The sequence below is a fragment of the Hemiscyllium ocellatum genome, chromosome 28 (assembly GCF_020745735.1).
Source record: "Hemiscyllium ocellatum isolate sHemOce1 chromosome 28, sHemOce1.pat.X.cur, whole genome shotgun sequence".
NCBI classification, from domain to species: domain Eukaryota; kingdom Metazoa; phylum Chordata; class Chondrichthyes; order Orectolobiformes; family Hemiscylliidae; genus Hemiscyllium; species Hemiscyllium ocellatum.
In genome coordinates, this window is record NC_083428.1 from 1,330,528 (window position 1) to 1,474,257 (window position 143,730).

General features: G+C 49.5%; 3 protein-coding genes and 1 long non-coding RNA gene across 5 annotated transcripts; all 4 read right to left on the reverse strand.

Moving 5' to 3' along the window:
* Positions 1 to 832: 832 nt before the first annotated feature.
* LOC132829165 (uncharacterized) lies at positions 833 to 9,032 on the reverse strand. Its single transcript, XR_009646219.1, has 3 exons — positions 8,982 to 9,032; positions 5,592 to 5,648; positions 833 to 890 (listed from the first exon to the last, which is right to left on the reverse strand). It is a non-coding gene; the product is annotated as an uncharacterized LOC132829165 (long non-coding RNA).
* Positions 9,033 to 27,944: 18,912 nt separating this feature from the next.
* On the reverse strand, positions 27,945 to 64,997 carry LOC132829180 (proteinase-activated receptor 4-like). 2 transcript variants are annotated; one of them, XM_060846539.1, is made up of 2 exons: positions 64,979 to 64,997; positions 27,945 to 29,244 (listed from the first exon to the last, which is right to left on the reverse strand). In XM_060846539.1, the coding sequence occupies exon 2, from the start codon at positions 29,165 to 29,167 to the stop codon at positions 28,106 to 28,108; it is 1,062 nt and encodes a 353-aa protein (XP_060702522.1). In that variant the 5' UTR covers positions 29,168 to 29,244; positions 64,979 to 64,997; the 3' UTR covers positions 27,945 to 28,105. The 2 variants fall into 2 exon arrangements, with proteins under 2 accessions (XP_060702522.1, XP_060702521.1); XM_060846538.1 differs by lacking the exon at positions 64,979 to 64,997 and adding an exon at positions 42,350 to 42,543.
* On the reverse strand, positions 50,787 to 65,128 carry LOC132829181 (proteinase-activated receptor 3-like). The gene is made up of 2 exons (XM_060846541.1): positions 64,984 to 65,128; positions 50,787 to 57,877 (listed from the first exon to the last, which is right to left on the reverse strand). Exons 1-2 carry the CDS (start codon positions 65,057 to 65,059, stop codon positions 56,814 to 56,816), a joined length of 1,140 nt encoding a protein of 379 aa, XP_060702524.1. The 5' UTR covers positions 65,060 to 65,128; the 3' UTR covers positions 50,787 to 56,813.
* Positions 65,129 to 72,538: 7,410 nt separating this feature from the next.
* On the reverse strand, positions 72,539 to 91,698 carry LOC132829031 (proteinase-activated receptor 3-like). The gene is made up of 2 exons (XM_060846303.1): positions 91,593 to 91,698; positions 72,539 to 78,194 (listed from the first exon to the last, which is right to left on the reverse strand). The coding sequence occupies exons 1-2, from the start codon at positions 91,669 to 91,671 to the stop codon at positions 77,179 to 77,181; spliced, it is 1,095 nt and encodes a 364-aa protein (XP_060702286.1). The 5' UTR covers positions 91,672 to 91,698; the 3' UTR covers positions 72,539 to 77,178.
* Positions 91,699 to 143,730: the final 52,032 nt, after the last annotated feature.

Consider the following 143,730-nt stretch of genomic DNA (forward strand, 5'->3'; position numbering starts at 1 on the left):
TTGCTTGGTCCCAGATGCCAATTCAAACCCGATATGGAAGGTACACACACAGTGTATCCATCTCCTTTCCACATCCTTTCCCTCCTTCCATGGTCTCAAACATATCTGCACCGTAGCTAATCACCCCACACAGCCCTTCAGCCCCTCAACATTGCACCTTCATTCTATCCCGCTTCATTCCCAATACCACTCCCAGTTCTCCTGGAGTCTCTCCATCTTCAGCATCTCCTCAAATCAAGTCTGACAGAAATGCCTGGCCAAGGAGGGAAGCAATGGAAGGGGGTGGGGGTGTGGACAAGGGGGAAAAGCAAGAGTGGAGTGTGGGGGAGGAGGGTGTGGGAAGGGAATTTCACATCCTGGAGTCCCAGGTGGCTCTCACACTTTGGAGCCCATCCCCACAGCCTGTCAGTCAGTATGTCCCAGACTCCAGCTGTCCCGAGTGTGTGTAGATCACAGCTTACCCCTCACTCAGCGACACCTTTTAACTGGAGACAGATGGACCCTGAAGGAATCTCTCCCTCGTCACTTACAGAAACACTTGCTGCCCAGGCCAGGAGGGGGAGCACAGAGAACACGCAGAAAAACACAGCAAACATTTGAATAAAGAGATTGGAAAGTGTGCTGGTTGTATTGTTGCAGAATTGTGTCTTTTCCAATGTCCACAAACCCAGCCGAGTACAGGTGATAACTCAGTCAGCACCAAAAAATACTGACCTCGAAATGCATTGCCTTCACTGTCACTGGGTCAGCATCCTGGAATACCCCCTCCAAGGGCATTCTGGGTCTACCCACAGCACACGGTTCCGGAAGGCAGCTCATCTCCACCTTCTCAAGGGGCAACTAAGGACGGGGTGATAACTGTTGGGCCCAGCCAGTGATGACCATGTCTCCTGAAAGAATGTTACAAATGACTCAAAGTTCTGATGAGAATCTGCTGGAAGTCTGCAAATTCTCATCAACATTCTCATCAACGTTATCTGTTTAACTTATGCATTTCTCAGGAAAGTTTCCAAAATCTATCAAATGTGACAGCAAAGGTTGAGGCGTTCAGGCAGACACACAAACAGGCAGAGAATAGCGAGAAATAGAGCATGTGCAGGCAGATTGGATTAGTTTAGGATGACATCATGGTCAGTACAGTCTTGGTGGGTTGAAGGGCCTGTTTCTCTGCTATACTGTTCTTCATAAATTTAACTATAAATATATTCCAAGTTAGGGAGTATAGCAGCAGAGGGATCTTGGAGTTCATGTAAATGTTTCTGAAGATGGCCAGGCAAGATACAGCATCAATAACACCCAGGCAGGACATATCACAGCACAACTGCTCTGCCCAAGACCACAAGAAATTACAAAGAGTTGTGAACACAGCCCAGTCTATCACACAAACCAGCCTCCCATCCAATAACTCCGTCTACCCTTCCCACTGCCTTGGGGAAGCAGCCAACATCATCACCTATCCCTCCCACCCTGGTTATACTCTCTTACAGCCTCTTCCTTCAGACAAAAGATATAAAATTTAGAAAACACACACTAACAGAATCAAGAACAGTTCTCCGCTATTATCAGACTTACGAACAGACCGCTCATATATAAGGATTGGTCTTTCCCGGAACCGTCCCTGTAGCTGTGACACTATATTCTGCATTCTCTGCTATTACCCTGATGTACTCATGGAGGGTATGATTTGTCTGGTTATCACACAAAGCAATACTTCTCACTGCCAGGACAATAATAAAATCAAATCGATAAACCTTTGGCCCCTCCGGTCTGCAGTCGGTCAAAACCAGCCACAATGTGACTGAAATCTCACATAGTGACTGAAATCCCAGTCCCAGCACTTGGCCAAGATTCTCATCTCCCTTGGCAATGTCAGTGCACATTGTTAAAAATCACACAACACCAGGTTATAGTCCAACAGGTTTATTTGGAAGCACTAGCTTTCGGAGCGCTGCTCCTTCATCAGGTGTTTGTGGAGGAGAGAATTGTAAGGCACAGAATTTATAACAAAAGTTTACAGTGTGATGTAACTGAAATTATGCATTGAAAAATACCGTGATTGTCTGTTAAGTCTCTCAACTGTTTGAATACCATGATAGTTTCACTTCTTTTATGTGTAAATCACAAAACATTTTTTCTTAAAAAAGTTACATTCTCAGGTTAACTGTAACAATTGGTGTTAGCTAAATAAGATGTTGACAGTAAGTAGTATCCCTGTCTGTGCCATAATGTTTAGACTGATTCTAATCTAAAAAGTGAGATAACAAGGTCTTGCATGGATCCATGCAGTTTTTGAGCAAAGTACAATGTAACTCTGCAAGTACAAATTCACCGCACAAACGTATTTGTGTGTGTGTGTGTGTGTGTGTATCTGGGGTTGGGAGATTGTGAGTATGAGAGAGAGTGTGTGTGTGTCTGGGGTGGAGGGTTGTGAGTGTCTGTGAGAGAGAGTGAATATGTGTGTGCATGAGTGTAGAGTGATCTAAATCTCTGAGAGGATGCACGTGTGTGTGGGTGTGTGAGTGTGTATATGTCTGTGCATATGTGTGTCCGTGTATATGTGTGTGTATAGGAGTGTCTGTGTGTGTGTGTGTGTGTGTAGTGCAATGGTGGTCACCTGTAATGTGACATGAACCCAATGTCCCAGTTGAGGCCCTCCCTATCGGTGCTGAATTTAACTATCAGCCTCTGCTCATCCACTTTTCGCTGCTGCCTGTCCCGAAGTCCACCTTGGAGGATGGTCACCCGAAGGTCCGAGGTCGAATGTCCTGGACCACTGAAGTGTTCCCCAACTGGGAGGGAACCCTCCTGTCTGTTGCTTGTTGTGTGGTGTCCATTCATCCGTATGAGATAGACATTGTTGGCTGAGTCACATGAGTACCTGCCATGTACAAGGTGGGAGGTGTCCACCATGTTCATGGCAGGGAACACTTCAGTGGTCCAGGACATTCGACCTCGGACCTTCGGGTGACTGTCCTCCAGGGTGGTCCTCAGGACAGGCAGCAGAGGAAAGTGGCCGAGCAGAGGCTGATAGCTAAGTTCGGTACCCATAGGGAGGGCCTCAACCGGGACCTTGGGTTCATGTCACATTACAGGTGATCACCATTGCACTACACACACACACACACACACACACACACACACACAGATATTCCTACACACACACACATTCCTATACACACGGACACACATATACACAGACATGCACACAGACACTCAAACACACCCTTACAGACACACACACACATGCACCCCCTCACAGACTTAAGGCACTCTACACTCACATACACACACATATACACTCTCTCTCACACCAACCGAGACAGACAGACAGACACACACACACACACACCTGTTTGTGGGGTGAATTTGTACTTGCAGAGTTATATTGTACTTTGCTCAAAAACTACATGAATCCATGCAAGACCTTGTTATCTCACTTTTTAGATTAGAATCAGTCTAAGCATTATGGCACAGACAGGGAACACAGGGGGCTAACACCTTCAACATACTGTCTAGCTAACACCAATTGTTACAGTTAACCTGAGAATATAACTTTAAAAAACGTTTTGTGATTTACACATGAAAGAAGTGAAACTATCATGGTCATTCTAACAGATGAGAGACTCTACAAACAATCAAGGTATTTTTCAATGTATAATTTCAGTTACATCACACTGTAAACTTTTGCTATAAATTCTGTGTCTTACAATTGTGTCCTCCACAATCACCTGAAAGAGCAGTGCTCCGAAAGCTACTGCTTCCAAATAAACCTGTTGGACTATAACCTGGTGTTGTGCGATTTTTAACTGTGTCCACCCCAGTCCAACACTGGCCTCTCTGAACCATAAGGTGCACATTGAAATCCTCCTTCAATGTGATGAGTGTATCTACTTCTCCCAGCCTCACTGGCAGCGAGCTCCACATTCTCACCTTCCTCTGGGTGACAAAGACTTTCCTCGCCTCTGCTGTAAACGTCCTGCTTCCTTCTGTAAATCTCCAAGGCGAAAGCTCCTTCTTGTCTACCCTATCCATGCCTTTCATAGTTTTATACAATTCAATCCTGTCCCCTCCCTATCTCTTCTGCTCCAAGACAAACAAGCCCCAGTCTGTCCGATCTACCTTCAGAACTGAAACTCTCTAGCCCAGGCAATACATTTCCTCTGCATGATCTCCAGTACAACGTGATCACATTGCCCTGAGGATGAGTTGGTTGATTGATCCCACACCAACACTCCACTCATCCTTTTTGGTAAAGCTACCAAATTTATAGAAATAGACAGAATTAAGAACAGCTGCCAAATCCTCATTGCTTCACCACCCCATCATCGCTCAGGCAGCCCTGCACTGATCTGTCTGTTTGTGAACTTTCAGAGAGATAAGAGACATACTGGAACATGAATTGCTTCAATGACAAGTTCAGTCTCATCCCAGTAAGAGAGATGTCTCATAGTTCCATCACTAAAGCCAGGATTATTCTCATCACCTTGCAGCAAGTTATTTGCAAAGGAACCTGTTAACGGGCATGTGAGATGGTGGAGCATTGGGAGGAAAACAAATCCTTCAACTATGCCTCAATGGGTGGGCAGGAGTGACACAGGTTAGTGAGACCAGGACAAAAAGGAAAGAAATTGGGTTCATTTCCAGAGGGGTATAATTCATAAGCAGAGAAATTAACGTTTATAGAAATTTAGTTTGATAACATCTTGACATGCTAGAGGTCACCATTCACCAGAAACTGAACTCAGCCACATGTGAAACCCCATGGACAGTACTGGGCCCAGTTAGAAAGACACAGAGACATTAGGGAAAGGTACAAAATAGAATACAAAATAGGCTCACAGTGCTATCTGATGTAATTGTAGTTAGGTCAGCCAATTGAATATGCATTTCCCTGATGGGGGCTGTTCATCAGGTTCCATCAGGGAGCCTGAGCTGGCGGATATAAACAGGAGAGTTGAGGATTCACCCTGAGAGCTGGTTCTGAGGGATCTGGACAAGTGTCAAGTGCTGTGCATGTGCAGATAAAGAGTGACTTGGTGACAGAATACTGGCCTCTGTGGGGTTATTTCAGCATTGTGATAGGCTGGACAAAGGGATCATGTTGTGTCTGGTGGAGGAGTTCACAATTAAAGTCATCAGTGTTAAAGTGCTGCTCATAAATCCAACAGAAAATTCAGGAGAAACCTTTTTACCCAGAGGGTGCAAAGATTGTGACAGGGAAGGGTTGAGGTGTACTGTATTAATATATTTCATCGAGGTTATAGAAACATACAACAGAGAGAAAGAAAAATAAGCCAATAGTGTGAGATGAAGACTGATATCAGCAACTGCTCCACAAATACCAGACAATGACCATCTCCAACAAGAGAGAATCTAAATGTCGCCCCCTTGACATTCAATGGTGTTGCCATCATTATCAGCACCCTGGCGCTTACACTTTTAGGTGTGTGTTCATATTTAAAACAAGCAGAAAACCTGAAATCATTCAGCATTCAGGCAGTCTCTGTGGTGAAAACAAGACGAATTTTTCAGGTTGAAGCTCTCAGTCAGTGATGTACCTGGCACTGAATTCACAATGAAACAACATTTACCTCTCTCTGGTCCCTCAGCCCAGATCCATGCATTCACAGAGGGAGATTGGTGGCACTCTGAAAGGAACACAGAGATGACAGGTCTGACACCATCAAACAGTCATATTGGACACTGTTTCTCTCTCCACACATACTTCTGGACTTGCTGAGTTTCTCCAGCCCTTTCTGTTTATTGAGCTGTGTTTTCTGTTGTCTGTTATAGGACAGTTTTTTTTCTCATTTCCAATCCTTGCACAGACTCAGCACACATCAGGTAACAGAACCAAACTTCCCTTTAAATTCTCTCAGTTATCTTCAACTGAAACAGGATTTTTTCTGATTCCAGTGAACACGTTAATGAGTTAAATGGGGTGGGGGTGGGAAAGGGGGGATATTCGAATGAAAAAGAATAACCTGGAAATTGTCGAAATCATGCTGTTTTTCCATCTGGCATGGAGTAACCTCTTATAGAGCCACCAAACCATTCCTGTTCAACACAAATCGGTCACCAATCCTGTCAGAATGACAGGGGGCAGAGTTAGGGCCACAGGGTTACAGATCCCTGATGCAGACAGTGGCTTGAGTGCCCAGTTCCACAGGGACCAGTGCTGGGAGCCCAAGCTTTTGTAATAGATATACATGGCTTGGAGAAGAATGTAAATGGCCTGATTAGCAAGTTTGAGAATGACAGAAACAGTGGGGGGTGGGGGGTGTGGGGTGGTGGGGGGGGTGGCGGGGTGGCAGTGGTGCTGCAGATAATGAGGAGGATTGCCAGAGGACACAACACGATATGGAAAGGTCGGAGACCTGGGCAGAGAAATGGCAGATGGAGTTTAATCCAGAGAAATGTGAAGTGATGCATTTTGGGAGATCTAATGCAGGAGGGAAGTATACAGTTAAAGGCAGGTCCCATAGTAGCATCAACGTACAGAGGGATCTCGGCGTACTGATGTGAGAGGCAGGTTTTTTACACAGAGGGAGGTAAGTGCCTGGAAACGCTGCCAGAGGAGGTGGGAAAACATCAGCAGGCAGAAAATCAGTTTTCTAAAACAACAGATAATTGTTAACAGAAGGATGTTGACATGACCAGGTACTACAGTCCAACTCTGCCTTATAGCCCTGTATCAATTCCAAACACATCCCACTGTCCCTATAGTCCTGCATCAATCCCAAACACATCCCACTGTCCCTTTGTCCTGGATTAATCCCCAAACTAATCTCACTGCCCGTCCCTTTCCATAGCACTGCATCAATCCCCAAACTAATCCCTCTGCCCCTCTCTCTCCCCAAAGCCCTGAATTAATCCCCAAACTAATCCCACTGCTCCACTCTCTCCCATAGCCCGGAGTCAATCCCTTAACTAATCTCATTGCCTGCTCTCTCCCCATAGTCCTGAACTGATCCCCAAACTAATCCCACTGACCCACTCTCTCCCAATACCCAGAGTCAATCCCCAAACTAATCCCATTGCCCCACTGTCTCCAATTACCCGAAGTCAACCCTCTAACTAATCTCATTGCCCCACTCTCTCCCCATAATCCTGAATTGATCCTCAAACTAATCAAGCTATTGTGTCTCCGTTGGTTTACCAGGGGAGCAACTGGAAGTAACTGATTTAACCTGAGGGCCCCCAGACCTCAGGCAAGGGAAGGGGTTGAGAAGGAGGGTCCTCTGTGGTAACCTCAAACCGGTGATGGGAACTGAACCCACGTTGTTGGCATCACACTGCTGTATCAACCAACAACCCAGCCAACTGAGCTAAACCAATTCCCTAATCAATCTACTCTTCTCATATAACGGAAAGGATAATCTCAGATATTGTCTGAAAGGATTTAATCTATAGACAATAATCTGCCTGAATTGCACTGTTCTCACTAACAGAAAGGATTCTTGGTCATGGTGGTGCTACTGGGTTTTGAGGAGATTCTTAGTAGTCTTTTTAAAATTGAGGTGCTTCTTAATTTGGGATCTCATTCTTCAGCAACAAATTGATTCTTCACTTTTTTTAATTTTAACCTATTTTTCTAATCAATCTGTTCAGAGACATTATTACAGGCTTCAGGAGCAGGTGGGAGTGGAACCTGGTTTGAGTATAAGGAGAGGCTGGATAGGCTGGAACTTTTTCGAGGTATAAAATAGCGAGGGATATAAATACAGTGAATGGTAGGTGTCTTTCCCTTGGAGTTGGGGGTTTCAAGACTTGGAGACATTTTTTAAAGGCATGAGGTGAAAGATTTAACTAGGATATGAGGGGCAACATTTTTACATGGAGTGGTGTCTGTGTGGAATGAACTTCCAGAAGATGTAGTGGAGAGTGTACAGTTACAATGTTTAAAAGACATTTAGCGAAGTACACGAATAAGCAATATTTAGAGGGCTATGTGCTAAATGTAGGCAGGTGGGAGTGGTTCAGTTTGGGACTATGGTCAGGTTGGACCGGTTGGACCGGAGGGTGTGTTTCTGCGCTGAATCAGTCTGATTCAATAACTCTCGGCTCAGGGACATGACCATTTCACCACAAGAGGGCCCCCTGATTCCTCTCATTACAGACACAGTTCACTTCTAAACTGAGGAGGTGCTCCTATGATCCCGTGTCCTATGATCCCGTGTCCTATGATCCCGTGTCCTATGATTCTGTGTCCTATGATCCCGTGTCCTATGATCCCGTGTCCTATGATTCCGTGTCCTATGATCCTGTCTCATTAGTTCCCTGATGAAGGAGCGACGCTCCAAAAGCTAGTGCTTCCAAATGAACTTGTTGGACTATAACCTGGTGTTGTGTGATTTTTTAACTTCTTCTGCACTCAGTACTAGCTCCAGATTGTTATTCAGTTTTAATGGTTCAGTGATCTTTCTCAGTATATTCAAAGTTAATCTGGTTTAGTTTTGTATTTAGCTGCTGTAAGATCTTGAGAATGTTAATTACAATTAACAAAACATCCTAAATTATATATTTGAATGAAACTTTACAATCGAGCAGCTGTGATGAATTTATTCGCATTTTAAGCACATTCTTGCCTACCTTTACCAATCCCAAAATGGACCAACCTCTTCCTAAAGGGTAACGTTGGAGTTACGAGGAAGTTCAGCTCTCTTCCCTGCGACAGGCAAACCTCACAGTTTGGGGTATTATTGGGGGGAAAACATTGAGTTTGACCAAAGCTGTGAAGCTTCCCCTACCCCAATACAGAATGTACAACCCAACCTCACCCACCTAACCCCTCCCCAACCGGGCGTGAGCAGGGGTCTGGGGGGTGGGGACGTCTGAAAATGGAAATGCCATCACCTTGGTGAAAATTCAGGCCCCTCTCTGTCCTTTCCACTCCTCATCCAGGCAATGTTGCGACAATGTCTGTCTCCCCCTCCCCCTCCCCATCCCCCCATTATAAAGGCAGTATACTTTTCTCATACCTTGTTCCAGAATCACAGGCTGGTCACAGATCACAGTCTGACCCTCTCTCCTGAACCTGGCCTACTGAACTGGCTTGTCCAGAAAGATAGGAGGTGGCAGAGAAGGATGGTGCAATCACCCTGAGAAACCATCCAGGCAGCCTTTCCCAGCCAGAACTAGCTGGTCGTGACACTGATGATGTTGATGCTGTTCCTCCTACTAAGTGTCTTGTTTCAGAAATTACTCCAATCAGGGATGGGGCAGGTGGAGGTCTCAATTCTGATGAAGAATGAAATAAGTCCGTTCCTACTCCCACCCTCTCCAATTCTGCCAAAGATGCCCTATCAGAGAGACAATGCTGGCCTTGATAGAAATACCTGTGAAAACTGGAATAACATCAACAATGTAATCTCTATGTCGTGGTGATTGTTTCTTACAAAAGTGTGGAGCTGTATGTAACCCATCAGAGTGAGTTTTAATACTTCATGGTGATAAAATAAACTATCATTTGATCTAATTTTCTAACTTATCTTCTTGATTTGTTGAGTTATCCAATAACACAATATAATCTCAATATTTTCAAAAAAGAACTTGAACTAACTCCACGGGGGCCATTACCCCATCACCAATCAATCTGTATTTACACTCGACCAGGCACTACTCCACAAGGAGACAGGTACCAGAGAGTCAGTATCTCCGGAACAAACCTGGAAAGGATAACGATGGAATCCTTCCAAACTGGCTTTGGTTTGAGTATGTATTTCAGTTTATTTATTCCAAGATGATTGCTATACCCTCAATGAATTAATAATATTTCAGGTGTTCTATACCTGGCAGGGTTGTACTTGACGTTTCACCAGAAAACTGTTCATATTCCCACAAAGACCTCCAATCATCGTCTCTCCAAAGATTCTGTGCTCTTTGAAAGTCAAGCTGCTAAATTAAAAGAAAAGTACAACGAATTTGTTGTAACCAGCACCGTATGATTAACCGGCAAATTGTACAGACCTGACAAAACACTACGTTTACAGTATTATCGCAATCTCCATGATGTTACAACCTCCTGATGAAGGAGCAGCGCTCTGAAAGCTAGTGCTTCCAAATAAACCAGTTGGACTATAACCTGGTGTTGTGTGATTTTTAAGTTTGTTACTTAGTGTTTTCTATTGCTTAGTTTTTCCATTGATAACGTGGATCTCTTGATCAACCAGCATACCCTTGGTCCCACACGTGCCAGTTAATAAAATCTTGTCAGTGCAATTATTAAACTGGGTTGGACTCACACTGTAGATTGAGTGTTTGATTAGGACCAAGAGAGGAGCAGCAACATCAGCTTCAGATTTGCTGCCAGAAGGACTGAAGGGGAAAGTAGACTGTGTCAGTTTCTGCTAATCACAAGTACCTACCTCTCATTAGAAACTATTCTCTAGCTCAAAGCTGTGAGTATATATTTGGTTCATGCAATCACCTTTACTGGCTTGAATATGATTGGATAATATAGTCATGTATCCCAGCCTGCAAAGTAGACTGTGTGAGCACTGTCAGGTAGAGATAGGGTTAAGCACGTGTGCAACCTTTTGACGAGACATTATTGTCTGCAGAATGATACAGCAGCCCACCATACTCAAGTAAAAATAAAAATAATGAAAAATTAATGCTGGAAATGCAAACACAGCAACTGAAATAAACAGGCAGAGAAATTGGCCAAACAGCAAGGTATGCTGGGAATATCTCAGCCAAGGCTCAGAAACACAGAGACACAGACACACAGAGACACAGACACACAGAGACATAGACACAAAAATGCAGAGGCACAGATACCATTCTGCTTGGAGATAGGTTTTTGACTGCATCGGCACCACCTCGTGCTCCCGCGAGGAGGTTGAGCAGTTCATCAACTTCACCAACACATTCCACCCTGACCTTAAATTTACCTGGACCACCTCTGACACCTCCCTCCCCTTCCTGGACCTCTCCATCTCCATTAATGACGACCGACTTGACACTGACATTTTTTACAAACCCACTGACTCCCACAGCTACCTGGATTACACCTCTTCCCACCCTACCTCCTGCAAAAATGCCATCCTGTATTCCCAATTCCTCCGCCTCTGCCGTATCTGCTCCCAGGAGTACCAGTTCCACCACAGAACACACCAGATGGCCTCCTTCTTTAGAGACCACAATTTCCCTTCCCACGTGGTTAAAGATGCCCTCCAATGCATCTCGTCCACATCCCGCACCTCCGTCCTCAGACACCATCCCTCCAACCGTAACAAGGACAGAATGTCCCTGGTGCTCACCTTCCACCCTACCAACCTTCGCATAAACCACATCATCCGCCGACATTTCCGCCACCTCCAAACGGACCCCACCACCAGGGATATATTTCCCTCCCCATCCCTTTCTGCCTTCCGCAAAGACCGTTCCCTCCGTGACTACCTGGTCAGGTCCACGCCCCCCTACGACTCACCCTCCCATCCTGGCACTTTCCCCTGCCACCGCAGGAACTGTAAAACCTGTGCCCACACCTCCTCCCTCACCTCCATCCAAGGCTCTAAAGGAGCCTTCCACATCCATCAAATGTTTACTTGCACATCCTCTAATATCATTTATTGTATCTGTTGCTCCCGATGTGGTCTCCTCTACATTGGGGAGACTGGGCCCCTCCTAGCAGAGTGCTTTAGGGGACATCTCCAAGACACTGCACCAATCAACCACACCGCCCCATGGCCCAACATTTCAACTCCCCCTCCCACTCTGCCGAGGACATGGAGGTCCTGGGCCTCCTTCACCGCTGCTCCCTCACCACCAGACGCCTGGAGGAAGAACGCCTCATCTTCCGACTCAGAACACTTCAACCCCGGGGCATCAATGTGGACTTCAACAGTTTCCTCATTTCCCCTTCCCCCACCTCACCCTAGTTCTAAACTTCCAGCTCAGCACTGTCCCCATGACTTGTCCGGACTTGTCCGACCTGCCTAGCTCCTTTTCCACCTATCGACTCCACCCTCTCCTCCCTGACCTATCACCTTCATCCCCCTCCCCCACTCACCCATTGTACTCTATGCTACTTTCTCCCCAGCCCCACCCTCCTCTTGTTTATCTCTCCACCCTTCAGGCTCTCTGCCTTTATTCCTGATGAAGGGCTTTTGCCCGAAACGTCGATTTCGCTGCTCGTTGGATGCTGCCTGAACTGCTGTGCTCTCCCAGCACCACTGATCCAGAATCTGGTTTCCAGCATCTGCAGTCATTGTATTTACCTTTTGCAAGATTCAAGCGCAGACAATTAAACACCAGAGAGGAGCCAGAACACACCAGCAAGTGAAGAGGGACAGTTTGACATTTCCTGACAGACAGATCCCCCGTAGTTACATGGGACAGACAGGGCTCAGTAAAACAAGGGACCACAAGAATGCTCTCAACCCCAAACCAGACACCCAGTTCCCCAAAGCAGATAGCTCAAAGGGTTCACTGTTAGCAAACCACGAAAAGCCATTCACAGCATTTCAAATTGATAAAGTTCATTAACACGACGCCCCTAATTGGTCAAGTTTTTGGAGAATTTGAGAAGGTGGACAAGAAAGTATAATGAGCAGGTCTTGGGGGACATCCCACTTGCCAGCAGAGTTACAGCCAGGAGTCAACCTGCCGGCTAGAGAGAGAGAACAACCCATCAAGAAAGAGACAAAGAGAGAGAGAGAGACTGAAGGAAGGAGGGAATGACAGAGGAAGGAGTGGACCAAAGAATTTCAGTGAAGAAGCGAAAGCTGTGAGTTTCTGGGAAATATTCAGAACAGTGCAGTCTGTCATAAAATTCTTAAAGTTAAAGCTGTAAAGTTTAATTCTTCCCCTTGGTGTCTTTGAATAATGTCCTGATTTGGTGATGCCGGTGTTGGACTGGGGTGGACCAACATAAACTTCATACAGCTACCTGATGTAGGAGCGGTGCTCCAAAAGCTCTTGCTTCTAAATAAACCTGTTGGATTATAACCTGGTGTGTGGTTTTTAACTTTGAATAAAGTCACTGACTGCAGGATCATGCTGTGTGGTCACTTCCCTGATACACACAAAGATATCTGATGACATTAATATCACATCTACAGATCCTGGAGAGACCCTGTCCCAGAAAATAGCGAGTTGGTTGTTACCCCTAAAAATAGCCCAAAACCTTTGTTTTTTTTTGTGAAGGTTTGAGTTGTATGCCTTTTTTGTGCTATGGACAGTTCCCACGCAGGTATTAATAAATGTTTAAACAATGGAAACCTGAGTCTCAGGTGGTCTTAGGGAATAAAGGGTTAAATTCACCCTCTCACACCAACTCTTTTTTACTGATGGCTACAAGCCATTTTAGTTTGTCTTCTCGAAAACTTGTTTTTTAATATCTGTTTTTAGAAAACATGGAGCAAGTTTCTATGTTCACTCTTTCACAGCTTGAGTGTTTTAGCTCCTGCTTTGAGCCTAATTTCAGATAGTATGGATCACAACTTGCTGTACCATGGCAACACCACTCCCTAGAAATTGCCCTCCAAACCACTCCCCATAAACCGCTCCCCATCCTGACAAACCACTCCGCATCCTGACAAACCGCTCCCCATCCTGACAAACCGCTCCCCATCCTGACAAACCACTCCCCATCCTGACAAACCGCTTCCCATCCTGACAAACCGCTCCCCATCCTGACAAACCCACTCCCCATCCTGATTTGGAAATACATTGTTAATCGAGTGACTTCCCAGAACATTTGTATTGGTCGAGGAGAATGCTGAGGTACAGGCTACAAGGCGAGTCAGGATTGAGGTTCACCAGGAGGAGGTGTTAGCAATTCTGGAAAGAGTGAAAATAGATAAATCTCCAGAATGGGATTTTCCTAGGATTCTCTGGGAAGCTAGGAAGGAGATTGCAGAGTCTTTGGCTTTGATCTTTATGTCATCATTGTCTACAGGAATAGTGCCAGGAGACTGGAGGATAGCAAATGTTGTTCTCTTGTTCAAGAAGGGGAGTAGAGACACCCCTGGTAATTATAGACCTGTGAGCCTTACTTCGGTTGTGGGTAAAGTGTTGGCAAGGATTCTATGAGATAGGATTTTTAATCATCTAGAGAGGAATAAGTTGATTAGGGGTAGTCAACACGGTTTTGTGAAGGATAGGTCGTGCCTCACTAACCTTATTGAATTCTTTGAGAAAGTGACCAGACAGGTGGATGAGAGTAAAGTGGTTGATGTGGTGTATATGGATTTCAGTAAAGTGTTTGAAATTGTTCCCCATGGTAGGCTATTGCAGAAAGTACGGAAGGCATGGGATTGTGGGTAATTTAGCGGTTTGGATCAGAAATTGACTAGCTATAAGAAGACAGAGGGTGGTGGTTGATGGGAAATGTTCATCCTGGAGTTCAGTTACTAGTGGTGTACTGCAAGGATCTGTTTTGGGACCACTGCTGTTTGTCATTTATATAAATGACCTGGATGAAGGTGTAGAAAGATGGATTAGTAAATTTGCGGATGAGACTGAGGTCAGTGGAGTGGTGGATCATGCCGAAGGATGTTGCAGGTTACAGAGGGACATAGGTAAGCTGAAGAACTGGGCTGAGAGATGGCAAATGGAGTTTAATGCAGAAAAGTGTGAGGTGACTAGAAGAAGCAACAGGAATGCAGAGCACTGAGCTAATGGTAAGATTCTTGGTAGTGTCAATGAGCAGGGGGATGTTGGTGTCCATATACATAGATCCTTGAAAGCTACCACCCAGGTTGATAGGGTTGTTAAGAAGGCATACAGTGTGTTACCTTTTATTGATAGAGGGATTGAGTTTCAGAGCCGTGAGGTCATGCTGCAGCTGTACAAAACTCTGATACGGTTGCACTTGGAGTATTGTGTATATTATAGGAAGGATGTGGAAGTTTTGGAAAGGGTTCAGAAGAGATTTACTCGGATTTACCAGGATGTTGTTCAGTATGAAGGGAAGGTCTTACAAGGACTTGTGACTGTTTTCGTTAGAGAGAAGAAGGTTGAAAGGTACTTAATTGAGACATATAAGATAATCAGAGGACTAGATAGCGTGGACAGTGTGAGCTTTTTTCTTCTGATGGTGTTGGCTAGCTCAAGAGAATATAGCTTTAAATTGAGGGATGATAGATATAGGACAGATATCAGAGGAGGTTTCTTTACTCAGAGAGTAGTAGGGGCATGGAATGCACTGCCTGCAATAGTAGTAGACTCGCCAACTTTAAGGGCATTGAAATGGTCATTGAATAAACATATGGAAGAGAATAGAATAGATGGGCTTCAGATTGGTACCACAGGTCAGTACAACAGCGAGGGCTGAAAGGCCTGAACTGCGTTGGAATGTTCTATGTTCTATGTTCCAATAGCAACTCAAACCCACACTGGGATTCACACTCCAATCTACAGACTCCCAAAAACAAAACTAATTGTTCAGATTGTAATCCATTGACTGACCCTTGCAGATAGCAAGAGATATTCAGTTTTCTTTATTGATTCAAGCCATATGGGCACCTCTGGTTGGGCCCAGCATTTATTGCCCATCCCTAGTTGCCCCCTTGAGAACATAGAACATAGAACATAGAAGGATACAGCGCAGTACAGGCCCTTCGGCCCTCGATGTTGCGCCGACCGAGTCCTACCTAACCTATACTAGCCCAATAACTTCCAAATGCCTATCCAATGCCCGCTTAAATGAACATAAAGAAGGAGAGTTCACCACTGATACGGGCAGGGCATTCCATGAACTCACAACCCGCTGTGTGAAGAATCTACCCCTAACATCTGTCCTATACCTACCACCCCTTAATTTAAAGCTATGTCCCCTAGTAACACCTGACTCCATTAGCGGTAAAAGGTTCTTAGTATCTACCCTATCTAAACCCCTAATCATCTTATACACTTCTATCAGATCTCCCCTAAACCTTCTCTTCTCCAATGAGAACAGCCCCAAGTGCCTCAGCCTTTCCTCATACGATCTTCCTACCATTCCAGGCAACATCCTGGTAAACCTCCTCTGCACTCGTTCTAAAGCTTCCACATCCTTCCTATAGTATGGCGACCAAAACTGCACACAATACTCCAGATGAGGCCTCACCAGAGTCTTATACAACTGCAACATGACCTCAGGACTCCGGAACTCAATTCCTCTGCCAATAAAGCCCAGTACACCATATGCCTTCCTCACAGCACTATTTACCTGGGTGGCAACTTTCAGAGATCTGTGTACATAGACACCAAGATCCCTCTGCTCATCTACACTACCAAGTAGCCTACCATTAGCCCAGTAATCCATCATCTTGTTATTCCTACCAAAGTGAACGACTTCGCACTTAGCTACATTGAATTCCATTTGCCACATTTCCGCCCAGCTCTGCAACTTATCTATATCCCGCTGTAACCTACCACTTCCTTCCTCACTATCCACAACTCCACCGACTTTCGTGTCATCCGCAAACTTGCTTACCCAGCTTTCAAGTCCTTCCTCTAGACCATTTATAAAGATAACAAAAAGCAATGGTCCCAAAACAGATCCTTGTGGTACACCACTAGTAACTGCGCTCCAAGATGAACATAATCCATCAACTACTACCCTCTGTCTCCTTCCAGCCAGCCAATTCCTAATCCAAACCTCTAATGTATCCTCAATGCCATACCTCTGAAGTTTTAGCATTAGCCTACCATGGGGAACCTTATCGAACGCCTTACTAAAATCCATATACACAACATCTACTGCTTTACCCTCATCCACTTCCTTAGTCACCTTCTCAAAGAACTCAATAAGGTTTGTGAGGCACGACCTGCCCTTCACAAAACCATGCTGGCTATCCCTGATCACGTTATTCCTACCCAGATGTTCATAAATCTTATCCCTTACCATTCTCTCTAAGACTTTGCCCACCACTGAAGTCAGACTCACTGGCCTATAGTTACTAGGGCTATCCCTACTCCCTTTCTTGAACAATGGGACCACATTCGCTATCCTCCAGTCCTCTGGTACTATTCCCGTTGACAATGACGACATAAAAATCCAGGCCAATGGCTCTGCTATCTCCTCCCTAGCTTCCCATAGGATCCTGGGGTAAATGCCATCAGGCCCAGGAGACTTATCTATATTCATCCTTTCCAATATTCCCAAAACCTCTTCCCTGCATATTTCCAGGGCATCCATTCTAATTATTTGTGATTCCATATTCACATCAGCAACAGTGTCCTGTTCCTGAGTGAATACTGATGAAAAGTACTGATTTAATGTCTCTCCAATCTCCTCCGCCTCCACACACAACTTCCCACTACTATCCTTGACTGGACCGATACCTACCCTAGTCATCCTTTTATTCTTGACATACCTATAGAAAGCCTTTGGGTTTTCCCTAATCCTACCAGCTAAAGACTTTTCATGTCCCCTTCTCGCTTTTCTTAGCTCCCTCTTTAGCTCCTTCCTGGCTACCTTATAACTCTCAATCGCCCCTACTGAACCTTCACGCCTCATCTTTACATATGCCGCCTTCTTCTCTTTCACAAGGGACTCCAATTCCTTACTAAACCACGGCTGCCTCACAAGGCCCTTTACACCATGCCTGACTGGTACATACCTATCGAGGACACGCAGTAGCTGCTCCTTGAACAATCCCCACATCTCATTAGTGTTCTTCTCTTGAAGCCTGTTTTTCCAATCCACACAAAGAAGGTGGGGGGGAGCTGCCTTCTTGAACTACCGCAGTCCGTGTGCTGTGGGTAGACCCACAATGCCCTAAGGGAGGGGGTTCCAGGACTGTGACCCAGTGACACTGAAGGAACGGTGGTATATTTCCAAGTCAGGATGGTGAGTGGTTTGGAGGGGAACTTGCAGGAGGTGGAGTTCCCATGTATCTCCTGCCTTTGTCCTTCCAAATGGAAGCAGTTGGGGGTTTGGAAGGTGCTATCTGAGGATCTTTGGGGAATTTCTGCAGAACATCTTGTAGATTGTACACACTGCTGCTACTGTGTGTCAGTGGTGGAGGGAGTGGATGCTTGTGGATGTTGTGCTAATTTAGCGCCTTCTTTGTCCTGGATGGTATTGAGCTTCTTGAGTGTTATTGGAGCTGCTCCCAACCAGGCATCCGGGGAGTATTCCAACACACTCCTGCTTTGCAGATTGTGGACAGGCTTTGGGGAGTCAGGAGGTGAGTTACTCGCTGCAGTATTCCCAGCCTCTGACCAGCTCCTGCAGCCACTGTATTTATATGGCAAATTCAGTTCAGCTTCTTGTCAATGGTTAACCCCCAGGATGTTGGTCAGGGGGGTTTCAGTGATGGTAATGCCATTGAAGGGGCATTCAGAGGAAGTGAGGGTGAGATTAGTCCTGGAGCAGTCAGTTTTCAAACATAGAGTCATAGAGTCATAGAGATGAACAACATAGAAACAGACCCTTCGGTCCAACCCGTCCATACCGACCAGATATTCCAACCCAATCTAGTCCCACCTGCCAGCACCTGGCCCAAATCCTTCCAAACCCTTCCTATTCATATACCCATCCAAATGCCTCTTAAATGTTGCAATTGTACCAGCCTCCACCACTTCCTCTGGCAGCTCATTCCACACACGTACCACCCTCTGTGTGAAAAAGTTGCCCCTTAGGTCTCTTTTATATTTTTCCCTTTCACCCTAAACCTATGCCCTCTAGTTCTGGACTCCACCACCCCAGGGAAAAGACTTTGTCTATTTATCCTATCGATGTCCCTCATGATTTTGTAAACCTCTATAAGGTCACCCCTCAGCCTTCGATGCTCCAGGGAAAACAGCCCCAGCCTGTTCAGCCTCTCCCTATCGTTCAAATCCTCCAACCCTGGCAACATCCTTGTAAATCTTTTCTGAACCCTTTCAAGTTTCACAACATCTGTGTATAAGTCCTGCTAAGACTTGCTTTCTTTTCTTCTCTTCCCTTGTTTAGTTCTGTGTGGGCTTCAGTGCAGCGGGATATGGATGTTAGAGCAGTTTTATGTTTGTCGTGCAGAATGTGGCAGGTGAGAGACACGACATGCCTCTGTCGACCAGATCTGAGGGAAGTGCACTCAATTCCAGCTCCTTGAAAACTGAGTTAGGGAACTGGAGCTGGAGCTGGATGAACTACGGATTATCCGGGAGGCTGAGGGAGGAATTGAGAGAATGTACAGGGAGGTGGTCACTCCCCAGACACCGGATAAGGACAGCTGGGTTACTGTCAGGGGGAGGAAAGGGAACCGACAGACAGAGCAGGGATCCCCTGTGGCCGTTCCCTTCAGCAATAAGTATACCGTTTTGGATACTGCTGGTGGGGACAGCCTACCGGGGAACCCCATAGTTGTCAGGTCTCTGGCACTGGGGCTCAGAAGGGAAGGGGGGAATAGAAAAGCTCTAGTGTTAGGGGACTCAATAGTTAGATGGATTGACAGGAGATTTTGTGGTCAGGAATGGGACTCCCATGGTGCCAGGGTCCGGGATGTCGCAAATCAGGTTTACAAGATTCTCAGGTTTGCTACTGGTGCCACGACTCAGTGAGGTGAGGAATAGTCAGCGAGTGCAGCTTAACACGTGGCTGCGAGGCTGGTGCAGGAGGGAGGGCTTCAGATACTTAGATCATTGGGATGCCTTCTGGGGAAGGTGGGACCTGTACATGAAGGACAGGTTGCACCTGAACTGGAGGGGCACAAATGTCCTGGAGGGAGATTTGTTTGTCTGGTTCGGGAGAGTTTAAACTAGTTTGGCAGGGAGGTGGGAATCAGAGCCACATATCTATGAGGGGTGTAGTTACATATGGGACAGTAACAGGGCGTAGTGAATCTATCGGGAAGGTTTCTCACGCGATGAAACAAAGGGATAGGTTAAAATGTGCCTGCTTTAATGCAAGGTGTGTCAGAAATAACAGTGATGAACTTCGAGCATGGATTGGTATTTGGGGCTATGATGTTGTTGCCATAACAGAGACGTGAGTTTCACAGGGGCAGGGATGGTTGCTCGATGCTCCAGGGTTTAGAATGTTTAAAAAGAACAATGAGGGTGGAAAAAGAGGAGGGGTGTAGCATTGCTAATCAGAGAGTGCATCACAGCTACAGAAACTAAGATTGTTGTGGAAGGTTTGTCGACTGAGTCAGTATGGGTGGAAGTTAGGAACAGCAAGGGAGCAGCCACCTCATTGGGGGTTTGCTACAGACCCCCTAATAGCAGTAGGAGAAAGGAGGTTGCTAAGTCGCTGGCGATGATCTTTGCTTCCTCACTCTCCATGGGAGTCAGACCGGAGGATTGGAAGGAGGCAATTGTTGTTCCTCTTTTCAAGACGGGTAATAGAGAAATTCCTGGCAATTACAGACCAGTCAGTCTTACGTCTGTGGTCAGCAAAGTTTTGGAAAGAATTCTGAGGAATAGGATTTATGACTATTTGGCAAAGCATAGTGAGATTAAAGGCAGTCAGCATGGCTTTGTGAGGGGCAGGTCATACCTCACAAATCTTATTGAGTTCTTCAAGGAGGTGACAAGACAGGTTAACAAAGGTCGAGCAGTGGATGTGGTGTATATGGACTTCAGCAAGGCATTTGATAGGGATCCCCATGGTTGGCTCATTCATAAAGTCAGGGAATATGGGATACAGGGAGATTTGGCTATCTGGATTCAGAATTGGCTGGCTGACAGAAGGCAGAGAGTGGTTGTCGATGGAAAGTATTCTGCCTGGAGATCAGTGGGGAGTGGTGTCCCACAGGGCTCTGTTCTTGGGCCTCTGCTCTTTGTAGTTTTTATAAATGACTTGGATGAGGGGTTTGAGGGGTGGGTTATTAAATTTGCAGATGACACTAAGGTTGGAGGTGCCGTTGATAGTATAGAGGGCTACTGCAGGCTGCAGCGTTACACAGACAGGGTGCAGAGCTGGGCTGAGAAATGGCAGATGGAGTTTAACCTGGATAAATGTGAAGTGATGCATTTTGGAAGGTCAAACTCAAATGCTGAATATAGGATTAAAGACAGGATTCTTGGCAGTGTGGAGGAACAGAGGGATCTGGGTGGGCAAGTACATAGATCCCTCAAAGTTGCCACCCAAGTGGACAGGGTTGTTAAGAAAGCATATGGTGTTTTGGCTTCCATTAACAGGGGGATCGAGTTTAAGAGCCGTGAGGTTTTGCTGCAGCTCTACAAGTCCCTGGTGAGATCACACTTGGAATATTGTGTCCACTTCTGGTCGCCCTACTATAGGAAAGATACAGAGGCTTTGGAGAGGATTCAAAGAAGGTTTACCAGGATGCTGCCTGGACTGGAGGGTGTGCCTTAGGAAGAAAGGTTGAATAAGCTCGGACTTTTCTCCCTGGAGACAAGGAGGAAGAGGAGACCTGATCATGAGAGGAACAGATAGAGTCAATAGCCAGAGACTTCTCCCCAGGGCAGGATCGACTGGTACGAGGAGTAATAGTTTGCAGATATTAGGAGGAAGGTATAAAGGAGACATCAGAAGTAGGTTCTTTACGCAGAAAGTTGTGAATGCATGGAATGTGTTGCCAGTGGTGGTGGTGGGATCAGGGTTACTGGGGACATTTAAGCGACTGCTGGACATGCACATGGATAGCAGTATGTTGAGGGGTGTGTAGGTTAAGTTACTATATTTTACATTAGGATTAAACCTCAGCACAACATCATGGGCCAAAGGGCCTGTTCTGTGCTGTACTTTTCTATGTTCTATTTTTCCAGTAGGAAGGAGACCAGAATTACACGCAATACTCCATCACTGGCCTAACTGTACAACCATAACATGACCCTCCCAACTCCTGTACTCAATACTCTGACCAATAAAGGAAAGCATACCAAACACCGCCTTCATTATCCTATCTACCTGCAACTCCACTTTTATGGAGCTATGAACCTGCGCTCCAAGGTCTCTTTGTTCAGCAACACCCCCTAGGACCTTACCTAGAGTCAGGGGATGTAGAGTCAGTGTGGATAGAGCTGTGAAATACTAAGGGTAAAATGTCCCTCTTGGGAGTCATCTACAGGCCCCCAAACAGTAGTCTGGATGTCGGATGTAAGTTGAATCAGGAGCTGAAATTGGCCTGTGGTAAAGATGTTACTACAGTTGTTATGGGGGATTTCAACATGCAGGTAGACTGGGAGAATCAGGATGGTATTGGACCTCAAGAAAGAGACTTTGTGGAGTGCCTCAGAGATGGATTCTTAGAGCAGCTGGTGCTGGAGCCGACCAGGGAGAAAATTCTGGATCTGGTATTGTGCAATGAACCAGAATTGGTCAGGGATCTCGAAGTGAAGGAGCCATTGGGAAGTAGTGACCATAATACAATAAGCTTCAATCTGCAATTTGAGAGGGAGAGGGTACAGTCGGAAGTGTCAGTACTTCTGTTGAATAAGGGGAACTATGGAGCTATGAGGGAGGAGCTGGCCAAAGTTCAATGGTGCAATACCTTAGCAGGGATGACCGTGGAGGAACAATGGCGGATATTTCTGTGTATAATGCAGAAGATGCAGGATCAGTTCATTCCTAAAAGGAAGAAAGATCCCAGGAGGAGGCATGGGCGGCCATGGCTGATGAGGGAAGTTAAGAAACATATAAAGGTAAAAGAGAAGAAGTAAAACATAGCAAAGATAAGTGCGAAAACAGAGGACTGGGAAGCTTTTAAAGAGCAACAGAGGATTACTAAGAAGGAAATACGCAGACGAAAAATGAGGTACAAAGGTAAACTGGCCAAAAATATAAAGGAGGATAGTAAAAGCTTTGTTAAGTATGTGCAAGGCAAAAAAATGGTTAGGACTAAAATTGGGTCCTTGAAGACAGAAACAGGGGAATATATTACAGGGAGCAAAGAAATGGCAGAAGAATTAAATGGGTACTTCAGATCTGTGTTCACTGGGGAAGATACAAGCAATCTCCCTGAGGTAACAGTGGCTGAAGGACCTGAACTTAAGGGAATCTATATTTGCCAGGATTTGGTGTTGGAGAGACTGTTAGGTCTGAAGGTTGATAAGTCCCTGCGGGGCCTGATGGTCTACATCCCAGGGTACTGAAGGAGGTGGTTCGAGAAATTGTGGATGCGATGGTGATTATCTTCCAGAGTTCAATAGATTTGGGATCAGTTCCTGCGAATTGGAGGGTGGCTAATGTTGTACCACTTTTCAAGAAAGGTGGGAGAGAGAAAGCAGGAAATTATAGACCAGTTAGTCTGACCTCAGTGGTAGGAAAGACGCTGGACTCTATTATAAAGGATGAAATTACGTCACATCTGAAAAGTAGTAACAGGATAGGACAGAGTCAGCATGGATTTATGAAGGGGAAATCATGCTTGACTAATCTTCTTGAATTTTTTGAGGATGTAACTCTGAAGATGGACGAGGGAGATCCAGGAGATGTAGTGTACCTGGACTTTCAGAAAGCTTTTGATAAAGTCCCACATAGGAGGTTAGTGAGCAAAATTAGGGCACATGGTATTGGGGGCAAAGTACTAACTTGGATTGAAAATTGTTTGGCTGTTAGGAAACAAAGGGTAGTGATAAATGACTCCATTTCGGAATGGTAGGCAGTGACAGTGGGGTACCGCAGGGATCCGTGCTGGGACCGCAGCTTTTTACAATATATATTAATGATATCGAAGATGGTAGTAGTAATAACATTAGCAAATTTGCTGATGATACAAAGCTGGGTGGCAGGGTGAAATGTGAGGAGGATGTTAGGAGATTACAGGGTGACCTGGACAAGTTAGGTGAGTGGGCAGATGCATGACAGATGCAGTTTAATGTGGATAAATGTATGGTTATCCACTTTGGTGGCAAGAACATGAAGGCAGATTACTACCGAAATGGAATCAATTTAGGTAAAGGGGCAGTACAAAGAGATCTGCGTGTTCTTGTACACCAGTCAATGAAGGTAAGCATGCAGGTACAGCAGGTAGTGAAGAAGGCTAATAGCATGCTGGCCTTCATAACAAGAGGGATTGAGTATAGAAGCAAAGAGGTTCTTCTGTAGCTGTACAGGACCCTGGTGAGACCACACCTGGAGTACTGTGTGCAGTTCTGGTCTCCAAATTTGAGGAAAGACATTCTGGCTATTGAGGGAGTGCAGCGTAGGTTCACGAGGTCAATTCCTGGAATGGAGGGATTACCTTACACTGAAAGACTGAAGCGATGGGCTTGTATACCCATGAGTTTAGAAGACTGAGAGGGGATCTGATTGAGACATATAAGAGTATTAAAGGATTGGACACTCTGGAGGCAGGAAACATGTTTCCGCTGATGGGTGAGTGCCGAACCAGAGGACACAGCTTAAAAATACGGGGTAGACCATTTAGGACAGAGATGAGGAGAAACTTCTTCACCCAGAGAGTGGTGGCTGTGTGGAATGCTCTGCCCCAGAGGACAGTGGAGGCCCAGTCTCTGGATTCATTTAAGAAAGAGTTGGATAGAGCTCTCAAAGATAGTGGAATCAAGGGTTATGGAGATAAGGCAGGAAGCGGATACTGATTAGGAATGATCAGCCATGATCACATTGAATGACGGTGCAGGCTCGAAGGGCTGAATGGCCTACTCCTGCACCTATTGTCTATTGTCTATGGTCTATTAGGTGTATAAGTCCTGCTAAGATTTGCTTTCCCAAAATGCACATTTATCCAAATTAAACTCCATCTGCCACTTCTCAGCCCATTGGCCCATCTGGTCCAGATCCTGTTGTAATCTGAGGTAACCCTCTTCACTATCCACTACACTCCAATTTTGGTGTCATCTGCAAACTTACTAACTGTACCTCTTATGCTCGCATCCAAATCATTTATGTAAATGACAAAAAGTAGAGGACCCAGCACCGATCCTTGTGGCACTCCACTGGTCACAGGCCTCCAGTCTGAAAAACAACCCACCACCACCACCACCCTCTGTCTTCTACCTTTGAGCCAGTTCTGTATCCAAATGGCTAGTTCTCCCTGTATTCCGTGAGATCCATATAGTTCACATCCACTGGTCTGCCCCCATCAATCCTCTTTATTACTTATCCAAAAACTCAATCAAGTTTGTGAGACATGATTTCCCACACACAAAGCCATGTTGACTATCTCTAATCAGTCCTTGCTTTTCCAAATAAATGTACATCCTGTCCCTCAGGATTCCCTCAAAACAACTTGCCCACTACCGATCTATAGGTTCACCGGTGTATAGTTCCCTGGCTTGTCCTTACCACCCTTCTTAAACAGTGACACCACGTTAGCCAATATCCAGTCTTCCGGCACCTCACCTGTGACTATCAATGATACAAATATCTCAGCAAGAGGCCCAGCAATCACTTCTCTAGCTTCCCACAGAGTTCTCGAGTACACCTGATCAGGTCCTGGGGATTTATCCACCTTTAACCATTTCAAGACATCCAGCACTTCCTCCTCGGTAATCTGGACATTTTGCAAGATGTCACCATCTATTTCCCTACAGTCTATATCTTCCATATCCTTTTCCGCAGTAAATACTGATGCAAAATATTCATTTAGTATCTCCCCCATTTTCTGTGGCTCCACACAAAGGCCACCTTGCTGATCTTTGAGAGGCCCTATTCTCCCCCTAGTTACACTTTTGTCCTCAATGTATTTGTAAAAACCCTTTGGATTCTCCTTAATTCTATTTGCCAAAGCTATCTCATGTCCCCTTTTTGCCCTCCTGATTTCCGTCTTAAGTATACTCCTACTGCCTTTATACTCTTCTCAGGATTCACTCGATCTCTCCTGTCTGTACCTGACATATGCTTCCTTCTTTTTCTTAACCAAACCTTCAATTTCTTTAGTCATCCAGTATTCCCTATACCTACCAGCCTTCCCTTTCACCCTGACAGGAATATACTTTCTCTGGATTCTTGTTATCTCATTTCTGAAGGCTTCCCATTTTCCAGCCGTCCCTTTACCTGCGAACAACTGCCTCCAATCAGCTTTTGAACGTTCTTGCCTAATACCGTCAAAATTGGCCTTTCTCCAATTTAGAACTTCGACTTTTAGATCTGGTCTATCCTTTTCCATCTTTTTATCCCTCTGCCTCCCACTGATGCCTTGAATTTTATTGGCAATGATATTCACGGCTTTGGGATTTCCTGGCTATCACCCAGGGTGTCCCACAAATGATTTTCTGACCAGCTTTTAAAGGAATGTTTACAGAAATATGCAGATCCATGTGAGTCTGGGCTTCTCTGGATTTGGACTTTGTGGTTAGTAAGTAATGTCTGGGAAAGCTGCATTGAACAATTTTAATTATCTTCACCGTCTACTCTGAGAAAGTAGTGAAAAGCAACACAGATCAACTGTGGGATCAAACTCCATAATTACTGGAAAAGCTCAACAGGACCTAGCGGCATCTGTGCAGAGAAATCTGAGGTAATGTTTAGGGTCTGGTGACCCTTCCTCAGAATAGGGACTTGGGATTCTGTCTGTGAAAGGGAGCTGCTTTATACTGGGAATACTTGGAATGGCCTGGGGGTACAGATCCTCTCGGCTGATATTGTGCGGGCTAACTCCATTTTTCTTGGGTTTCAGTGGTTTGTCTGGAGGGCTGCCTCAAGATTCAAACTTGGTATCATATTCAAAGCCCCAGCTGGGCCAGTGTCAGGGTGGCTCAGTAGTTAGCACTGCTGCCTCACAGTGCCAAGGACCCAGGTTCAATTCCAGCCTCAGGTGACTGACTGTGTGGAGTTTGCACGTTCTCCCCGTGTCTGCGTGGGTTTCCTCCGGGTGCTCTGGTTTCCTCCCACAGTCCAAAGATGTGCCGGTTCGGGTGGATTGGCCATGGAAAGTGCAGGGTAACAGGTGGGTCTGGGTGGGATGCTCCTTGGAGGGTTAGTGTAGACTCAATGGGCTGAATGGCCTGTTTCCACATTGTAGGGATTTGATGACAGTGAGAGATCAACGTTGACTGCCTGATCATTCCACCCAACAGTGAATGAAACAAACACAGAGGCTGTGTGAAGCTGAGTTTATACAAGTTCTAATGCAATACTGTGAGATACAGGTCTATTATAAGAATAATAACAGTCACAGAGTGAATTACATACCCTTCTAAATTCCTGCCCAATCGTTGAAAAGTAAGTTGTAGCAGGTACTCAATTTTACAACCTCCCAGTCCATCCCCAGGCAGTGGGGTGGGGGGAGCACAGACTAGGGGTTTAACTTGCCCCACTACCCCAGCCAGCCCCCTCAACATGTTTCGAGGGATTGAAATCTGAGCCAATCTGCTTGACTGGGAAGGGGGTGTGGGGTGCAGGCACAGTGGGGCGGGGGGGAGGGGAATGGGGAAGGAGGGGGACATTGGGGGAGGGAGGGGGAGGGACTGTGGGGGAGGGGGGACAGTGGGGGAGGAGGGACAGTGGGGGAGGGAGGACAATGGGGGAGGGAGGGGGAGGGAAAGTGGGGGAGGGAGAGGGAGGGACAATGGGGGAGGGAGGACAGTGGGGGAGGGAGGGGGTGGGACAGTGGGGAAGGGTGGACAGTGGGGGAGGGAGTGGGACGGACAGTAGGGGAAGGAGGGGGAGGGACAGTGGGGGAGGGAGGCGGACGGACAGTAGGGGAGGGAGGGGGAGGGACAGTGCGGGAGGAAGGGGGAGGGACAGTAGGGGTTGGAGGGGGAGGGACAGTGGGGGAGGGAGGGGGAGGGACATGGGGAGGGAGAAGGATGGATAGTGGGGGGGAGTGGGGGAGGGGTGACAGTAGGGGATGGAAGGGAGGGTGAATGGGGTGGGGGGTAGGGGGTGCCCTGTGATCCCAGTTCAAATCTGGACAGATACTTTATGGCACAGCGGTAGTGTCCCTATGTCTGGATTAGGAATTACAGGCTCATTACCAGCTGCTGCAGGTGGTGTAACCCTGTACGAGTCAGACTGACAGAGCATCGAGTAACTGGGGCCAGGCCGGTCCCATGGAGAGGAGTCTGAGAGCAGCGCAGCTGGACTGCGTCAGGGGCTTGGAGCCGAACCTGATCCCCTTCCCCCTCCCCCCCCCCCCCCCCCCCGCCCCCCCACAACCCCCAACCCCCCCCCAACACCAGAACACTTGTATTTTCTAAATTCCAAAATGATGACATTGGGGGATTCAGAATCTGTTTGGATTGACTGATTGGGATTGTTTTCCAACTGGTGGTGTGTCTGGGCCTGCGAGGTACTGGGAGCAGAGTTTGGGTGGGTTCAGTTTTTGGAACTGTTCCTTGTGGAGCTTGTGGTCCGTGTGGATGGTGAGTAGGTGCTTGTAGACAGAAGCTCCTGAGACGTTTTACCTGAGAAGGTCCTGTCTTTGACTTTCTGACAGTAAATGACACGTTTCACTTTGGCTCGAAACTCATCGGAAACATAATAATAAATGAAGGGGTTGATGGAGCTGCTGCAGCTACTGAGCACCAGACTCACCATGTAATAAATATACAGCTGACTGCTTTGGTGCTGCAGGTACTCTGAGTGGTGAATGAGCAAAATGCAATTACTAGGGGCAAAGCAGACCACAAACACCAGCAGGATGAGCCCTGTGAGCACTGCAGCATGGACATAGCGTCTCTCTGTCTGGATCAGGGTCCAGATGACAGAGCCATAGCAAAACACTGTCACACAGCAAGGAACTACAAAGCCCAAACCAACCAGACACACAAAATAATAGAAGAAATAGTCATTTAGACTTTCCAGGGGTAAGGCATCATGGCAGGTGGTGATGTTGAGGTTCTGGATTGGATAGGTCTGTCTACGGAGGAGAAACGGTAACATGGCAACGACAACAAGCAGCCAAATCACACAACAGCTCCGGACAGCGAAGCCATTGCCCCGGAATCGCTTGGAGAGAAACGGGTGGACCAGAGCGAAGTATCTGTCCACACTGATGAAGGTGAGCAGCAGGACGGAGCAGTACATGTTCCCGTAGAAGAAGGCCGTCATTGTCCGACACAGAGCCTCACCAAAGAGCCAGTGGTTGCCCAGGAAGTGATAGTGAATTTTGAACGGCAGCACAAGGCACAGGAGCAGGTCAGCTACAGCCAGGTTCATCAGGAAGATGGTGGACGGTAATTTGCGGACCCTGGTCGCCAAGACCCAAAGCCCCAGGCCATTGGATGGGAGGCCGATGACAAAGACCAGGGTGTAGAGAGCTGGGATGGTGGCAGTGGTGAGGGGTCCAGTAAGTAACTGTGAGGCTCTTTCACGCACCACCCACACCGTGTCATTGGAACCATTCAGAGTTCTACGCTCAGCAGCAAACGTCCTCATGATATCAGCTGTGCTCGGGATTGAACCCTTCACTGGGGGAGCTGGTGGGTCCCCGTTATCGGAGTAATCATCATAGTCTAAATAGAATAACAGAAAAGACAAAAAAATTAACATATTATTATCACATTAATGACAAAATTAATGTATTAAAATACCAAAGGAGACCATTCGGCCCACAGTGCCAAAGACAGTTCCCTTAAAGCAGTATCCAATCCATCCTATTGTCCTGAGCATTAACGAACACCCTTTAAAGAATCAATACTTCAGCCACTGCCATTCTCATTTTTATGTTTCAAAGCCGAGCCCAAACATTATCATAAATGTCACTTTTGGTCCCACTGTAAAATATCAAACATGCAATTAATGACAGCTGATTTGGGTAAAACAGATTTATGAACCGCCAGACTGTGTCCCATAGCGGCTCAGAAAAGCAGACCCAGAGAGTACCTTGCAAAGCAACAGTCAGGAAAAGAAGTGGGCTTTGAAAGCCCTCTCGTGCTGCAGTGGTAGTATCCCTTTATCTGGGCTAGGAGGATCAGCGGCCAGTCCCATGTGCTCCACACTTGTGTAATAACATTTCTGATCAGATTCTTTTAAAAAAAGACCGAAGTAAAAAAAATTCCTTTCTGATAACACAGAGGGAGTCCCGCACTGTCAGAGGGTCAGTGCTGAGGGAGCCCCGCACTGTCAGAGGGTCAGTGCTGAGGGAGCCCCGCACTGTCAGAGGGTCAGTGCTGAGGGAGTCCCGCACTGTCAGAGGGTCAGTGCTGAGGGAGTCCCGCACTGTCGGAGGGTCAGTGCTGAGGGAGTCCCGCACTGTTGGAGGGTCAGTGCCAAGGGAGCACTGCACTGTCGGAGGGTCAGTGCTGAGGGCGCGCCGCACTGTCAGAGGGTCAGTGCTGATGGAGCATCGCATTGTCGGAGGGTCAGTGCTGGGGGAGTGTTGCACTGTCAGAGGGTCAGTGCTGAGGGAGCACTGCACTGTCGGAAGGTCAGTGCTGAGGGCGCGCCGCACTGTCAGAGGGTCAGTGCTGAGGGAGCATCGCATTGTCGGAGGGTCAGTGCTGAGGGAGTGCCGCACTGTCAGAGGGTCAGTGCTGAGGGAGTGACGCACTGTCGGAGGGTCAGTGCTGAGGGAGTGCCACACTGTCGGAGCGTCAGTGCTGAGGGAGTGCTGTATTGTTGGAGGGTCAGTGCTGAGGGAGTGCCGCACTGTCGGAGGGTTAGCGCTGAGGGAGTGCCGCACTGTCGGAGGGTCAGTGCTGAGGGAGTGCCACACTGTCGGAGGGTCAGTGCTGAGGGAGTGCTGTATTGTTGGAGGGTCAGTGCTGAGGGAGTGCCGCACTGTCGGAGGGTTAGCGCTGAGGGAGTGTCGCACTGTCGGAGGATCAGTGCTGAGGGAGTGCCACACTGTCGGAGGGTCAGTGCTGAGGGAGTGCTGCACTGTCGGAGAGTCAGCGCTGAGGGAGTGCCGCACAGTCGGAGGGTCAGCGCTGAGGGAGTGCCGGACTGTCAGAGGGTCAGCGCTGAGGGAGTGCCGCACTGTCGGAGGATCCGTGCTGAGTGAGTGTCGCACTGTCGGAGGGTCAGTGCTGAGGGAGTGTGCACTGTCGGAGGGTCAGCGCTGAGTGAGTGCCACACTGTCGGAGGGTCAGTGCTAAGGGAGTGTGCACTGTCGGAGGATCAGTGCTGAGGGAGTGCCGCACTGTTGGAGGGTCAGTGCTGAGGGAGTGTGCACTGTCGGAGGATCAGCGCTGAGAGAGTGCTTGAGAACATTGCAGTTGGGGGGATCATGTGTATCTCTGTCCTCAGATATTTTTGGGTTTGGTTTTTGAGCTCGGAGCTCCGGGTGGTTTGGAATAAGTTGCTGTCATGGAGTTGCTGCATCTCCATTCCCACCCACAATCCTTTGCTCAGATCATAGGCTTTTTTAAACAGTTTCGTTTGTCTGGAGATCGACGTCTTTTCCCCGAAGTGTTAGCTGCAGTTCAGCAACAACTTGTGGTTGCATTTTTGTAGCTCCAGGATTTCCTGTTTTTTCTCATTGAATTAATTTCAGTTTTTCCTGATTTGGAGATGCCGGTGTTGGACTGGGGTGTACAAAGTTAAAAATCTCACACCAGGATATAGTCCAACTGGTTTAATTGGAAGCACACTAGCTTTCGGAGCGACGCTCCTTCACCAGGTGATTGTGGAGGGCTCGATCGTAACACAGAATTTATAGCAAAAATTTGCAGTGTGATGTAACTGAAATTATACATCGAAAAATTGATTGTCTGTTAAGCCTTTCATCTGTTAGAATACAGTGATAGTTTCACTTCTTTCATGTGTAAATCACAAAACCCTTCTTTTTAAAGTTGCATTCTCGGGTTAGCTGTTAACAATGGTGATAGCTAGACAATATGTTGAAGGTGTTAGCCCCCTGTGTTCTCTGTCTATGACCTGATGTTTAGATTGATTCTAATCTAAAAAGTGAGATAACAGAGTTTTACATAAATTCGTGCAGTTTTTGAGCTCAGAATTCTACATGAATGTATGCAGTTTTTGAGCAAAGTACAATGTAACCCTGCAAGTACAAATTCACCCCACAAAATATATGTGTGCATGTGGGTCTTTGTCTGGGGTGGGGGTTGTGAGTGTGAGAAAGTGTATGTGTGTGTGTGTCTGTGTGCATGTGAGAGTGTGTGTGTGTGTAGTGCAATGGTGATCACCTGTAATGTGACATGAACCTAAGGTCCCGGTTGAGGCCCTCCCTATGGGTACCGAACTTAGCTATCAGCCTCTGCTTGGTCACTTTCCTCTGCTGCCTGTCCCGAAGTCCACCTTGGAGGATGGTCACCAGAACGTCCGAGGCTGGACACTTCAGCGGTCCAGGACATTCAGCCTTGGACATTCGGGTGGCCATCGTCCAAGGTGGATTTCGGGACAGGCAGCAGAGGAAAGTGGCCGAGCAGAGGCTGATAGCTAAGTTCGGTACCCATAGGGAGGGCCTCAACCGGGACCTCGGGTTCATGTCACATTACAGGTGACCACCATTGCACTACACACACTCTCACATGCACACAGACACAGGTACACACAGACACGCACACAGACATCCACACACACCCTTATAGACACACACACTCCCACATGCACCCCCTCACAGACTTAAGACACTCTGCACTCACTACACACACACACACTTTCTCACAGTCACAACCCCCACCCCAGACAGACACACACACACAGACAGACAAAGACCCTCATGCACACATATATTTTGTGGGGTGAATTTGTACTTGCAGAGTTACATTGTACTTTGCTCAAAAACTGCATACACTCTGAGTTCAAAAACTGCACGAATTTATGTAAAACTCCGTTATCTCACTTTTTAGATTAGAATCAATCTAAACATCAGGTCATAGACAGAGAACACAGGGGGCTAACACCTTCAACATATTGTCTAGCTATCACCATTGTTAACAACTAACCCGAGAATGCAACTTTTTTAAAAAAAGGGTTTTGTGATTTACACATGAAAGAAGTGAAACTATCGCTGTATTCTAACAGATGAAAGGCTTAACAAACAATCAATTTTTCAATGTATAATTTCAGTTACATCACACTGCAAATTTTTGCTATAAATTCTGTGTTACAATCGAGCCCTCCACAATCACCTGATGAAGGAGCGTCGCTCCGAAAGCTAGTGTGCTTCCAATTAAACCAGTTGGACTATAACCTGGTATTGTGTGATTTTTAACTCAGTTTTTCCTGGTCAGGTAACATTGAGAGTCTTCACAGCAATCTCCTGAAGATGATGCATTGGACACTGTTTGTGTATCCTGGCCGGGGAGCGCAGGGCTGTCTGAGTCTGTCTGTCTTCACACTCCATTGACCTTTAATGGCCTGCCGCAGTTTCCCTGTTGCTGTTGGTGTATACAGGCCAGGCTGATGGTGATAGATGCCTGAGTGAAGCAAAGGCCAGTCCAGCAGTGGTCAGCTCCTGGCAGGGTCTGCTGGAAAACATCCTAGTGGTTCCTCATGTGGACAATGATGTGGTCAAGTAGCTGCCAATTGTGTGTGTGCCAATTGGAATACATTTCAGATGGATCTTGCAACCCATGAACGGTATCCATGAGGCGCTGTGGGCCATCGACAGCAGCTGAACTGTACTCCAGCACAATCTGTAACCTCATGGCCCGGCATATCCCCCACTCAACCGTTACCATCAAGCCAGGACATCAATCCTGGTTCAATGGAGAGTGTGGGAGGGCACGTCAGGAGCAGCTCCTACCAGGCATTTCTGAAATACAACCTGGTGAAACAACCAAACAGGATTACTTACAGAAGCAGCAAGTGATAGACAGAGCTGAACAGTCCCACAACCAGTGGATCAGGACGATGCTCTGCAGTTCTTCCACATCACGTCATGAATGGTGGTTGGCAATGAAACCTCTCACTGCAGTCAAGTAACTTTTATTTCTCATTTCTCCCATGTACAACTGAGACAGTAAAACTGAGACAGCGTTCTGCCAGACCTGAGGGTGCTACATGGACAGCACAAACTACACACTCGAAGTGCATAAGAAGCACAAAACACGCAAGTTACAGTGTAATGGAAGAATGATAAATAATAGGCATTTTTCTAGCAGCAATTCAAAGTCATGCAAAGACTTTCTGATGGTAAAGAGTCCAGCCATACCGTGTTAAGGAGCCTGATGGCTTGGGGGGGGGAGGGGGGAAAGAAACTGTGGCACAGTCTGGCCGTGAGAGACCGAACGCTCCGGTATCTTCTGCCAGACGGCAGGAGGGAGAGGAGTTTGAGTGAGGTGTGTGTGGGGTCTTCCACAATACTCTGAGCCTTTCAGATGCAGTGTGTGGTGTAAGTGTCTGTAATGGGGGGGGGGGGGGGGGGGGGGGGGGGGGGGGGAGAGAGCCTGATGATCCTCTCAGCTGTCCTCACTGTCCGTTATAGGGTCTTACAATCTGAGGCAGTGTAATTCCTGAACCAGGCAGCGATGGAACAGCTCAGGGTAGTCTCAGTGAACCCTCTGTGGAATGTGATGAGGGTGGGGGGGCGCGGGATGTGGGGGGTGGGGGGGGAGATGGGGGATGGGCTTTCCTCAGCCTGTGCAGAAAGTAGAGATGCTGCTGGGCTTTCTTGGCTGTGGAGCTGGGGTGGAGGGTCCAGGAGCGATTCTCCACCAGGTTGACCCCTAGAAATTTGGTGCTGTTCACGATCTCCCCGGGGGAGCTGTCGGTGTCCAGGGGAGAGTGGTCGCTCCGTGCCCTCCTACAGTTAACAGCCATCTCTTCCGTCTCGTCCACGGTCAGAGTCAGGTTGTTGGCTCCGCACCGGCCCGTTAGCCTCTGCACCTCCTCCCTGTTTGCTGACTCATCATTCCTGCTGTTGAGACCCACCCACAGGAGTGTGAGCAGTGAGCGTGATGCTGTGATTCGAGTTGTGCATCGTTGCACAGTCGTGTGTCAGCAGGGTGGACAGCAGTGGACTGAGCACACAGCTCTGGGGGGGGCCCCCATGCTCAGTGTGACGGTGTTGGAGTCAGTTCCCAATCCAGACTGCCTGAGCTCTCCCAGTCAGGAGGTCCGGATCCAGTTACAGAGGGAGGTATTCAGGCCCAGCAGACTCAGCTTTCCAATCAGCTGCTGAGGAATGATGGTGTTGAATGCAGATCTGAAGTCTATGAACAGTAATCTGACTGAGGTCACCTTGTCCAGGTGGGGGAGGCCCAGACGGAGGGTGGGGAAATGGCATCAGCTGTTCAGCCGTTTGGTCGATACACAAACTGGAGGAGGAGGTTCCACAAATATCCTCAGCCTCAATGACGGAGGAGCCCAACACATCAGTGAAAAAGATAAGACTGAAGCTTTCTCAGGAATCTTCAGCCAAAAGTGCTGAGTAGATAATCCATCTCGGCCTTCTCCAGTGGTTCCCAGCATCACAGGGACAAGTCTCCAGCCAATTCAACTGCTGCAAATGTGATGCTGGTCAAAGCACAGCAGGTTAGGCAGCATCTCAGGAATAGAGAATTCGACGTCGAATTCTCTATTCCTGAGATGCTGCCTAACCTGCTGTGCTTTGACCAGCAACACATTTGCAGCTGTGATCTCCAGCATCTGCAGACCTCATTTTTTACTCCAGCCAATTCAATTCATGTGATATCAAGAAACGGTTCGAGACACTTGTTTCTACAAAAGGGTCTGACAATATTCCAGCAGTAATACTAAAGACTTGTGCTCCAGAATATGTCCCTCCCCGAGCCAAGCTGTTCCAGCTGTACGGTTACAAATGTACCCAACAATGTGGGAAATTGCCCAGGTATGTCCTGTACAAAAAGAGCAGGATAAATCCAACCTGGTCAATTACTGCTCCATCAGTCTCATATCATAGCATCAAGGAGCCCTAACCAGACTGGAATCAATGGGTATCAGGGGGGAAACTCTCCGCTGGTTGGAGTGATCCCTGGCAGTGAGGAAGATGGTCGTGTCTGTTGGAGGTCAGTCATCTCAGCTCCAGGACATCTCAGCAGGAGTTCCTCAGGGAAGCTTCCTAGGCTCAACCATCTTCAGCTGCTTTCCTCCATCACAGGGTCAGAAGGGGGGATGTTCCCTGATGATTGCACAGTGTTCAGCAGCATTTGCCACTCCTCAGGTACTGGAGCACTCCATGCTCAATTGCAGCAAGACCCGGACAATATCCAGACTTGGGCCGACAAGTGGCAAGTAACATTTACGCCACACACATGCCAGACAATGACCATCACCAGCAAGAGAGAGTTTAATCTTCATCCCCTAATATTTAATGGTGTAATCATCACTGAATCCCATCACATCCTGGGGGGTTACCATTGATCAGAAACTCAGCTGGACTCACCACATCAACGCTGTGGCTGCAAGAGCAGCTCAGAGGCTGAGAATACTGCGTTGGAGAGTGTGGTGCTGCAAAAGCACAGCTGGTCAGGCAGCATCCAGGGAGCAGGAGAATTGACGTTTCGGGCAGAAGCCCCTCTGAACGGCTTGAGCCTGAAACATCAATCCTCCTACTCCTCGGATGCTGCCTGACCTGCTGTGCTTTTCCAGCACCACTCTAATCTAGACTCTGATCTCCAGCATCTGCAGTCCTCACTTTCTCCAAGCAATACCACAGCAGTAACTCACCGCCTGACTCTCCAAAGCCTGTCCACCATCTTAAAGGCACAAGGAATCTGGTGGAATACTCCCCAACATCCAGGACAAAATAGCCCATTTAATTGGCACCTCATCCACAAACGTTCCGAAGCAGCGGTGTGTCTTAGTCTGCAGGATATTCACCAAAACTACTTCCACACCATCTTGTAAGCCCATAACCACTTCTATCCAGAAGGACATGGGAACACCACCCCCTGCAAGTTCCCCTCACCATCTTGACTTGGAAATACATCACTGTTCCTTCACCGTCACTGGGTCAAAGTCCTGGAATTCCCTCCCGAAGAGCATTGTGGGTCAACCCCACCTTCTCAAGGGGCAACGAGGGGTGGGCAGTAAATGCTGGGCCCAGCCAGCAACACCCACATCCCACAAATAAATACTGACTATACACATTTTGGATAGTTAAACTGAATGATTTGAAGGAACTTTACTGTGTGTCTAATGCTATGTTGGACCTGTCCTGGGAGTCTTTGATGGGGTCAGTACAAAGGAAGCTTCACGTTTAGTTGGAAAGATTAAAGAGAGCCTTTACGTTCAATTTAAAAGATTACAAGAAGCTTTTATCTAACTCTGACCCTGTCCCTGACCCTGTCCCTGTCCCTGTCCCTGTCCCTGTGGCTGACCCTGTCCCTGTCCCTGACCCTGTCCCTGTCTCTGTCTCTGTCCCTGACCCTGTCCCTGTGGCTGACCCTGACCCTGACCCTGTCCCTGTCCCTGACCCTGACCCTGACCCTGTCCCTGTCCCTGTCCCTGTCCCTGACCCTGTCCCTGTCCATGTCCCTGTCCCTGTCCTTGTCCCTGACCCTGTCCCTGTCTCTGTCCCTGACCCTGTGCCTGTCCCTGTCTCTGTGCCTGTCCCTGTCCCTGACTCTGTCCCTGTCCTGGGAGTGTTTGATGGGGACAGTGTAGAGGGAGCTTTACTCTGTATCTAACCCCGTGCTGTCCCTGTCCTGGGAGTGTTTGATGGGACAGTGTAGAGGGAGCTTTACTCTGTATCTAACCCCGTGCTGTCCCTGTCCTGGGAGTGTTTGATGGGGACAGTGTAGAGGGAGCTTTACTCTGTATCTAACCCCCTGCTGTCCCTGTCCTGGGAGGGTTTGATGGGACAGTGTAGCGGGAGCTTTACTCTGTATCTAACCCCATGCTGTCCCTGTCCCTGGGAGTGTTTGATGGGGACAGTGTGGAGGGAGCTTTACTCTGTATCTAACCCTGTGCTGTCCCTGTCCTGGGAGTGTATTAATGGGGACAGTGTGGAGGGAGCTTTACTCTGTATCTAACCCCATGTTGTCCCTGTCCTGGGAGTGTTTGATGGGGACAGTGTAGAGGGAGCTTTACTCTGGAGGTTCTGCCTGATGCTGAAAAAAATTGACAGTCACTAGCGGTTGAATACCCGAAGAAGATTGAATTGTTGGGAATGACAGTGAGGGATCAGGAGTAGGATCTCTGTTGTGGTGATGGTATGTTTTGAACTTGATAAACACATGGTCGTCATTTCCAGGAAATTTGAGTCATTTTGGTTAATTTTCCAATAATATCCAGTTTAATGTCTATCTATCGTTCCTATGACTCTAGCACTAGCGCAAAGCGACTTCCTTTTTGACATTTTAAAAACAAACACCATTCAATGTGGCTGCCAGATGATTTCCAGTTGTTCTACAGGAAAGGCCTGTATTTCCTGCAGGAATAGCTTCTCTGGCCTTCATGGTAACCTCACTCACTCAGCCACAGGCCCATGATTTCAGCTTAAACCATTCCTCTCACAATCCTATTCCTTGCAGAATTTTATTTCATAAAGTTGTTTTCAACCCAAACTCTGTTGGATATTCTCAGTTTCAGGGTCATTGCATTTGAGACCGAAAACAGCCATTCCCCAAGCACCAGAATCAAGACTGGGTTGTCTACCATATCCTTTAATCATTCAGGAAATGTCAGCATTCTGACCAGACCATCATTTATTACTCATCTTTAATTGTCCTTAAACTGAGTCGATCACTCGGTTGTTTCAGAGAGCAGTTAAGAGTGATGATATTGCTGTGAGTCTGCAGTCACATGTAGGCCAGTCCAGGTGAGGATGGCAGATTTCCATCTCTAAAGGACAGTTAATGAACCAGATGGGTTTTCTGATATTTGATCATTGCTTCAATTTTCAGATTTATGAAATGAATCTATATTCCACCCCAGCTGCTACTGTGGGATTTGAACCCACGTTCCCAGGGGAGTAGCCTGTGACCCCTGAACTTTTAATCTGGTGACATTATTATGACATTCCCCCCCATCTCTGACAGTATCTGGCATTCTTTCCGGCTCCAGACAAATGGCCATCATACAGCCGCTGTGCTCAGTCAGTCTCACTCTCACCCACACAGTGCCAACTCCATTAACCATTTCAGGGTTTCATTACAAAATCCCCAAACCCCAACTCCCAAACTGCACAGTTACATCTTGCTTTATCTGTCCAAAAGCTGTTTGGAAGCTGTGCTCTGGGTTCCTCACATTCAGAGTGTTGTGTCAATAATTAAATACTGAATCCTGCTGGATATTAAACATGTGTTTAACAGCAGAAAACAATGAAATGACTAATCCAGGTCTTTTGTACAATTTTCTGCTCACCATTTCCTCTTAATCCTTTTCTTCTTAGGAAAGTGTCAAATTTTGCTAAATTTTTTAATCAATAAATTGTCAAGGCGATGTGTCAAATTGTGATAATGACACAAATAAATCAAGATACGTTAATTCACAGCATACTTTGAGAAAAACATTAAAATAAAATTAAAATTAACATATAAAAATACTTAAAATCATGTAATCCTGATTGTATTAGCAAACGAGTAATTACACATTGTTGCAGTGACTGTAAAAGGCCTTAGTGAGACCACCCCTGGAGTATAGTGTACGCCTTGCTACCCTCATTTGAAAAGGGATGGAGTTGTATTTGAGGCAGTTTGGAGGAAGACCACTGCATTGATCCCAGAGATGAGCGGTTTGCCTTATGAGGAGAGATGTAGAAGTTTAAACCGATAGTTTCTGGAGTTTATAAGAATGAGACGAGGTCTAACTGAGGGGTGTAAGATGCTAAAGGGGATTGACAGAGCAGATGTCGAGAGCATGTTTTCTCATGTGGGTCAATCTGGAATGAGAGGTCATAGTTTTAAGGTAAGGTGCAGCAGATTTAAAATAGAGTTGAGGAGAAATTACTTCTCTCGGAGAGTTGTGAGTCTGCGGAATTCACTCCCCCAGAGTGCAGTGGATGCTGGGACATTGAGTAAGTGTAAGGAGGACGCAAACAATGAATAATGGGTGAAAGGTTATGGAGAGTGGGCAGGAAAGGGGAGTTGAGGCTGAGTTGAGATCAGCCATGATTGTACTGAATGTCAGAGCAGGCTAGAAGGGCTGAGTGGCCTCCTCCTGCTCCTAGTCCTTATGTTCTCATGTTTTAATATTTATTGTAATGCAGGAAGACATTGTTTGTGGCATGGTCGGTAATGATCCGGTGACATCAACAGGTTTTATTACCAGGGGCAGGAAGGGTTGGTGTGCGGGAGTTATAAACTATTCCTCAAACAAGATCGGGTAACAAAGAGTCACCAGGGGAATTGAAAGACCTGACGCTGAAGTCCATTCACAGACTGATAGGGAACTGCAGCTGTTTTACACACAGCCTGTCTGCAAGACTATTCCAAAGCCCTGCCCATGTAAACTGGATCAAACAATCTCATTTCAATTTGCTCACTCTATGTAATGATTGTTATATATAAAACCATCCAGCAATTCTCAGGAACACATTACATTGTGTGGATCAAACCATAAACAGTTTTATTCAGACAGGTGTATAGGGCATTTGTGTCTCTGTGATAGTGTCCTTACCTCTGAGCCTGGATACCCAGGTTCAGAGGGATGTCATACCACCTCTGACCAGATGGATTAGATAATATCTTCAGACTGATGCATGACAGTTAGCTTTAACACCAGGAGCATTATTGGAGGGAGTGAGACTGAAGATCCAGCTCACGTACAGGCTGTGTTTATCCCACAGCTCAGTTGCTGTTCTAACTTCCACTCACTTTCGTCCCTGCTCCGTCCTTCTGTTCATTGTGTAATATTTCTGCAAGTTCACTCTGAGCAAACATTTTTCAAACTTTACAAATTTGATTCCATTGCCATCATTAGCTTGTCTCCAGAGGGCTGCCCTGTTATCAGTTCATCTTTCAGAAGCCCATCACTTCCTTCCTTTCAGGAACATTGACTGTGAGATATTATCATTCTCTTGGTGAGTCCTCAGAGCCTCACTGTCCACAGTCGCCACTCCCAATCTCAAGTGCCAGTGGTGTTTCTGACATTTCCCTTAGAGATGTTGAACAAACCAGAACTTCTGGAACCTTCCCTCTCCCCTGCCCCAATCCAGCCCAAATCACCTCAATACTAAAGTCCAAACTTTTCCAGCTCTTCACCTGTTTTGTTACCAGCCTCGTCCTTTCCCTCCTCTCTCTCCCCTCCCTCCATTCCCTCCTCTCTCTGCTCTCCCTCCTCCCTCTGCTCTCCCTCCTCTCCCTACTCTTCCTCCTCTCCCTCCCCTCCCTCCCCTCCCTCCTCTCCCTCCTTTCTCTCCCCTCCCTCCTCTCCCTGCTCTCCATCCTCTCCGTCTTCTCTCTCTTTTCTCTCCACTCCCTCCTCTCGCTGCTCTTCCTCCTCTCCCTTCCCTCCCTCCCTCCTCTCCCTGCTTTCCCTCCTCTCCCTCCTCTCCTTCCCCTCCCTCCTCTCCCTCCTCTCCTTCCCCTCCCTCCTCTCCCTGCTCTCCCTTCCTCTCTCTGGCTGGCTGGATAGTTTTCTCTCCTGCTCGGTGCAGCCCTTTTTATCCTGTTATTAACCACAGTTCTGTGACAGCCTTTAGAATCATAGAGTCATAGAGATGTACAGCATGGAAACAGACCCTTCAGTCCAACCTGTCCATGCTGACCAGATATCCCAACCCAATCTAGTCCCAGCTGCCAGTACCCGGCCCATATCCCTCCAAACCCTTCCTATTCATATACCATCCAAATGCCTCTTAAATGTTGCAATTGTACCAGCCTCCACCACATCCTCTGGCAGCTCATTCCATACACGTACCACCCTCTGCGTGAAAAAGTTGCCTCTTAGGTCTCTTTTATAACTTTCTCCTCTCACCCTAAACCTATGCCCTCTAGTTCTGGACTCCCCCACCCCAGGGAAAGGAACTAGTCTATTTATCCTATCCATGCGCCTCGCGATTTTATAAACCTCTATATGGTCACCCCTCAGCCTCGAACACTCCAGGGAAAACAGCCCCAGCCTGTTCAGCCTCTCCCTATAGCTCAGATCCTCCAACCCTGGCAACATCCTTGTAAATTGTTTCTGAACTCTTTAAGTTTCACAACATCCTTCCTATAACAGGGAGACCAGAATTGCACGCAATATTCCAACAGTGGCCTAACCAATGTCCTTTACAGCTGCAACATGACCTCCCAACTCCTGTCCTCAATACTCTGACCAATAAAGGAAAGCATACCAAACGCCTTCTTCACTGTCCTATCTACCTGCGACTCCACTTTCAAGGAGCTATGAACCTGCACTCCAAGGTCTTTTTGTTTAGAAACTCTCCCTAGGACCTTACCATTAAGTGTATAAATCCTGCTCTGATTTGCTTTTCCAAAATGCAGGTCCTCCCATTTATCTAATTTAAATTCCCTCTGACACTCCTCGGCCCATTGGCCCGTCTGATCAAGATCCCGTTGTACTCTGAGGTAACCTTCTTCACTGTCCACTGCACCTGATGTCCGCAAGCTTACTAACCATGCCTCCTATATTCACATCCAATCATTTATGTTACTCTGAATGAAAGCTCATTGCAGGCATTTCCTGATCCTGATTTTGTGGGATGTAAAAAACATTGGCAAACACTCCTCAAACTCAGTGGCTGCGCAGCTGATGCGATCTTGTTACATCTCAGCAGGAATGAAAGCAGGAAATTCTTACCGTCATAATCCACAGAGCTGTCAGCTGGTACAGCAGGTAGGATTAACAACGGAGTCAGCAGCAACAACGTACACTTCATCTCAGTCAGCTTCAATTTCAGCTTCTGAGCACCGCAGCAGCCTCTGGAGAGAGTGCCCAGCTTTCAGCAGTGGACCCGCTGGAGGAAGCAGCTCGCTGAACAATGTCTTCAAGCTGAATAAACATTAACAGCTTGATATCTTTTATCTATTGGATCCAGACTTCTGGAAAGGATTTTCGGAATTTAAAGGACCATTAGGAGATGGGGCTAAAGCTGTAAGCTTGCTTTCCAAAAGTTGGGAAATATTGGTGGAATTTAATCCGCCCTCTTTCCTGCTCTCCCTGATCCTGCCATTTATCTTGCAGCAGGAATGATGCAACACTTGAATAATAAATATTAACAAGGCATTTCCTACAACTCAGAGAGAAACGGAGGACTGTAGATACTGGAGAGTCAGAGTTGAAAAATGTGTTGCTGGAAAAGCACAGCCGGTCAGGCAGCATCCGAGGAGCAGGAGAATTGACGTTTTGGGGTGGGTGCGGATATAGGGCTCAGAGATAAATAGGAGGGTGTGGGCCTGGGGGGAAGGTAGCTAGGAAGGCAATAGGTAGATGCAGGTGGTGGGTGATGGTGATAGGTCAGAGGGGAGGGTACAGCAGATAGGTGGGAAAGAGGAGGGTACAGCAGATTGGTGGGAAGGAAGATGGACAGGTAGGACAGTTCAAGAAGGCAGTGCCAAGTTGGAGGGTTGGATCTGGGATAAGGTGCCGGGGGGTGGAATGAGGAAACTGGGGAAATCCACATTGTTACCGTGGGGGTGGAGGGTCCTGAGGCGGAAGCTGAGGGATTCTTCCTCCAGGTGTCGGGTGGCTTGGATTTGGCGGAAGAGGAGGCCCAGGACTTGCATGTCATTGGTGGAGTGGGAGGGGAGTTGAAGTGTTTGGCCATGGGGTGGTGGGGTTATTTGGTGCATTTCCCTAAAACATTCCTTGGGGGCGCGTGGACCCAACGAGGGAATCAGGAAGGGAATGATCTCTGCAGAATGCTGATAGGGGTGGGGAGGGAAATACATCTCTGTAGTGGGGTCTAACTGTAGGGGGTGGACATGGTGGAGGATGATTGCTGTAGCGCAGAGATTGGTGGGGTGGAAGGTGAGGACCGGGGGAGGGGGTGTCTATCCTTGTCGAGGTTTGTGGGGTGGGGTTCAAGGGCAGAAGTGCGGGATGTGTTGAGATGCATTGGAGGGTGTTGTTGACCACATGGGAGGGGAAATTTCAATCCTTGAAGTTGGAGGCTATCTGGGATGTTCTGGAGTGGATTTGCTCCTCCTGGGAGCAGATATGGTGGATGCAGAGGAATTGGGAGCAAGGGGTAGTGTTCTTACAAGAGGGGAGAATGGGGGGAGGTGTAGTGCAGGTAGCTGTTGGAGTCGGTGGGTTTGAAATAGATGTCTGTGTTGAATCTGTCGCTGGAGAGGAATTCCAACCTACCCTCCATTTATTTCTCAGCTCCATTCATTCCTCACCCTCAACCCACCTCTTCCATTCCTGATGAAGGGTTTATGCCCGAAAAGTTGACCCTCCTGTTCCTCAGATGCTGCCTGACCTGCTGTGCTTTTCCATTTCCTGCAAGTCCCAAATCCTACAGGAATAGCTGAAGGGAAAAACAAGGAGGAAATTGGTAGAACCCCAATTATAATCCCAACTGAAGGAATTTGTGAGAACTGCTTGGAAAACCTGCAGCTAAATATTAGAAAGAGCTGACACATGAACAGGAATTCCCATCATTTCAGTCTAACTTATGAAAGCATGAAAATAATTGGCTTCGAGAGAATGAGCTGAAAAGGGAAAAAAACGCTTTAAAAATATAATGATGAAAAATAATGATGTTCACCGGTCTTAGATTCCCCCGCTGTGGAATTCACAACACGGAGTGATCCAACTTCTCAGTGTGGCAGCTCTCAAGACATCACCACATCATTCTCCAATGACATCACCACATCAGTTCCCAATCACATCACTACATCTGCTCCCAATGACATCACCACATCAGTTCCCAATGACATCACCATATCAGTCCCCACTGACATCACCACATCAGTTCCCAATGACATCACTACATCAGTTCCCAATGGCATCACCACATCAGTCCCCAATGACATCACCACATCAGTCCCCAATGACATCACATCACTTCTCAATGATATCACTACATCATTTCCCAATGACATCACCACATCAGCCCCCACTGACATCACCACATCAGTTCCCAATGACATCACCACATCAGTTCCCAATGACATCACCACATCAGTCCCCACTGACATCACCACATCAGTTCCCAATGACATCACCACATCAGTCCCCACTGACATCACCACATCAGTTCCCAATGATATCACCATATCAGTTCCCAATGACATCACCACATCAGTTCCCAATGACATCTCCACATCAGTTCCCAATGACATCACCACATCAGTCCCCAATGACATCACCACATCAGTCCCCACTGACATCACCACGTCAGTTCCCAATCACATCACTACATCTGTTCCCAATGACATCACATCAGTTCACAATAACATCACCATATCAGTTCCCAATGACATCACTACATCAGTCCCCAATGACATCACCACATCAGTTCCCAATCACATCACTACATCAGTTCCCAATGACATCACCACATCAGTTCCCAATGATATCACCACATCAGTTCCCAATGACATCACTACATCAGTTCCCAATGACATCACTACATCAGTTCCCAATGACATCACAACATCAGTTCCCAATGATATCACTGTGTAATGCTCCACTCTGTAAACTAACTCCTGATTATCTGGAGGGATTCTAGTCCATCCATTAAATGTAACTCCTGATCCCAAAATATTTACTTTCTGATAGAAATAGTACAGAACTTGGATACTGCTGACAAAAAAGGCCTCATCTTGTGAAAGCATTCCATTTTACACTCATCAGGACAATTTGCAAGAAATACCAGTTTAAAGAGGAAAACAACATTTGGTGTGGATGAGAGGAGAGTTCTGATTGGATACACACTGCACATTTTCAATTTAGCAGAATTCATTCATTTCAATTCAAACATAATTTTTCAGAGCCATGTCTAAGCCAATTAGAATCAATCTGTTGGATTTAACATTTAAACAAAGCCTGGCAGTTAACTGTCAATCATCCTTAACTGTAAGTAAAAAATGAGGTCTGCAGATGCTGGAGATCACAGCTGAAAATGTGTTGCTGGTTAAAGCACAGCAGGCCAGGCAGCATCTCAGGCCTTAACTGGTTCATTTACAATGGCAACATCACTGTCAATCATTGTCTACTTACTAACAAATCAGCACTCTCGTATAAATTATTAAAGTTGGTTTTCTCTTGTTGTGAATTATCCTCATGAGTATGAGGCAAAAATGTTCGACAAATTGTGCCCTTTTTTGCAATACTCAAATATTTACCACCTTCAGCTATTCCATGAATTCCTTTTTCTACTTCTCCTATTCCATCTGCAATCAATTTATTTGCATCAGGATATACTCTCCAGTGTTGTTCTCTCTGGATATGTAAACAATAAATCTCGGAAACTGGCCTATTAGTCACGTTCTCCCAGGTAAACAAAGTCAGCTCTGTGACTCCAAGACTCTTTGAGGCTATGACGCTACAGACTCTATGACACCATCTCTCTGTGACTCTGTGTCTCTGTGTCTCTGTGTCTCTGTGACCCTGTGACTCTGTGTCTCTGTGACCCTGTGACTCTGTGACTCTGTGTCTCTGTGTCTCTGTGTCTCTGTGACTCTGTGACTCTGTGTCCCTGTGACTCTGTGTCTCTGTGACTCTGTGACTCTGTGTATCTGTGTCTCTGTGTCTCTGTGTCTCTGTGACTCTGTGTCTCTGTGTCTCTGTGTCTCTGTGACCCTGTGACTCTGTGACTCTGTGTCTCTGTGTCTCTGAGTCTCTGTGACTCTGTGTCTCTGTGTCTCTGTGTCTCTGTGTCCCTGTGACTCTGTGACTCTGTGTCTCTGTGTCTCTGTGACTGTGTCTCTGTGTCTCTGTGTATCTGTGTCCCTGTGACTCTGTGACTCTGTGTCTCTGTGTCTCTGTGACCCTGTGTATCTGTGACTCTGTGTATCTGTGTCTCTGTGACCCTGTGACTCTGTGTCTCTGTGACCCTGTGTATCTGTGACTCTGTGTCTCTGTGTCTCTGTGACCCTGTGACTCTGTGTCTCTGTGTCTCTGTGTCTCTGTGACCCTGTGTATCTGTGACTCTGTGACTCTGTGACTCTGTGTCTCTGTGTCTCTGTGTCTCTGTGTCTCTGTGACCCTGTGCCTCTGTGTCTCTGTGACTCTGTGTCTCTGTGTCTCTGTGTCTCTGTGACTCTGTGACTCCGTGTCTCTGTGTATCTGTGTCTCTGTGTCTCTGTGTATCTGTGACCCTGTGTATCTGTGACTCTGTGTCTCTGTGTCCCTGTGACTCTGTGTCTCTGTGTATCTGTGTATCTGTGACCCTGTGTATCTGTGACTCTGTGTCTCTGTGACTCTGTGTCTCTGTGTCCCTGTGACTCTGTGTCTCTGTGTCTCTGTGTATCTGTGTCTCTGTGACCCTGTGTATCTGTGACTCTGTGTCTCTGTGTCTCTGTGTCCCTGTGACTCTGTGACTCTGTGTCTCTGTGACTCTGTGACTCTGTGTCTCTGTGTCTCTGTGTATCTGTGTCCCTGTGACTCTGTGACTCTGTGTCTCTGTGTCTCTGTGACCCTGTGTATCTGTGACTCTGTGTATCTGTGTCTCTGTGACCCTGTGACTCTGTGTCTCTGTGTCTCTGTGTCTCTGTGTATCTGTGTCCCTGTGACTCTGTGACTCTGTGACCCTGTGTATCTGTGACTCTGTGACTCTGTGTCTCTGTGACTCTGTGTCTCTGTGTCTGTGTCCCTGTGACTCTGTGACTCTGTGTCTCTGTGACTCTGTGACTCTGTGTATCTGTGACTCTGTGTCCCTGTGACTCTGTGACTCTGTGACTCTGTGTATCTGTGACTCTGTGACTCTGTGTATCTGTGACTCTGTGTCTCTGTGTCCCTGTTTCCCTGTGACTCTGTGACTCTGTGTATCTGTGACTCTGTGACTCTGTGTCTCTGTGTCTCTGTGTCCCTGTGACTCTGTGTCTCTGTGACCCTGTGTCTCTGTGTCTCTGTGACTCTGTGTCTCTGTGACTCTGTGTATCTGTGTCTCTGTGACCCTGTGTATCTGTGACTCTGTGTCTCTGTGACTCTGTGTCTCTGTGACCCTGTGTATCTGTGTCTCTGTCTCTGTGTCTCTGTGTCTCTGTGACCCTGTGTATCTGTGTCTCTGTCTCTGTGTCTCTGTGACTGTGACTCTATGACTCTGAGGCTATGACACTCTGATACAATACTCTATGACTCTCTAAGGCTATGATTCTAAGACTAGATGACTTTATTGCTCAGGGAATAAAGATATGAATTTGGCTCAGTATTTGTGGAGCTTTGGAACCTCAGCATCTCTTTTCACTTTTTAATATTTGTCACCAATTTATACCTAACTGCTTGGCCAGTGTTTGACCATTAGACGGTGGAGCAGTGGTGGCAGCTGGGTGTTGCTGGCTGGCCAGCATTTATTACCCATCTCTAGCTGCCATGGAACTGCCATGGCCATTTGAGAGGGCAGGTCATAGTCAACCACATAGACCCAACCAAGTGAGGTTTGCAGATTTCTTCCCCTGAAGGACACCAGACGGGTCCTTTCCTGACAATGGTTTCATGATCATCAGTAGATTCTCAATTCCAAATATTTTTATTGAATTTAAATTCCACCATTCTGTGGTGGGATTTGAACCCAGTCCCACAGAACATTAGCTAAATTTCTGTATTAACAGTCTAGCAATAATACCATGAGGATAAGCCCATTAATTCTGCTCTGTCATTCAGTGGGATCCTGGTTAGCACAGAGGCTAAAATCCAGACATAATGGATCAAACTGATTATTATATACCATATAATTACTGTCGTTAATTAAATTTAAGAAAACAAATGTATCCTATGCAGCCGAAAGTAGCAATTAGTGTGATGGAAGGGTGACACCGTTTGTGTCTCGATCCCTGTGGTAGACACATTATCACTTTCAACAGATTTCCTGTTCCCTTTTGCTGATCCTGGCAAACGCTTCACAGGAATGGACATTTTGAGATATGTTCATAATTTTAAAATAGCGTTCCCGGATGCTGTACGTTTCCACAATGTCAGTGATGCTCCAGTGGAAATGTCATGTTCTCTGAGTCAGAAAGGAGTAGGTGTGGACCCACATAGAACATAGAACATAGAACATAGAACAGTACAGCACAGAACAGGCCCTTCAGCCCACAATGCTGTGCCGACCACTGATCCTCATGTATGCGCCTTCAAATGTCTGTGACCATATGCATATCCAGGAGTCTCTTAAATGTCCCCAATGACCCTGCTTCCACAACTGCTGCTGGCAATGCATTCCATGCTCTCACAACTCTCTGTGTAAAGAACCTGCCTCTGACATCCCCTCTATACTTTCCTCCAACCTGCTTAAAACTATGACCCTTTGTGTTAGCCATTTCTGCCCCTGGGAAACAGTCTCTGGCTATCGACTCTATCTATGCCTCTCATTATCTTGTATACCTCAATTAGGTCCCCTTTTCTCCTCCTTTTTTCTAATGAAAAAGGTCCGAGCTCAGTCAACCTCCCTTCATAAGATAAGCCCTCCAGTCCAGGCAGCATCCTGGTAAACCTCCTCTGAACCCTCTCCAAAGCATCCACATCTTTCCTATAATATAACGGTGACCAGGAAGGTTTATAAGCAGCACAGACATGGCAGGGGCCCAAGTGAAAGCTCAGTTTTTAATCAATCTATTCAGAGATGTTGATACACCTCTGGAGTAAGTGGGGCTTGAATATGGGCCTCCTGGCTCAAAGGTAGGGACAATACCACTGCACCACAAAAGACTTTTCTCATGTTGTGTGTATAGATAAGAGATGTTAATGATTGGCACCTGTCTGCATCCAGTACCCATATGTCTCAAATGCCAACAGCTATAACCTACAGCTTGCAAATCTAGCCCAAGACATGAGCACTAGGTCCAGGCAGATATTCCCCATGCTGTAGCTGACAGAGTGCTGCATGTTGTGGGTGGCATCTTTTAGATAAGACAGTGAACTCAAACCCTGTGCACCCTCCCATTGAATGAATAATGTCCTGTCATCACTGTTTATCCAACTGCCATTTCATCGAGCAAATAAAAGCAAAATACTGTGGATGCTGGAAATACGAAATAAAAAACAGAGAATGCTGGAGAAACTCAGCAGGTCTGGCAGTATCTGTGGAGAGAAAAGCAGAGTTAACATTTTGAGTCCACAGTGACCTCTACCTGGGTTCACTAAGTCTCTATCCAGATTAACTAAATCTCTCCCCACAGTTGCTACTAAACCTGCTGAGTTTCTCCAGTGCTACTGAGAAAGATTTTACAACGAGTGTGCTTCTCATGTAGATTACCACTTCATTCCATTTTAATGACAAGCCAATAACATGTCTGACAAAAGCCTCAGCTCAGGGCTCCCTCATAAATTAGGAGCCAAAGTTCCATTCTGACATTTCTCCCATAGTGCAGAACTGTCAGGGAAATGCAAACCATGCTCCATTTTCACAGCAGCCAGCAGCCATGTTCTTAAAGATCCAGCATCAGAGACAGCCATTTTGACAGCGTCTGTCAAATGATAAATGTGAGCAGAGGGTGCCAGGGGGGATGGGAGGGGATTGAGCGTCAGGTGGGTAGGGTGCCATGTGGGTATGAGGTAAAAGGTCAGGGGAGTAGGCTGCACAATGGGTAAGGTGGAGAGGGTCATTGTGCAATGTAGCATGGGAGCCAGGTAAATGATGGAGCATTTAGGGTAGTCACGGTGAATCTGACATATTGGTTCCCAATGAGGTGGAGAGGTTTATCTGAGGTCTGAGGAAGGGTGGTGCTGGGGCTAGGTCCCAGCTTACGAAGATGGAGTGGGATTGAAGAGTTTGATCAGCCATGATCGTACTAGCAGAGCAGGCTTGATGGACTGAATGGCCTATTGCTGGTCCTTTGCTCTTCTGTATTCTTGTTTACCATTCTCGCCCTTTTCAGGAATGTTGATGTAAACACTGAGTTTCATCCAAGGGCCTCTGCAGAACTGCGACAAACTAAACCTAACAAAAACACTTTTGTTTACAAATGTGGGCGTTTCCACTAAACGTAGAAAAGAACCAAACCCAGACATTTCCAACAGAGACGCTGATACAAATGTATTTACCCGAGTTCAATCCGAAACTCTCCCAATGATCACAATAACTCACTTGTTCTGAAACTTGATTCAATTTCTTTATAAAGGAGTCACCATGGCTTCAGAAATACAATTTAATCTTCAAATGCACAGAAAAATCCAGATAGCACAAAATCAAATTTCAAACATCCAAACTTAAAAATAAATGATACTAAAATATGTATCAACCACATACACTTCATCACAAGAGTCTTGTCCAAACTGGACAAAACAGTTGAGGTGGGAGTGAGCCCTTGGCATCAAAACTGCATTTGAAACGAATGTGGCATCAAGGAGCCCTGGCAAAACTGGAATCAATGGGTATCATGGAGCAAACCCTGACTGGTTGGAGTCTCGTATGCTGGAAGATGGTTGTGGTTGTCAGTCATCTCAGCTCTAGGACATCTCTGCAGGAGTTCCTCAGGGGAGTGTTCTAGGTCCAACCGTCTTCAGCTGCTTCATCAATGACCTTCCCTCCACCACAAGGTCAGAAGTGGGGATGGTCACTGATGTTCGCCGATGATGCACCATGTTCAGCACCATTCGCCACTCCTCGGATACGGAAACAGGCCGAGTTCAAAGGCAGCAAGATCTGGGCACTATCCAAGTTTGGGCTGACAAGTGGCAAGTAACTGCCCCACAAACGAACAGGCAACAGCCACAAAGCCAGCAGCTACAGGGGAACACCAACCACTGCACATTCCCCTCCAAGCCACAAGCCATCCTGACTTGGAAATATTTTGCTTCATGAGAAATTTTAAAATATGCAAATTTGAAAAGTAGGGATTTTGTTTATTGTTTTTTTGTTATCAGGCAGCAGAGAATATAAAACAGTACAGCATGGGAACAGGCCTGTTGGTAAACTATGTTGTGCTGAACATGCGCCAAATTAAACTAATCCCTTCTGCCTGCCCTTGGTCCATATCCCTCCGTTGTATATCCATGTGCGTATCTAAAAGTCCCTTCAATGCCCCTTTGCACCTGCCTCCACCCCCACCCCTGGCAGCTTGTTCCAGACTCCTACCACTCCCTGTGTAAAAAACTTGTCCCTCACATCTCCTTTGAACTTTCCCCCCTCACCTTAAATGTATGTGCCCTCGTATTAAACATTTCAACTCTGGGAAAATGATTCTGACCATCAACCCCATCTATGTGTCTCATTATTTTATAAGTCTCCCCTCAGCCTCTGCTGCTCCATAGAAAACAACCATGTTTTTCGAGCCTCTCCTTATAGCCCATATCCTCTAATTCAGGCAGCATCCTGGTAAACCTCTTCTGTACCCTCTCCAAAGCCTCCACATCCTTCCTATAGTGTGGCGACCAGAATTGAACGCAATACTCTATATGTGGCCAACCAAAGTCTTAAAAAGCTGCAACATGACATTCTGACTCTCGCACTCAATGCCCCAATCAATAAAGGCCAGCATTGCCATACCCCTCCTTTACCACCCTATCTACTTGCATGGCCACACCAGGGAGCTATGGACTTGATCCCCATAATCCCTCTGTACATATCAATGCAGGTCAGGGACTTGCCAGTAACTGGATACTTTTCTTTAACATTTGATCTTCCGAAGTGCAACACCTTACACTTATCCAGATTAAACTCCATCTGCCATTTCTCTGCCCATTTCTCCAACTGATCTATATCCTGCTATATCCTTTAGCAACCTTCTACATTATCCACAAAGATCCATGATCATTCTGTCATCTGCAAACTTACTAACCCACCTCTCTACATTTTCATCCAAGTCATTTATATATATCACAACAGAGGTCCCAGTATGGATCCCTATGGAACACCACTAGTCATGGACCTCCAGCCTGAAAACCTCTCTTCCACCACCAACCACAGTCTTCTATGGGCAAGGTAATTTTGAATCCAAGTGGTCACGTCACTGTGGATCCCAAGCATTTTGATCTTCTGGATGAGCCTACCATGAGGGACCTTGTCAAAAGCCTTAGTAAAATCTATGTAAACAACAACCACTGCTCTTCCCTCATCAATTACCATTGTCACCTTCTTGAAAGATTCAATCAACTTAGTGCAGCATAACCTTCCCAGCACCAGGCTGCCCCTAATTAGGCTGTGCTTTTCCAAACGTGCATCCCCAATAGCGTTCCAACCATCAACGTGAGACTCATTGGTCCATAGTTTTCTGGATTTCCTTTCATGAATAGAGGCATGTGAAACTTTGTTTAAACATATCCCATCCACATACATTTCTCAATTATCTCCTTTGTGCTCAAGTCCAAATGTTCTCATGACTTTCTCATTTGAGAGCGTTTTGACTCTGTATTTGGATGTGCCCAGAACTCTCTGTCGGATGTGGAAGGATCCTTTGAAGCTTTGAATGTCGGCCAATTCCACCAACAACCTCCAACAACATCATCCTCCACCTATTCCGCCACCGAGAGTCAGACCTCATCGCCGGAGATATATTTCCCTCCCCATCCCTTTTAGCATTCCGCAGAGACCTTTCCCCCCATGACTCTCTTGTTTCCACGCCCCCCCACCAATTCATCCTCCACTCCCAGAACCTTCCCTTGCCACTGCATGAGGTGTAAAACCTGTGCCCACATATTCCCCCTCACCTCTATCCAAGGCCCCAAAGGATCCTTCCACATCCAGCAGAGAGTTCCCTGCACATCCAATCACCTCATCTACTGTGTCCGTTGCTCTTAATGTGGCCTCCTCTACATCAGGGAGACAAGACACCAACTTGTGGAATGTTTCAGGGAACATCTCCAGGACACCGTCACTAAGCAACCCCACCACCCCATGGCTGAACACTTCAATTTCCCCTCCCACTTTGCCAGGGACATGCAGGTCCTGCGTCTCCTCCATCGCTGCTCCCTCCCGACACCTGGAGGAAGAACACCTCATCTTCTGCCTTGGGACCCTCCAACATACGGGATCAATGCAGATTTTACCAGTTTCCTCATTTCCCCTCCCCCCACCTTATTCAAGATTCAACCTTCCAACTCGGCACTGCCCCCTCAAACTCTCCGTCTTCCTTTCCACCTATCAACTCCACTTCCTCTCTGACCTATCACCATCAGCCCCCACCTGTGTCTATCTATCACCTTCCCAGATACCTTCCCCCTACCTCCACCCCCTTCCTGTTTAACTCTCAGCCACATTCCTGATGAAGGGCTTTTGCCCGAAACATCGATTCTCCTGCTCCTTGTGTGCCGCCTGACCTGCTGTGCCTTTCCAGCACCACTCTCTTGACTCTGGTCTCCTGCATCTGCAATCCTCACTTTCTTCTGTAACCACCAGCTTTGATCAACAACTGAGGAATGATTCAAACAACTGCCCTGCAGAGAGGGAGCCCGGTCTCCCACACAACACAAACACAATAACTCAAAACCCACCTCAAAGGTTTGAACAGAGTTGGACTCAAGCAGAACCTCAACAATGACATTATTCTCAGCTTCATAGTAATGAAACAAAATATTTCAAATACAAAACTGGCTCAAAAGTAGAAGACGGAGGGTGGTGGTGGTGGGTTGTTTTTCAGACTGGAGGCCTGTGACCAGTGGAGTGTCACAAGGATCGGTGCTGAGTCCTCTACGTTTTATCATTTACATAAATGATTTGGATGCGAGCATAAGAGGTACAGTTAGTAAGTTTGTAGATGACACCAAAATTGGAGGTGTAGTGGACAGTGAAGAGGGTTACCTCAGATTACAACAGGATCTAGATCAGATGGGCCAATGGACTGAGAAGTGGCAGATGGAGTTTAATTCAGATAAATGCGAGGTGCTGTGTTTTGGGAAAGCAAATCTTAGCAGGACTTATAAACTTAATGGTAAGGTCCTAGGGAGTGTTGCTGAACAAAGAGACCTTGAAGTGCAGGTTCATAGCTCCTTGAAAGTGGAGTCACAGCTGGATAGGATAGTGAAGAAGGCGTTTGGTATGCTTTTCTTTATTGGTCAGAGTATTGAGTACAGGAGTTGGGAGGTCATGTTGCGGCTGTACAGGACATTGGTTAGGCCACTGTTGGAATATTGCATGCAATTCTGGTCTCCTTCCAATCAGAAAGATGTTGTGAAACTTGAAAGGGTTCAGAAAAGGTTTATAAGGATGTTGCCAGGGTTGGAGGATTTGAGCTACAGGGAGAGGCTGAACAGGCTGGGGCTGTTTTCCCTGGAGTGTCAGAGGCTGAGGGGTGTCCTTATAGAGGTTTACAAAATTATGAGGGGCATGGATAGGATAAATAGACCAGGTCTTTTTTCCTGGGGGGGAGGGAGGGGGGGTCCAGATCTAGAGGGCATAAGTTAGGGTGAGAGGGGAAAGATATAAAAGAGACATAAGGGGCAATATTTTCACTCAGAGGGTGGTATGTGTATGTGACTGGGGGGGAGGGGGAACAGTGATACACGAGGAACTTGGGGGTGGGTGACAGTGATACAGGGGGGATGGGGACAGTGATACAGGAGGGACCGGATGGTGGGGAGGGGGTCAGTGATACAGGAGGGACTGAGGGACAGTGACACACGAGGAACTGGGGGGTGGGTGACAGTGATACAGGAGGGACCTGGGGGGAGGGGGACAGTGATACTGGGGGTGGGGTGGGGTGACAGGAGGTATTGGGAGTTATCAGTGTGTGAGAGTGTGGGGTCAGCAGTGGTGAGTGATGGGGATATGAACCTTCACATTCCCCTCTGTGTCATCAGCACAGACCATTCCTTGTGTTCTAATTTCTCACTTTCTCCTTCCCCCCACACCCTCACTTTTTGTTGCCTTCTGGCTTTTTCTTATCAGCTCCTTGTCTTCAGGATGTGTATTAATTATTGAGAGGCCACTCCCAGTTCCCAGGCAGACTTGATGAGCTTCCAGAAGCAGCTTCCAAGCCTGTTGGGAAACACTAGAGTGTCCAGCTCAAATAACACATTTCCCCATCTGCACTGGACCAGTGGGAAACCCCTCTATACCCACCTCATGGGAACACACCTTGCTAAACTTCCCAGGAATGAGGCGAGTGTTTGTGTTAATACTGGGATTAATCCAGGCCTTGGGGAGTACTGCGGATGAGCCTGGTGAATGGTCAATGTAGTGAGCTACTGAGGCCAGGAAGTATTGCAGCATTGAGAGGGTGGTCAGATCTGGGACGAGATGTAAGATCTGGGATCACATTGACATTGTCTGTCTGAAGAACAGCAGATGAGGTAAGACTGGCTCAGGTGAGTTCAAACTGAATTTCTGAAAGCAGTTCAAGTCATTAAGGGGATCACTGCAACGCAGTGAGCAGACTTGGAATCTGTAGGAGGACAGGGTTATATAGAAGCTCTCATTCTATAGGTGACTGGGTTACATAGAAGCTTAGAATCCATAGGTTGACAGGGTTATATGGACATTTAAAAATATTGATGTTACAGTTATAAAGTGTCACAAAATATAGAAAAATTAGCCCATAAATTTCCAAAATCCCAAACTTCTAATCTCCATAATAACACCACTGCTGCACTCTTTCCCCATTGCCCAGTATCAATCCCTAAACTAATCCACCTGCCTCACTCCACAGGTCCTTGTACTCATGACCGAGTATTTATCCAACTCTTCATTACCAGATGCAATAGTCTGTGTCTCCACCACTTCCTGTGACAGGAATTTGTCTGTTAACAGCTGTCTGTGAAAATGGAATTCCTCCTAATTCTTTTCCTCTTTGTTTTTGATTATTTAAAACTATTGCCTCAATTCCTGATGCTGTAATTAGAGAACACGCCTTTTTATAATGCAGCTGAGCAAAGGCATTTCATAGTTTACAAATCTCTGTCCCACCCTTCAGAAGGACACTGATCCTGTCCCAATGGTGTTGATCTACTCTCTGTTTGGAATGACGGTCTGATCCCAGTGAATTTCTACTGCTCACTCTCTGGCCCTTGCAGCTCCTCATGGGGTTCCCAAAACTGCACACAGCTCTTGATTGGTAACTTGATTAGCTTTCTGATACCTCTTGCACCTTCACATCCAGTGTGTTAATTTATAAAACCAAAAATGCTGTTTGCTTCTTTAATTGTTTACCGTCCTGAAATTGTACTGTCAGAAAATTTTCCATTGAACCCATTCACTTTCTCCTTGACAATCCCATTGCAGTTAAACACACCGCAGCGTAGCTGCTGACCTGGACGCTGTGGAGCTGTCCGTATGAATGAGGCCATTCCTAGATCCCTTACCTTTCTTGACTTTATTAAATACTATTCTTCTGACTTCATTCCGAAATTCCTCAGAAATGTAATAATAGATAAAAGGGTCAAGGCAGCTGTTGAAGGTGCTGAGCAGAAGGCAGATCAGATAGAGTAAATACAGGTCATTGCTGTCAGTGAGGTGGATCGGTGAGTGATGTACCAACAGGGTTATATTACTGGGAGTGAAACATATCAAAAACACAGTCAGTACCAACACCATGGTCATTATAGCTTTACAATACTTGCTTTCTTCCAATATCAATGATCTGACAATAGACAGGTAACAGAATATGGTAATAAGAGACGGAATAAAAAACCCAAACACAACCAAACACAAAAAGTAGTAAAAAAAATAATCAGTGACCAATGATGTTGGTAAGGCATCATGGCAGGTGGTGATGTTGAGGTTCTGGATTGGATAGGTCTGTCTACGGAGGAGAAACGGTAACATGGCAACGACAACAAGCAGCCAAATCACACAACAGCTCCGGACAGCGAAGCCATTGCCCCGGAATCGCTTGGAGAGAAACGGGTGGACCAGAGCGAAGTATCTGTCCACACTGATGAAGGTGAGCAGCAGGACGGAGCAGTACATGTTCCCGTAGAAGAAGGCCGTCATTGTCCGACACAGAGCCTCACCAAAGAGCCAGTGGTTGCCCAGGAAGTGATAGTGAATTTTGAACGGCAGCACGAGGCACAGGAGCAGGTCAGCTACAGCCAGGTTCATCAGGAAGATGGTGGACGGTAATCGCTGGGCCTTTGTGATGAGATTGTACATGGCTAACCCATTGGCTGGGAGCCCGATTACAAAGACAATGGTATAAAAGCTGGGCAGCACCATTCTGGTGAAACTGCTGGTGAGTAGACCTTCCGCTGATTTATTTAAAACAGCCTTAGAATTATTTGGCAACTTTGTTGATGTATCAACGTCAAAAACTAAAACTCTTCCACGATTATCATCTCCTGAGAACTCTGCACAGACAAGAGAAAACTGAAAGATTAGACTCTCAGGTTGACAGTAGGGTTTCTGGTTTTGTAATAGTCTCAAGCTACATTCAGGTCTCGTTTTCTTTGCTAAGCATTATCTTCGAAAGATGAGGAGAATAAGGACCACTCCCACATGGACCTTTCAGGCGAACACAAACATGGAAACTGTGAGTAGGCCATTCAGCCTTTTGAGCCTGCTCTACTGTACAATGTGGTAATGGCTAATCCTCAATCTCAACATCACAAGGCAGGATGTGGTCCGGGGAGAGGGGCCGGGGAGAGGGGCCGGGGAGAGGGGCCGGGCAGAGGGGCCGGGGAGAGGGGCCGGGGAGAGGGACCGGGGAGAGGGGCCGGGGAGAGGGACCGGGGAGAGGGGCCGGGCAGAGGGGCCGGGCAGAGGGGCCGGGGAGAGGGGCCGGGGAGAGGGGCCGGGCAGAGGGGCTGGGGAGAGGGACCGGGGAGAGGGGCTGGGGGGCGGGGGGTCTTGCTCCATATTTGAAATCAAACAATGAAACAGTAGAAAGAAAGCCATTCGGCCACTGTACCTTTGCTGAGAACTTTATTGTTTCCCAATGATTGTACCCGGGGACAGATACTGACATTACTGAGGTAACAAAACACAGAGAAAGCTGAAGTCTTTTTTAATTCACAAACAAAAACAGAGATTGCTGGAAAAACTCAGCAAGTCTGGCAGCATTTGTGGAGAGACAGCAGAGTTTACGTTTCAGGCTGGATGACCCTTTTTCAGAACTCTTTTTTTAATTCACTCACAGGATGGAGGTGATGCTGACACCCACAATGTTCTTAGGGAGGGAGTCCCAGGTTTTTGACCCAGTGATGCTGAGGCTGATGGGACCTCGGGTCAGTCTCAGCTGAAATGAACATTCCTGTAAAAGGACACTGTAGCTGAGTTTGAGATCTGCCAAAGATTTCTGGAAGTTACACACTGAAATGAAAGATTGTCTGCAGAGTATTCAGCTCAGGAAAGCAATCAACAAATTCAGGAATATGCCAATATAACTTTATCAATAGCTGATAGCGAGCAGCAGAATAGAGACAAGGGCAAATAGATTTGTAAGCAAAAATTGGAAGATATTCTGGTTGTCTCTCTTTTTCATTAAGTTCAAAAGTCAGTGATTGATGACAAATCATCTTGAAGCAACAGGAATTCACCAAGAACCAAGGATATTCGCATGGTCACTCTTACTCAAGAAATGCAAACGGCTCAACAGAACTTTAAACTGAACTTGCCTTTGCCTTCCTGTCTGTATGGACACCTCTCCCCACTGTCTTTGTAAGTTTATTACCTATGTCTGTGCACATGTTTGATGTCAAATTTTTCCTTTTTCTTAAGTTTAATAGAGAATAAATCTCCACTTTTTCACTCAAGAAAATCTGGGCATTGGCTTTACTTTTGATCTGGTGAACGAGGTTTAATGAAAGTGTGATAGAGACATGTTAAAAAGAAATTTTAAAATATTTGTTGTGATTAACTAAAATATTATTGAAAAGATCACTTCTCCTCACCTGCTTGAAGTAGAATTAAGCGCATGAGGAGGCCATTCAGCCCCTTGAACCTACCGTAACGTTCACCAAAATGGTGACTGTTCTGATTGTGGTCTCGGCTCAACATTTGCACCGAAGCCCCGACAGCCATTAACTCATACAATTCGGTCAAATTTCTCATCATGTTATTCCTGGTCCAGGACAATTCTGACTAGTATTTGTCAAGAGTCTATAAAGCTGTTCAAAGTCTCTGGGTTCACTGATCTCTGAAACAGAGGGTTCCACAGACTCACAGCTCTCTGAGAGAAAAAGAAACACTCCACTTATCTCACTCTTAAACTGGCAATTCCTTATTTTTAAGCATTCATTCTACATCCTCCTACAAGGGATTCTGTCATCATGGTACATATGAAGCCCTCTCAGCCCCCTCACCTGTTTCAATAAGATCACCTCTCACAGGCACAGCCTGTTCACCCTTTCCCCATAAAATCAGCTCTTTTATCCCATGATGAGGAGGAGGAGCCGGTGTTGGACTGGGGTGGACAAAGTTAAAAATCATGTAACACCAGGTTATAGTCCAACAGGTTTATTTGGATGCACTAGCTTTCGGAGCGCTGTTTCTTCATCAGATAGTTGCGAAGTATAAGATCGTAAGACACAATTTATAGCCAGTGGGTGCGGTTGATGAATCTGACATTTATGTATCTCCTGACAGTTTGAGCATACATGTCAAGCCCAGGGCAGTGGCCCTCTGGTGAGGTCCAAGTTGACTCCTTCTTTGGTCATCCTTCTACAGATCCCTGTGATGACAGTTCCGGTTCCTCGTTGGGCTCATTAGGACCACTGCTGGCATCTTGAAAGAAGTCCCAGAGTCTCATTCGTCTGATGAATTCCTCCATGTCTGTTCAAGACCAATGAGGTCCATTTTGGTGGGGGGGCAGAAATTGAGACCCCTGTGAGAACTTCAATCTCTTCCTGTTGAATGGTGTGGTCCGATAAGTTGACGATCGACTTCCCTGCGGTGATAACATTTCCCACTGTGGTGCAGGGAGGGCTTGGCTACTGCTGGTGGTGATGCCAAGTTTCTCCAGTTTCCTGTTCTTGGTGTGCATGTATGTAGTGTAGTTTTGTCACCTTGCCTCTTGGCCAATGTTCCGTATACATACTGCTGTATCCTGAGCACATGCTGACAGTGTGGACTCCATCTTATATTCAAGGTTGTGGTGCCTGCTGTAGAGTTGGTGCACAAGATAATTGAGGAGTTTGTGACACGTGAGGTGGCAAAATCACACAACACCTGGTTATAGTCCAACTGGTTTATTTGGAAGCACTAGCTTTCCGAGCGCTGCTCCTTCATCAGGTGGTTGTGGAGAATAAGACACAGAATTTATAGCTATCAATTCTGTGTCTTATGATCTTATTCTCTACAACCACCTGATGATGGAGCAGCGCTCCAAAAGCTAGTGCTTTGATCCCAGGAGGCTGTCGAGTGAACCTGCTCTGAACAGATCCTATGGCAATGTATCCTATAACAATGTGTCCTATCTTGACTATTAGCCACAACAAGATAGTACTCCTGATGTAGTTTCACCATGGCATTGTATTCATCACCCCCTACATTTTCCAAAGCAGCATACTGGTTTGAGATGAGGATAGACACAGGAGACTCCTCCACAACCTACCTCCCACTCTTACCTTTCCTGGAGTTAACCCGTCTACCTGACAGTATCTGTGACTTTTCTCCCTTTGTATAACTGCACCTATCACATCATCCCCCAGCTCCTGTAAATTCCTCATTGCCTCTGACTGTCACTCCTACTGATCCATGTGATCTGATAGGATTCGCAACCAAACACACTTACTACAGCCACAATCATCAGTAACATGGAAACTCTCCCTACACTCCCACATCCAACAGGAAGAGCACGTCACTCTACTAAAGGCCATCTCTGCACCTTAACAATCTACAGAAAACAGCACAGTCTTACTGCTCTAAAAACACACTGCTCCAGGCTAACTTAGCAAATATGTTTTATATTTTTAAATTTTAAACAACAGACAGATCTCGATATAACATATAACCAAAACAAAATCCACTCTAGTCAGTATTAAACAGGCAGCAACATTATATTTAAAAACAATGCACTTAGCTGTTCCTGTGCTGGGAGCTCACCCACCCAGGTTCCTCCAAAGTCAGCTGTGGTCTTCGCTGTTTGTTAATTTTTCTTCAATATATTCTGATGTCTAGATATACTTGAACTCAAACAGCAAAGGCAGTAGCTGTGCAGAATCACTGCTGTATCTGACAGCAGTGTAGGTTTCTTTCTCTCTCTCTCTCACTCTCACTGACCATGTGTTCTCTACCTTTGTCTCTCTTTCTCCTTCCTCTAAAGTGCCGTTGTTTTGATCGTTTATCCCCCAAAGTTCCAAAACAATACAACAGTTTATAAAACAGTAATTATACTGCTCCTGAATTTGAGGAAATCACCTCCAAATCTAAAATACCCTTAGAAGGAGCAGCTCCTACAGCCACAATTTTTTCCAAGATTCTCTCCATCTTGGAATACCATGATGTGCAGGATCCTGTTCTCCCACTCTCCGGATAGGAATGAGATGCTAAGCATTCCCAACACAAGAGTCCGAGCGGGAACCTGATGACCCCAGCTCGGGCTCCTCCCAGCTGCCATCTGGGACACCTGGTACCAATATCTCAGGGTACACTCAGTGGGCAGTGACCATGAACACCCCATATCCATGGACATTGGCACCTGACAGATACCAACACAGCTATACTCTTATGGCACATCTCTCATCCATGTACTGTCCAGAGCTACCCTGTGGGGTACCCTAGTGGGGGAGCTGCAGAAGGACTTGGGCAGGTTAGGAGAGCGGGTAAAGAAATGGCAGATGGAGTACAATGTGGGAAACTGTGAGGTCGTTCACTCTGGTAGGAAGAATAGAGGCATGGACTACTTTCCAAACAGGGAGAACATTTTACAGTGGCACGGTGGCTCAGTGTTTAGCACTGATGCCTCAGCACCAGGGCCCCAGGTTCGATTCCAGCCTCGGGCGACTGTCTGTGTGGAGTTTGCACATTCTCCCCGTGTCTGTGTGGGTTTCCTCCGGGTGCTCCGGTTTCCTACCACAGTCCAAAGATGTACAGGTCAGGTGAAATGGCCATGCTAAATTGCCCATAGTGATAGGTGCATTAGTCAGAAGGGGGGGGTCGGTTACTCTTCAGAGGGTTAATGTGGACTTGATGGGCCGAAGGACCTGTTTCCACATTGTAGGGAATCTAATCATTCATATCTCTGAAGCGCAAAGAGACTTGGGAGCTCTAATCCAGGATTCTCTCCAGGTAAACTTACAAGTTGAGTCAGTGGTTAGGAAGGCAAATGCAATAATGACATTTATTTTGAGAGGACTTGATTTTACTTCTGCGTCCCTATAAAGCTCTGGTCAGACCACATTTGGAGCATTGTGCACAGTTTTGGGCCCCATATCTCAAGAAGAATGTACTGGCCCTGGAGCGGGTTCAGAGCAGGTTCACGAGAATGGTGCCAGGAATGAAAAGCTTAACATATGAGGAATGTTTGAGGATTCTGGGTCTATACTCGATGGAGTTTAGAAGGATGTACATCTAGATCCCTCTGTACGTTGATGCTACTATGGGATCTGCCTTTGACTGTATACTTCCCTCCTGCATTAGATCTCCCAAAATGCATCACTTTGCATTTCTCTGGATTAAACTGCATCTGCCATTTCTCCGCCCAAGTCTCCGACCTTTCCATATCGTGTTGTGTCCTCTGTCAATCCTCCTCACTATCTGCAGCCCCCCTCCCAATCTTTCTATCATCCACAAATTTACTAATCAGGCCACCTACATTCTCCTTCAAATCATTTATAAACATTACACACAACGGGGGTCCCAGCACTGATCCTTGCAGAACACTACTGGGCGGCAAGGTGGCTCAGTGGTTAACTCTGCTGCCTCACAGCGCCAGGGACCTGCGTTCGAATCCACCCTTGGGCCATTGTCGATGTGGAGTTTGCGCATTCTCCCTGTGTCTGTGTGGATTTCCTCCCACGGTACAAAGGTGTGCAGGTTAGGCTGAATTGCCCATGTTAAATTGCCGATAGTGTTCAGGGATGTGTAGGTTAGTTGCATTAGTCATGGGAAATGTAGAGTAATGGGTGGATGGGTCTGGGTGGGATTCTCTTCAGAGGGTCAGTGTGGACTTGTTGGACCAAATGGCCTGTTTCCACACTGTAAGGATTTGAAGATCTATGGTCACCACTGGTCTCAGATCTCCAGTCAGAAAAACACCCTCCCACTGCGACTCGGTCTTCTGTGACTTAGCCAGGTATCTGTATCCATCCTGGAGACAGTGAGTCCAGCAGATGTGGAAGATCAGAGTCAAGGGTGTGGTGTTGGAAAAGCACAACAGGTCAGGCAGCGTCCGAGGGGCAGGAGAGTTGATGTTTCGGGCATAAGTTCTTCATCAGGGATGTGGGGTGGGAGGTGGGGAGTGGGGCTGAGAGCTAAATGGGAGTGAGAGGTGGGGCTGGGGCAGGATAGCTGGGAAGGTGATAGGTGAGTGAAGGTGGGAGGTGTGATGGTGATAGGTCGGAGAGGAGGGTGGAGTGGATAGATGGGAAGGAAGATGGACAGGTAGGACAGGTCATGAAGGCAGTGCTGAGTTGGAGGGTTGGACCAGGGATGAGGTAGGGCTAAGTGTTTTCTCTTCTATGTCTGGGCAGAGATTGAGAACCATCTCAAAAAGAATAAAGACAGAAAAGAGAAAAAAAAAACTGTTTCAGCTGGAGCAGAGGGACTGAGTGAGAAACATCCCCCCAAAAAGTGCTGGGATCAAGAGAGAGCTGCAGCCACAGGACACAAAAAAACCAAGAATGTCCAAGAAATGGAACTGAGGTTGCTACATGGCAACATCTACATTAATCACTGAATTCAACAAAATATTCAAATTTCACTTAGACTGTAACATGAGCTGAAAGTCAGAACCTTACATTGACCCAGGTCACCCTCCACACTGTCCCCATCAAACCCTCCCAGGACAGGGGCAGCATAGGGTTAGATACGGAGTAAAGCTCCCTCCACACTGTCCCCCCCATCAAACACTCCCAGGGACAGGGACAACACGGAGTCATATACAGAGTAAAGCTCCCTCTACACTGTCCCCCCATCAAACCCCCCCAGGACAGGGACAGCACGGGGTCATATACAGAGTAAAGCTCCCTCTACACTGTCCCCCCATCAAACCCTCCCAGGACAGGGACAGCACGGGGTCATATACAGAGTAAAGCTCCCTCTATATTGTTTTAAGAAATACCTTAAGGTCAATGTGGTTGAATGCAGTTCAGGGACAGCAAAGGCAGGACAAATGTAATCTGGAATAGCGGCGGTTTCCTGAGCTGAGCTCGGGCTTGCTCACAGACAGTGTTTGAGTTCTTATGAACCCTGAGCAGGAAGGCGCAGGGCAATGAAGATGAGAGGTTACTTTTCTAAACTGGTTTGAATGCAGAAACTTACATTGCTCTCTGAAAGTATGGTGTACAAACCTTACCTTCCTGTGACTGAGCGTGGTCTGTCATTGACAGTAGGAGAGCTGAGACCATGAGAATGAAGCCAAATTGCTCCATGACTTCTCAGTCTGTCTTTGTGGAACAGCTTTGCTGTGGACTATCCCATCAGAGTGTGTCTCTCAGCGAGTCTCCTTTTATTTTGAGAGTTTATAATGACGCTGCAGGAGAGTTGACCAGTTGTCACAGTGAGATTAGGGGTTTGCGTCATTTTCTGGAGATCACACTGCACTTTATCAAACAACTGACAACATCTCAGCCCCAGTTCCTCTCATTCTAATCTACCAGTTGCAGGTTTCTTCACAATATTCCTGATTCTCACAGTTCAATTTATAAAATATTTCACGCTCGGCATATGTTGCATGAACAGAAATGTAATGGTGATAAACCAAAAACTTGAGAAATTTGACACCATATTACCAGATTAAATTCTAATGGACTGAGCAACCACTGGACTAGGTTTGTGTCTGCTTGGTTTCTGAGTTACCCCCTGGTCTTTCTGAGGGAAATAATGGGAAGCTGCCTGTACTGTCTGGGTCAGCACTCACTGTATTATTTTACATAGAGTCACTGGGTAACAGCTCTTCATCTGAGGTAATATCGTAGCTGGGCTGGAGCTTTAACTATCACAGACCATTGTTAACACCAACATCGGAAGGGCAGTTGGTGTCATTTCTGCCTTAGATTTTTGCTGGTTTCCATGTGATTTCAATTCAAACTTCCCAAAAAACATACAGGAAGGTGAGGGTGAGGGAAGGTTGGGATTATTGAACTTCGTCTTCATATCAGAATGAAACAGGTCTAAGCTTAACAGGAAAAAAAATGTCCTGGACAAAAAAGTTACAAATCACACACCAGGTTATAGTCCAACAGGTTTATGTGGAAGCACTAGCTTTCAGAGCACTGCTCCGTCATCCTTCACAATCACCTGGTGAAGGAGCATTGCTCCGAAAGCTAGTGCTTCCAATTAAACCTGTTGGACTATAACCTGGTGTTGTGTGATTTGTACTGAAAATGTATTGCTGGAAAAGCGCAGCAGGTCACGCAGCATCCAAGGAGCAGGAGAATCGACGTTTCGGGTATGAGCCCTTCTTCAGGAATGCTCCTTGGATATTGTGGTTCTGTTCGCCGAGCTGGGAATTTGTGTTGCAGACGTTTCGTCCCCTGTCTAGGTGACATCCTCAGTGCTCGGGAGCCTCCTGTGAAGCGCTTCTGTGATCTTTCCTCCGGCATTTGTAGTGGTTTGAATCTGCCGCTTCCCGTTGTCAGTTCCAGCTGTCCGCTGCAGTGGCCGGTATATTGGGTCCAGGTCGATGTGCTTATTGATTGAATCTGTGGATGAGTGCCATGCCTCTAGGAATTCCCTGGCTGTTCTCTGTTTGGCTTGTCCTATAATAGTAGTGTTATCCCAGTCGAACTCATGTTGTTTGTCATCTGCGTGTGTGGCTACTAAGGATAGCTGGTCGTGTCGTTTCGTGGCTAGTTGGTGTTCATGGATGTAGATTGTTAGCTATCTTCCTGTTTGTCCTATGTAGTGTTTTGTGCAGTCCTTGCATGGGATTTTGTACACTACATTGGTTTTGCTCATGCTGGGTCTTGGGTCCTTCGCCCTGGTGAGTTGTTGTCTGAGAGTGCCTGTTAGTTTGTGTGCTGTTATGAGTCCTAGTGGTCGCAGTAGTCTGGCAGATTTTAAACAAACACATCGACCTGGACCCAATATGCCGGCCACTGCAACGGACAGCTGGAACTGACAACCGGAAGCAGCAGATTCAAACCACTATAAATGCCGGAGGAAACATCACAGAAGCGCTTCACAGGAGGCTCCCAAGCACTGAGGATGTCACCTAGACAGGGGGCGAAAAGTCTGCAACACAAATTCCCAGCTTGGCGAACAGAACCACAACAACGAGCACCCGAGCTACAAATCGTCTCCCAAACTTTGAATGCTCCTTGGATGCTGCCTGACCTGCTGCGCTTTTCCAGCAACACATTTTCAGCTCTGATCTCCAGCATCTGCAGTCCTCACTTTCTCCTTGTGTGATTTGTAACTTTGTACACTCCAGTCCAACACTGGCTCCTCCAAATCTGGACAAAAATGGATTTCCTCATCATGAGCACAGCCTTCCCACCCAGCTGAGTGAGTAATGTCAGGGGAACACAACAGATGCAGTCATTTAGAGCATTGGTAACAAAGACTTGAATCCCATCACCCCAACTAGTGAAATTTGAATTAAATTCAAAAAAATCTAGAACTGGAAGCTCAAATCATTAAATGTGGAATGTTGTAAATCCTGAGCTGGTTCACTGAAGTCCCTTAGAGAAGGGAACAGCTGTCCTCAACGGGTCTGACCCACATGTCACATGTGACCCCAACATTGGGGTTGACTCTGAAACATGCCGAGTCAAAACGTGTGGCATTGGAAAAGCACAGCAGGTCAGGCAGCATCTGAGGAGCAGGAGAGTCGATGTTTCAGGCATAAGCCCTTCCTGATGAAGGATCCTGGTCTGAAAGGCCGACTGTCCTGCTCCTCAGATGCTGCCTGACCTACTGTGCTTTTCCAGCACCATATGTTTTGACTCTAACTCTCAGCATCTGCAGCCCTCACTTTCTCCTGCTCTCTGTAACATGTGGAGCTCATCAGTTCAGACACGTATTAGGATGGGACAGTAAATGTGGGCTCATAATTCCTCAAAACAAATTAAAATGCAAAGCACAAAGAAGAACACAGATGTCATTCAAATTAAAGTTTTGCTTGCAAATATTTCTCATGAGATCAGTTTGATTTGGGTCACATAGGTGTTACTATTATATCAGAGAACTCCAGGTCCTAACTCACCTCCTGCCGGCTGCTCCTTGCTGGTGACAGGAAACTTTAGGAGCACCTCTGCTACTGGAGAAGGAACAATGTCAGGTCCCTTTGTTGAATGTTTGTGTTAGTGCCTGTGGTTATACTCACTGCTCTATGACACAGTGCTCAGCTGACCCTCCCTTCAAGCTGTTGTGAGGGACTTTGTCAGAGAACCCTCAGCACCTAATGGAAATGTAATTGATGATGACCTCAAAGCTGTTTAAGGGCTCGTACAGGCAACCCCTTGTAGTAGAATCATATTTGGACAGTCACTATCTACAGCCCTCCTTTACAGACACGTTATTCCTACATCTCATCAATATTCAGGATACCAGGCCCTTCCCTCCTCCACTTCTATCCCACTCCCCCTCATCACTGACTCATTGATGCCAGTCTATTGCCCCCTGAGCGCAGAGACAACTGTATAGAGGCAGCTGGTGAATGCCATTTTGAAACAACCATGAATCGGTAGCTGCCCACTCCTCATGAATCACTGACTCAAACATGAAACGAGTTTTGCAATTCCACAGAGATTTGATATAATTGGGTATTTATACAAACAAATATATCAGGAGCAGGAGCAGGCCATTGGCCCCTCAAGCCTGCAACCCCATTCCAATAAGATCATGACTGACCTGTTTCTGTTTTGAATTCAGCATTCCCACCCACCCCAATAACCGATGATACTCTGCCTAACAAGGATCTCTTTACCTCTGTTTTAATTTCCATTGACCACCATCTCCACCCACCTCCTGGGACGGTGAGTTCCAAATACTCCCTGTCTCTGCCCTAAAACAGTGATCCTTAATTTGAAAACAGTGGCCCCCTGTTTCTGGACAGATCCACAAGAGGAAACATCTTCCCCACATCCACTTTGTGCAGACCCTTCAGGATCAATCAGGTCACCCCCCACCCTCCAAAACTCCAGGAGAGACACCTCTGGCCTGACTAACACATGAGGTCCAACGTCAAGGCTCTACAAATTCATTTCAAGCAAAAAGCCAACAGCACAGGATGTGAGGCCAAACACATTACACTCACAATGCAGGCTCAAAACTTTCAGCTGCCTTCTTCCCCCTTCCCCCCACCCCTCCCCCACTTCTGCCCTGCACCTCTCCCCCCCCCAACCCCCTTTCCCACCCCTCACATTCCCCACTCCTTCAAGAGTGAGCAGCTAAACAAAGTTCCATTTAAGGGCCAATGTGATTGGATGTGGATGGATGGTACTGACTGATGGCAATAAAGTGGCTATGAAACAGAAACAGTATCACTGACTGGGCCAGTCTTCATAGCATCTCCCTAATTGCCCTGGAGAGGCTGATGATGAACTGCCTTCTTGAATAGTTGGGCTGTGTGCGGTGTAAGGACATACACAGGGATGATAGGTTTAGAAGGTGCAGTCAATGGAGCCTGGGAGAGTTGCTGCAGGACATCTTGTAGATGGCACACACTGCTGCTACTGTGTGTCGGTGGTGGAGGAGTGGATAATTGGGTATGTGGTGCCAATCAAGTGGCTGATTTGTCAAGTTTCTTGTGTGTTGTTGGAGCTGCACCCATCCAGGCAAGTGGGGAGTATTCCATCACATTCCTAACTTGGGCCTTATAGATGGAGAACAGGCTTTGGGGAGTCAGGAGGGGAGTTACTCGCTGTAGTATTTCCAATCTCCAATCTGCTCTTAGCATCATAGAGTCATAGAGATGGACAGCATGGAAACAGACCCTTCGTTCTGACTTGTCCATGCAGACTAGGTATCCTAAACTAATCTACTCCTATTTGCCATCACTTGGCCTGCATTCCAATAAACTCTCCCTACTCATATACCCATCCAGATGCTTTTTAACTGTTACAGTTGTACCAGCCTCCACCACTTCCTCCGGCAGCTCATTCCATACATGTACCACCCTCTGTGTGAAAGCGTTGCCCCTTAAAATGCTTTTACATCTTTCCCCTCTCACCTTAAACCTATGCCCTCTAGTTCTGGACTCCCCGACCCCAGGGAAAAGAACTTGTCTATTTTCCCTATCCATGCCCCTCATAATTTTGTAAACCTCTATAAGGTCACCCCTCAGCCTCCGACGCTCCAGGGAAAACAGCCCTAGCCTATTCAGCCTCTCCCTGTAGCTCAAATCCTCCAACCCTGGCAACATCCTTGTAAATTGTTTCTGAACCCTTTCAAGTTTCACAACATCTTTCCCATAGGAAGAAGACCAGCATTGCACACAATATCCCAACAGTGGCCTAACCAATGTCCTGTACAGCCGCCACATGACTTCCCAACTCTTGTACTCAATACTCTGACCAATAAAGGAAAGCATACCAAATGTCTTCTTCACTATCCTACCTACCTGCGACTAAACTTTCAAGGAGCTAAGAACCTGCACTCCAAGGTCTCTTTGTTCAGCAACACTCCCCAGGACCTTACCATTAAGCGTATAAATCCTGCTAAGATTTGCTTTCCCAAAATGCAGCACCTCACATTTATCTAAAGTAAACTCCATCTGCCACTTCTCAGCCCATTGGCCCATCTAGTACAGATCCTGTTGTAATCTGAGGTAACCCTCTTTGCTGTCCACTACACCTCCAATTTTGGTATCATCTGCAAACTTACCTCTTATGCTCGCATCCAAATCATTTATGTAAGTGATGAAAAGTAGAGGGCCCAGCACCAATCCTTGTGGCACTCCACTGATCACAGGCCTCCAGTCTGAAAAGCAACCCTCCACCACCACCCTCTGTCTTCTACCTTTGAGCCAGTTCTGTATCCAAATGGCTAGTTCTCCCTGTATTCCATGAGATCTAATCTTGTTAATCAGTCTCTCATGGGGAACCTTGTCGAATGCCTGACTGAAGTCCATATAGATCACATCTACTGCTCTGCCCTCATCAATCCTCTTTGTTACTTCTTCAAAAAACTCAATCAAGTTTGTGAGACATGATTTCCCATGCACAGAGCCATGTTGACTAATACATATAAATCCTGTCCCTCAGGATTCCCTTGAACAACCTGCCCACCACCAACATCAGGCTCACCAGTCAGTTCCCTGGCCTGTCCTTACCGCCCTTCTTAAACAGTGGCACCACATTTGCCATCCTCCAGATTTCCAACACCTCACCTGTGACTATCGATGATACAAATATCTCAGCAAGAGGCCCAGCAATCACTTTCCTAGCTTCCCACAGAGTTCTCGGGTCACAGAGTTCTCAGGTCCTGGAGATTTATCCACTTTTATGTGTTTTAAGACATCCAGCACATCCTCCTCTGTAATATGGACATGTTTCAAGATGTCACCATCAATTACCCCACATTCTATATCTTCCATGTCCTTCTCTAAGGTAAACATTGATGTGAAATACACATTTAATATCTCCCCCATCTCTTGCAGCTCCACACCAAGGCTGCCTTGCTGATCTTTGAGGGGCCCTATTCTCTCCCTAGTTACCCTTTTGTCCTGAATGTATTTTCAAAAACCCTTTGGATTCTCCGTAACCCTACTTCCAAAGCTATCTCATGTCCCGGTTTTGCCCTTGTGATTTCTCTTTTACATATATTCCTACTGCCTTTATACTCTTCTAAGAATTCATTCGATCTCTGCTGTCTCTACCTGATATATGCTTATAGCCACTGTGTTTATGTAGGGAGTCCAGTTGAGTTTCTGATTAAGGGCTGACAGTGGTAATTAGGAGGAAGAGTTTTTATAGGATCAATGCAGGGAGCCTGCTTCTGCCAGAACTGGACTATCTAGTCAGAGACAGAATTCATCTAAAACAACAGATTAGGGTGGGGTAGATGTAAATACAAAGGATTGTGATAAAATACTAGACTATATGAATATGTTTGCAGAATGGATGTGTATCGTTAAGTTTGATTGTGATAGGAAGAACATATACGCCCCAGGCATCTTGAAAACAGTGTCTCAGTGTTGCAGAGGATCAAGTGCAGAACCTGAGAGAGCAGGCTTCCTTAATGCTGTCCTCTCAATAAGACAGCTTCACCCAGCCCTGACCAACTTCACCCAGCACTGACCAACTGCCCCCATTCTGCCCCAGCTCCTCAACAATGCCCAGGTTTTTTTACTTCACATTCAGCTGCTATGTCTTCAGTTTCCTGAGCCTCCATGGGTCAGTGAGGAAGTAGGTATGGGATATGGGGTGGGGGTGAGTGATAAACATTCCTGCCCTGTGGGGTATTGCTGCTTCTCAATGATTTGCCCATCGCAGCTTTTGGAGAGAGTTCAGGCAGAATCTGTCTTTGCTGATTCACTCTCCCTGAATTCACTCGGAATTCACTCCATATTCACCTGGAGTGTGGCGTCGGAGAGGGGGAAGCTGAGGCTGTAACCTCATTCCCCAACATCTCACCGTCTTCTGATCATATCCTCACCCCCACCCAGTTCCCCCACCCCCAATACTCAGCACCCCCACGCCTCCCAGCCCCATCTATCCATCAGCTTGAAAGCTGAAGCTATAACTCTCCCTGAGTTATTCCTGCTGATTTGCTCCATGTATCAGCATTCCCAGCAAATCCGAACCTGGAATTCCATTTGTTGCAGCTTCCGATTGGAGGGGACCACAGTGTGTACAGGAGACAGTTCCCAAGGGGCTGTGTCCCACTGGGCCTCTGAGTTCAAACTTACTTTTTAAAAATCAATGAGTCTTAACAGTTTGATGAATGGATTTATTAAGCTAGCAATACAAATGATAGCATTCCATATTACATATTATAATGACAGATAGTTACTGAAAATGGTTCCCATTCTTACTGCAGCGTTTTAATGTATCACTATCATCACTTCCTTTCCCTCAATCAGCACCAATCGACTGGGGCTTTGCCTGAAGTTGTTAGGTAGAACCTCAACTCAATCAGAGGAGAGAATTGAACTTTTTTTGCTGAACACTCACACTGAATATAATTCTATTCTAAACTATAACCCTCCCCCTGATGTTGAGAGTGTTTGATTCTATGAAGGAACTGCCCTTTGGAACAAGAGACATAATCATGTTTTAATAATCCCACTTTAATCACCTGTTTAACAGCAACTGAGCCACCCACATCTTCTGGAGGCCTATCCCTTAATTGTTGAGTAAACCGGTTCAGTAACTTAAACCTCCACCTAGATTAGTGTACTTTGTTCTAAAGCAGAAAGAGATGTTTTGATGCTGTGGGATATCGGTAAATTAATGTTACTTCTGCAATTCTGCAATTATAATTGATTATATAAAAATAAATGAGCTCACACCAGTGTGTAATTGTTTCAGCCAGGAGCTGAGTCAACAAGAATGGAAACTATGTGGAGGAAAAATAATTGTTTTTTTGGATGAGCTAAAAATGTATGCAAGAAAGAATCGGGACTGCAAAACAATGGTAGATATTACAGGCACTAGATAAGATGCTGTGAGGGGAGGCAGTTAAACTAGGTATGCCTGTATAAACTGTAGGTATAAAGATCTGTTTCCCACTTTTACAGAAACACAGGAACAAACCTCAATTAAAAGGGCTTACTGATAAGATGCTGTGAGGGGCAGCACAGATGGAGGGAGTAGATAAAGGTAAGGCAAGAAATGCCTAACAATAACCCACAGCAGGATGAGGTCAAACGGCCTTGTGAGGCCAGAAATAAGCATTTTGTCACCGACAAGGCCGGATAAGACAAGAGATAAACAGGAGTAATGGGTACCAGTCTTAGGGAAGTGGAGGATGTGAACAGGGGGGAAACAATAAAATAAGAAAAAAATATGTAGGAACCAAATTATATAAATATTGAGTATTTGTTGAATTCAGTGTGTTTTGTCCCTGCCTTGTAGACATCACGCCCACTTGCAAGTGTGAAATAAATACACTACTGATTCCGATCTTGTCTCGGACTGAAATTATTGCAGTGAGTGAGCTTCGTTTCTCACAATGCAAACTAAAAATGGAACAGAGTGAGCTGGGTTCAGTGTTTATATCTTAGAAATGATCAGCTGTCCAGATAATTTGTCAGGTACTGGATTTTCAGATAAGTATCTGCTGAGGTACTTATAGAAAAAGCAGTTTCCGGAACATTCAGAGAGAAGCCGGGGATTTCCTTGGTGGCTGTGTGACCCCAGTTGGGAGTTTGATGAAATCTGGGAATGACCTGAGCACATGTTTCAGACGGGGACAGTCCCAAGGAGGTTCCTGGCATCATTGGTCAATGTGTCAGACCGTGGGTGACAGTGGTTCACCGGGACTATTGCTCCCCGTTTGACCAGAGACAATATCTCTCTCCCAAAAGGCTTGTGTCACTCAATCTGAAAATCCAGTCAGAATGATGTGGGCGGCACATATTCACTTTGTATTCAACGTAATGGGAAAGGCACTCTACAAATATATCAGAGGGTCCGCGGTAATATTCCAGGATCGGGGTTCAAGTCCTATCACAGCAGCAGATGGAACACACATTCAATGAAGAAATCTGAATTAAAACATTGGCTTTTTACACAGATCAGGACAGCAAGCGTCAATCGCTATCAATTGCTTCAGTAACATCCTTTAGGGAAGGAAATGTGTTGTCCTTACCTGGTCTGGACTACATGTGACTCCAGACCCACAGCAATGTTCACTCTGAACGGACCCCTGAGTAATTAGGGATGGGCAATAAATGTTGGCCTAGTCAGTGAAAGAATGAAGAAATTGCCTGCGTTTCTCATTACTCCCGAGTGAAAAACAAGTGAGCAGTTCAGAGTCATCTGCTTGATAGGATTTGTCTGGAGGCGTCCTTCTGTGGGGAACAAGGTGCAGCCACGGTGAGGAGATTACTCAAGGAACACAATCAATTCAAGGTTGAAGTGATGACAGTGTACCTCCCAGTGCCAGAGCAAACTTGTCTCAAACCTGTCATCATTAGCTATCCTACCCTAATGCTTGCCAAACTCGAGATTGCTCCCACATTCTCAGCAGCTCCACCAGCTGTAACAGGAGAAGCAGGTGCACTTGGATCTCACTGTCAAGAATGGACTGAATGGCCCTCTGTCCTGAAGTCACTCTATTTACATAGCCCACTCCCACATCCATAACAGGCATCAATCCCTCGAGCTGGTCACTCACTCTCTCCTCACCAACACTGACAAAGCACTCAACTCATTTTTAGTTTGAGTCAGTAGATTACATTCGATAACTCAATCTGAGTTATGTGTCGCCTTCTCTGTCTAGGGCTTCTCAGTTTCAACAGGCATTAGTGATCCCAGATATAATCTGACATTAACCAATAGGGAAAGATGCAATCACTGAGAAAAATAACAAATTTAAAAACGGGACAAGTTTGCCTACCCATATCTCCAGTGATGTGTCACAGTCATAAAGCTGGTCGGAGTCTCTGATTGGCTCAGAAAGAGCAATGGACAGGTCAGAGGGTGTGCAATTCACAAATGGGAGACAATGATGTGGTTACTCTCCACAATCCACATGACTGCCTGCTTTATATCCATGACTGCGTCGCCAAATACCAGACTGATGCCACTTACAAGTTCGATGATGATACCACCACGTTCGGTTGAGTCTCAGATGGCAATGAAACAATCTACAGACGGGAGGTGGAAGACCTGGAAAAATGGTGCACTGAGACCAACCGAGCTCTCAATGCTGGCAAAACCAAGGAACTTGGAGAAAGTGAAGTCACATGGTGTGCAGGGTGTTCTAGCGAGGTGGATAAAGAACTGGTTGAGCAACAAAAGACAGAGAGTAATGTTGTGGTTCTGTTCACCGAGCTGGTAGTTTTTGTTGCAAACATTTCGTCCCCTGGCTAGGAGACATCATCAGTGCTCTGGAGCCTCCTGCGAAGCGCTTCTTTGATGTTTCTTCCGGTATTTATAGTGGTCTGTCCTTGCCGCCTCCGGGTGTCAGTTTCAGCTGTCCGCTGTAGTGGTTGGTATATTGGGTCCAGGTCGATGTGTTTGTTGATGGAGTTTGTGGATGAATGCCATGCCTCTAGGAATTCCCTGGCTGTTCTCTAAAGAACATAAGGTATACTTGCCTTCATTGCGCGGGGTATTGAGTATAAGAGCTGGCAGGTCATGTTAACATTGTACATGACATTGCTTTGGCCGTATTTAGAATACAGTGTACAGTTCCAGGTGCCACATTACCAAAAGGATGTGGACACTTTGGAGAGGATGCAGAGAAGGTTTACGAGGATGTTGCCTGGTATGGAAGGTGCGAGATATGAAGAGAGGTTGAGTAGGTCAGGTTTATTTTCATTAGAGAAAGGGAGATTGAGGGGGGACCTGATTGAGGTTTATAAAATCATGAAGGGTATAGACAGGGTGGATAGAGATAAGCTTTTTCGCAGGGTGAGAGATTGAATAACGAGAGGTCACATGTTCAAGGTGAGAGGTGGAAAGTTTAAGGGGGATACACGCAGCAAATACTTCACACAGAGGGTGGTAGGTGCCTGGAACACGTTGCCAGCGGAGGTGGTAGAGGCAGGCATGGTAGATTCATTTAAGGTGTGTCTGGACAGATGCATGAGTAGGTGGGGAGCAGAGGGATACAGATGGTTAGGAATTGGGCGACAGGTTTAGACAGTACATTTGGATCAGCTCAGGCTTGGAGGGCCAGAGGACCTGTTCCTGGGCTGTAAATGTTCTTTGTTCTTTGAACTCATTATAGACTTTCAGCAAGATGTTACTCATGCCCACCAACCCCCCCACCCCCACCCCCACACACATTAACAGCACAGAGGTGGAACAAGTGGAGAGTGTCAAGCTCCTGGGAGTGGTCATCAACAACAAGCTTTCTTGGACTCTTCATGTGGATGCACTGGTTACAAAGGCCCAACAACGTCTCTTCTTCCTGAGGCAGCTGAGGAAATTTGCCATGATGGTGAATACCCTTGCCAACTTTTATAGGTGCGCCATCGAGAGCATTCTGTCTGGATGTATCACTACCTGGTATGGCAACTGTACTGTTCAAGATCGGAGACGGTTACAGAGAGTGGGGAACTCAGCCTGGACAATCACAAAGGCCAACCTCCCATCGAGAAAATCCATCTCCCAGGCCCGCTGTCAAGGAAAGGCCACCAGCATTCTCAAAGATCCCTCCCACCCTGGCAACACTTACCTACAACCTCTACCATTGGGGAGAAGGTACAGAAGCCTGAACATGCACCAGCCGGTTTCAAAACAGTTTCTACCTTATTGCTGTTAGATTACTGAATGGACTCACAAACACCTTACATTTACCTGTACCTGTGGTTTTGTTTTTGCTGATGTTGACCTATTATTTACTATCTCTGCTACTTAATTCTGTGAGCTGCCTGTGTTGCTCGCAAGACAAAGCTTTCCACTGTCCCTCGGTACACGGGACAATAAATTCAATTCAAAGAGGAGCTAGTCAGAACAAACTGCTCAGACCTTTTTCCAGAATCTTCACGCTTCTCTGCTTTGCAAAGAACCATGTTTGTGACTTCATTCCGAATTTCCTCAGAAATGTAATAATAGATGAAAGGGTCAAGGCAGCTGTTGAAGGTGCTGAGCAGAAGGCAGATCAGATAGAGTAAATACAGGTCATTGCTGTCAGTGAGGTGGATCGGTGAGTGATGTACCAACAGGGTTATATTACTGGGAGTGAAACATATCAAAAACACAGTCAGTACCAACACCATGGTCATTATAGCTTTACAATACTTGCTTTCTTCCAATATCAATGATCTGACAATAGACAGGTAACAGAATATGGTAATAAGAGACGGAATAAAAAACCCAAACACAACCAAACACAAAAAGTAGTAAAAAAAATAATCAGTGACCAATGATGTTGGTAAGGCATCATGGCAGGTGGTGATGTTGAGGTTCTGGATTGGATAGGTCTGTCTACGGAGGAGAAACGGTAACATGGCAACGACAACAAGCAGCCAAATCACACAACAGCTCCGGACAGCGAAGCCATTGCCCCGGAATCGCTTGGAGAGAAACGGGTGGACCAGAGCGAAGTATCTGTCCACACTGATGAAGGTGAGCAGCAGGACGGAGCAGTACATGTTCCCGTAGAAGAAGGCCGTCATTGTCCGACACAGAGCCTCACCAAAGAGCCAGTGGTTGCCCAGGAAGTGATAGTGAATTTTGAACGGCAGCACGAGGCACAGGAGCAGGTCAGCTACAGCCAGGTTCATCAGGAAGATGGTGGACGGTAATCGCTGGATCCTTTTGACCAAGACTAAAAGAGCGATCCCATTGGCTGGGAGCCCGATGCTCAATATAACGGTGTAAACTGCAGGAATTATCACCGTGGTAATGGAACTGGTCAGATGGTCTTCCAGAGATTTCCATAGGCTACTGTCAGAACCGGTGTCAGGTAAATGAAAACTTCTCCCACGAGCCTGATGGACATCTGAACACAAAATGACATTTTTAATGTTGGCATTTAGTTATTTGTAAAAATTCCAAGAGTGTGGAACTTCCCTGCCTAAAGCTCTGAATATCAGGAATCAATTGGGAATTCTCGAGACTGAGATTTAATTGAGTAAACTACTTCCACGAGATTTGAATAAAAGGTGGAGACCAGATAGAGGCCAGTCTGAATTTAACTGAAATGGTGTACCCATGATCCTCTGTTGCCATATTGTGTGAATGGCGAGGTAGTTGGTCATTGGTTAACACTCTGCCTGACAGTGCCAGGGACCTGGGCCCAATGACACCTTCAGCAGTTTGCACATTCTCCCTTTGTCTGCATGGCTCTTCCCTCACAGCACAAAGATGTGTGGGTTAGGTGCATTGGCCATGCTAATTTGCTCTGTTGTGTGCAGACTAGATGGGCTAGCCGTGGGAAAGTCAGGGTGATGGGGTTGGTCTGGGTGGAATGCTCTTCAGTGGGTCAGTATGGACTTGAGGTGCTGAATGACCTGCTTCTATGATCTTTATCTTGTTTAGTTTGGGACAGGAGGAGACCATTCAATCCCTCACTCCCGTTCAACCGTTTCATTTAGAATCCAGCAGCCTTGAGGCTACATTTTCCTGATGTTGATTGTTTCAGCTTCAGACATTAATCTTGGTGTGAAGGTTACCTCCTGGCAATCACCAGGAATGATGTGGAGGAACCGCTGTTGGACTGGGGTGGACAAAGTTAAAAACCACACAACACCAGATCATAGTCCAACAGGTTTATTTGAAAGGGTCTTTTCCCTGCTCCTCAGATGCTGCCTGACCTGCTGTGCTTTCCCAGCACCACTCTGATCTTGAGGTTTATTTGGAAGCGTTAGCATCAGGTGATTGTGGAGAGGACCAGAAGACACAGAATTTATAGCAAAAGGTTTACAGTGTTATCTAGTTGTAATTATATATTTAACAAACTTAGAACATAGATCAATACAGCGTGGAACAGGCCCTTCAGCCCTCAATGTTGCGCCGACCTGTGAACTATTCTCAGTTCGTCCCCCTACACTATCCCATCATCATCCATGTGCTTATCCAAGGATTGTTTAAATCCCCCTAGTGTGGCTGAGTTAACTACATTGGCAGGTAGGGCATTCCACACCCTTACCACTCTCTGAGTAAAGAACCTGCCTCTATCATCTGTCTTAAATCTATCACTCCTCAGTTTGCAGCTATGCCCCTCGTACAGGCTGACGTCATCATCCTAGGAAAAAGACTCTCACTGTCTACCCTATCTAATCCTCTGACCATCTTGTATGTCTCTATCAAATCCCCCCTTAGCCTTCTTCTTTCCAATGAGAACAGACCCAAGTCTCTCAGCCTTTCCTCATAAGACCTTCCCTCCAAACCAGGCAACATCCTAGTAAATCAACTCTGCACCTTTTCCAATGCTTCCACATCCTTCCCGAAATATGACAACCAGAACTGTACACAATATTCCAAGTGCAGCTGCACTAACGTTTTGTATAGTTGCAGCATGATATTGCGGCTCCAGAATTCAATCCCTCTACCAATAACCACACTGTATGCCTTCTCAATAGCACTATCCACCTGGGTGGTAACTTTCAGGGATCACATGGACACCAAGATCCCATTGCATATCCACACTACCAAGAATCTTTCCATCGACCCAGTACTCTGCCTTCCTGTTATTCTTTCCAAAGCATCACCTCGCATTTAGCTGCATTGAACTCCATTTGTCACCTTTTAACCCAATTCTGCAGTTTATCCAAGTCCCCCTGCAACCTGTAACATTCTTCCAAACTGTCCACTACTTCACCGACCTTAGTGTCATCTGAAAATTTACTAATCCATCCACCTGTGTCTGTGTCTAAGTCATTTATAAAAATGACAAACAGCAGTGGTCCCAAAACAGATCCTTGTAGTAACCGGACTCCAGGCTGAATATTTTCCATCAACCACCACTCGCTGCCTTCTTTCAGAAAGCCAGTTTCTAATCCAAACTGCTAAATTACCCTCAATCCCAAATCTCTGGATTTTCTCCAACAGCCTACCATGTGGAACCTTATCAAAGACTTTACTGAAGTCCATGTACACCACATCAACTGCCCTACCCTCATCCACATGCTTGGTCACCTTCTCAAAAAACTCAGTGAGGTTTGTGAGACACGACCTGCCCTTGACAAAACCATGTTGACTATCTCAAATCAAATTGTTGCTTGTTAGATGATTATAAATCCTATCTATTATAATCCTTTCCAAATCCTTTCCTACAACAGAAACAAGGCTCACTGGTCTATAATTACCTGGATCATCTCTACCTCCCTTCTTGAACAAGGGCACAGCATTTCCAACCCTCCAGTACTCCGGTACTAAATCTGTAGACAATGATGACTCAAATATCAAGGCCAAAGGTCTTGATCAAAAGGAGTTCTAAATTTACATATTAAAGGGCATAAACCAGCATATCCCATTCTAAAAGATGCAAGACTTCATCTAAATTTGTTTAATATGTTATTCCAACTCGGTAACACTGTAACCCTGATGCTATAAATTCTGTGTCTTCTGGTCCTGCTCCACAAACACCTGATGAAGGAGCAGCGCTCCGAAAGCTAGTGCTCCCTGTTAGGAAGCATTATTAAGGGTAGGTTGTGTTCAGAAACTTTATTGTTAGGTAGTGCTCACGTAAGGTAGTACTAGCAAGTCTGGAAACTGTTAGCTTCACTAGACAACAGTAAGCCATTATGTTACACTAAGAACAGACTGAAACACTGATGGCATAATGGGGCCACAGGGAGGGTGAACAGATAACAGGACATTGAAACCGTGTTAGATTGCACGTAGCTCATACTGAGGTAACTGAATCTTATCTCTCCTGGAACCAATACTATTAGAGAATACCGCTTCTTACCAAATAAGGATGTAGCACTGGGATGCGAGGGGCTAAAAGCTAGACAAAGAGAACAATAGATCAGAACGCGCCTTCTCCAGTGAAGAGTAAATATCTCACTGCATGTCCTGTGTACGGCTCTCTCATTAAATCAGCTTATATTTTGAATCAGATCCTGTGTCTCTCTCCTTCAAACGAACACGGGACGGTAGCCCCGTCCTAACATCCCAAATAAACCTGTTGGGCTATAACCTGGTGTTGTGTGATTTTTAGCTTTATCCACCCCAGCCCAACACCAGCTCCTCCAAATCAATCCTGTCAAGATCACCCTTTAATCATCTAAACTCAATGTGAGGAAACTTTACGGAACTCTTTAATCAGTCAGATACTTTTCATTCATAAACATGCAGGACTTTGATACAATATCCTGTAAGGCACTAATGGTGGAACAACCTGGGCCTGTGACATGACAAGGTTGGTGCAGCTGTGGGACTGTGGTAGTGGTCTGGGTGGGTCTGGGTGGGTCTGGGTGGTCTGAGTGGGTCTGGGTGGTCTAGGTGGGTCCAGGTGGTCTGAGTGGTCTGGGTGGGTCTGGGTGGGTCTGGGTGGTCTGAGTGGGTCTGGGTGGTCTAGGTGGGTCCAGGTGGTCTGAGTGGTCTGGGTGGGTCTGGGTGGTCTAGGTGGGTCTGGGTGGGTCTGGGTGGGTTTGGGTGGTCTGAGTGGTCTGGGTGGGTCTGGATGGGTCTGCGTGGGTCTGGGTGGGTCTGCGTGGGTTTGGGTGGTCTGGGTGGGTCTGGGTGAGTCTAGGTGGGTCTGGGTGGGTCTGGGTGGGTCTGGGTGGGTCTGCGTGGGTCTGGGTGGGTCTGGGTGGGTCTGGGTGGTCTGGGTGGGTCTGGGTGAGTCTGGGTGGTCTGGGTGGTCTGGGTGGGTCTGGGTGGTCTGGGTGAGTCTGGGTGGTCTGGGTGGTCTGGGTGGGTCTGGGTGGTCTGGGTGGTCTGGGTAGTCTGGGTGGGTCTGGGTGGTCTGGGTGGTCTGGGTGGGTCTGGGTAGTCTGGGTGGGTCTGGGTAGTCTGTGTGGGTCTGGGTAGTCTGGGTGGTCTGGGTGAGTTTAGTTGGTCTGGGTGGGTCTGGGTGGTCTGGGTGGGTGGGTCTAGTTGGTCTGGGTGATCTAACACTTGCCTACCTGCTGTAAAAAAATATGCTAACATCACCAAATCTCCCTGATACAAATAATGAGAGCTGCTCTGTGTTACAATCACAGTAAAGATCCCATCACAAAATCTGCTGCAGGAATCTATGAGAATGTCTTATTGCCATTTTTGAAAAATTTGTTTATTCATATAGATTCATAGAGTCCTACTGATTTGATTTATTATTGTCTCATGTACCGAGATATTGCTTTGTGTGATAACCGGGCAAATCCTACCTTCCATAAATCCATCAGGGTATTAAACAGAATGTAGAATATAGTGTGACAGCTACAGAGAAGGTGCAGAGAACGATCAACTCTAATATATGGGAGGTCATTCATGGTTTTGATAACAGTAGGGAAGTAGCTGTTTTTGAGAGTGGGAGGGGTCTGTGATGATGTTGGCTGCTTCCCCGAGGCAGTGGGAAGGGTAGATGGAGTCAGTGGATGGGAGACTGGTTTGTCTGATGGACTGGGCTGCGTTCACAGCTCTCTGTAATTTCTTAGGGTCCTGGGCAGAGCAGTATCTGTACCAAGGTGTAATGACAGGATGTTTTCTATAGTGCATCTGTATAAATTGGGAAGAGTCACTGTGGACAGGTGGAATTTTCTTCGCCTCCTGGGGAAGTAGAGGTGTGGGTGTGTGCTTTCTTGGCTGTTGCATAGATGTGGGTGAACAAGGTCAGATCGTTGGTGATCATCACTCCCAGGAACAGACCCACCTACCCAACTCCTCCACACTGACCAGCCTTTACTACTTCCTCTGGCAGCTCGTTCCACACACACACCACCCTTTGTGTGAAAACGTTGCCCCTCAGGTCCCTTTTAAATCTTTCCCTTCTCACCTTAAACCTATGCTTTTTAGTTGTGGATGCGCCTACACCGGGGAAAGGACCTTGTCTATTTACCCTATCCATGCTCCTCATGATTTTATAAACCTCTATAAGGTCACCCCTCAGCCTCCATGGAGAACAGCCCCAGCCTGTTCAGCCTCTCTCTGTAGCTCAAACCCTCCAGTCTTGGTAATATCCTTGTAAATCCTTCCTACACTCTTCATGTAAAACTTTATTTTATAGTAGGGCGACCAGAACTGCATGCCATACTCTAAATGTGGCATTTCCAATGTCCCGTACAGCTGTAACATGACGTCCCAACTCCTGTACTCAATGTTCAGACCAGTGAAGTTCCACTTCCAAGGAACTCTGGACTTGCACTCCTCAGCACCACTCCCCCGGGGCCCTGCCATTAACCGTGTAAGTCCTGCCCCGGTTTGTCACTGCTCACAGATGGCTACTTTGAGGTGGTTTTCAGTAACTTGCCTCATTGTGCTAACTGGAGGAGAAAGTGAGGTCTGCAGATGCTGGAGATCAGAGCTGAAAATGTGTTGCTGGAAAAGCGCAGCAGGTCAGGCAGCATCCAAGGAACAGGAGATTCGACGTTTCGGGCATAAGCCCGAAGATTCCTGAAGAAGGGCTTATGCCCGAAACGTCGAATCTCCTGTTCCTTGGATGCTGTCTGACTTGCTGGGCTTTTCCAGCAACACATTTTCAGCTCATTGTGCTAACTCTCAGTTTTCAATATCTCTCAGTTTTTGACTGGCAAATTAGAGATGGCGCTGACAGTAAATCTGCATTTGTTCAAGTCGTAGAGGGTAACACACAGGCAAACCTGTGTTCTGATCGAAGCCAGATCAGTTTAACTTTGGACAGATTTTCTCTATCACATAAGTATGAGAAGAATGAGGCCATTCAGCCCCTCAAACCTGCTCAGTCATTGAGTAAGATTTGTTATTGTCGTCAGCAATCACTTCCTAACAATTCGATTGTTCACCTAGAAAATTTCATGTCACTGCACATGGACTCAGTGTCCCCTTGATGGCTGACGAGCCCAATCTTAGAGCCCCACCTCTGACCACACACCAGCTGAGTGTTTTTGTGAGGTGGAAGAGTCCTTGGTCTTGAGACTGTTCCTTTCTCCGGTTCCTCTGCCATACTTCCTCTTGCTGACGTGGAGTAGCAGAGTCAGTCAGCGTGGAAAGAGAGTTGAAAAGTGTGGTGCTGGAAAAGCACAGCCAGTCAGGCAGCATCCGAGGAGCAGGAGAGTCGATGATTCCTGATGAAGGACTTATACTCGAAATGTTAGCTCTCCTGCTCCTTGGATGCTGCCCGACTGGCGCTGCTCTTCCAGCACCACACTCTTCAACTGATCTCCAGCATTTGCAGTGCTCACTTTCTCCCAGACAAATGGACATTTTGCAGGATGTCACCATCTATTTCCCTGCAGTCTATATCTTCCATATCCTTTTCCACAGTAAATACTGATGCAAAATATTCATTTAGTTTCTCCCCTATTTTCTGTGGCTCCACACAAAGGCCGCCTTGTTGATCTTTGAGGGGTCCTATTCTCTCCCTAGTTACCCTTTTGTCCTTAATGTATTTGTAAAATCCCTTTGGATTCTCTTTAAGCAGCGTCAACTTCTGCCACATTCAGTGGGGTCTATTGTTAAACCATAAGACCACAAGACATAGAAATTAAGGCATTCAGCCCATCAGGTCTGCTTCACAACCAAAATGTTGACTTCCCCAGCCTCCTGTTGCTGCCTGCCTTGCTGTGTCCCTCTCCCTCCTGATGCTGCCTGCCTTGCTGTGTCCCTCTCCCTCCTGATGCTGCCTGCTTTGCTGTGTCCCTCTCCCTCCTGATGCTGCCTGCCTTGCTGTGTTCCCTCTCCCTCCTGATGCTGCCTGCCTTGCCCTGAAGCTCTGACTTATCACCTCCATCCCCACCGCCACTCACCTATTGTGCTCGATGCTACTTTCTCTCCACCACCACCCTCCTCTCATTTATCTCTCCACCCTGCAGGCACTTTGTCTGTATTCCTAATGAAGGGCTTTTGCCCGAAACGTCGATTTTCCTGCTCCTTGGATGCTGCCTGAACTGCTGTGCTCTTCCAGCACCACTCTAATCCAGAATCCTTGCTGTGATCCCCCAGTCTCCTGCCTGTCCCTCCTGATGCTGCCTGCCTTGCTGTGATCCCCCAGTCTCCTGCCTGTCCCTCCTGATGCTGCCTGCCTTGCTGTGATCCCCCAGTCTCCTGCCTGTCCCTCCTGATGCTGCCTGCCTTGCTGTGATCCCCCAGTCTCCTGCCTGTCCCTCCTGATGCTGCCTGCCTTGCTGTGATCCCCCAGCCTCCTGCCTGTCCCTCCTGATGCTGCCTGCCTTGCTGTGATCGCCCAGTCTCCTGCCTGTCCCTCCTGATGCTGCCTGCCTTGCTGTGATCCCCCAGCCTCCTGCCTGTCCCTCCTGATGCTGCCTGCCTTGCTGTGATCCCCCAGTCTCCTGCCTGTCCCTCCTGATGCTGCCTGCCTTGCTGTGATCCCCCAGCCTCCTGCCTGTCCCTCCTGATGCTGCCTGCCTTGCTGTGTTCCTCCAGCCTCCTGCCTGTCCCTCCTGATGCTGCCTGCCTTGCTGTGTTCCTCCAGCCTCCTGCCTGTCCCTCCTGATGCTGCCTGCCTTGCTGTGATCCCCCAGACTCCTGCCTGTCCCTCCTGATGCTGCCTGCCTTGCTGTGTTCCTCCAGCCTCCTGCCTGTCCCTCCTGATGCTGCCTGCCTTGCCCCGAACATGGAATCTTTCCCTAACCTGGTGAGCTACCTCTCATCTAAGGCTGACATTAATAGGGCGATTCAACATCATCCAATCTGCAAGCACTGCCTTTGGATGCCCAAGAATGAGAGATTTTGATTATCAAGACATCCGTACTGATACCAGAATCTGTGTGGAAGGCTGTCATCCTTCTGACTTTCTAAGTGGCTCTGAAGCTTGGAGAATGTTAACGATCGAATCCGTACAGTGTGGAAAACAAGCATTGTCGGCATGGACTGGTTGGACCATTGGGTATGTCCTCATCAATCTTGTTTGTTACTTCTTCAAAAAACTCAATCAAGTTTGTGAGACATGATTTCCCATGCACAAAGCCATGTTGACTATCCCTAGTCAGTCCTTGCCTTTCCAAATACATGTACATCCTGTCCCTCAGGATTCCCTCCAACAACTTGCCCACCACCGAGGTCAGGCTCACCGGTCTATAATTCCCTGGCTTGTCTTTACCAACCTTCTTAAACAGTGGCACCACGTTTGCCAACCTCCAGTCTTCTGGCATCTCACCTGTGACTATCGATGAAACAACTATCTCAGCAAGAGGCCCAGCAATCACTCCCCTAGCTTCCCACAGAGTTCTCGGGTACACCTGATCGGTTGCAGTTCTTTGTTCTGGATGTTTGGTCAGAAGTCACACTGGCTTTCAGAGAATGGGAGAAAGCTCCTACTGAGGATTCAGGTGTTGATCTTGTCAGTGATGGACAGTAGGAGGACTCCTCGGTAGTTCCCACAATCCACATTGCCTCCTTTCTTGAAGACAGTAATGATGGCAGCAACTCTGGGATCAGTGGGAATTTCTACTTGATCCCAGCTTTTCAGGAACAGTTGGTGGTGATGATGGGTAGGCTCTGCTCATCCAAGTTTGAAAATCTCCGTTGGAATCCCATCTACTCCTGCAGCTTTTCCATTCCTCATGTGTCTCTTGTCATAGAGTAATAGAGACCCTTAGGTCCAACCCGTCCATGCCGACCAGATATCCCAATCCAATCTAGTCCCTGCCAGTACCCAGTCCATATCCCTCCAAACCCTTCCTATTCATATACCCATCCAAATGCCTCTTAAATGTTGCAATTGTGCCAGCCTCCACCACATCCTCTGGCAGCTTATTCCATACACGCACCACCCTCTGTGTGAAAAAGTTGCCCCTTAGGTCTCTTTTATGTCTTTCCCCTCTCACCCTAAACCTATGCCCCTCTAGTTCTGGAATCCCCGACCCCAGGGAAAAGACTTTGCCTATTTACCCTATCCATGCCCCTCATAATTTTGTAAACCTCTATAAGGTCACCCCTCAGCCTCCGATGCTCCAGGGAAAACAGCCCCAGCCTGTTCAGCCTCTCCCTGTAGCTCAAATCCTCCAACCCTGGCAACATCTTTGTAAATCTTTTCTGAACCCTTTCAAGTTAGAGAGACTTAGCGAGACAGAGAGACCAGATCGATAAATAATACTCTAGGTGTGGTCAGATCAACACCATCTAGGAGAAAGTGAGACTGCAGATGCTGGAGATCAGAGTCAAAAGAGTGGTGCTGGAAAAGCACAGCAGGCCAAGCAGCATCTGAGGAGCAGGAAAATCCCAGTTTCAGGTAACGCACTTCATCAGGAATGAGGCTTTTGCCTGAAACGGTAACTCTCCTGCTCTTCGGATGCTGCCTGACCTGCTGTGCTTTTCCAGCACCAAACATTTTGACTCACCAACACCGTGTACAGGCATACCAAGCCTTCCTTTATTTTATATTCCATTCCTAAAGACTAACATTCCATTTGCCTTCCCAATTGCTTGTTGTTCCTGCAGGTTTATTGTACCTACAGCAGAGGGGCAGCAGTGATTTAGATTGGCAGCTCACTACCACCTCCTCAAGGGACAATTAGGGATGGGTAATAAATGCTGGACCAGCTGGTGACCCCCCATGCCCTATGAATAAATAAAAAATGTTACATTTTGTGATTTAGGCACAAGGACACCTAGATCTATCTGTATCAAGCATTCCTCAGTCTTATCTCTATTGCTCAATACACAAACACACACACACACACACACACACACACACACACACACACACACACACACACACACACACACACACACACACACACACACACACACAAATCCGAAGCAGAAAGAGCCATTTGGCCTCCTCAGAGATGACTGAGTTCTCGGTGGTATGAATTCCCATTCCCCTGATAACTTTCTCTCCCAGCCAAGAATCCATCCACCTCTACCTTAAGAATATTGAAAGTCCCTCATCTCCATTTCCCTTCTTTGGCAAACTGTTCCCAAGTCACACAATTGTCCTGGTGTCAGTTTGAAAACGGTTAGCCCTAATTTTAAAACACCCCCTCCTGGTTTTGGGCAGACCCACACAAGGGACAAGACCCCATGTCCACCTTGTCAACATTATTCTGGATCTTCAATCAGGTCCCCCTCACTTTTCCAAACTCCAGCCCGGTGTGTCCAGCAGTTCCTCATTAGATAATCATCCCAGGTATCAATCCAGTCACCAAGTGACCAGCTATTACAGAATTATAATCTCCAGACAGCTGTTTACTATAAACCCACAGACTCTCACACCAACCTGGACTGCACCTCCTCCCACCAAGTATCCCACAAGAACTCCATCCCATTCTCCCAATTCCTCCACCTCCGTCCCATCTGCTCAGACGAGGAGACATTCCACTCCCAAACATACTGGATGCCCACTTATTTCGAACAACGTGCTTTTCCCTCCTCTGTCATCCAGATAGTCCTCCAGTGTACCACCTCCAGTCCCTGTTCCACTGCTCTAAACCTCCCTCCAAACACAATAAAGACAGAGGTCCCCTTGTCCTCACCTACCACCCCACCAGTCTCTGCATCCAATAGATCATCCTTAAACACCCCCGCCAACTCCAATTAGACTCCACTGTCAGGAGTATCTCTGCCTTTCACAAGGACTGTTCCCTTCACCAATCCATGGTCTCCCCACCAACACCCTCCGAACCCCCAGGTACCTTCCACTGCAACCGGAAAAGATGCAAGACCTGCCAGTATGCTGTCCCCCTCACCTCAATCTGCGGCTCCAAACAGTCCTTCCAAGTGAGACAGAGGTTCACTTGCCTTGCTTCCGGTCTGGTTTACTGCTTCAGGTGCTCCCGATGTGGTCTTCTCCACATCGGGGAGACCTAATGTAAACTTAGGGAACAGTTCACCGAGCATTGTAGCCAGGCCTGTAGAGAGCTGACTGGACCTCCCAGTCACCGCCTGTTTCACTTCCCTATCTCACTCTTTTCAACATGACCATTCTTGGCCTCCTCCATTGCCACAGCGAACCACACTGCAAATTGGAGGAACATCTCATTTTCCACTTGGGCAGCCTACAGTCCAGAGGATTCAGCATTGAGTCCTTCAATTTCAAGTAACCTCCCCATCCCTTGACTCCCTTCCCAGCCCCTCCAACTCCTTTCCACTCCTCTCAGCTACCAACTGGATCATTTCTCCCATTCACCAATCAGGTTGTGCCCTCTACTGTCTCCATCTATCCCCACCTCATCAGCCTGCCCCCCACCACCCCTTTTACCTGCAGCTTCCCATACACCCACCCCCACTCCAGAAGAAGGGTTACACCCGAAATGTTGACTTCTCCATCTCCTGATGCTGCCTGGCTTGCTGTGTTCTTCCAGCCTCCCGTTTGTCTCCCCTGGATTCCAGAATCTGCAGTTATTTTTTGTCTCTATTATAGAATCACAGTACTTTTATATTACAAAAGGAGACTCTTTTCACCATAACCCTTCACATTGTTTCAATCCAAGTCATTACTCAATGACTTGGTCAGAGTATTGAGTACAAGAGTTGGAAGTTCATGTTGTGGCTGTACATGACATTGGTTTAGACCATTTTTTGAATATTGTATGCAATTCCGGGTTCCTTCCTATCAGAAAGATGTTGTGAAACTTGAAAGGTTGAAGAAAAGATTTACAAGGATGTTGCCAGGGTTGGAGGATTTGAGCTACAGGGAGAGGCTGAACAGGTTGGGGCTGTTTTCCGTGGAGCATCGGGGGCTGAGGGGTGACCTTATTGAGGTTTATAAAATCATGAGGGGCATGGATAGGATAAATAGACAAAGTCTTTTCCCCACCCCTCCAACCGTAACAAGGACAGAACCCCCCTGGTGCTCACCTTCCACCCTACCAACCTTCACATAAACCAAATCATCTGACGACATTTCCTCCACCTCCAAAAAGACCCCACCACCAGGGATATATTTCCCTCCCCACCCCTTTCCACCTTCCGCAAAGACCATTCCCTCCGTGACTACCTGGTCAGGTCCACACCCCCACAACAATCCGCCCTCCCCTCCTGGCACCTTCCCCTGTCCCGGCAGGAATTGCAAAACCTGTGCCTATACCTCCTCCCTCACCTCTATCCAAGGCCCCAAAGGAGCCTTCCACATCCATCAAAGTTTTACCTGCACATTCACCAATGTCATTTATTGTATCCATTGCTCCCGATGTGGTCTCCTCTACATTGGGGAGATTGGAAGCCTCCTAGCAGAGCGCTTTAGGGAACATCTCCGGGACCAATCAACCACACCGCCCTGTGGCCCAATATTTCAACTCCCCCTCCCACTCTGCCGATGACATGGAGGTCCTGGGCCTCCTTCACCGCCGCTCCCTCACCACCAGACGCCTGGAGGAAGAATGCCTCATCTTCTGCCTCGGAACACTTCAACTCCAGGGCATCAGTGTGGACTTCAACAGTTTCCTCATTTCCCCTTCCCACACCTCACCCCAGCTCCAAACTTCCAGCTCAGCACTGTCCCCATGACCTTACCTACCTGCCTATCTTCCTTTCCACCTATCCACTCCACCCTCCTCCATCTATCACCTCCATCCTCACCCCCATTCACCTATTGTATTCTATGCTACTTTTTCCCCACTCCCCTCTCATTTATCTCTCCACCCTTCAAGCTCTCTGTCTCTATTCCTGATGAAGGGCTTTTGCCTGAAACACCAATCCTCCTGCTCCTCGGATGCTGCCTGACCTGCTGTGCTTTTCCAGCACCACTCTAATCTAAACTCTTGGTTGGGATATCTGGTCAGCATGGATGAGTTGGACCAAAGGGTTTGTTTCTGTGCTGGACATCTCTGATTCTGTGACTCTATGACCTTTTGAAAACTTTGATTGAATCTGACTCTCTCACATTTCCTTCCGTTAATATTGCTTCTTTTATTCTTGTTACCAAAGTAAACACACTCACTGTTTGTACTCAATCTGTAAAACCTTCACATGGTCACTTATTTTTATCCCTTTGCGGACTCTTCGCATCATCACCATTTGCTGTCCTTCACAATGATCAGCAAATACAGTCGCAGTTCACTAACCACATAGCAGTATTGAGAACTAGCCAAGTCCTAGGCTGTGATCCCCATCGCACTCCACAAGGTACAGTCTACGCCTGCAAAGGGCCCTGACTCTCTGCTTCTTGCCTATTAGCCTGTCCATTATCTGTGTGAATACATCACCAACAACAGCAGGAACTCTGACCTCACATATTGCCCTTTAATACAGCTGCCTCTTAGAAATTCCAAAGCACCACATCACGGTTATTGATCTGCTCAGAGAACTAGAAACACACTTTCGCAAAACCCATCTTCACTCTGATAATAAGATAAAATGTGAATCTTACCTTGTTCCGATTGGCTGAGTGCTGTGGGTAAGACTAACAGTGCAAGTAGAACAAGGTTTTGGTACGATGCTTTGGCCATGGGTGTGGAGCTGTTGGACTCTCAGGATGATCTGGCTGTCGAGTGGCTTTGTACTCTCTTTAACAGAGGAAACCTGACGTAAACACAGCTCGGCGATTTGACTGCCAGGAAATCAACATCACAGGCTTATTAGGGGGCCAGGAAATTATCTTGCCTCTTGCTCACAAAATGTTTGTAGTCTGGAGACTCACACTGGGGGAAAGTAACAAACCAGAGTCAGGATTCTAGTTTTGTTTAGTCTTGTGTTCACTTTTAAAACTAAACCATTCCATAGCTAGCTTCTCATTTCCCCCTGCATCTTTGTGTGACTCACATATTAATTTTAACTTTTCTTAACAACTCTCAAGTATCTTTTGCAAAGAGTTTGACCTAAGGGAACACTGGCAGTAACTTTCACTTTGGATAATATTATGACCCAAGCAACATTAAAACTGTTCCTACTTTTCACCCAATCCTGGTCTTTATTCTCATTGGCCCTCATGAAGAATATGCTGCAAACAATTGGATTGTCTATTCTTGTCTGGGGGAGAGGATGAACTTCCTGAACACAGCTTATCCTGTTTTACCAGGATTCCTGAAAGAAACGGGGCTTTCAACCTTTCTATCAAACTGGCTTATAATTCACATCTTGTCCGGCTCAGACTCCCTCCACAAACATGTTCAGCAGCTCCCACAGCCTCGGAGTAGCTTCCCTTGAAGCTGGTTTGAGTGATTCCAGCCCCACGTGTAACTGAGCGCCTGCAACAACACTGTTCCCACTGGTTATAAATCTCTCAGCTTCACAGGGAACATGCAGACAGTGCCCCACACTCACTGCAGCAGGGAGCTTTGCCATATCGTGTCTCAGATACAGGATTGGCTAAAGGAGAGGACAGAAATGGGGCATTTTCAAGTTGTCAGGCTGGTAGGAACGGAGAGCCACAGGGATCAGTGCTGGAGCCAAACATACTTAATAATCAAGATTAATTGTGTAAAAAAGGCACAAAGTGATGCACCAAACTTTACTTTTGATAGAATGCTAGGCAGAAAGGAGGAGGAGGATTCCCATAGGCTGCAAAGAAATATCGACACGTTCAGGCACTGAGCAAAAAGGTGAAACATGGAATAATGTAGACAACGTAAAGTTAGTCTCACTTACATCGGGCAGTGTCTCAGGGCCATCGGGCAGTGTCTCAGGGCCATCGGGCAGTGTCTCTCGGACATCGGGCAGTGTCTCAGGACCATCGGGCAGTTTCTCAGGGACATCGGGCAGTGTCTCAGGGACATCGGGCAGTGTCTCTCGGACATCGGGCAGTGTCTCTCGGACATTGGGCAGTGTCTCAGGACCATCGGGCAGTATCTCAGGGACATCGGGCAGTGTCTCAGGGACATCGGGCAGTGTCTCTCGGACATCGGGCAGTGTCTCAGGACCATCGGGCAGTATCTCAGGGACATCGGGCAGTGTCTCAGGGACATCGGGCAGTGTCTCAGGGTCATCGGGCAGTATCTCAGGGCCATCGGGCAGTGTCTCAGGGTCATCGGGCAGTATCTCAGGGACATCGGGCAGTGTCTCAGGGACATCGGGCAGTGTCTCAGGGTCATCGGGCAGTTTCTCAGGGACATCGGGCAGTATCTCAGAGTCATCGGGCAGTGTCTCAGGGACATCGGGCAGTGACTCAGGGACATCGGGCAGTGTCTCAGGGTCATCGGGCAGTGTCTCAGGGACATCAGGCAGTGACTCAGGGTCATCGGGCCGTGTCTCAGGGTCATCGGGCAGTGTCTCAGGGTCATCGGGCAGTGTCTCAGGGTCATCGGGCAGTATCTCACGGCCATCGGGCAGTGTCTCAGGGTCATCGGGCAGTGACTCAGTTACATCAGACAGTGTCTCAGGGTCATCGGGCAGTGTCTCAGGGCCATCAGGCAGTGTCTCAGGGACATCAGAGTGTCTCAGGGACATCAGACAGTGTCTCAGGGACATCGGGCAGTGTCTCATGGACATCGGGCAGTGACTCAGTTACATCAGACAGTATCTCAGTGCCATTGGGCCGTGTCTCAGGGACATCGGGCCGTGTCTCAGGGTCATCGGGCAGTGTCTCAGGGACATCGGACAGTGTCTCTGGGTCATCGGGCAGTGTCTCAGAGTCATCGGGCAGTGTCTCAGGGACATTGGACAGTGTCTCGGGGTCATCGGGCAGTATCTCAGGGTCATCAGACAGTGTCTCAGGGCCATCGGGCAGTGACTCAGGGACATCGGGCAGTGTCTCAGGGACATCCGACAGTGTCTCAGGGACATCGGGCAGTGACTCAGGGTCATCGGGCAGTGTCTCAGGAATATCGGGCAGTGTCTCAGGGACATCGGGCAGTGGCTCAGGGTCATCGGGCAGTGTCTCAGGGACATCAGACAGTGTCTCAGGGTCATCGGGCAGTGTCTCAGAGTCATCGGGCAGTGTCTCAGGGTCATCGGGCAGTGTCTCAGGGCCATCGGGCAGTATCTCAGAGTCATCGGGCAGTGTCTCAGGGACATCGGGCAGTGTCTCAGGGACATCGGGCAGTGACTCAGGGTCATCGGGCAGTGTCTCAGGGACATCGGGCAGTATCTCAGAGTCATCGGGCAGTGTCTCAGAGTCATCGGGCAGTGTCTCAGGGACATCGGACAGTGTCTCTGGGTCATCGGGCAGTATCTCAGGGACATCGGGCAGTGAGAGGGACATCGGGCAGTATCTCAGAGTCATCGAGCAGTGTCTCAGGGACATCGGGCAGTGTCTCAGGGTCGTCGGGCCGTATCTCAGGGTCATCGGGCAGTATCTCAGGGTCATCGGGCAGTGTCTCAGGGACTTCGGGCAGTGTCTCAGGGTCATCGGGCAGTGACTCAGGGACATCGGGCAGTGTTTCAGGGGGCATCGGGCCATATCTCAGGGTCATCGGGCAGTGTCTCAGGGATATCGGGCAGTGTCTCAGGGATATCGGGCCGTATCTCAGGGACCGGGCAGTGTCTCAGGGACATCGGGCAGTGTCTCAGAGCCATCGGGCAGTGTCTCAGGGACATCAGACAGTGTCTCAGGGACATCGGGCAGTGTCTCAGGGCCATCGGGCAATGTCTCAGGGTCATCGGGCAGTGTCTCAGGGTCATCGGGCAGTGACTCAGGGACATCAGACAGTGTCTCAGGGCCATCTGGCAGTGTCTCAGGGACATCGGGCAGTGTGCCAGGGTCATCGGGCAGTGTCTCAGGGACATCAGACTGTGTCTCAGGGTCATCGGGCAGTATCTCAGAGTCATCGGGCAGTGTCTCAGGGTCATCGGGCATTGACTCAGGGTCATCGGGCAATGTCTCAGGGTCATCGGGCAGTATCTCAGAGTCATCGGGCCGTATCTCAGGGTCATCGGGCTGTATCTCAGGGTCATCGGGCAGTGTCTCAGGGTCATCGGGCAGTGACTCAGGGTCATCGGGCCGTATCTCAGGGTCATCAGGCAGTATCTCAGGGTCATCGGGCAGTGTCTCAGGGACATCGGGCAGTGACTCAGGGACATCGGGCAGTGTTTCAGGGGCATCGGGCAGTAACACAGGGATATCGGGCCGCATCTCAGGGCCATCGGGCAGTGTCTCAGGGATATCGGGCAGTGTCTCAGGGATATCGGGCCGTATCTCAGGGCCATCGGGCAGTGTCTCACGGACATCGGGCAGTGTCTCAGGGTCATCGGGCAGTGTCTCAGTTACATCAGCCAGTGTCTCAGGGTCATCGGGCAGTATCTCAGGGTCATCGGGCAGTAACTCAGGGACATTGGGCAGTGACTTAGGGTCATCGGGCAGTGTCTCAGGTCCATCGGGCAGTGTCTCAGGGCCATCGGGCAGTGTCTCAGGGACATTGGGCCGTGTCTCAGGGTCGTCAGGCCATATCTCAGGGTCATCGGGCAATATCTCAGAGTCATGGGGCAGTGTCTCAGGTACATCGGGCAGTATCTGAGAGTCATCGGGCAGTGTCTCAGGGACGTCGGGCAGTGTCTCAGGGTCGTCGGGCCGTATCTCAGGGTCATCGGGCAGTATCTCAGAGTCATCGGGCAGTGTCTCAGGGCCATCGGGCAGTGTCTCAGGGACATCAGACAGTGTCTCAGGGTCATCGGGCAGTGTCTCAGTGACTTCGGGCAGTGTCTCAGGGTCATCGGGCCGTATCTCAGGGTCATCGGGCAGTATCTCAGAGTCATCGGGCAGTGTCTCAGGGCCATCGGGCAGTGTCTCAGGGTCATCGGGCAGTGTCTCAGGGACTTCTGGCAGTGTCTCAGGGTCATCGGGCAGTGTCTCAGGGATATCGGGCAGTGTCTCAGGGATATCGGGCCGTATCTCAGGGACATCGGGCAGTGTCTCAGGGACATCGGGCAGTGTCTCAGAGCCATCCGACAGTGTCTCAGGGACATCGGGCAGTGACTCAGGGTCATCGGGCAGTGTCTCAGGAATATCGGGCAGTGTCTCAGGGACATCGGGCAGTGGCTCAGGGTCATCGGGCAGTGTCTCAGGGACATCAGACAGTGTCTCAGGGTCATCGGGCAGTGTCTCAGAGTCATCGGGCAGTGTCTCAGGGTCATCGGGCAGTGTCTCAGGGCCATCGGGCAGTATCTCAGAGTCATCGGGCAGTGTCTCAGGGACATCGGGCAGTGTCTCAGGGACATCGGGCAGTGACTCAGGGTCATCGGGCAGTGTCTCAGGGACATCGGGCAGTATCTCAGAGTCATCGGGCAGTGTCTCAGAGTCATCGGGCAGTGTCTCAGGGACATCGGACAGTGTCTCTGGGTCATCGGGCAGTATCTCAGGGACATCGGGCAGTGAGAGGGACATCGGGCAGTATCTCAGAGTCATCGGGCAGTGTCTCAGGGACGTCGGGCAGTGTCTCAGGGTCGTCGGGCCGTATCTCAGGGTCATCGGGCAGTATCTCAGAGTCATCGGGCAGTGTCTCAGGGCCATCGGGCAGTGTCTCAGGGACATCAGACAGTGTCTCAGGGTCATCGGGCAGTGTCTCAGTGACTTCGGGCAGTGTCTCAGGGTCATCGGGCCGTATCTCAGGGTCATCGGGCAGTATCTCAGAGTCATCGGGCAGTGTCTCAGGGCCATCGGGCAGTGTCTCAGGGTCATCGGGCAGTGTCTCAGGGACTTCTGGCAGTGTCTCAGGGTCATCGGGCAGTGTCTCAGGGATATCGGGCAGTGTCTCAGGGATATCGGGCCGTATCTCAGGGACATCGGGCAGTGTCTCAGGGACATCGGGCAGTGTCTCAGAGCCATCGGGCAGTGTCTCAGGGACATCAGACAGTGTCTCAGGGACATCGGGCAGTGTCTCAGGGCCATCGGACAATGTCTCAGGGTCATCGGGCAGTGTCTCAGGGTCATCGGGCAGTGACTCAGGGACATCAGACAGTGTCTCAGGGCCATCTGGCAGTGTCTCAGGGACATCGGGCAGTGTGCCAGGGTCATCGGGCAGTGTCTCAGGGACATCAGACTGTGTCTCAGGGTCATCGGGCAGTATCTCAGAGTCATCGGGCAGTGTCTCAGGATCATCGGGCATTGACTCAGGGTCATCGGGCAATGTCTCAGGGTCATCGGGCAGTATCTCAGAGTCATCGGGCCGTATCTCAGGGTCATCGGGCTGTATCTCAGGGTCATCGGGCAGTGTCTCAGGGTCATCGGGCAGTGACTCAGGGTCATCGGGCCGTATCTCAGGGTCATCAGGCAGTATCTCAGGGTCATCGGGCAGTGTCTCAGGGACATCGGGCAGTGACTCAGGGACATCGGGCAGTGTTTCAGGGGCATCGGGCAGTAACACAGGGATATCGGGCCGCATCTCAGGGCCATCGGGCAGTGTCTCAGGGGCATCGGGCAGTGTCTCAGGGATATCGGGCCGTATCTCAGGGCCATCGGGCAGTGTCTCACGGACATCGGGCAGTGTCTCAGGGTCATCGGGCAGTGTCTCAGTTACATCAGACAGTGTCTCAGGGTCATCGGGCAGTATCTCAGGGTCATCGGGCAGTAACTCAGGGACATTGGGCAGTGACTTAGGGTCATCGGGCAGTGTCTCAGGTCCATCGGGCAGTGTCTCAGGGCCATCGGGCAGTGTCTCAGGGACATTGGGCCGTGTCTCAGGGTCGTCAGGCCATATCTCAGGGTCATCGGGCAGTATCTCAGAGTCATGGGGCTGTGTCTCAGGTACATCGGGCAGTATCTGAGAGTCATCGGGCAGTGTCTCAGGGACGTCGGGCTGTGTCTCAGGGTCGTCGGGCCGTATCTCAGGGTCATCGGGCAGTATCTCAGAGTCATCGGGCAGTGTCTCAGGGCCATCGGGCAGTGTCTCAGGGACATCAGACAGTGTCTCAGGGTCATCGGGCAGTGTCTCAGTGACTTCGGGCAGTGTCTCAGGGTCATCGGGCCGTATCTCAGGGTCATCGGGCAGTATCTCAGAGTCATCGGGCAGTGTCTCAGGGCCATCGGGCAGTGTCTCAGGGTCATCGGGCAGTGTCTCAGGGACGTCTGGCAGTGTCTCAGGGTCATCGGGCAGTGTCTCAGGGTCATCGGGCAGTGACTCAGGGACATCGGGCAGTGTCTCAGGGTCATCGGGCCATATCTCAGGGTCATCGGACAGTAACACAGGGACATCAGGCAGTGTCTCAGGGCCATCGGGCAGTGTCTCAGGGACATCGGGCAGTGTCTCAGGGACATCGGGCAGTATCTCAGGGTTATCGGGCAGTATCTCAGAGTCATCGGGCAGTGTCTCATGGACATCAGACAGTGTCTCAAGGTCATCGTGCAGTGTCTCAGGGCCATCAGGCAGTGTCTCAGGGTCATCGGGCAGTGTCTCAGGGACTTCGGGCAGTGTCTCAGGGTCATCGGGCAGAGTCTCAGGGTCATCGGGCAGTGACTCAGGGACATCGGGCAGTGTCTCAGGGGGCATCGGGCCATATCTCAGGGTCATCGGGCAGTAACACAGGGATATCGGGCCGCATCTCAGGGCCATCGGGTAGTGTCTCACGGACATCGGGCAGTGTCTCAGGGTCATCGGGCAGTGTCTCAGTTACATCAGACAGTGTCTCAGGGTCATCGGGCAGTATCTCAGGGTCATCGGGCAGTAACTCAGGGACATTGGGCAGTGACTTAGGGTCATCGGGCAGTGTCTCAGGTCCATCGGGCAGTGTCTCAGGGCCATCGGGCAGTGTCTCAGGGACATTGGGCCGTGTCTCAGGGTCGTCAGGCCATATCTCAGGGTCATCGGGCAGTATCTCAGAGTCATGGGGCAGTGTCTCAGGTACATCGGGCAGTATCTGAGAGTCATCGGGCAGTGTCTCAGGGTCGTCGGGCCGTATCTCAGGGTCATCGGGCAGTATCTCAGAGTCATCGGGCAGTGTCTCAGGGCCATCGGGCAGTGTCTCAGGGACATCAGACAGTGTCTCAGGGTCATCGGGCAGTGTCTCAGGGACGTCGGGCAGTGTCTCAGGGACGTCGGGCAGTGTCTCAGGGTCGTCGGGCCGTATCTCAGGGTCATCGGGCAGTATCTCAGAGTCATCGGGCAGTGTCTCAGGGCCATCGGGCAGTGTCTCAGGGACATCAGACAGTGTCTCAGGGTCATCGGGCAGTGTCTCAGGGACTTCGGGCAGTGTCTCAGGGTCATCGGGCAGTGTCTCAGGGTCATCGGGCAGTGTCTCAGGGACTTCGGGCAGTGTCTCAGGGTCATCGGGCAGTGTCTCAGGGTCATCGGGCAGTGACTCAGGGACATCGGGCAGTGTCTCAGGGTCATCGGGCCATATCTCAGGGTCATCGGGCAGTAACACAGGGACATCAGGCAGTGTCTCAGGGCCATCGGGCAGTGTCTCAGGGACATCGGGCAGTATCTCAGGGTTATCGGGCAGTATCTCAGAGTCATCGGACAGTGTCTCATGGACATCAGACAGTGTCTCAGGGTCATCGTGCAGTGTCTCAGGGCCATCAGGCAGTGTCTCAGGGTCATCGGGCAGTGTCTCAGGGACTTCGGGCAGTGTCTCAGGGTCATCGGGCAGAGTCTCAGGGTCATCGGGCAGTGACTCAGGGACATCGGGCAGTGTCTCAGGGGGCATCGGGCCATATCTCAGGGTCATCAGGCAGTAACACAGGGATATCGGGCCGCATCTCAGGGCCATCGGGTAGTGTCTCAGGGTCATCGGGCAGTGTCTCAGGGCCATCGGGCAGTGTCTCAGTTACATCAGACAGTGTCTCAGGGTCATCGCGCAGTGTCTCAGGGCCATCGGGCAGTGTCTCAGAGCCATCGGGCAGTGTCTCAGGGACATCAGACAGTGTCTCAGGGACATCGGGCAGTGTCTCAGGGACATCAGACAGTGTCTCAGAACCATCGGGCAATGTCTCAGGGTCATCGGGCAGTGTCTCAGGGTCATCGGGCAGTGACTCAGGGACATCAGACAGTGTCTCAGGGACATCGGGCAGTGTCTCAGGGACATCGGGCAGTGTGCCAGGGTCATCGGGCAGTGTCTCAGGGTCATCGGGCAGTGTCTCAGGGTCATCGGGCAGTGACTCAGGGACATCGGGCAGTGTCTCAGGGGGCATCGGGCCATATCTCAGGGTCATCGGGCAGTAACACAGGGATATCGGGCCGCATCTCAGGGCCATCGGGTAGTGTCTCACGGACATCGGGCAGTGTCTCAGGGTTATCGGGCAGTGTCTCAGTTACATCAGACAGTGTCTCAGGGTCATCGGGCAGAGTCTCAGGGTCGTCGGGCAGTGACTCAGGGACATCGGGCAGTGTCTCAGGGGGCATCGGGCCATATCTCAGGGTCATCGGGCAGTAACACAGGGATATCGGGCCGCATCTCAGGGCCATCGGGTAGTGTCTCACGGACATCGGGCAGTGTCTCAGGGTCATCGGGCAGTGTCTCAGTTACATCAGACAGTGTCTCAGGGTCATCGGGCAGTATCTCAGGGTCATCGGGCAGTAACTCAGGGACATCGGGCAGTGTCTCAGGTCCATCTGGCAGTGTCTCAGGGCCATCGGGCAGTGTCTCAGGGACATTGGGCCATGTCTCAGGGTCGTCAGGCCATATCTCAGGGTCATCGGGCAGTATCTCAGAGTCATGGGGCAGTGTCTCAGGTACATCGGGCAGTATCTGAGAGTCATCGGGCAGTGTCTCAGGGACGTCGGGCAGTGTCTCAGGGTCGTCGGGCCGTATCTCAGGGTCATCGGGCAGTATCTCAGAGTCATCGGGCAGTGTCTCAGGGCCATCGGGCAGTGTCTCAGGGACATCAGACAGTGTCTCAGGGTCATCGGGCAGTGTCTCAGTGACTTCGGGCAGTGTCTCAGGGTCATCGGGCAGTGTCTCAGGGTCATCGGGCAGTGTCTCAGGGACGTCGGGCAGTGTCTCAGGGTCGTCGGGCCGTATCTCAGGGTCATCGGGCAGTATCTCAGAGTCATCGGGCAGTGTCTCAGGGCCATCGGGCAGTGTCTCAGGGACATCAGACAGTGTCTCAGGGTCATCGGGCAGTGTCTCAGGGACTTCGGGCAGTGTCTCAGGGTCATCGGGCAGTGTCTCAGGGTCGTCGGGCAGTGTCTCAGGGACTTCGGGCAGTGTCTCAGGGTCATCGGGCAGTGTCTCAGGGTCATCGGGCAGTGACTCAGGGACATCGGGCAGTGTCTCAGGGTCATCGGGCCATATCTCAGGGTCATCGGGCAGTAACACAGGGACATCAGGCAGTGTCTCAGGGCCATCGGGCAGTGTCTCAGGGACATCGGGCAGTATCTCAGGGTTATCGGGCAGTATCTCAGAGTCATCGGACAGTGTCTCATGGACATCAGACAGTGTCTCAGGGTCATCGTGCAGTGTCTCAGGGCCATCAGGCAGTGTCTCAGGGTCATCGGGCAGTGTCTCAGGGACTTCGGGCAGTGTCTCAGGGTCATCGGGCAGAGTCTCAGGGTCATCGGGCAGTGACTCAGGGACATCGGGCAGTGTCTCAGGGGGCATCGGGCCATATCTCAGGGTCATCGGGCAGTAACACAGGGATATCGGGCCGCATCTCAGGGACATCGGGTAGTGTCTCAGGGTCATCAGGCAGTGTCTCAGGGCCATCGGGCAGTGTCTCAGGCACATCGGGCAGTGTCTCAGGGTCATCGCGCAGTGTCTCAGGGCCATCGGGCAGTGTCTCAGGCACATCGGGCAGTGTCTCAGGGTCATCGCGCAGTGTCTCAGGGCCATCGGGCAGTGTCTCAGAGCCATCGGGCAGTGTCTCAGGGACATCAGACAGTGTCTCAGGGACATCGGGCAGTGTCTCAGGGACATCAGACAGTGTCTCAGAACCATCGGGCAATGTCTCAGGGTCATCGGGCAGTGTCTCAGGGTCATCGGGCAGTGACTCAGGGACATCAGACAGTGTCTCAGGGACATCGGGCAGTGTCTCAGGGACATCGGGCAGTGTGCCAGGGTCATCGGGCAGTGTCTCAGGGACATCGGGCAGTATCTCAGAGTCATCGGGCAGTATCTCAGAGTCATCGGGCAGTGTCTCATGGACATCAGACAGTGTCTCAGGGACATCGGGCAGTGTCTCAGAGCCATCGGGCAATGTATCAGGGTCATCGGGCAGTGTCTCAGGGTCATCGGGCAGTGACTCAGGGACATCAGACAGTGTCTCAGGGTCATCGGGCAGTGACTCAGGGACTTCGGGCAGTGTCTCAGGGTCATCGGGCAGTGTCTCAGGGTCATCGGGCAGTGACTCAGGGACATCGGGCAGTGTCTCAGGGTCATCGGCCATATCTCAGGGTCATCGGGCAGTAACACAGGGACATCAGGCAGTGTCTCAGGGCCATCGGGCAGTGTCTCAGGGACATCGGGCAGTATCTCAGGGTTATCGGGCAGTATCTCAGAGTCATCGGACAGTGTCTCATGGACATCAGACAGTGTCTCAGGGTCATCGTGCAGTGTCTCAGGGCCATCAGGCAGTGTCTCAGGGTCATCGGGCAGTGTCTCAGGGACTTCGGGCAGTGTCTCAGGGTCATCGGGCAGAGTCTCAGGGTCATCGGGCAGTGACTCAGGGACATCGGGCAGTGTCTCAGGGGGCATCGGGCCATATCTCAGGGTCATCGGGCAGTAACACAGGGATATCGGGCCGCATCTCAGGGCCATCGGGTAGTGTCTCAGGGTCATCGGGCAGTGTCTCAGGGCCATCGGGCAGTGTCTCAGGCACATCGGGCAGTGTCTCAGGGTCAACGCGCAGTGTCTCAGGGCCATCGGGCAGTGTCTCAGAGCCATCGGGCAGTGTCTCAGGGACATCAGACAGTGTCTCAGGGACATCGGGCAGTGTCTCAGGGACATCAGACAGTGTCTCAGAACCATCGGGCAATGTCTCAGGGTCATCGGGCAGTGTCTCAGGGTCATCGGGCAGTGACTCAGGGACATCAGACAGTGTCTCAGGGACATCGGGCAGTGTCTCAGGGACATCGGGCAGTGTGCCAGTGTCATCGGGCAGTGTCTCAGGGACATCGGGCAGTATCTCAGAGTCATCGGGCAGTATCTCAGAGTCATCGGGCAGTGTCTCATGGACATCAGACAGTGTCTCAGGGACATCGGGCAGTGTCTCAGAGCCATCGGGCAATGTCTCAGGGTCATCGGGCAGTGTCTCAGGGTCATCGGGCAGTGACTCAGGGACATCAGACAGTGTCTCAGGGTCATCGGGCAGTGACTCAGGGACATCGGGCAGTGTCTCAGGGACATCAGACAGTGTCTCAGGGACATCGGGCAGTGTCTCAGGGACATCGGGCAGTGTGCCAGGGTCATCGGGCAGTGTCTCAGGGACATCGGGCAGTATCTCAGAGTCATCGGGCAGTATCTCAGAGTCATCGGGCAGTGTCTCATGGACATCAGACAGTGTCTCAAGGTAATCAGGCAGTGTCTCAGGGACATCGGGCAGTGTCTCAGGGTCATCGGGCAGTGTGTCAGGGTCAACAGGCAGTGTCTCATGGACATCAGACAGTGTCTCAAGGTAATCGGGCAGTGTCTCAGGGTCATCGGGCAGTGTCTCAGGGTCATCGGGCAGTGACTCAGGGATATCGGGCAGTGTCTCAGGGATATCGGGCAGTGTCTCAGGGCCATCGGGCAGTGTCTCAGGGTCATCGGGCAGTGACTCAGGGTCATCGGGCAGTATCTCAGAGTCATCGGGCAGTGTCTCAGGGTCATCGGGCATTGACTCAGGGTCATCGGGCCGTATCTCAGGGTCATCGGGCTGTATCTCAGGGACATCGGGCAGTATCACAGGGATATCGGGCAGTGTCTCAGGGATATCGGGCAGTTTCTCAGGGACAATCGGGCAGCATCACAGGGATATCGGGCCGTATCTCAGGGCCATCGGGCAGTGTCTCAGGGTCATCGGGCAGTGACTCAGGGACATCGTGCAGTGACTCAGGGTCATCGGGCAGTGTCTCAGGGACATCAGACAGTGTCTCAGGGACATCGGGCAGTGTCTCAGGGACATCGGGCTGTATCTCAGGGCCATCGGGCAGTGTCTCAGGGACATCGGGCAGTGTCTCAGGGACATCGGGCAGTGACTCAGGGACATCAGACAGTGTCTCAGGGACATCGGGCAGTGACTCAGGGTCATTGGGCAGTATCTCAGGGATATCGGGCAGTGTCTCAGAGTCATCGGGCAGTGTCTCAGGGTCATCAGAGTGTCTCAGGGACATCAGACAGTGTCTCAGGGACATCAGACAGTAACTCAGGGCCATCGGGCAGTGTCTCAGGGTCAATGGGCAGTGTCTCAGGGACATCAGACAGTGTCTCAGGGACATCGGGCAGTAACTCAGGGACATTGGTCAGTGACTTAGGGTCATCGGGCAGTATCTCAGAGTCAATGGGCAGTGTCTCAGGGACATCGGGCAGTGTCTCAGGGCCATCGGGTAGTGTCTCAGGGACATCGGGCAGTATCTCAGGGTTATCGGGCAGTATCTCAGAGTCATCGGGCAGTGTCTCATGGACATCAGACAGTGTCTCAGGGCCATCGGGCAGTGTCTCAGGGTCATCAGGCAGTGTGTCAGGGTCAACAGGCAGTGTCTCAGGGACATCGGGCAGTGACTCAGGGATATCCTGCATTGTCTCAGGGACATCGGGCAGTGTCTCAGGGTCATCAGACAGTGTCTCAGGGACATCAGACAGTGTCTCAGGGACATCGGGCAGTGTCTCCGGGTCATGGGGCAGTGTCTCAGGGTCATTGGGCAGTGTCTCAGGGCCATCGGGCAGTGTCTCATGGACATCGGGCAGTGTCTCAGGGCCATCGGGCAGTGTCTCATGGACATCGGGCAGTGTCTCAGGGACATCAGACAGTGTCTCAGGGCCATCGGGCAGTGTCTCAGGGACATCAGACAGTTTCTCAGGGCCATCGGGCAGTGTCTCAGGGACATCAGACAGTGTCTCAGGGCCATCGGGCAGTGTGCCAGGGACATCGGGCAGTATCTCAGGGTCATCGGGCAGTATCTCAGAGTCATCGGGCAGTGTCTCATGGACATCAGACAGTGTCTCAGGGACATCGGGCAGTGTCTCAGGGTCATCGGGCAGTGTCTCAGGGACATCGGGCAGTATCTCAGAGTCAATGGGCAGTGTCTCAGGGCCATCGGGCAGTGTCTCAGGAATATCGGGCAGTATCTCAGGGACATCGGGCAGTGTCTCAGGGATATCGGGCAGTGTCTCAGGGCCATCGGGCAGTGTCTCAGGGTCATCAGACAGTGTCTCAGGGCCGTCGGGCAGTGTCTCAGGGTCATCAGGCAGTGTCTCAGGGATATCGGGCAGTGTCTCAGGGACATCAGACAGTGTCTCAGGGACATCAGAGTGTCTCAGGGACATCAGACAGTGTCTCAGAGTCATCGGGCAGTGTCTCAGGGACATCAGAGTGTCTCAGGGACATCAGACAGTGTCTCAGGGACATCAGACAGTATCTCAGAGTCATCGGGCAGTGTCTCAGGGACATCAGACAGTGTCTCAGGGACATCAGACAGTGTCTCAGAGTCATCGGGCAGTGTCTCAGGGACATCAGAGTGTCTCAGGGACATCAGACAGTGTCTCAGGGATATCGGGCAGTGTCTCAGAGTCATCGGGCAGTGTCTCAGGGACATCAGACAGTGTCTCAGGGACATCGGGCAGTAACTCAGGGACATTGGGCAGTGACTTAGGGTCATCGGGCAGTGTCTCAGGGACATCGGGCAGTGTCTCAGGGACATCGGGCAGTGTCTCATGGACATCAGGCAGTATCTCAGAGACAATGGGCAGTGTCTCAGGGACATCAGACAGTGTCTCAGGGACATCGGGCAGTATCTCAGGGTTATCGGGCAGTATCTCAGAGTCATCGGGCAGTGTCTCATGGACATCAGACAGTGTCTCAGGGCTATCGGGCAGTGACTCAGGGACATCAGACAGTGTCTCAGGGCCATCGGGCTGTATCTCAGGGACATCGGGCAGTATCATAGGGATATCGGGCAGTGTCTCAGGGATATCGGGCAGTTTCTCAGGGACATCGGGCAGCATCACAGGGATATCGGGCCGTATCTCAGGGCCATCGGGCAGTGTCTCAGGGTCATCGGGCAGTGACTCAGGGACATCGTGCAGTGACTCAGGGTCATCGGGCAGTGTCTCAGGGACATCAGACAGTGTCTCAGGGACATCAGACAGTGTCTCAGGGACATCGGGCAGTATCTCAGGGTCATCAGGCAGTATCTCAGAGTCATCGGGCAGTGTCTCATGGACATCAGACAGTGTCTCAAGGTCATCGGGCAGTGTCTCAGGGACATCGGGCAGTGTCTCAGGGTCATCGGGCAGTGTGTCAGGGTCAACAGGCAGTGTCTCAGGGTCATCGGGCAGTGTCTCAGGGATATCGGGCAGTGTCTCAGGGATATCGGGCAGTGTCTCAGGGCCATCGGGCAGTGTCTCAGGGACATCAGACAGTGTCTCAGGGTCATCGGGCAGTGACTCAGGGACATCAGACCGTGTCTCAGGGTCATCGGGCAGTATCTCAGAGTCATCGGGCAGTGTCTCAGGGTCATCGGGCAATGTCTCAGGGTCATCGGGCCGTATCTCAGGGTCATCGGGCTGTATCTCAGGGACATCGGGCTGTATCACAGGGATATCGGGCAGTGTCTCAGGGATATCGGGCAGTGTCTCAGGGACATCAGACAGTGTCTCAGGGACATCAGACAGTATCTCAGTGCCATCGGGCAGTGTCTCAGGGACATCGGGCAGTGTCTCAGAGTCATCGGGCAGTGTCTCAGGGACATCAGACAGTGTCTCAGGGACATCGGGCAGTGTCTCAGGGTTATCGGGCAGTATCTCAGAGTCATCGGGCAGTGTCTCAGGGTCATCAGACAGTGTCTCAGGGACATCAGACAGTGTCTCAGGGACATCGGGCAGAGTCTCCGGGTCATGGGGCAGTGTCTCAGGGTCATTGGGCAGTGTCTCAGGGACATCGGTCAGTGTCTCAGGGACATCGGGCAGTGTCTCCGGGTCATGGGGCAGTGTCTCAGGGTCATTGGGCAGTGTCTCAGGGCCATCGGGCAGTGTCTCATGGACATCGGGCAGTGTCTCAGGGACATCAGACAGTGTCTCAGGGCCATCGGGCAGTGTCTCAGGGCCATCGGGCAGTGTCTCAGGGACATCAGACAGTTTCTCAGGGCCATCGGGCAGTGTCTCAGGGACATCAGACAGTGTCTCAGGGCCATCGGGCAGTGTCTCAGGGACATCGGGCAGTGTGCCAGGGACATCGGGCAGTATCTCAGGGTCATCGGGCAGTATCTCAGAGTCATCGGGCAGTGTCTCATGGACATCAGACAGTGTCTCAGGGACATCGGGCAGTGTCTCAGGGTCATCGGGCAGTGTCTCAGGGACATCGGGCAGTATCTCAGAGTCAATGGGCAGTGTCTCAGGGCCATCGGGCAGTGTCTCAGGAATATCGGGCAGTATCTCAGGGACATCGGGCAGTGACTCAGGGTCATCGGGCAGTGTCTCAGGAATATCGGGCAGTGTCTCAGGGACATCGGGCAGTGACTCAGGGTCATCGGGCAGTGTCACAGGAATATCGGGCAGTATCTCAGAGTCATCGGGCAGTGACTCAGGGATATCGGGCAGTGTCTCAGGGACATCGGGCAGTGTCCCAGGGATATCGGGCAGTGACTCAGGGTCATCGGGCAGTGTCCCAGGGATATCGGGCAGTGTCTCAGAGTCATTGGGCAGTGACTCAGGGACATCAGAGTGTCTCAGGGACATCAGACAGTATCTCAGGGCCATCGGGCAGTGTCTCAGGGTCATCGGGCAGTGTCTCAGGGACATCGGGCAGTATCTCAGGGATATCGGGCAGTGTCTCAGGGACATCGGACAGTGTCTCAGGGTCATCTGGCAGTGTCTCAGGGACATCAGACAGTGTCTCAGGGACATCAGACAGTATCTCAGGGCCATCGGGCAGTGTCTCAGGGTCATCGGGCAGTGTCTCAGGGTCATCGGGCAGTATCTCAGAGTCATCGGGCAGTGTCTATGGGACATCGGACAGTGTCTCTGGGTCATCGGGCAGTATCTCACGGTCATCAAGCAGTGTCTCAGGGACATTGGGCAGTGTCTCAGGGCCATCGGGCAGTGTCTCAGGGACATCGGCAGTGCCTTAGTGTTGTCGGGCCGTATCTCAGGGTCATCGGGCAGTATCTCAGGGTCATCGGGCAGTGTCTCAGGGTCATCGGGCAGTGACTCATTGACATCGGGCAGTGTTTCAGGGGCATCGGGCCATATCTCAGGGTCATCGGGTAGTAACACAGGGATATAGGGCCGCATCTCAGGGCCATCGGGCAGTGTCTCAGGGATATCGGGCAGTGTCTCAGGGACATCGGGCCGCATCTCAGGGCCATCGGGCAGTGTCTCAGGGATATCGGGCAGTGTCTCAGGGTCATCGGGCAGTATCTCAGGGCCATCGGGCAGTGTCTCAGGGTCATCGGGCAGTAACTCAGGGACATTGGGCAGTGACTTAGGGTCATCGGGCAGTGTCTCAGGTCCATCGGGCAGTGTCTCAGGGCCATCGGGCAGTGTCTCAGGGCCATCGGGCAGTGTCTCAGGGTCGTCAGGCTGTATCTCAGGGTCATCGGGCAGTATCTCAGAGTCATGGGGCAGTGTCTCAGGTACATCGGGCAGTATCTCAGAGTCATCGGGCAGTGTCTCAGGGCCATCTGGCAGTGTCTCAGGGACGTCGGGCAGTGTCTCAGGGTCATCTGGCAGTGTCTCAGGGACGTCGGGCAGTATCTCAGGGTCATCGGGCAGTATCTCAGTGTCATCGGGCAGTGTCTCAGGGCCATCGGGCAGTGTCTCAGGGACATCAGACAGTGTCTCAGGGTCATCGTGCAGTGTCTCAGAGACTTTGGGCAGTGTCTCAGGGTCATCGGGCAGTGTCTCAGGGTTATCGGGCAGTGACTCAGGGACATCGAGCAGTGTCTCAGGGTCATCGGGCTGTGACTCAGGGTCATCGGGCCGTATCTCAGGGTCATCAGGCAGTATCTCAGAGTCATCGGGCAGTGTCTCAGGGTCATCGGGCAGTGACTCAGGGTCATCGGGCCGTATCTCAGGGTCATCAGGCAGTATCTCAGGGTCATCGGGCAGTGTCTCAGGGTCATCGGGCCGTATCTCAGGGTCATCGGGCCGTATCTCAGGGTCATCGGGCTGTATCTCAGGGACATCGGGCTGTATCACAGGGATATCGGGCAGTGTCTCAGGGATATCGGGCAGTGTCTCAGGGACATCAGACAGTGTCTCAGGGACATCAGACAGTATCTCAGTGCCATCGGGCAGTGTCTCAGGGACATCGGGCAGTGTCTCAGAGTCATCGGGCAGTGTCTCAGGGACATCAGACAGTGTCTCAGGGACATCGGGCAGTGTCTCAGGGTTATCGGGCAGTATCTCAGAGTCATCGGGCAGTGTCTCAGGGTCATCAGACAGTGTCTCAGGGACATCAGACAGTGTCTCAGGGACATCGGGCAGAGTCTCCGGGTCATGGGGCAGTGTCTCAGGGTCATTGGGCAGTGTCTCAGGGACATCGGGCAGTGACTCAGGGACATCGGGCAGTGTCTCCGGGTCATGGGGCAGTGTCTCAGGGTCATTGGGCAGTGTCTCAGGGCCATCGGGCAGTGTCTCATGGACATCGGGCAGTGTCTCAGGGACATCAGACAGTGTCTCAGGGCCATCGGGCAGTGTCTCAGGGCCATCGGGCAGTGACTCAGGGACATCGGGCAGTGTCTCCGGGTCATGGGGCAGTGTCTCAGGGTCATTGGGCAGTGTCTCAGGGCCATCGGGCAGTGTCTCATGGACATCGGGCAGTGTCTCAGGGACATCAGACAGTGTCTCAGGGCCATCGGGCAGTGTCTCAGGGACATCGGGCAGTGTGCCAGGGACATCGGGCAGTATCTCAGGGTCATCGGGCAGTATCTCAGAGTCATCGGGCAGTGTCTCATGGACATCAGACAGTGTCTCAGGGACATCGGGCAGTGTCTCAGGGACATCGGGCAGTATCTCAGAGTCAATGGGCAGTGTCTCAGGGCCATCGGGCAGTGTCTCAGGAATATCGGGCAGTATCTCAGGGACATCGGGCAGTGACTCAGGGTCATCGGGCAGTGTCTCAGGAATATCGGGCAGTGTCTCAGGGACATCGGGCAGTGACTCAGGGTCATCGGGCAGTGTCCCAGGGATATCGGGCAGTGTCTCAGAGTCATTGGGCAGTGACTCAGGGACATCAGAGTGTCTCAGGGACATCAGACAGTATCTCAGGGCCATCGGGCAGTGTCTCAGGGTCATCGGGCAGTGTCTCAGGGACATCAGACAGTGTCTCAGGGACATCGGGCAGTATCTCAGGGTTATCGGGCAGTATCTCAGAGTCATCGGGCAGTGTCTCATGGACATCAGACAGTGTCTCAAGGTCATCGGGCAGTGTCTCAGGGACATCGGGCAGTATCTCAGAGTCAATGGGCAGTGTCTCAGGGACATCAGACAGTGTCTCAGGGACATCGGGCAGTATCTCAGGGTTATCGGGCAGTATCTCAGAGTCATCGGGCAGTGTCTCATGGACATCAGACAGTGTCTCAGGGTCATCGTGCAGTGTCTCAGGGCTATCGGACAGTGTCTCAGGGACATCAGGCAGTGTGTCAGGGTCAACGGGCAGTGTCTCAGGGACATCGGGCAGTGTCTCAGGGTCATCAGACAGTGTCTCAGGGACATCAGGCAGTGTCTCAGGGACATCAGGCAGTGTCTCCGGGTCATGGGGCAGTGTCTCAGGGTCATTGGGCAGTGTCTCAGGGCCATCGGGCAGTGTCTCATGGACATCGGGCAGTGTCTCAGGGACATCAGACAGTATCTCAGGGCCATTGGGCAGTGTCTCAGGGACATCGGGCAGTGTGCCAGGGTTTAAAATCTGATTGAAGATTTGTAGCTCGGGTATCCGTTGTTTTGGTTCTGCTCGCCGAGCTGGAAGTTTTTGCTGCAGACGTTTCGTTCCCTGGCTAGGGAACATCATCAGTGCGGTGGGAGCCTCGTGTGAAGCGCTGCTTTGATGTTTCTTCCGGTATTTATAGTGGTTTGTTCTTGCCGCTTTCGGCATTCGTGGAGGAACCGGAGTTGTTCATATGTTGCGCTGAGGCGGTTAGCGCAGGATTCCCATCTCCTGGCTTGTTTCAGCGTTTCTCGCCCGTAAGTGTTTAAAATCTGATTGAAGATTTGTAGCTCGGGTATCCGTTGTTGTGGTTCTGCTCGCCGAGCTGGAAGTTTTTGCTGCAAACGTTTCGTTCCCTGGCTAGGGAACATCATCAGTGCGGTGGGAGCCTTGTGTGAAGCGCTGCTTTGATGTTTCTTCTGGTATTTATAGTGGTTTGTTCTTGCCGCTTTCGGCATTCGTGGAGGAACCGGAGTTGTTCATATGTTGCGCTGAGGCGGTTAGCGCAGGATTCCCATCTCCTGGCTTGTTTCAGCGTTTCTCGCCCATAAGTGTTTAAAATCTGATTGAAGATTTGTAGCTCGGGTATCCGTTGTTGCTCCCACCGCACTGATGATGTTCCCTAGCCAGGGAACGAAACGTTTGCAGCAAAAACTTCCAGCTCGGCGAGCAGAACCACAACAACGGATACCCGAGCTACAAATCTTCAATCAGATTTTAAACACTTACGGGCGAGAAACGCTGAAACAAGCCAGGAGATGGGAATCCTGCGCTAACCGCCTCAGCGCAACATATGAACAACTCCGGTTCCTCCACGAATGCCGAAAGCGGCAAGAACAAACCACTATAAATACCGGAAGAAACATCAAAGCAGCGCTTCACACGAGGCTCCCACCGCACTGATGATGTTCCCTAGCCAGGGAACGAAACGTTTGCAGCAAAAACGTCCAGCTCGGCGAGCAGAACCACAACAGTGTGCCAGGGTCATCGGGCAGTGTCTCAGGGACATCGGGCAGTATCTCAGGGTCATCAGGCAGTATCTCAGAGTCATCGGGCAGTGTCTCATGGACATCGGGCAGTGTCTCAAGGTCATCGGGCAGTGTCTCAGGGACATCGGGCAGTGTCTCAGGGTCATCGGGCAGTGTGTCAGGGTCAACAGGCAGTGTCTCAGGGTCATCGGGCAGTGACTCAGGGATATCGGGCAGTGTCTCAGGGCCATCGGGCAGTGTCTCAGGGTCATCGGGCAGTATCTCAGGGTCATCGGGCAGTATCTCAGAGTCATCGGGCAGTGTCTCATGGACATCAGACAGTGTCTCAGGGACATCAGAGTGTCTCAGGGTCATCAGACAGTATCTCAGGGCCATCGGGCAGTGTCTCAGGGTCAATGGGCAGTGTCTCAGGGACATCAGACAGTGTCTCAGAGACATCGGGCAGTAACTCAGGCACATCGGGCAGTAACTCAGGGACATTGGGCAGTGACTTAGGGTCATTGGGCAGTGTCTCAGGGACATCGGGCAGTGTCTCAGGGATATCGGGCAGTGTCTCAGGGCCATCGGGCAGTGTCTCAGGGTCATCAGGCAGTGTCTCAGGGATATCGGGCAGTGTCTCAGGGACATCAGACAGTGTCTCAGGGCCATCGGGCAGTGTCTCAGGGTCATCAGGCAGTGTCTCAGGGATATCGGGCAGTGTCTCAGGGACATCAGACAGTGTCTCAGGGACATCAGAGTGTCTCAGGGACATCAGACAGTGTCTCAGAGTCATCGGGCAGTGTCTCAGGGACATCAGAGTGTCTCAGGGACATCAGACAGTGTCTCAGAGTCATCGGGCAGTGTCTCAGGGACATCAGAGTGTCTCAGGGACATCAGACAGTGTCTCAGGGACATCAGACAGTATCTCAGGGCCATCGGGCAGTGTCTCAGGGTCAATGGGCAGTGTCTCAGGGACATCAGACAGTGTCTCAGGGACATCGGGCAGTAACTCAGGGACATTGGGCAGTGACTTAGGGTCATCGGGCAGTGTCTCAGGGACATCGGGCACTGTCTCAGGGTCATCGGGCAGTGTCTCATGGACATCGGGCAGTATCTCAGAGACAATGGGCAGTGTCTCAGGGACATCAGACAGTGTCTCAGGGACATCGGGCAGTATCTCAGGGTTATCGGGCAGTATCTCAGAGTCATCGGGCAGTGTCTCATGGACATCAGACAGTGTCTCAGGGCTATCGGGCAGTGTCTCAGGGACATCAGGCAGTGTGTCAGGGTCAACGGGCAGTGTCTCAGGGACATCGGGCAGTGTCTCAGGGTCATCAGACAGTGTCTCAGGGACATCAGGCAGTGTCTCAGGGACATCGGGCAGTGTCTCAGGGTCATGGGGCAGTGTCTCAGGGCCATCGGGCAGTGTCTCATGGACATCGGGCAGTGTCTCAGGGACATCAGACAGTGTCTCAGGGCCATCGGGCAGTGTCTCAGGGACATCGGGCAGTGTGCCAGGGTCATCGGGCAGTGTCTCAGGGACATCGGGCAGTATCTCAGGGTCATCAGGCAGTATCTCAGAGTCATCGGGCAGTGTCTCAGGGACATCGGGCAGTGTGCCAGGGTCATCGGGCAGTGTCTCAGGGTCATTGGGCAGTGTCTCAGGGCCATCGGGCAGTGTCTCATGGACATCGGGCAGTGTCTCAGGGACATCAGACAGTGTCTCAGGGCCATCGGGCAGTGTCTCAGGGACATCGGGCAGTGTGCCAGGGTCATCGGGCAGTGTCTCAGGGACATCGGGCAGTATCTCAGGGTCATCAGGCAGTATCTCAGAGTCATCGGGCAGTGTCTCATGGACATCAGACAGTGTCTCAAGGTCATCGGGCAGTGTCTCAGGGACATCGGGCAGTGTCTCAGGGTCATCGGGCAGTGTGTCAGGGTCAACAGGCAGTGTCTCAGGGTCATCGGGCAGTGTCTCAGGGATATCGGGCAGTGTCTCAGGGATATCGGGCAGTGTCTCAGGGCCATCGGGCAGTGTCTCAGGGACATCAGACAGTGTCTCAGGGTCATCGGGCAGTGACTCAGGGACATCAGACCGTGTCTCAGGGTCATCGGGCAGTATCTCAGAGTCATCGGGCAGTGTCTCAGGGTCATCGGGCAATGTCTCAGGGTCATCGGGCCGTATCTCAGGGTCATCGGGCTGTATCTCAGGGACATCGGGCAGTATCACAGGGATATCGGGCAGTGTCTCAGGGATATCGGGCAGTGTCTCAGGGACATCAGACAGTGTCTCAGGGACATCAGACAGTATCTCAGTGCCATCGGGCAGTGTCTCAGGGACATCGGGCAGTGTCTCAGAGTCATCGGGCAGTGTCTCAGGGACATCAGACAGTGTCTCAGGGACATCGGGCAGTGTCTCAGGGTTATCGGGCAGTATCTCAGAGTCATCGGGCAGTGTCTCAGGGTCATCAGACAGTGTCTCAGGGACATCAGACAGTGTCTCAGGGACATCGGGCAGAGTCTCCGGGTCATGGGGCAGTGTCTCAGGGTCATTGGGCAGTGTCTCAGGGACATCGGGCAGTGACTCAGGGACATCGGGCAGTGTCTCAGGGACATCAGACAGTGTCTCAGGGACATCAGACAGTATCTCAGTGCCATCGGGCAGTGTCTCAGGGACATCGGGCAGTGTCTCAGAGTCATCGGGCAGTGTCTCAGGGTCATCAGACAGTGTCTCAGGGACATCAGACAGTGTCTCAGGGACATCGGGCAGAGTCTCCGGGTCATGGGGCAGTGTCTCAGGGTCATTGGGCAGTGTCTCAGGGACATCGGGCAGTGACTCAGGGACATCGGGCAGTGTCTCCGGGTCATGGGGCAGTGTCTCAGGGTCATTGGGCAGTGTCTCAGGGCCATCGGGCAGTGTCTCATGGACATCGGGCAGTGTCTCAGGGACATCAGACAGTGTTTCAGGGCCATCGGGCAGTGTCTCAGGGCCATCGGGCAGTGTCTCAGGGACATCAGACAGTTTCTCAGGGCCATCGGGCAGTGTCTCAGGGACATCAGACAGTGTCTCAGGGCCATCGGGCAGTGTCTCAGGGACATCGGGCAGTGTGCCAGGGACATCGGGCAGTATCTCAGGGTCATCGGGCAGTATCTCAGAGTCATCGGGCAGTGTCTCATGGACATCAGACAGTGTCTCAGGGACATCGGGCAGTGTCTCAGGGTCATCGGGCAGTGTCTCAGGGACATCGGGCAGTATCTCAGAGTCAATGGGCAGTGTCTCAGGGCCATCGGGCAGTGTCTCAGGAATATCGGGCAGTATCTCAGGGACATCGGGCAGTGTCTCAGGGATATCGGGCAGTGTCTCAGTGCCATCGGGCAGTGTCGCAGGGCCATCGGGCAGTGTCTCAGGGTCATCAGGCAGTGTCTCAGGGATATCGGGCAGTGTCTCAGGGACATCAGACGGTGTCTCAGGGACATCAGAGTGTCTCAGGGACATCAGACAGTGTCTCAGAGTCATCGGGCAGTGTCTCAGGGACATCAGAGTGTCTCAGGGACATCAGACAGTGTCTCAGGGACATCAGACAGTATCTCAGGGCCATCGGGCAGTGTCTCAGGGTCAATGGGCAGTGTCTCAGGGACATCAGACAGTGTCTCAGGGACATCGGGCAGTAACTCAGGGACATTGGGCAGTGACTTAGGGTCATCGGGCAGTGTCTCAGGGACATCGGGCAGTGTCTCAGGGTCATCGGGCAGTGTCTCATGGACATCGGGCAGTATCTCAGAGACAATGGGCAGTGTCTCAGGGACATCAGACAGTGTCTCAGGGACATCGGGCAGTATCTCAGGGTTATCGGGCAGTATCTCAGAGTCATCGGGCAGTGTCTCATGGACATCAGACAGTGTCTCAGGGCTATCGGGCAGTGTCTCAGGGACATCAGGCAGTGTGTCAGGGTCAACGGGCAGTGTCTCAGGGACATCGGGCAGTGTCTCAGGGTCATCAGACAGTGTCTCAGGGACATCAGGCAGTGTCTCAGGGACATCGGGCAGTGTCTCAGGGTCATTGGGCAGTGTCTCAGGGCCATCGGGCAGTGTCTCATGGACATCGGGCAGTGTCTCAGGGACATCAGACAGTGTCTCAGGGCCATCGGGCAGTGTCTCAGGGACATCGGGCAGTGTGCCAGGGTCATCGGGCAGTGTCTCAGGGACATCGGGCAGTATCTCAGGGTCATCAGGCAGTATCTCAGAGTCATCGGGCAGTGTCTCATGGACATCAGACAGTGTCTCAAGGTCATCGGGCAGTGTCTCAGGGACATCGGGCAGTGTCTCAGGGTCATCGGGCAGTGTGTCAGGGTCAACAGGCAGTGTCTCAGGGTCATCGGGCAGTGTCTCAGGGATATCGGGCAGTGTCTCAGGGATATCGGGCAGTGTCTCAGGGCCATCGGGCAGTGTCTCAGGGACATCAGACAGTGTCTCAGGGTCATCGGGCAGTGACTCAGGGACATCAGACCGTGTCTCAGGGTCATCGGGCAGTATCTCAGAGTCATCGGGCAGTGTCTCAGGGTCATCGGGCAATGTCTCAGGGTCATCGGGCCGTATCTCAGGGTCATCGGGCTGTATCTCAGGGACATCGGGCAGTATCACAGGGATATCGGGCAGTGTCTCAGGGATATCGGGCAGTGTCTCAGGGACATCAGACAGTGTCTCAGGGACATCAGACAGTATCTCAGTGCCATCGGGCAGTGTCTCAGGGACATCGGGCAGTGTCTCAGAGTCATCGGGCAGTGTCTCAGGGACATCAGACAGTGTCTCAGGGACATCGGGCAGTGTCTCAGGGTTATCGGGCAGTATCTCAGAGTCATCGGGCAGTGTCTCAGGGTCATCAGACAGTGTCTCAGGGACATCAGACAGTGTCTCAGGGACATCGGGCAGAGTCTCCGGGTCATGGGGCAGTGTCTCAGGGTCATTGGGCAGTGTCTCAGGGACATCGGGCAGTGACTCAGGGACATCGGGCAGTGTCTCCGGGTCATGGGGCAGTGTCTCAGGGTCATTGGGCAGTGTCTCAGGGCCATCGGGCAGTGTCTCATGGACATCGGGCAGTGTCTCAGGGACATCAGACAGTGTCTCAGGGCCATCGGGCAGTGTCTCAGGGCCATCGGGCAGTGTCTCAGGGACATCAGACAGTTTCTCAGGGCCATCGGGCAGTGTCTCAGGGACATCAGACAGTGTCTCAGGGCCATCGGGCAGTGTCTCAGGGACATCGGGCAGTGTGCCAGGGACATCGGGCAGTAACTCAGGGTCATCGGGCAGTATCTCAGAGTCATCGGGCAGTGTCTCATGGACATCAGACAGTGTCTCAGGGACATCGGGCAGTGTCTCAGGGTCATCGGGCAGTGTCTCAGGGACATCGGGCAGTATCTCAGAGTCAATGGGCAGTGTCTCAGGGCCATCGGGCAGTGTCTCAGGAATATCGGGCAGTATCTCAGGGACATCGGGCAGTGTCTCAGGGATATCGGGCAGTGTCTCAGTGCCATCGGGCAGTGTCTCAGGGCCATCGGGCAGTGTCTCAGGGTCATCAGGCAGTGTCTCAGGGATATCGGGCAGTGTCTCAGGGACATCAGACAGTGTCTCAGGGACATCAGAGTGTCTCAGGGACATCAGACAGTGTCTCAGAGTCATCGGGCAGTGTCTCAGGGACATCAGAGTGTCTCAGGGACATCAGACAGTGTCTCAGGGACATCAGACAGTGTCTCAGAGTCATCGGGCAGTGTCTCAGGGACATCAGACAGTGTCTCAGAGTCATCGGGCAGTGTCTCAGGGACATCGGGCACTGTCTCAGGGTCATCGGGCAGTGTCTCATGGACATCGGGCAGTATCTCAGAGACAATGGGCAGTGTCTCAGGGACATCAGACAGTGTCTCAGGGACATCGGGCAGTATCTCAGGGTTATCGGGCAGTATCTCAGAGTCATCGGGCAGTGTCTCATGGACATCAGACAGTGTCTCAGGGCTATCGGGCAGTGTCTCAGGGACATCAGGCAGTGTGTCAGGGTCAACGGGCAGTGTCTCAGGGACATCGGGCAGTGTCTCAGGGTCATCAGACAGTGTCTCAGGGACATCAGGCAGTGTCTCAGGGACATCGGGCAGTGTCTCAGGGTCATTGGGCAGTGTCTCAGGGCCATCGGGCAGTGTCTCATGGACATCGGGCAGTGTCTCAGGGACATCAGACAGTGTCTCAGGGCCATCGGGCAGTGTCTCAGGGACATCGGGCAGTGTCTCAGGGTCATCGGGCAGTGTCTCAGGGACATCGGGCAGTGTCTCAGGGATATCGGGCAGTGTCTCAGTGCCATCGGGCAGTGTCTCAGGGCCATCGGGCAGTGTCTCAGGGTCATCAGGCAGTGTCTCAGGGATATCGGGCAGTGTCTCAGGGACATCAGACAGTGTCTCAGGGACATCAGAGTGTCTCAGGGACATCAGACAGTGTCTCAGAGTCATCGGGCAGTGTCTCAGGGACATCAGAGTGTCTCAGGGACATCAGACAGTGTCTCAGGGACATCAGACAGTGTCTCAGAGTCATCGGGCAGTGTCTCAGGGACATCAGACAGTGTCTCAGAGTCATCGGGCAGTGTCTCAGGGACATCGGGCACTGTCTCAGGGTCATCGGGCAGTGTCTCATGGACATCGGGCAGTATCTCAGAGACAATGGGCAGTGTCTCAGGGACATCAGACAGTGTCTCAGGGACATCGGGCAGTATCTCAGGGTTATCGGGCAGTATCTCAGAGTCATCGGGCAGTGTCTCATGGACATCAGACAGTGTCTCAGGGCTATCGGGCAGTGTCTCAGGGACATCAGGCAGTGTGTCAGGGTCAACGGGCAGTGTCTCAGGGACATCGGGCAGTGTCTCAGGGTCATCAGACAGTGTCTCAGGGACATCAGGCAGTGTCTCAGGGACATCGGGCAGTGTCTCAGGGTCATTGGGCAGTGTCTCAGGGCCATCGGGCAGTGTCTCATGGACATCGGGCAGTGTCTCAGGGACATCAGACAGTGTCTCAGGGCCATCGGGCAGTGTCTCAGGGACATCGGGCAGTGTCTCAGGGTCATCGGGCAGTGTCTCAGGGACATCGGGCAGTATCTCAGGGTCATCAGGCAGTATCTCAGAGTCATCGGGCAGTGTCTCATGGACATCAGACAGTGTCTCAAGGTCATCGGGCAGTGTCTCAGGGACATCGGGCAGTGTCTCAGGGTCATCGGGCAGTGTGTCAGGGTCAACAGGCAGTGTCTCAGGGTCATCGGGCAGTGTCTCAGGGATATCGGGCAGTGTCTCAGGGATATCGGGCAGTGTCTCAGGGCCATCGGGCAGTGTCTCAGGGACATCAGACAGTGTCTCAGGGTCATCGGGCAGTGACTCAGGGACATCAGACAGTGTCTCAGGGTCATCGGGCAGTATCTCAGAGTCATCGGGCAGTGTCTCAGGGTCATCGGGCAATGTCTCAGGGTCATCGGGCCGTATCTCAGGGTCATCGGGCTGTATCTCAGGGACATCGGGCAGTATCACAGGGATATCGGGCAGTGTCTCAGGGATATCGGGCAGTGTCTCAGGGACATCAGACAGTGTCTCAGGGACATCAGACAGTATCTCAGTGCCATCGGGCAGTGTCTCAGGGACATCGGGCAGTGTCTCAGAGTCATCGGGCAGTGTCTCAGGGACATCAGACAGTGTCTCAGGGACATCGGGCAGTGTCTCAGGGTTATCGGGCAGTATCTCAGAGTCATCGGGCAGTGTCTCAGGGTCATCAGACAGTGTCTCAGGGACATCAGACAGTGTCTCAAGGACATCGGGCAGAGTCTCCGGGTCATGGGGCAGTGTCTCAGGGTCATTGGGCAGTGTCTCAGGGCCATCGGGCAGTGTCTCATGGACATCGGGCAGTGTCTCAGGGACATCAGACAGTGTCTCAGGGCCATCGGGCAGTGTCTCAGGGCCATCGGGCAGTGTCTCAGGGACATCAGACAGTTTCTCAGGGCCATCGGGCAGTGTCTCAGGGACATCAGACAGTGTCTCAGGGCCATCGGGCAGTGTCTCAGGGACATCGGGCAGTGTGCCAGGGACATCGGGCAGTATCTCAGGGTCATCGGGCAGTATCTCAGAGTCATCGGGCAGTGTCTCATGGACATCAGACAGTGTCTCAGGGACATCGGGCAGTGTCTCAGGGTCATCGGGCAGTGTCTCAGGGACATCGGGCAGTATCTCAGAGTCAATGGGCAGTGTCTCAGGGCCATCGGGCAGTGTCTCAGGAATATCGGGCAGTATCTCAGGGACATCGGGCAGTGACTCAGGGTCATCGGGCAGTGTCTCAGGAATATCGGGCAGTGTCTCAGGGACATCGGGCAGTGACTCAGGGTCATCGGGCAGTGTCTCAGGAATATCGGGCAGTATCTCAGAGTCATCGGGCAGTGTCTCAGGAATATCGGGCAGTATCTCAGAGTCATCGGGCAGTGACTCAGGGATATCGGGCAGTGTCTCAGGGACATCGGGCAGTGTCCCAGGGATATCGGGCAGTGTCTCAGAGTCATTGGGCAGTGACTCAGGGACATCAGAGTGTCTCAGGGTCATCAGGCAGTATCTCAGAGTCATCGGGCAGTGTCTCATGGACATCAGACAGTGTCTCAAGGTCATCGGGCAGTGTCTCAGGGACATCGGGCAGTGTCTCAGGGTCATCGGGCAGTGTGTCAGGGTCAACAGGCAGTGTCTCAGGGTCATCGGGCAGTGTCTCAGGGATATCGGGCAGTGTCTCAGGGATATCGGGCAGTGTCTCAGGGCCATCGGGCAGTGTCTCAGGGACATCAGACAGTGTCTCAGGGTCATCGGGCAGTGACTCAGGGACATCAGACAGTGTCTCAGGGTCATCGGGCAGTATCTCAGAGTCATCGGGCAGTGTCTCAGGGTCATCGGGCAATGTCTCAGGGTCATCGGGCCGTATCTCAGGGTCATCGGGCTGTATCTCAGGGACATCGGGCAGTATCACAGGGATATCGGGCAGTGTCTCAGGGATATCGGGCAGTGTCTCAGGGACATCAGACAGTGTCTCAGGGACATCAGACAGTATCTCAGTGCCATCGGGCAGTGTCTCAGGGACATCGGGCAGTGTCTCAGAGTCATCGGGCAGTGTCTCAGGGACATCAGACAGTGTCTCAGGGACATCGGGCAGTGTCTCAGGGTTATCGGGCAGTATCTCAGAGTCATCGGGCAGTGTCTCAGGGTCATCAGACAGTGTCTCAGGGACATCAGACAGTGTCTCAAGGACATCGGGCAGAGTCTCCGGGTCATGAGGCAGTGTCTCAGGGTCATTGGGCAGTGTCTCAGGGCCATCGGGCAGTGTCTCATGGACATCGGGCAGTGTCTCAGGGACATCAGACAGTGTCTCAGGGCCATCGGGCAGTGTCTCAGGGCCATCGGGCAGTGTCTCAGGGACATCAGACAGTTTCTCAGGGCCATCGGGCAGTGTCTCAGGGACATCAGACAGTGTCTCAGGGCCATCGGGCAGTGTCTCAGGGACATCGGGCAGTGTGCCAGGGACATCGGGCAGTATCTCAGGGTCATCGGGCAGTATCTCAGAGTCATCGGGCAGTGTCTCATGGACATCAGACAGTGTCTCAGGGACATCGGGCAGTGTCTCAGGGTCATCGGGCAGTGTCTCAGGGACATCGGGCAGTATCTCAGAGTCAATGGGCAGTGTCTCAGGGCCATCGGGCAGTGTCTCAGGAATATCGGGCAGTATCTCAGGGACATCGGGCAGTGACTCAGGGTCATCGGGCAGTGTCTCAGGAATATCGGGCAGTGTCTCAGGGACATCGGGCAGTGACTCAGGGTCATCGGGCAGTGTCTCAGTAATATCGGGCAGTATCTCAGAGTCATCGGGCAGTGTCTCAGGAATATCGGGCAGTATCTCAGAGTCATCGGGCAGTGACTCAGGGATATCGGGCAGTGTCTCAGGGACATCGGGCAGTGTCCCAGGGATATCGGGCAGTGTCTCAGAGTCATTGGGCAGTGACTCAGGGACATCAGAGTGTCTCAGGGACATCAGACAGTATCTCAGGGCCATCGGGCAGTGTCTCAGGGTCATCGGGCAGTGTCTCAGGGACATCGGGCAGTATCTCAGGGATATCGGGCAGTGTCTCAGGGACATCGGACAGTGTCTCAGGGTCATCTGGCAGTGTCTCAGGGACATCAGACAGTGTCTCAGGGACATCAGACAGTATCTCAGGGCCATCGGGCAGTGTCTCAGGGTCATCGGGCAGTGTCTCAGGGTCATCGGGCAGTATCTCAGAGTCATCGGGCAGTGTCTCAGGGACATCGGACAGTGTCTCTGGGTCATCGAGCAGTATCTCACGGTCATCAAGCAGTGTCTCAGGGACATTGGGCAGTGTCTCAGGGCCATCGGGCAGTGTCTCAGGGACATCGGCAGTGCCTTAGTGTCGTCGGGCCGTATCTCAGGGTCATCGGGCAGTATCTCAGGGTCATCGGGCAGTGTCTCAGGGTCATCGGGCAGTGACTCATTGACATCGGGCAGTGTTTCAGGGGCATCGGGCCATATCTCAGGGTCATCGGGTAGTAACACAGGGATATAGGGCCGCATCTCAGGGCCATCGGGCAGTATCACAGGGATATCGGGCAGTGTCTCAGGGATATCGGGCAGTGTCTCAGGGACATCAGACAGTGTCTCAGGGACATCAGACAGTATCTCAGTGCCATCGGGCAGTGTCTCAGGGACATCGGGCAGTGTCTCAGAGTCATCGGGCAGTGTCTCAGGGACATCAGACAGTGTCTCAGGGACATCGGGCAGTGTCTCAGGGTTATCGGGCAGTATCTCAGAGTCATCGGGCAGTGTCTCAGGGTCATCAGACAGTGTCTCAGGGACATCAGACAGTGTCTCAGGGACATCGGGCAGAGTCTCCGGGTCATGGGGCAGTGTCTCAGGGTCATTGGGCAGTGTCTCAGGGACATCGGGCAGTGACTCAGGGACATCGGGCAGTGTCTCCGGGTCATGGGGCAGTGTCTCAGGGTCATTGGGCAGTGTCTCAGGGCCATCGGGCAGTGTCTCATGGACATCGGGCAGTGTCTCAGGGACATCAGACAGTGTCTCAGGGCCATCGGGCAGTGTCTCAGGGCCATCGGGCAGTGTCTCAGGGACATCAGACAGTTTCTCAGGGCCATCGGGCAGTGTCTCAGGGACATCAGACAGTGTCTCAGGGCCATCGGGCAGTGTCTCAGGGACATCGGGCAGTGTGCCAGGGACATCGGGCAGTATCTCAGGGTCATCGGGCAGTATCTCAGAGTCATCGGGCAGTGTCTCATGGACATCAGACAGTGTCTCAGGGACATCGGGCAGTGTCTCAGGGTCATCGGGCAGTGTCTCAGGGACATCGGGCAGTATCTCAGAGTCAATGGGCAGTGTCTCAGGGCCATCGGGCAGTGTCTCAGGAATATCGGGCAGTATCTCAGGGACATCGGGCAGTGACTCAGGGTCATCGGGCAGTGTCTCAGGAATATCGGGCAGTGTCTCAGGGACATCGGGCAGTGACTCAGGGTCATCGGGCAGTGTCTCAGGGAGATCGGGCAGTATCTCAGAGTCATCGGGCAGTGACTCAGGGATATCGGGCAGTGTCTCAGGGACATCGGGCAGTGTCCCAGGGATATCGGGCAGTGACTCAGGGTCATCGGGCAGTGTCCCAGGGATATCGGGCAGTGTCTCAGAGTCATTGGGCAGTGACTCAGGGACATCAGAGTGTCTCAGGGACATCAGACAGTATCTCAGGGCCATCGGGCAGTGTCTCAGGGACATCGGGCAGTATCTCAGGGATATCGGGCAGTGTCTCAGGGACATCGGACAGTGTCTCAGGGTCATCTGGCAGTGTCTCAGGGACATCAGACAGTGTCTCAGGGACATCAGACAGTATCTCAGGGCCATCGGGCAGTGTCTCAGGGTCATCGGGCAGTGTCTCAGGGTCATCGGGCAGTATCTCAGAGTCATCGGGCAGTGTCTCAGGGACATCGGACAGTGTCTCTGGGTCATCGGGCAGTATCTCACGGTCATCAAGCAGTGTCTCAGGGACATTGGGCAGTGTCTCAGGGCCATCGGGCAGTGTCTCAGGGACATCGGCAGTGCCTTAGTGTCGTCGGGCCGTATCTCAGGGTCATCGGGCAGTATCTCAGGGTCATCGGGCAGTGTCTCAGGGTCATCGGGCAGTGACTCATTGACATCGGGCAGTGTTTCAGGGGCATCGGGCCATATCTCAGGGTCATCGGGTAGTAACACAGGGATATAGGGCCGCATCTCAGGGCCATCGGGCAGTGTCTCAGGGATATCGGGCAGTGTCTCAGGGACATCGGGCCGCATCTCAGGGCCATCGGGCAGTGTCTCAGGGATATCGGGCAGTGTCTCAGGGTCATCGGGCAGTATCTCAGGGCCATCGGGCAGTGTCTCAGGGTCATCGGGCAGTAACTCAGGGACATTGGGCAGTGACCTAGGGTCATCGGGCAGTGTCTCAGGTCCATCGGGCATGTCTCAGGGCCATCGGGCAGTGTCTCAGGGCCATCGGGCAGTGTCTCAGGGTCGTCAGGCTGTATCTCAGGGTCATCGGGCAGTATCTCAGAGTCATGGGGCAGTGTCTCAGGTACATCGGGCAGTATCTCAGAGTCATCGGGCAGTGTCTCAGGGCCATCTGGCAGTGTCTCAGGGACGTCGGGCAGTGTCTCAGGGTCATCTGGCAGTGTCTCAGGGACGTCGGGCAGTATCTCAGGGTCATCGGGCAGTATCTCAGTGTCATCGGGCAGTGTCTCAGGGCCATCGGGCAGTGTCTCAGGGACATCAGACAGTGTCTCAGGGTCATCGGGCAGTGTCTCAGAGACTTTGGGCAGTGTCTCAGGGTCATCGGGCAGTGTCTCAGGGTCATCGGGCAGTGACTCAGGGACATCGAGCAGTGTCTCAGGGTCATCGGGCCATATCTCAGGGTCATCGGGCAGTAACACAGGGACATCAGGCAGTGTCTCAGGGACATCGGGCAGTATCTCAGAGTCATCGGGCAGTGTCTCATGGACATTGGGCAGTGTCTCAGGGCCATCGGGCAGTGTCTCAGGGTCATCGGGCAGTGACTCAGGGATATCGGGCAGTGTCTCAGGGTCATCGGGCAGTGTCTCAGGGTCATTGGGCAGTGTCTCAGAGCCATCGGGCAGTGTCTCAGGGACATCGGGCAGTGTCTCAGGGTCATCGGGCAGTATCTCAGGGCCATCGGGCAGTGTCTCAGAGCCATCGGGCAGTGTCTCAGGGTCATCGGGCAGTGTCTCAGGGTCATCGGGCATTGTCTCAGGGTCATCGGGCAGTGTCTCAGGGATATCGGGCAGTGTCTCAGGGCCATCGGGCAGTGTCTCAGGGCCATCGGGCAGTATCTCAGAGTCATCGGGCATTGTCTCAGGGCCATCGGGCATTGACTCAGGGACATCGGGCAGTGTCTCAGGGTCATCGGGCCGTATCTCAGGGTCATCGGGCTGTATCTCAGGGACATCGGGCAGTATCACATGGATATCGGGCAGTGTCTCAGGGACATCGGGCAGCATCACAGGGATATCGGGCCGTATCTCAGGGCCATCGGGCAGTGTCTCAGGGTCATCGGGCTGTGACTCAGGGTCATCGGGCCGTATCTCAGGGTCATCAGGCAGTATCTCAGGGTCATCGGGCAGTGTCTCAGGGTCATCGGGCAGTGACTCAGGGTCATCGGGCCGTATCTCAGGGTCATCAGGCAGTATCTCAGGGTCATCGGGCAGTGTCTCAGGGTCATCGGGCCGTATCTCAGGGTCATCGGGCAGTGTCTCATGGACATTGAGCAGTGTCTCTCAGATCCCATTGTGTCTCACATAACAAGCATCAGAAGCTGAGCGGTGACCTTCCAGAGGTTTATAAAGTCATGAGGGGCATCGAGAGGGTAAATAGAAAATGTCTTTTCCCTTGGTTGGGGGAGTCCAGAACTGGAGGGGCATAGGTTTAAGGTGTGAGCGGAACAATGTGAACAGGGACCTAAAGGGCAACGTTTTCACCCAGAGGGTGGTGCGTGTGTGGAATGAGCTGCCAGAGGATAAGGTGGAGGCTGGTACAATTGCAACATTTAAAGGGCATCTGGATGGGTATAAGAATTGGAAGAGGTCGTTGGGATATGGGCCAAATGCTGGCAGATTGGACAAAATTGGGTTAGGATATCTGATCGGCATGGACCAATTGGACCGAAGGGTCTTTTTTTTTCAGTGCATCTCTATATATTTATGACTGTAAGTGAAGAGGTCAACCTTATAAAAAATGTTGATGGAATGAAGGCGCCCCTGCCTGGCCCCGCATCTATTGCCCCTCCCTCATTGCCCGGCGGAACACACTGGAGAAGAAAGCACTTAGCTTTGGGACGGTGTCCTGTCTCGCCCAAAATGGTGAGGACAGCCGATAGAAAACTTGTAAAACTCCTCACTGGACTGAAAGTGTGAGGTGGAAATACAAATGCACAAACCTAAAGACCAAAATATGTAAGAAGACCAGATCAAACACCGTCATTTCTGGACCATGGTGATAGTTTGTGAGAAACAGAAACTGTTCATTCTGAAGTCTGGCACAGCAACCACACACTTGGGGTAATCCAAACTCGCGGCAACCGAGGAGGATCATGTTTGCTGGGTTCTGCGCCGCAACATCAGCAGGACAGAGCTAGAACCCCTCCCATTCATGTCACTGTGAGTATAAAAACAAAAAAAGAGCTACAAAACCTGAAAATTTTAATAACCTTTGTCTTTGCTGTGGGAGAATCCCGAAAAAAGAAGGAAGTTCACCCAGGGCCAGGGCAGTGGCTGAACCCACCGAAGCAGTACTGAGACTTACTTACCCACCAGGCCTTGGTTGAGGAGCTTGCCAAATCTTGCATGGTCCTCGGGAAGCAGATTGAAGAATAAAATCGAGGAAAAGCTGTCCTCAGTCATTGCTCTGCTGCAAGGTTTGGGGAAAGGGACTGATGAGCTGCTGCTGCAGGCCACAGGGTCGGAGGCAGAGGTGGGTTGAAGCCGTGGAAACACAGATCCATTGTTGGCTAGATCTGGATGTGGTGGATGACCAGAATTCCTTCATTTGGAGGCTGAAAAAGGAAGGATAAAGGTTGAGGGAGCCCCATGGTCATGGCAGAAAGGCTAGGAATGGACCAGTGCCCTCTCCATGTCCAGGTACAGTTCCATCATTATAAAGACAAACAGAGAGCCATGGAAGCTTCCAGAACCCAAGGGAAGGATTCATGGGTGGTGGTGTGCAAGGGCTCCAGGGTCACGTTTTTCCAAAACGTTTCAGCGACGGTGATCCAGAAAAGGAAGTCCTAAGATGGCATCAAGAAGACGCTGAGAGATCTTGGGACAGAATGCTCTCAAAGATATCCAGTGGTGCTTTGGATTAATTATAATGGGTTTAAGAATAGGAAGACTTGTCAGCAGAAGCAAGAAACTTTGTGAACACACTGACTTAAGCCGCACCATGGAACAGGCAGATAACAGAGTTGTTTGGGTTTGTCCTTCTTTAGAGTGGATTTGCTGGAGTCTCCTTTTGATGGTAATAAGTTAAAAGTCACACAACACCAGGCTATAGTCCAACAGGTTTAATTGGAAGCACACTGGCTTTCGGAGCGACGCCCCTTCATCAGGTGATAGTGGAGGGTTCGATCGTAACACAGAATTTATAGCAAAAATTTGCAGTGTGATGTAACTGAAATTATACATTGAAAAATTGATTGTCTGTTAAACTTTTCATCTGTTAGAATACAGTGATAGTTTCACTTCTTTCATGTGTAAATCACAAAACTTTTTTTTAAAGTTGCATTCTCGGGTTAGCTGTTAACAATGGTGATAGCTAGACAATATGTTGAAGGTGTTAGCCCCCTGTGTTCTCTGTCTATGACCTGATGTTTAGATTGATTCTAATCTGAAAAGTGAGATAACAGAGTTTTACATAAATTCATGCAGTTTTTGAGCTCAGAATTCTACATGAATGCATGCAGTTTTTGAGCAAAGTGCAACGTAACTCTGCAAGTACAAATTCACCCACAAAATATATGTGTGCATGTGGGTCTTTATCTATCTGTGTGTGTGTCTGTCTGGGGTGGGGGTTGTGAGTGTGAGAAAGTGTGTGTGCGTGTGTAGTGAGTGCAGAGTGTCTTAAGTCTGTGAGGGGGTGCATGTGTGAGCATGGGAGTGTGTGTGTCCATAAGGGTGTGTGTGAATGTCTGTGTGCGCGTCTGTGTGTACCTGTGTCCATGTTTGTGAGAGTGTGTGTGTGTAGTGCAATGGTGGTCACCTGTAATGTGACATGAACCCAAGGTCCCGGTTGAGGCCCTCCCTATGGGGACCGAACTTAGCTATCAGCCTCTGCTCGGCCACTTTCCTCTGATTAAAAAATGAGGTCTGCAGATGCTGGAGATCACAGCTGAAAATGTCTTGCTGGTTAAAGCACAGCAGGTCAGGCAGCATCTCAGGAATAGGAAATTCGACGTTTCGAGCATAAGCCCTTCTTCAGGAATCAGGTTCCTGAAGAAGGGCTTATGCTCGAAACGTCAAATTTCCTATTCCTGAGATGCTGCCTGACCTGCTGTGCTTTAACCAGCAAGACATTTTCAGCACTTTCCTCTGATGCCTGTCCTGAAGTCCACCTTGGAGGATGGTCACCCGAAGGTCCGAGGCTGAATGTCCTGGACCACTGAAGTGTTCCCCAACTGGGAGGGAACCCTCCTGTCTGTTGATTGTTGTGCAGTGCCCATTCATCCGTTGTCGTAGTCTTTGCTCGGTTTCCCCAATGTACCATGCCTCCGGGCATCCTTGCCTGCAATGTATAAGACAGACATTGTTGGCTGAGTCACATGAGTACCTGCCATGTACAAGGTGGGAGGTGTTCCCACGCGTATTGGGTTTCTATAGCCACAATCTGATACGTCTTGCAGTGCCCACCGTGACAGGGTTGTATGGAGTTGTCCTGAGAGCCGGGCAGTTTGCTATGAACATTGATCTGTTTGAGGTTTGGCGGTTGTTTAAAGGCAAGTAGTGGAGGTGTGGGGAAGGTCTTGGTGAGGTGCTCATCCTCATTGATAATGTGTTGCAGGTCACAAAGAACTTGGCGTAATTTTTCAGCCCCTGGGAAATACTGAACAATGAGGGGTACCCTGTCAGTTGCAGCACGTGTCTGTCTCCTGAGGAGGTCATTACGGTTCCTTGCTGTGGCACGTCAGAATTGGCGGTCGATGAATTGGGCATCATACCCCATTCTTGTGAGGGCATCCCTGAGTACTTTCAGGTGTCCATCACGTTCCTCCTCATCTGAGCAGATCCGGTGTATGCGTAGGACTTGTCCATAGGGAATGGCTGTTTTAATATGTTTTGGGTGGAAGCTGGAGAAGTGTAGCATTGTGAGGTTGTCTATGGGTTTGCGGTAGAGCGTGGTGCTGAGGTGTCCGTCCTTGATGGAGACGCACGTGTCCAAGAATGAGACAGACAGTCGAGAGTAGTCCATGGTGGGTTTGATGGTGGGATGAAACTTGTTGATGTCACTGGGTAGTTTTATCAGTGACTCCTCGCCATGGGTCCAGAGGAAGAAAATGTCGCCAATGTACCTGGTGTACAATGTTGGTTGAAGATCCTGCATAGAGAAGAAATCTTGTTCGAACCTATACATGAAAGTGTTGGCATATTGGGGTGCACATTTGGTCCCCCTGGCTGTTCCGTGTGTCTGGATGAAGAACTGGTTGTGAAAGATGAAGACGTTACGATCGAGGATGAAGCGGATGAGTTGTAGGATGGCGATTGGAGACTGGCAGTTGTTGGCGTTGAATACTGAGGCTGTTGCCACGATGTCATCCTTGTGGGGAATGCTGGTGTAGAGTGCAGAGACGTCCATTGTGACGAGGAATGTTCCCGGTTCGACTGGTCCGTGAGTGCTGAGTTTCTGTAAGAAATCTGTAGTGTCGCGACAGAAGCTGGCGATCCCCTGTACAATAGGTTTCAAGATGCCTTCCACATAGCCAGAGAGATTCTCACATAGGGTCCCATTGCCCGACAGGATGGGACGTCCCGGTGTGTTGGCTTTGTGTACCTTTGGAAGGCGGTAGAAGTCGCCTACACGAGAAGTGCGTGGGATGAGGGTGCATAGGGAACTCTGAAGGACTGGATCCAGAGTTCTGATCAGTGTGTTTAATTCATGGGTGTGTTCTTTGGTCGGATCAGCCTGTAGTTGCCTGTAGTGTTCCGGGTTGTTCCTGGTAATAAGTTGTGTTGGTAATAAGTTGTGTCGGTACACTTCCTTGCAGTAACCTGTTCTATTCTGACTGACAATGGCTCCTCCTTTATCTGCTGGTTTGATGACAATGTTGTGATTGGTTTTGAGAGCCTGGATGGCATTGCGTTGTGAACGGGTGATGTTTTGCTCTACCTTGTGGGTACGGCTGATGAATCTGGCATTTATATATTTCCTGACGGTTTGAGCATACATGTCAAGCCCAGGCTAGCGGCCCTCCGGTGGGGTCCATGTTGACACCTTCTTTGGTCGCTCCTCTACAGATCCCTGTGATGACCGTTCCAGTTCATCAGTGGGATCAGTGGGATCACTGCCGGTACCTTGAAAGAATTCTCGGAATCTCATTCATCTGATGAACTCCGCTGTGTCTGCTGCCAGAACTAACGGGTCCATTTTGGTGGTGGGGCAGAAATTGAGACCCCTACTCAGGACTTCAATCTCTTCTGGTCGAAGGGTGTGGTCTGATAAATTGACAACAGACTTCCCCGCAGTGATAATGTTATCTACTGTGGTTCCAGGGTGGGCTTTGCTATTACTGGTGAGAATGCCAAGTTTCTCCAGTTTTTTGTTCTTGGCGTGCATGTACGTGGTGTAGTTTTGTCACCTTGTCTGTTTGGCAATGTTGTGTAATTGTACTGATGTATCCTGTGTGCAGGCTGAGAGTGTGGACTCCATCTGAATTTCAAGGTTGTGGTGACTGCTGTGGAGTTGGTGCACGAGATGATTGAGGAGTTTACGAGAGGTGCGGTGGCAAAGTCTCTCTGTGTAGTCTGTGTTGTAGGTCGGCATAAGTGGGTTCATAATCCGTAATCCTTTTGGGATCTTTCCTGCTGCCTGCATTCCTGAAAAAACTAGATGTCTGTGTCTTGGAGATCCTCTCCACTTTAAGCCGGCGGTTAGTGGTGTCGATAGTCGTCATGATTTGGAGATGCCGGTGTTGGACTGGGGTGTACAAAGTTAAAAACCACACAACACCAGGTTATAGTCCAACAGGTTTAATTTGAGACACACTAGCTTCCAGAGCGACGCTCCTTCATCAGGTGACAGTCAATAAGTTTTGTTGGTAATAAGTTGTGTTAAATTATGCTCAGGATGGACAGAATATTTACTTTTAATTTCTAAATTAAGTTACACTCGGGGGGGTGGGGGACGTTTCTACTTTTAACTTACTCATGGATATTACTAGTGTGTGTGTGTGTGTGTGTGTGTGTGTGTGTGTGTGTGTGTGTGTGTGTGTGTGTGTGTGGCCAGGTAGGGGTTAAGAGGGCAGTAGGGATGGTTAGCAGCAGGGTTTTGGGATGTGTAGGTGCCCCCTTTGAATGGGGAGGGGGGGTTAAATTCCTCTAATTAATGCTTTTGGTGCTTTTTTGTTTTTCTATTTTTGGTGCACATAATTTTTGCAGGTTTTGTAGGTTTGTCCCATTTTTTAAGTTTATGTCGTTTTTGTGTTTTGTGGACTTTCTTGTACTGAAGTTCAGCGATTCTTAGTTTGAGTTCTCCTCTCTGCAATCTAAATGGTGCTATAGAAGGTTATAGCCAAGGATGCCTTCAAGTGGTGATCCTGGAACATTAGGGGAGTCACTCACTGGTCAAGAGAAAGAAGGTACTTTCCATTCTTAAAGGGAGAGGGTGGATGTTGCCTTGTTGCAAGAAAGACATCTAGACAATGCAGAGCATCTGGAACTGCGATAGAATGGGTATGGCTGGGATTATTTCTCATCTTACAATACAAGGAGGAGAGGGGAGGTCATATTTGTTTGGATGAATCTCCCATATAAATTATTAGAGTGTATTAAAGACATACACGGGAGATTAGTAGTATTTAAAGCTTTGATAAATAGGGAAGGGTATGGGATTTTAAATATTTTTGTCCCCCTGGCCCACCCCTGCAACTTCTGGATAGACACACTTTCTAAACTGGTTAACTTCAGATCTCAGCATTTATCGTAGCAGGGGTGGGGGGTGTGGGTGGTGGGGGTGGGGGTGGGGTTAATTGTCTAATAGACCCCACAGTCCCCAATGTCTTCTTCATGATCTAAACAATTAAGAGGTTTATGTGTTGAACTAGGATTGGTAAATGTTTGGAGGCACCTTCACCTGACTGGCAGGGATTTTATGTTTTTCTTGAAACTGCACAATTGCCAAATCAGGACTGATCTCTTTTGGACTCCAGCAGTGGATTTGGGCTCGGCAATGCCATGTACAATCGGCAATATCACTGTTTCTGATCACGCCCCAGTGTATCAAATGGTCCAGAGTAAGGGTACTATCGTAGGTTCAAGGCACTGGCAACTCAACCCCGCCATCCTTAAGGATAACAATTTTACTGAATTCTTTTTGACTGAATTCAGGGCTTTTTGAGACGTTAATTCGGACTCGGCCAGTAATCCATCCATTCTCTGGGAAACCGCTAAAGCCTATGCTCAGGGGTTAGTTATTTTCTATTCTGCCAGTAAGAAACAGCAGACGGGTGACAGACATCAACAGGATCACAGCACTTTGGTCTACACTGAACTCCATGTTCACACAGACAGCTAAGGGGGAGCTTACGTTTACAAACCAAAGGCTGTGTGAGCATGGGGATAGGCCGGGCAAGTACCTAGTGTACGTTGCCAGGAAAAGGAGAGCTCGTCAAGCCATTACCTTGATCGGGGAAGATATTGGAAATTTAACCCATGATTCTAAAAGGATTAACGTGGCATTTCAGAAATTTTACTCTGAATTATTACCAGTTTGAAAGTTGGGAGGATGGGCTGGTTAGGATGATGCCTTTTTTTAAGAATTTGGACCTTCCAGGAAATGACCCCTGAACGACAGTCTCTCCTCAATACCCCACTGTCAGAGCAGGAGGTGCAGGAGGCAGCTCCAGAACGGAAAGGCATCAGGTCCTGACGGACGTTTGTAAGAAATTTTTAAGTATACTGTCAGGACCGATGCTTAGTATGTTTAATGACTTACACAATCATGGTATCCACCCGCTGTCTTTAAGAGAGATAGACATCTCTCATCTCTGTTAAAAAAGGGGAAGGTCCCGGAGTACTGTGCTTGCTATACGCCCAGATCGCTCCTAAATTTCAAAATCCTATCTAAGACACTTGCACTGAAACTAGAAACTGTGCTGCTCTCCATCATGAAGGAAGATCAGGCGGGGTTTATAAAAGGTCGCAGATTGTCAAATAATTGTCCGGATGTTACTTCACATGATCCAAGTATGTCAACAATGATCAGGACAGGGATTAGTGATTTCTGTAGACATGGAGAAGGCATGTGACTGGGTCAAGTGGCCATACCCTTTTTATACCTTAAAGCGGTTTGGCTTGGGTGAGGTCTATATCAGATGGGTAAAGGTTTCGTACATTGACCCTCTTACGATGGTCCTCACCACTGGTGTGCAGTCAACCGATTCCAATATCCTGAGGAACAGTCGGCAGGACTGTCCCTTGTCATCGTTGCATTTCACGTTGGCGATCAAACCACTGGCAGAAGCAATACCTAGGGCTCCAGAAGTGGGGACAAAGTTGTATAAGATTGCAGTGCATGTGGATGATGTTGTTGTCTTTTTATCAAACCCAACAGTTTCGGTGCTCCATTTGATTAGGTTAGATTCCCTCAGTATGGATACAGGCCCTTCGGCCCATCAGGCCCACACTGACCCTCCGAAGAATAACCCACCCAGACCCATTCCCCATATTCCCTTGATTAAGCCACCTAACACTATGGGCAATTTCCCATGGCCAATCTACCCTGACCTGCACATCTTTGGACTGTGGGAGGAAACCGGAGCACCCGGAGGAAACCCAGGCAGACACGGGGAGAATGTGCAAACACCACACAATCAGTCGCCCAAGGCTGGAATTGAACCCAGGTCCCTGGCGCTGTGAGGCAGCAGTGCTAACCACTGAACCACCATGCTGCCCCAAATGACACAATGCCTTAATTCACTTGGAAGCTTTTCGGGTTAACCTTATGAACACAGAGGCCATGCCCATGGGTGGTCTCCCGAAAATGCCTGGTCCTGAGGGTGAATCTTGATTTCCCTTCAGATGGTCATAGGAGGGCTTTCTCTACTTAACTATATTCACTACTCCCATCTTTGATCGACTATTTAATACCAATTTTGCCCATTTATTCGATAGAATCGAACAAGACCCTCGAAGATGGGAGGTCCTTCCGATCTCTTGGTTAGGTTGGATAGCCCTCATTAAAATGAACATTCTCCACTGGATGTAGGTTTGCTCACTGAGCTGGAAGGTTCATTTCCAGATGTTTCATCACTATTCTAGGTAACATCTTCAGTGGGCCTCAGGCAAAGCACACAGGGACATGCCAGAGTTTGAACTGGATGGTGTTTAAGTCAGAAGGATTGTGCCTGTGCAAGCTACAGGATGGAGGTTTCATTGCTCCCTATTTGTTCTCTCCTTATCAACTGATTCAAAGTTCAGAGAGTGGAATCTCAGTTATAAGAATGAAATGAATATTCCTTGGAGACTACTGGAAGCTATCTACATGAATCAGTGTCATCAGAAACGCAGCAAGGTATAATGCCATTTGCCAGTGATGTTACCATAAAACCATGAGAAACAGGAACACAAGGTGGCCATTCGGCCACTGCAGCTTGCTCCACCATTCAATAGGATCATGGCTGATCTGACATTCCTCATTTCCACTGTCCTGCCCTTACCCCCAACTATCAATCCCCAACTGATCCAGAGTCTCCATATCTCAGTCTTAAATCTACAGAAGGACTCTGCCCCCACAGCTCCCTGGGGCCAGGAGTTCCTCTCTCAGAAGAAACTCCTCCTCATCTCTGCCTGAAATTGGCGCCCCTTTATTCTGAGAATGTGTGCTCTGGTCCACGACTCTCCGATAAGGGGAAACGTTCTCTCAGCATTCGAAGAATCCGAGATATTTCAATGGGATCACGTTCATTCTTCTAAACTCCAGGGAATTAGAGTCCGAACCTGTTCATTAGCCAATCCCTCCACCCCAGGGATCATTCAAGTGAACCTTCTCTGTACTGACAGCAATGAAATTGTTCTTCAAATATATTCATTCACAGGTTAAGGACATCACTGGCAAGGACAGCATTTATTGCCTATCCCTAATTGCCCAGAGGGCAGTTAAGAGTCAACCACTTTGCTGTGGGTCTGGAATCACATGGAGGCCAGACCAGGTACGGATGACCGTTTCCTTTCCTGAAGGACATGAGTGACCCAGATGGGGTTTTCCTGACAATCGACAATGGATTCACGGTTATCAATGGGCTCTTAATTCCAGAGACTTTTTCATTGAATTAAAATCCCACCATCTGCCCATGGTCGGATTCGATCCTTAGGAATCTTAAAGGCCAGAGCATTACCTGGGTCTCTGGATTAACAGTCCATGGACAATAGCTCTGGGCCATCATCTCTCCAAACAACTTGCGTTAAATGAGGGCACCAAAACTACTCCCAGTACTCCAGGTATGCTCTCATCAGTGTCTTGTACAGTTTCAGTAAGACTTCTACTTTACTCTGATACTTCAACCCCCTTGAAATGAAGGTCAACATTTCATTCGTCTCTCAGATTACCTGCTGCCTGCGTGCTAACTTTGCGTGTTATACAATTTTGTCTCCATTCTCCATTCTCCAGGGGAAGCAGTGATTCCCATGCACTTTACTCAAATGTAGTCGACTGTATCAGCTGCTCACAACGTAAGTGAGTGAGTGAGTGTGTGGTGTGTGTGAGTGTGTGTCTGTGTGGTGTGAGTGAGTGAGTGTTTGTCTGTGTGGTGTGGGTGTGAGTGAGTGTGTGGTGAGAGTGAGTGTTTGTCTGTGTGGTGTGAGTGTGAGATGTGGGTGTGAGTGTGTGTCTGTCTGTGTGGTGTGTGTGAGTGCGTGCCTGTCTGTGTGGTCTGTATGAGTGTGCGGTGTGTGTGTGTGTATCTGTCTGTGTGTGTGGTGTGTGTGAGTGTGTGCCTGTCTGTGTGGTGTGAGTGTGTGCCTGTCTGTGTGGTGTGAGTGTGTGGTATGGGTGTGAGTGTGTGTCTGTCTGTTTGGTGTGTGTGAGTGCATGCCTGTCTGTGTGGTCTGTATGAGTGTGCGGTGTGTGTGTGTATCTGTCTGTGTGTGTGGTGTGTGTGAGTGTGTGCCTGTCTGTGTGGTGTGAGTGTGTGGTGTGGGTGTGAGTGTGTGTCTGTCTGTGTGGTGTGAGTGAGTGTGTGGTGAGAGTGAGTGTTTGTCTGTGTGGTGTGAGTGAGTGTGTGGTGAGAATGAGTGTGTGCCTGTCTGTGTGGTGTGAGTGTGTGGTGTGGGTGTGAGTGAGTGTGTGGTGTGGGTGAGTGTGTGTCTGTGTGGTGTGAGTGTGTGTGGTGTGAGTGAGTGAGTGTGTTTGAGTGTGTGGTGTGGGTGTGAGTGTGTGGTGTGAGTGAGTGAGTGTGTGCCTGTGTGGTGTGAGTGAGTGTGTGGTGTGAGTGAGTGTGTGGTGTGGGTGTGAGTGTGGGTCGGTGTGGTGTGAGTGAGTGTGTGGTGAGAGTGAGTGTGTCAGTGTGATGTGAGTGAGTGTGTGGTGTGGGTGTGAGTGTGTGCCTGTGTGGTGTGAGTGAATGTGTGGTGTGGGTGTGAGTGTGTGCCTGTGTGGTGTGAGTGAGTGTGTGTCAGTGTGGTGTGAGTGAGTGTGTGCCTGTGTGGTGTGAGTGAGTGTGTGGTGTGGGTGTGAGTGTGTGCCTGTGTGGTGTGAGTGAGTGTGTGGTGTGGGTGTGAGTGTGTGTCAGTGTGGTGTGAGTGAGTGTGTGGTGTGGGTGTGAGTGAGTGTGTCAGTGTGGTGTGAGTGAGTGTGTGGTGTGGGTGTGAGTGTGTGGTGTGGGTGTGAGTGTGTGTCAGTGTGGTGTGAGTGAGTGTGTGGTGTGGGTGTGAGTGAGTGTGTCAGTGTGGTGTGAGTGAGTGTGTGGTGAGAGTGAGTGTGTGCCTGTGTGGTGTGAGTGAGTGTGTGGTGAGAGTGAGTGTGTGTCAGTGTGGTGTGAGTGAGTGTGTGGTGTGTGTGAGTGTGTCAGTGTGGTGTGAGTGAGTGTGTGGTGAGAGTGAGTGAGTGTGTCAGTGTGGTGTGAGTGAGTGTGTGGTGAGAGTGTGTCAGTGTGGTGTGGGTGTGAGTGTGTGTCAGTGTGGTGTGAGTGAGTGTGTCAGTGTGGTGTGAGTGAGTGTGTCAGTGTGGTGTGAGTGTGTGTCAGTGTGGTGTGAGTGAGTGTGTCAGTGTGGTGTGAGTGAGTGAGTGTGTCAGTGTGGTGTGAGTGAGTGTGTGGTGAGAGTGAGTGTGTCAGTGTGGTGTGAGTGAGTGTGTCAGTGTGGTGTGAGTGAGTGTGTCAGTGTGGTGTGAGTGAGTGTGTGGTGAGAGTTTAAAAACCAGTTCATATTATCAACCATTTCAACTTCTCACTCAAAGTCAGTCAATTGTTGGTTAAAATAACAGATTGCCAGAAAATAGATTTCAAACATTTACCGGGACAAAACGTGGTAGCTGGGTTTTGACCAGATTTGTCAATTCATCTCTGGAGAGTGTACTGCTGTTACTATCCGTTCCTGCATGTTCATGGAAGGTTTTAATCAGCAACTCCATGCACTTTTCCAGGTCAGTACGGGCAGGACCCGACATGATAGCAACAGATCAATCAAGTTTATCGGCTAAAGGAGAAACACAAAGTTCAGAGGTAAAGACCCACCATTAGAGCACTGACCATACAATCACCGATACAGGCTGCACCAACTTCTGTTCACTTTAACTATAAACTGAACAGATCTCTCAAACTGAACACAGCGAGTAGGAAACAGCTTACCCACAGCTGGCAATCCGAGGCACCAGAGCATTGTACAAACTGAGCTGGAGAGAATGCCCATTTGAGGGACCCCGGTAACATCAAGTGGATCAATTTGTTACTGTTGTTCCACAGAGACTCTATACAAGAGCACTTCTCCCTCTCACTGTGGGATTACTCCCTGCACACAGTTCACCAACATTCTGACCACCACAGAACACATTCCATTCTAGGTCAAATATCCAATTCCAAGTGGAATGTTACTAACTGTCCACATCAGGAATGTTTCCATCAGGAAACTGCAGCTTTTGAGAAAGGTCCAATGACTCCAGGCCAGAGAGCTCAAGACTTTTGGACTATCTTATAAAAAGGAAGGAAAGTGTTTCAGCAACAAACACACAAACCCATCAGCATCTTTCACTGGAAGAAAAAGAAAAATTTGACATTTAGCAAAGGAATGAGCATACGACAATCAGGAGGTTCTAAAAATTGCAGCTGACTTAATTAAAATACAGCAAACCCACATTCCAGTAAAACAAATATCAAAGTTGCAAAAACAACAGCAACATTCAGAAATATTCAATTGATAAAAGCAATTATTTTCCAGACTTCTTAAAAAGTTTAATAAAACTTAAACCATTCCCCTTCAGATAAAACCTTCAACATTTGATTTGACAAGCTTCCCTCAGACTCAGACTGCCAGCACTGCTCTCTGTCTTACCACAATCTGCAGATTCCCACAAACTACAAACTACAAACTACAAACACAATTTTTATAAAGTAGTTAGCAGCACCACACCCAGCTCAATGATTTCATGCATCTTTCCCCAATCAAAACCCAACAAATGGAGGCATTGCCCTGATCCAGAATCCTATTGCTTGTTGCGAGAGCAGGGTGCAGTTCCCTTTGTTCCAGCCCCATTGGACCTTACCAAACACAAAATGTTTGTGGAATGAATCATTTCTTCAAGGGATTACAGACAATACAGGGAGGGAATTCCAGGATATTGACCCAGTGACAGTGAAGGAACAGCGATATATTTCCAAGTCAGGGTGGTGAGTGGTTTAGAGGGGAACTTGCAGTGGTCTTAAAATCATAAAGTTACAGTGCAGAAAGAGGCCCTGTGGCCCTTCTATTCACACTCATCATTAACCTTCCATCTGCTGCAATCCCATTTTCTAGCATTGAGCCCATCGCCTTCTCCACAGCAGCTCAGAACTCCATCGGAATGGTTGTTCAGTGCTTTGAGAGTTCCAATCTCTCCCACTCTCACAGGCAGGGAGTTCCAGATTCTCACCACTCTCTGAGTGAAAAGATGTTTCCTCAAATCTCGTCTCAACCTCCCTGCCTTGATGAATTTTGTGACACCAGCTCTTCTTTTTTACATATGGCTCCCTCCCCTCCCACCCACCCCCCATTCCACATCTTGCCTGAAGATGCTACAGCTCCCAGTCTTGCCCCTCCCTCGACCATGTCTCCATAACAGTCACCATATCACATCCCCTCAAATTAACGAATGCCTTGAACTACCCTCCGTTAATCGGCTGACATCTTGGATCCAGCCTTACCCTGGTTCTGTCCATTTATGCCTTAATCTGATGATTCTCACACTGCCTACCACACTGGCCTGAGATTGTTTTTCTGAACATGTTTGGGTATCAGACTGTTGCTATACCAGACTTCTGTATCGCAATCTCAGCCAATTTCGTTTAAACCCTCACCAACATCACTCCCTCACCCATCCCCAGACCATTCAGCCTCTCACAAGGACACTGCTCCTGGACGGATCCCATCAGAAGCAATCCCGACGATTGAGGAATTGAAAGCCCTCCCTCCTTATGTTCATCCATTCCATCCGCCTTTTCCTGTACCCACTGACACATTGCACCAGCAGGAATCCAGAGATTACAATGCTTGATATTTTAAAATTGCTACGTCGCTCCCAAAGTTCTTGTTGCAGCGCCTCAGCCCAGCTTTTCCCAATGTTATTGGTCCCAGTGTGAACCATGACCTCTGACTGTTGGCCCTTAGTGCTCAGGGGGTCCTGCTCTGACCCTGCCCCCACAGAGGGGGTAACACCGTCCAACTGTGCCCGTCACAATTCAATATCTGGTAATATTCACTGACTTCCAACACAGAGAGATTGATCTTGAGTAAAGTGTACTCTGGGGTTTTCCTGACCACAGGCCTGTCTCCCTCTGACCAACACTCACCATTTCCTCTGTGACTGCACTGTGTGATGCCAGTGTTGGACAGGGGTGTGCACAGTTAAAAATCACACAGCACCAGGCTATAGTCCAACAGGTTTAATTGGAAGCACCAGCTTTCAGAAACACCTGATGAAGGAGCGTCGCTTCAAAAGCTAGTGCTTCCAATTAAACCTGTTGGACTGTGGTGTGGGAGTGAGTGGTGTGTGTGTGTGTGTGTCTCTCTGTCTGTGTGGTGTGAGTGAGTGTGTAGTTTGTGTGTGAGTGTGTGTCTGTCTGTGTGGTGCGTGTGGTGTGGGTGTGAGTGTGTGCCTATCTGTGTGGTGTGAGTCAGTGTGTGATGTGAGTGAGTGTGTGTCTGTGTGGTGTGGGTGAGTGTGTGCCTGTCTGTGTGGTGTGAGTGAGTGTGTGGTGTGGGTGTGAGTGTGTGTCAGTGTGGTGTGAGTGAGTGTGTGGTGAGAGTGAGTGTGTGGTGTGGGTGTGAGTGTGTGTCTTTGTGGTGTGAGTGTCTGTGTGGTGTGAGTGAGTGTGTGGTGTGAGTGAGTGAGTGTGTGCCTGTGTGGTGTGAGTGAGTGTGTGGTGAGAATGAGTGAGTGGTGTGGGTGTGAGTGTGTGTCTTTGTGGTGTGAGTGTCTGTGTGGTGTGAGTGAGTGTGTGGTGTGAGTGAGTGAGTGTGTGCCTGTGTGGTGTGAGTGAGTGTGTGGTGTGGGTGTGAGTGTGTGTCAGTGTGGTGTGAGTGAGTGTGTGGTGAGAGTGAGTGTGTGGTGTGAGTGATGTGTGGTGTGAGTGAGTGTGTGCCTGTGTGGTGTGAGTGAGTGTGTGGTGTGGGTGTGAGTGTGTGTCAGTGTGGTGAGAGTGAGTGTGTGGTGTGAGTGATGTGTGGTGTGAGTGAGTGTGTGCCTGTGTGGTGTGAGTGAGTGTGTGGTGTGAGTGAGTGTGTGCCTGTGTGGTGTGAGTGAGTGTGTGGTGTGGGTGTGAGTGTGTGTCAGTGTGGTGTGAGTGATGTGTGGTGTGAGTGAGTGTGTGCCTGTGTGGTGTGAGTGATGTGTGGTGTGAGTGAGTGTGTGCCTGTGTGGTGTGAGTGAGTGTGTGGTGTGGGTGTGAGTGTGTGTCAGTGTGGTGTGAGTGAATGTGTGGTGTGAGTGAGTGTGTCAGTGTGGTGTGAGTGAGTGTGTGGTGTGGGTGTGAGTGTGTGCCTGTGTGGTGTGAGTGAGTGTGTGGTGAGAGTGAGTGTGTGGTGTGAGTGTGTGTCAGTGTGGTGTGAGTGAGTGTGTGGTGTGGGTGTGAGTGTGTGTCAGTGTGGTGTGAGTGAGTGTGTGGTGTGAGTGAGTGTGTCAGTGTGGTGTGAGTGAGTGTGTGGTGTGGGTGTGAGTGTGTGTCAGTGTGGTGTGAGTGAGTGTGTGGTGAGAGTGAGTGTGTGGTGTGGGTGTGAGTGAGTGTGTGGTGTGGGTGTGAGTGTGTGTCAGTGTGGTGTGAGTGAGTGTGTGAGTGAGTGAGTGTGTGGTGTGGGTGTGAGTGAGTGTGTGGTGTGGGTGTGAGTGTGTGTCAGTGTGGTGTGAGTGAGTGTGTGAGTGAGTGAGTGAGTGTGTGGTGTGGGTGTGAGTGAGTGTGTGGTGTGGGTGTGAGTGTGTGTCAGTGTGGTGTGAGTGAGTGTGTGGTGAGAGTGAGTGTGTGTCAGTGTGGTGTGAGTGAGTGTGTGGGTGTGAGTGAGTGTGTGGTGTGGGTGTGAGTGAGTGTGTGGTGTGGGTGTGAGTGTGTGTCAGTGTGGTGTGAGTGAGTGTGTGAGTGAGTGAGTGTGTGGTGTGGGTGTGAGTGAGTGTGTGGTGTGGGTGTGTGTGTCAGTGTGGTGTGAGTGAGTGTGTGAGTGAGTGAGTGTGTGGTGTGGGTGTGAGTGTGTGCCTGTGTGGTGTGAGTGAGTGTGTGGTGTGGGTGTGAGTGTGTGTCAGTGTGGTGTGAGTGAGTGTGTGGTGTGGGTGTGAGTGTGTGTCAGTGTGGTGTGAGTGAGTGTGTCATTGTGGTGTGAGTGAGTGTGTGGTGTGAGTGAGTGAGTGTGTCAGTGTGGTGTGAGTGAGTGTGTGGTGAGAGTGAGTGTGTCAGTGTGGTGTGAGTGAGTGTGTGGTGTGGGTGTGAGTGTGTGTCAGTGTGGTGTGAGTGAGTGAGTGTGTCAGTGTGGTGTGAGTGAGTGTGTGGTGAGAGTGTGTCAGTGTGGTGTGGGTGTGAGTGTGTGTCAGTGTGGTGTGGGTGTGAGTGTGTGGTGTGGGTGTGAGTGTGTGTCAGTGTGGTGTGAGTGAGTGTGTGGTGTGGGTGTGAGTGTGTGTCAGTGTGGTGTGAGTGAGTGTGTGGTGAGAGTGAGTGTGTGGTGTGGGTGTGAGTGTGTGTCAGTGTGGTGTGAGTGTGTGTCAGTGTGGTGTGAGTGAGTGTGTCAGTGTGGTGTGAGTGAGTGTGTCAGTGTGGTGTGAGTGAGTGAGTGTGTCAGTGTGGTGAGAGTGAGTGAGTGTCTCCTCTACATTGAGGAAATGAAATACTGACTGGGGGACCACTTTACAGAACTCCTCCACCTTCTTTGTAAAAATTACCACGACTTTCTAGCTCCTTGCTACTTCAGCACACCACAGTGTTCCCCAGACAAGATCCCTGTCTCAGGCCTGCTACAGAACTCTGGTGAAGCTCAGTGCAACCTGGAAGAACAGCATCTTATTTTCCACTTGGGAACCTTGCAGCCTTCCCGACTCAATGCCGAGTTCAACAGTTTTAGGATTTGTGACACCTTCTCCCATATCCTTCCCCCAACCCCCACACACCAGGCCCTGTCATCACATGACAGCTGCTACCACAACCATGGTACTGTCAGTCAGGAGCAGCTCCTTGTTCTCTCAGGCTGACCGATATCCATCTCCCGTCGCCGAATTGCTGTTTTCTCTATCTCTGGACTCCTTCCCCACCCAGTCCATATACCACTTTAACCCATCCTCAGCCCTTTCCTCAGCTACAGGCAGTTCTGAAGGAGGCTCACTCGACCCAAAACATGAATTCTGCTTTCTCCCTACAGATGCTGCCAGATCTACTGAGATTTTCCAGCAATTTCTGTTTTTGTTTCAGATTTCCAGCATCGCACAGTTCTTTGATTTATTTTTGTGTGTGTGCATGCGAGTGAGTGTATGTGTGTGTCTGTCTGTGTGGTGTGTGTGAATGCGTGAGTGTGTGTGCGTGTGTGAGTGAATAAGTGAGTGTCTGAGAATGTGTGTGTGTGTCAGTGAGTAACTGAGTGGGTATGGGTGTGAGTGTGTGTGCATGCGTCTGTGCGTGGAAGTGTGTGGCTGTGTGAGTGAGTG

Bases quoted from the DNA above. Each gene is read 5' to 3' on its own strand.
- LOC132829181 (XM_060846541.1), bottom strand. From the start codon at position 65,059: ATGGAGCAATTTGGCTTCATTCTCATGGTCTCAGCTCTCCTACTGTCA. The intron at 57,878-64,983 runs GTAAGGTTTGTA...TTGTCTGTGCAG, and splicing joins CCACGCTCAGTCACAGGAAG to AGTTCTCAGGAGATGATAAT.
- LOC132829180 (XM_060846538.1), bottom strand. From the start codon at position 42,428: ATGAAGTGTACGTTGTTGCTGCTGACTCCGTTGTTAATCCTACCTGCT. The intron at 29,245-42,349 runs GTAAGAATTTCC...TATTCTATTTAG, and splicing joins CAGCTCTGTGGATTATGACG to ACTATGATGATTACTCCGAT.
- LOC132829031 (XM_060846303.1), bottom strand. From the start codon at position 91,671: ATGGCCAAAGCATCGTACCAAAACCTTGTTCTACTTGCACTGTTAGTC. The intron at 78,195-91,592 runs GTAAGATTCACA...TTTTGTGTTCAG, and splicing joins ACTCAGCCAATCGGAACAAG to ATGTCCATCAGGCTCGTGGG.